This window comes from Chroicocephalus ridibundus, chromosome 1 (assembly GCF_963924245.1).
Source record: "Chroicocephalus ridibundus chromosome 1, bChrRid1.1, whole genome shotgun sequence".
Classification (NCBI taxonomy): domain Eukaryota; kingdom Metazoa; phylum Chordata; class Aves; order Charadriiformes; family Laridae; genus Chroicocephalus; species Chroicocephalus ridibundus.
The window spans coordinates 127,433,591-127,574,564 of NC_086284.1; the positions used below are offsets into that span (position 1 = coordinate 127,433,591).

General features: G+C 44.4%; 5 protein-coding genes across 11 annotated transcripts in view; 4 read left to right on the plus strand and 1 right to left on the minus strand.

Moving 5' to 3' along the window:
• The first annotated feature begins 8,104 nt into the window (after positions 1-8,104).
• LOC134509216 (phospholipase A2-like) lies at positions 8,105-21,168 on the plus strand. Its single transcript, XM_063321733.1, has 4 exons — positions 8,105-8,420; positions 12,041-12,206; positions 17,867-17,973; positions 20,915-21,168. The coding sequence occupies exons 1-4, from the start codon at positions 8,378-8,380 to the stop codon at positions 21,076-21,078; spliced, it is 480 nt and encodes a 159-aa protein (XP_063177803.1). The 5' UTR covers positions 8,105-8,377; the 3' UTR covers positions 21,079-21,168.
• Positions 21,169-33,961: 12,793 nt separating this feature from the next.
• Positions 33,962-91,786, plus strand: GRAMD1C (GRAM domain containing 1C). Of its 5 annotated transcripts, none has more exons than XR_010073179.1 (18): positions 33,963-34,337; positions 35,888-36,016; positions 53,494-53,578; positions 57,586-57,689; positions 59,460-59,555; positions 61,728-61,808; positions 68,312-68,430; positions 69,598-69,718; positions 73,560-73,722; positions 80,456-80,602; positions 81,397-81,515; positions 82,650-82,792; positions 84,845-84,948; positions 85,658-85,837; positions 87,379-87,395; positions 87,951-88,061; positions 88,882-88,987; positions 90,563-91,786. XR_010073179.1 is itself a non-coding variant. In XM_063351174.1 (18 exons), exons 1-18 carry the CDS (start codon positions 34,263-34,265, stop codon positions 90,638-90,640), a joined length of 2,019 nt encoding a protein of 672 aa, XP_063207244.1. In that variant the 5' UTR covers positions 33,964-34,262; the 3' UTR covers positions 90,641-91,261. The 5 variants fall into 5 exon arrangements, 4 of the variants coding, with proteins under 4 accessions (XP_063207264.1, XP_063207244.1, XP_063207252.1 ...); XM_063351174.1 differs by having other exon boundaries at positions 33,964-34,337; positions 87,379-87,436; positions 90,563-91,261; XM_063351182.1 differs by lacking the exon at positions 33,963-34,337 and adding an exon at positions 35,660-35,678 and having other exon boundaries at positions 87,379-87,436; positions 90,563-91,257.
• Positions 91,787-91,884: 98 nt separating this feature from the next.
• On the plus strand, positions 91,885-99,625 carry ZDHHC23 (zinc finger DHHC-type palmitoyltransferase 23). 2 transcript variants are annotated; one of them, XM_063351223.1, is made up of 5 exons: positions 91,957-92,198; positions 92,479-93,183; positions 93,925-94,092; positions 94,948-95,102; positions 95,192-99,625. In XM_063351223.1, the coding sequence occupies exons 1-5, from the start codon at positions 92,092-92,094 to the stop codon at positions 95,200-95,202; spliced, it is 1,146 nt and encodes a 381-aa protein (XP_063207293.1). In that variant the 5' UTR covers positions 91,957-92,091; the 3' UTR covers positions 95,203-99,625. The 2 variants fall into 2 exon arrangements, with proteins under 2 accessions (XP_063207283.1, XP_063207293.1); XM_063351213.1 differs by having other exon boundaries at positions 91,885-92,198; positions 94,948-99,625.
• A 3,304-nt stretch (positions 99,626-102,929) lies between these two features.
• On the minus strand, positions 102,930-126,571 carry CCDC191 (coiled-coil domain containing 191). Its single transcript, XM_063351231.1, has 16 exons — positions 126,428-126,571; positions 124,503-124,644; positions 122,048-122,179; positions 121,332-121,510; positions 120,601-120,824; positions 119,657-119,813; positions 117,634-117,824; positions 116,618-116,867; positions 114,812-115,281; positions 114,194-114,288; positions 112,472-112,554; positions 110,979-111,080; positions 109,744-109,887; positions 106,281-106,433; positions 105,736-105,890; positions 102,930-104,223 (listed from the first exon to the last, which is right to left on the minus strand). Exons 1-16 carry the CDS (start codon positions 126,569-126,571, stop codon positions 104,091-104,093), a joined length of 2,754 nt encoding a protein of 917 aa, XP_063207301.1. The 3' UTR covers positions 102,930-104,090.
• A 65-nt stretch (positions 126,572-126,636) lies between these two features.
• Positions 126,637-140,974, plus strand: part of QTRT2 (queuine tRNA-ribosyltransferase accessory subunit 2) — a 14,371-nt gene continuing 33 nt past the window's right edge. Inside the window, exons 1-8 of one of the 2 annotated variants that reach the window (XM_063351244.1) lie at positions 126,637-126,917; positions 127,642-127,697; positions 129,897-129,973; positions 132,856-133,065; positions 134,018-134,217; positions 136,822-136,973; positions 138,566-138,683; positions 139,683-140,974. The exon at positions 139,683-140,974 is cut by the window's right edge and continues 33 nt beyond it. In XM_063351244.1, coding sequence (XP_063207314.1) covers positions 126,637-126,917; positions 127,642-127,697; positions 129,897-129,973; positions 132,856-133,065; positions 134,018-134,217; positions 136,822-136,973; positions 138,566-138,683; positions 139,683-139,944 — 1,356 coding nt within the window. In that variant the 3' untranslated portion in view covers positions 139,945-140,974. The remainder of the gene's footprint in view (positions 126,918-127,641; positions 127,698-129,896; positions 129,974-132,855; positions 133,066-134,017; positions 134,218-136,821; positions 136,974-138,565; positions 138,684-139,682) is intronic. The other variant, XM_063351254.1, reaches the window with a different exon arrangement.

Consider the following 140,974-nt stretch of genomic DNA (forward strand, 5'->3'; position numbering starts at 1 on the left):
ATTCAGCCAAGATGCATGTTTGCCTAGGCCCAATTTAAACGAAACACCCTAAAGAGGTGACTGCTGGACACATGCAACGAAAGAAATATGATCTGATTTGGGGAAAAGCCACAGTATTCTTACAACTTGGTGACAAAAATGAATCTCAGCAATTTGGAGAGAGTGCTCCCTTACCGTGTTCAGAACACTAGTAACAGGACAGAGGGGTTGAGAATGTCCCTGGGGACCTGATTTAGGGAATCTATGAACCCTCACAGCACAGTAGCTGTTATATTAGAACGTCATCTAGTGTGAAAATTTGTATGACTCTGAGGACAACTGATTCTTGTGTCTCCTAGAAGGAGCCAACAAAGCAAAACTAAAATATTTGAGGAGTAAGTGCAACATCGTGCATGGCAGACATGGTCATCACCAGGGTCTATGACACAAGTCTGGAAAAGTCACCACAGAAAGCCCACATGTCTGTAGCTCTTGTCATATTGTAATATGCTGCCTACCCAACAGGACAATTTAAGAACCAAATACATCTATGTCCTCGGTGACATGTTACCGGTGAGATAATTTCCCAGCAGAAGCTACTGTGAGTAGGCAAAGAAGTGGCATGGGATTTGCTAGTGTTCACACTTGTTCTTCAGAGTGGGGAAAAGAGAGGCTTCGTCTTCTTATGCATCCCAAAATATCACTATGGATTGAGTGTCCACCATAGCATTGCTTATGAAGACACTAAAACCTTCAGTAAATCTGAAGTCAAGAGAGTTCAGGAGCTCGTTGCAACACGTATCGGAGCTGTTCGGAATGAGAAGAATGCCTCCAGGCAGAGACAGATACTGCTTACTGTGCAAATATGACTGTGATAGAGATCAGGGACATGATGTCCAGTGGGATATATGCATGGGGACAAGATGCAAAAAGAGACAATGAAAATGCACAACTTCCAAACGTACAACGGAGCAAAGTGGGGCGGATGAGTGGCTTAACTGGGGGGAAAATGCACTAAAGTCGAGCGGAGCCATTTTAACTAGGGCTGTATAGAGTTGACCTACTCTTTGCTGCCCAGCTGAGAAGACCAAAGACCCTACACGAATTTACCCACTTCTTTATCACTGCAAATCTTTTTCCTGTTAATACGAGCGTTCTTATTGTAGGCAGTTTCTCGGTGTGCTGGGAACTGGGTGAACTCCTGAACTCCCCAGCGGTGACTGATACCAGTGAAGCGATAAGGCACTTCAGCAGGCACAGCCTGCTCTCTCATTCCACCATGTCACAACCAACAACGTACTAATGATAAATTAGCACTTACAATTGTAATTACACTACCTGTGTCCTTCAGTGTGGCCTTAAGTTTACTGTAAGGCCCAGGACTGGTACAAGCAACAGTCAGATGAGCCAGGTAAAGTTTGAAATCTTCCTATACTAGTAAGTAAAAGACTACATGAAATCATAACCAAAATGCCTTGTCGGGATCATTTGCTCAGCATAAAAGAGGCAGTTTTACTGGGAATTGAGGAGATGCCTCTGGGGCTGGGAGCTTCCCGTGTTGGCAGTTCCTCACCATGGCTTGAGGGCTGTTGGTCACAAAACTATTCAGATTTGGGAGCACAGCAGTATTGAGTCCTCGCCTAACCTGTCCTTGGGCACAAAGGTGCAGGCTTTGATCAGATAAATCCTGGTCATGTAAGGGAGAAAAGGACTGGCACTGGGACCGCAGATGTGGTTGGTTACCCACCAAAAGCACAAAGCCTGGAGATGAGATGTAATGCACCCGGCATGCCTCGGCTGGGGGCTGGTCAGAAAGGAAAGAAACACAAACCAACTTGGTGACCAGCTCAGAGCGTTGCCTCCCCAGCAGAACAAACTGCAGAGCTGTCTCCTCTTTTCCTCATGAAAGGTAGAGCTTTTTTGACTATCCTGATGTTTTTTCCTTTTCTTTTTTTTTTCCAAACCTTTTTATATACCAAGTATGAAACCCAGAAGACAACGATTTCCACAGCAGTGAAGAGGTGATGAGTCATGAAAAAAAACCAAGGTGGTGGTGGCAAATATGAGTGTTGCGCAGTGTTGTATGCCTGTAGAGAGAGAGAGAGAGAGAGGGTTTGAAGTGCCTGTGAAACAATATTAACTGTATAAGCAGAGTACAGCATTTGAACTTGGGCTTGATAATTTGGATTGTGATTGGGGAAATAGTAAAGAAGAGTTTCCCAATAGAGCACTTCAATAAATATAAGCTTAATCGTATGTCTCTGTTGGAGTTAGCAGAAGCCTGGCCTGACTAACAGCAGAGGGATCCTGGGAACACTTGAAAACTTGCCATATGCAGTGCTGGTTGATGTCAAGAAGAGAGAGCAGCTGAACCCTTGTTCTCTAGTGCTCCTCCTAATAAATCTGCAGCAGTAACCTTGAGCTCATGGCCAGCCTTCAACCGGGCTACAGGAAAGCAGATCATGAATCATCGTAGTAGCACCCTCAGGGAATGCTTGATTTCACATTTCCTGTAGAGGTAGGAACACTATCTAAAATTTAGCCCGTTACTGGCTTTCTAACTTTATCTACTCAGGTATCAAACATAAAAGACACTAGTCTGTACACTGGATGCATCCTAAGAAAGCAATCTGGGTAACGGGGTGGAGGCAGCGTAACGTAGATCTCCTTTTCTTCAGGAAGTCTCCAATTGCCCATCCTCTTAAAAGTGGAAGATTCAGAGCTCCCAGGTGCTCCATAATCTAAGCAAGACTGACTGCTGTTATGAACAGAGGCCTTCAATAAAAAAAGCACTTTTCTGTCTCTGTTGCTACCCGAGGCTTGAGACAGTACCAGCGCGAGTTTTCAAGCTATTTATGATGTTGTAGGTGAAAGCGCTAAGTTGGGACAAAAGGGGAAAGGAGAGAAGTGTTGAGGTGGCAAGTGCAGAAGCAGGAAAACTTTTAATAACTGAAAAAAAGGAAAATGAAGCCTGAACAATAGGGCAGTAAGAAGCTAAAGCAGACAGCATTTGGAGGAGGTGACTCAGTGCACAGCAGGCTACATAGATAGGCAGCACTGGAATATACTGGCAGAACTGAGTGAGGGGGGTGGTCTAGAACAGTAAGCATTGAAATGTACTTGCAAAGGTGGAACAAGAATTTTATGTGCTCCTGATCTGTATTACGCCTTCCCCACCCTGGCCATCCCTTCCTCTGTCTCCCAGGAGGAGCTACAAATACACCTCTGTTTACGTTCTCTTTACAACCAGAAAAGAACAACGTAATTTTACTCTGTTGAGGACAGCCCATGAATTTAAACAACAGACTATGTCAAAGCAAGTATTTTAATGGGCTTCAGAGTCTGGAGGGGTATCATGAATCTTGGTGTCATTGGTATGAACTGGTACTATGGGTCTTCTGGCTTTGTCTCTGACAGGGCTTCCTGTTAAATGGATACAGACGTTCACATTAGCCATTCCTTTTCAGGGAACTCAGAGGGATTTCAGGAACTTGTCTTGGATTTCTAGAGTGTACATTCATCTCCATGTGTGTGTGTTCCTCAGGCCTCCTATCGGATGAAGTAGCGCAGCCTCTTGGTGGGTCTCAAACTAAGCAGCCTGACGTGGTGTCAGTGTTTAAATAAGATGCTTTTATTCAGCCTGTTCCTGTTTTAGGTGTACTTTAATTCCGGTAATATATCCTCTCTTTTAAGTGTCAAATGTCACTGGAGCTCTAAAATGAGAGCCAGCTGTCTAAGGGCGCTCGGTTGATCACATATACCTCTTTTCACCCATCCCTTTGCATTGCTACAGGCAGTGCTCGATGTGACTCCAAGGAGATGCTCTTCCCCATGGTTTGTACCAAGGGCAGTGCCCCCAGGTGGTGATGGCAGCATGGTCTGCATTGCCAGGGCATGCTGTGTGCCTGATGTCCTGGCCAAGGGACATGGCAGTCTTGGAAACCTTTTTGGAGTCATGGCCACATTGCCCTGGTGGCGCATTAGATTATGTGGTGTCATAGAATGTCCACTAAAGCCTGATGGTTTCTGGAGGACATGAGAGCCTCTGCATTCCCGAGCGAGCCTGTCCTGCAGGCAGCAGAATGACTGCTTGCTCTGCAGCAAAAAGGGAGTTACAGGCAGACCAGACTAAGAAATGGATGCTTCTGAAGAACATAATAAATAGTGTCACTAACGCTTGGGATAAGACGACTGTTAAAGTCAGAAAAGCTTTGACATTTCCAGTGACAAGAGGACAAGGCAGCCAGGCCAGTCCCCTCCCCGCCCCCAGTGACTGCACCGGAAGACAACGAGGGGGCACCTGCACCCCATCTCCCTTCCACGGCTTGTGTCTCCTCTCCCCATGCCTTGGGGAGGGATATGTGAAAGGATGCAGCTCTGGGTTTCCTGTGTTACAAACGGAGCTTGTGGGGTAACAGATCCTCACATGGGCTGGAGTCAACCATAAGGCGGGAAAGGAGCCTGCTGGGGTGGTGTAGCTCTTCCCTAGCTCATGGCCCGCAATATATTTGCCCCACATCCAGCAATGGTAATAAAGAAGCAGCTACTGCTCCATTAGCATCTCCCATCAGCCTCTGCTTCAACCATCTGTCTTTTCCTTTATCCCAAGCACAGGACTCATGTCAGTTCTCCCTGCCTCCCTTCCAGAAGTATTACACGTGTAGACCATGAGGTCCACTCCTTCATGGGAGGAGTGCAAGCAAGTGCGCAGAAGGGGCACAATTCATGTGGAAATGGCTTCTGAGGGGAAGGTCCCCCCGCAGTCAGCTCAGGAGATACCACCTTCTGGGACCGTGCTGGGAGAAAGCTGGCACAGCAAAAGCCTGAGAGAGGTGGCCTTACTTCTTCATCACCTGAGGTGTATATACATGTGTGTGACTGACTGTAGACAAAAGCAGGCGCTGACTTTGAGAAGGTGCTGCAGGCTGGAGCCATCCACCTTCACTATTCAGAAATGCCACCATCAAGATGAGACCCAGGGCACAGCAGCAGTGAAGCTCCAGGAGATACATACTGCACACCCTCAAACCAGGAGCCACTTGGGGCTGAGTTATACACTGGAAATAATAACAACGTTGTCTTTCCTCATCAAAGTTTGACTAGGCTGTATCACCACTAAGGCATGGGCAGACCTTCCATGCAAGACAATATTAAACAAGACTGTTGACTTAATTTGTTGTTATAGTAACTCTATTGCTTATGTAAATAGTTTTATCACCACAAATCATGTGGCAGTCTTAGATATGGGGTTTTTTTTTCCCTCTGAATAGGTAACGTGGAGTTTGTTTCCCTTTAGAACTGTTTTTCTCTTCTAACTCCCACTACCCAAACTGTCATTCTGTATCCTTGAGTCATCCTCCTATAAACCAGTCTTTGGGGGGGCAGTTCCTTTAGGGAATGTCTAACACCCATAGTGTTGCAGGAAAGGCTTCCTCTGCCTCTCATGGGAAAAGCCCTTGGCCTGGGCAACAAATCCATCATTGAATCTGCTGGTGCTGACCAGAGACCTCTTCTTGTGGTTGGTGGTGACACCCACAGAGATGGCTGGCTGTTTCATTTGAGGAGGAACAGCCTCTATGGGATGAAGGACAGCCCGGCTTCCACAAGAACACCTGACATCTTGAACCTCATGGGATAAACATCATTAAATACTGTGGAGTCCTTATAAATTCTTCTCTCCCCTTGTGTCTTTCAACAATAAGGAGCCCAGGAGCATGAGGTCGTATCATCCCTGAGGGCCACCTGCTCTGGTGCCGCAAAGGGAACTCTGTTTGCAGCAGAGCTCAGAGTTCATCTGAAGAAACAGCCCTCCAACAATAAGGCTTCATTGCCCCATGCAAGTGACCTGAGCCTCAAAGTAAGTTTATTCCCCGTGCGGTTTTGGGGAGCCAGTAGTCTCTACAGCTCAGTTTGCTGAGACGATGCCCAACTCCCTCCTGTGCTGTCTCTTGCTGCTAGTGAGAAGTGGAGCTCAGGCAGGTAACGCGCAAAACGTACATGAAGGAGTAGGATCGGGGAATTAATTTTGTTTCCCTAAAAATGGTAATAAAAATGCCTTTGTGATCCCAGTGCACTCGCCGTAGCACAGTAAAACCATGATTAGCGCTTAATGCTATTTAATAAATATGCTGATTAACTTAGGCAGCAGTAATCAATAATTGCACAGATAAACAGCAGACTTGACCAGCCAGCAGTGTGAAACCATCACAAGGAAACAATGCATTAATTCTGCTTCCTATTTCGAGTTTGAATTTGGGCATCCCTCCCTAACACCATGCAAAATCTTCTTCCAACATTGCAGATACACTTGACTGTCAAAGGATCCTGTGTTTCTTTTTTTTGTGTGTGTGTTTATAGTTGAACTGAGGACAGGAACCTCATCTATTATCTGGGGGCAGGGGCCTGTAGGAAAGGGAAGAATTGTGGTCTGAAAATTTCTAATGCCTTTTCTGGTCAGGTTTGTAATTCAGGAAGGCTTTGAAAGAACAAGATTAAATGTAGGTTTTCAAACCCAAATGATTCTGATAAATCCAAGTTGTAGAGTGGACAGTCAGGGTACTTGACAGTGCTTTCCTGGGCTTGGGGACCCCAGGAATCCTGTAAAGCATCTGCAGAGGTTCCTCACTATTCCCCCTTGGTCCCCGCTCAAGAACGCAGCCCACCAGGCATCTGTCAGGGATGGAGCTTGGTCTGACAGGGCATCTTGTTCATCCAGGCCCCACGTGGTGTTTCAAAGCCTGCCGCCTTCTTTGCACTTCTCATTTTGAGGACTTGCATCCACAGGGCCCTCAAATACAGCACACCCCACCCTCCAGCATCCTCCTTCCTCAAATTTGTATTCTTAAGGTTAAACATTTGCCAGCAACAGTTCACCGTACATAGGATTTGGCATTATTACTTGAGTAAATGTATGATTACTGAAGGGAGTTTCCGAGGGAGGAGATGTAAGCTGCGCAGCTCCTCCTGGGTCTCTCCGACGTTGCGGAGGAGCCGGGGCATGGAGCAACTCCCTTCGCCCTCCTCCTTCCCCTGCTGCCAGCACATGGACCATCGTGGGGGCGGGCAGGGGATTTTGGGCTCTCGGTAATCATGAGGTTTAGCCACTTCTGCCATCTCCTTTGCCCTGTATCAAAGGCACCCGATATATACTCAGTCGTGAAAACTTGCTCAGCAAAGAGTGCCAGCTGCTGCGGTGGGGCTGGTCTCAGCAGAAGGCAGCCCTGTAAATGACTCACTGCCGACCTTTGATTCGAGTTCCAATATTTAGCAAGAAAATATTTAAAACTGTGCCGCTATGAAGGAGGCGCAGCTTTACCACGGGAGACTTGGGCAAGGGGTGCTGCTGAGAAGGGCTAACGCAAGGGAAAGGGCATGCAGCCTTCCTCCCCTCCTCTCCCTCTCCCAGCAGAGCAGCCGGCCCTGCCCGTCCTGCCCACGCTGGGGAAGGAGGAGATGCTTAGACCCCGACAAGGTGGATGGATGGCTGCTGTACGAAGCAAGGCAGGAGTTTTAAAGCCCTGCAGGGCTGGGTGAAGCTCTCTCAACCCTAAAGGCAAAATAAACGTGGCCATCCCTCCCGCTCACGTTGCCTGCGTGTGACGGGGAGGCCGCTTTGCCCATCCAGCTGCCCGGTGTGACCAGAGCACGGCTGGCCCTGGGGGACCGTCCCCAACCTCTGGTCTGTTTGCTGTGGCTGGGACCCACATACTGATGAGTCTCCAGGAAATTAATTAGCCTGGGTCAGGTGCAGCAACAGGCCAAGAGGGTATTTTTTTCCCTCAGGAGTGGCGTAGAATTAGCTCTGCTGGTCAGTTTATAATTAGATAATTCCACCTAACAGTATTCTTTCTGTTGGATTTTTTTATAGTTTTGTCTCCTCTTTTTTAAATGTGAAAAATAATCGGTCTTAAAATAAAATACTTTAAAAAAAATTACCCTGGAAAGAGCCACCTATAAAAAGAGAAAATCCTTGCCAGGGGGACGCCACAGCAGCGAGCCCAAGCCGCAGAAAGCCCGGTTGCAGGCTTCCCTTTTCCGCAGCTACTCAGAGGTTAACCAGGGTCTGTGAGCAAACAGCTTAAAGAAGGAGCCCAGCTTAGTGCCTGGGTGTCTGGGGCTGCCCCGGGGACCAGCCTAATGCCCTTCCAGCAGCCCCTCCCTCCATCCCTTCCTCCCTCCCAAAGGCGATGGTCAGCAAACAGGGACACCACACCGCCGAAGAGGGTGTTTCGCTTCAGACAGGCGCGGAGCCATGTCTATATAAACCCCGCAGCAGCAGCGGCCCTGGAGGGTTGTTAAGCACACCCTCGCCTCCGCTCCCTCGGCAGCCTGGCGAGGTGCCACCGGCCGTCCCGGCGGCTTGAACCCCGGCGTGCAGGAGGACGGGAGCGATCTGCCCATGGGATCCCGCCTGCTGCTGATGCTGATGCTGCTTCAGGCAGGTGAGTACCACCTCTCCGGCCCTCTGCCTCCCCAAGCCTTTCCCCCCCACCCACCCCTGTCCCAGCACAGCCTCTCCCCTCGCCGTCAGCTTTGCCCGCTCCACAGCAGGCACTTCAGCGTGGTTTGTCCAAGTGAGAAAAAAATCTCTGCTCTACTCTTTTCAACTTTATAGCGAGGGGCTGCGTTAAGGGAGCTGCCTGCCCGCTTCGCTTCCCTGGCAGTTTACAGAGCTGGGGCAGTGTAAACGTGGGGGGGTCCTTTTCTTTTTGGGTAGTTTGTTTTCTGCTACAAAGTTGTTGGCTTCTGCGTTTATTCATGGCAGTACCCTCTTTTTACACCAGCGATCGTGGAGTAAGCCATTTTCAATTCACCTCGATTTAAAATAATTTTTAAAAAGCCTGTTAAAAAAAGCTTAATGCCTAAATGTTAAAATGTAATTGTTAAAAAGGCTGCCAACAGAAAGCCCTTACACACAGAGGCAACCCAACACTAAACCGGCAGGTCTGGGGTTATACCTGCAGTACAGTTTGAAAATAAAACCCAAAACGCTGCTTTAATCTACAGCAAAGGCTGCTCGTTTAAGCAGGAAATAGAAAGTGTAAATTGTCAGATCCAGCCCTGCTCACCTCCCCACAGGTATGTTCTCTGCTAAGGCGCCCCGTTAGTAGTATAGCTAATGACTGGTCATGCTTCTAACAGGAGATGAGGCTCAGTGCCGGCTGCTGTGGACTTTTTCAAGGCTGTCCCAGCTGCATTGGTTTGGCTGCCCAGTGTAGAAAAAGCAATTTCAGTTCTTGGTGGAGTTATTAGCCGCGCACCTGAATATTGAAACGTACTTGCTGGGGCTGACCTCTCAGCCGCAGCGACCCGCCGTCAGCTCCAAACCCAGCCAGCTTTCAAAGAACGAAACGGCAACATCGGGGTCCGCCTGGGTGCCCACGTTATTTCAGGCTCTCGCAGAGCGCGCAGCCCGAAGCACCATCTTTGGGACTCAGTTCCCCGTGGGGCTTTCTCTCCGCTTTCATGAGCAGCCCTGCACTGTAATTACAGTGCCTTGATCCTCAGAGATATCCCCCAAAAGAAGAATGGCCTTTGTTTTCTTCTGGGTGAGGTGCCTTACCTTACACCAGCCTCCACTGTTTTCAGCCGGCAGCCAACAGACTGAGCCTAGCAGTCCTGGCTTAAGAGGTCGGCAAAATACAGCTTAAAAAAAAATGCAAGCTGCTCGTCAGGAGGCCTGAATGCCTACAAAGAAGTTTCTGTCTCCATTGGAACATTTTCAGGGTCTGCAAACTGCAACAGGTTGAAAAAAAGCATGATTTTTAACTCAAAATCCAGAGCAGCTCACTGCGTGTGATCGATTTCCCCTGGGGTGCCCAAGAGCTGAGCCGGCTCCTGGCCCCGGAGCCCCGGCTGTTTAGACAAGGGAAATAGGTTGTCTCTTTAGCCTCGAATAACACCCGCCTAATGCGTTTTTAGCATGAAACCTGAACACTCAAGCAGTGTTTAGGTGAGCAGTGTGGTTACTTTTTCAGGATTGTGCATTTTATCCCCAAGGAATGCCCTGGGAAGCACAAGGAGGCTGTGTGAAACCCCCCACGCCGGGACTGCCCGAGGTGCCGATTGTGGGGGCAAAAATGGCAGAGGGAAGTGCTCGTTCCTGCTGGGGGACAGGGCTGCAGAGAGGGAGCAAAGCCCCTGCCTCCTCCTTCATGGGAAGAGACCCTCCATGTCATTGCAGGGGGTTTGGGTCAGGCCAGGAGGGCTGGCCAGCCCAGGAGATGCGGGGAGAGGCCCATGGAAGGGGATTAGAGGCAAGGTTTTAAAAGGAAAGCAACTGTTTTAATAATAGTATTGAGTCCTCGGGTGGTTTAGGGGATTAATTAGCCCGTGTTTGCGCAGCACTTTGAAGAGGTCAAGCGTGCTGCAGCAGCCGGGGGCAGGTGGCAAAGCAACTTCGGTGGTGGGTTTCCAGATCCCAGCCATCACCACTGTATCCATCCCAGCCTGCCGCAAACCTCCCCGTGCAGGCAGGCGTCTCTTTTCAGAGTGACTGTGCACAGGTGGGACGAACGGACGGGTTGGGCAGCGGGTTTGAGGGGTTCGATGTTACTGGTGAGTAGCTTTGCCAGGTACCACATGGCAAGTGCAAAGCCCACTTGGTCCTTCACAGTAAACCCAGGCAATAAATACTCCCATCTATTGCTATCGTTAACGTGATAAGCATCAACGTTTTCAGCTGAGCGTGACCGAGGTTTGAGTTTTAGGGTCAGGGTACTCTAGATTACTATAACAGTTACTGCCAGGTAGAGCCTGGGGTTTCTAAAGAAGTGGCAAATTAACACGTGAAATCACACAGAATCCACAGAATGGCAGGGGTTGGAAGGGACCTTCGGAGATCATCTAGTCCAAACCCCCCCTGCCAGAGCACAACAGTCTTTGAAAGACTTGTAACTCAAAAAACTCCAGACGGGTTTGGGTAGCCATCCGCACGCTTCAGCTGACACGGAGCTCCTTTTTTTTTATTTTTCCAAATTAATGCAGCCAACCTGATGTTACGAGTTAAATGGAACATAATAATGGAAGTGGGTGTAAATGTAGCCAGCGCTTCCAAACACTCAAAAGAAAGCAGATATACGTACATCTTGGCTAATGTAGGCACTCTATCCCTGACAAAGTATACCTTAAGGCTCGGGGACTTGTAGCTATCCCTGTATGCAAACTAATAGTACTGTCAGCTCTTTGCTGTCCAGAGAACAGGCTAAAATATGCTGACTTCTTGGGCAACACAGAAACCTCATTTTTTGCTGTAGAGCCTAGGTTAGGTCTGGTTGTGTGCTCGTCTTCTGCTGCTTCCTGTCTCACTTAGGACCACGGCATAGCTAGGAAGCTTTCCCAGGTTTGGGAGCTCTGGGATGCAGTGGAGTCCAGCAGGCTCTGCATGGTGCTGGTGGTGGCCCTGCAAAGCTTAACAGTCTGGGGGCTCCGTGGTCTGCCCAACCAGGCACGTTGCTCCCAGGTGCACTATAGAATCATAGAATTGCTGAGGTTGGAAGGGACCTTTCAGATCATCAAGTCCAACCACCAACCTAACACTGACAAAAAGCATCATTAAACCATATCTCTAAGCACTATGTCTACCTGTCTTTTAAATACCTCCAGGGATGGTGTCTCAACCACCTCCCCGGGCAGCCTTTTCTAGTGCTTGATAACCCTTTCAATGTAAAAATTTTTCCTAATATCTAACCTAAACCTCCCCTGGCGCAACTTGAGGCCATTTTCTCTTGTCCGATCGCCTGTTACCTGCGAGAAGAGACCGAGACTGATATAGCTGCAATCACACACTAGCACACCAGAGCTGGTTAGTCTTGCTTGAACCGAGCTCCCTCTGCAGAAATAGCCTGCTTGAGTATTTCTGTCCCTGCCTCCTGGACAGCCCAGCCCTCAGGTGAGGCCCTTGCAGGGTCCCCTTTGCGGGGTGAATGTCATGGCAAACCGGACTGCCAAGGCTGCGCCCAACCAACCAGTCATGACCAAAAAAATCCCCCTTTAAGGACTTTAAGAAAATCAGCGTCAGGTGCGTTTAATCCTTGTGTGAAGCCATATTCTGTCTTTGCAGTTTGGAAAGGTGCTTTGGGAAAATCCCACTCACTGCACACCCGAGGAATCATCGAGTTGGCAGGAGCTATATCGTGTGGCACGGGAAGGTCTCCCTTGGCATATATTGGCTATGGATGCTACTGTGGACTGGGAGGACAAGGCTGGCCTAAAGATAAAACGGACTGGTAAGAAGAACCTCAACTATGTGTCCAGAAGCAGTGCAGATCTCCCCAGCCTTCCCTGTTCATACTCCTGTGACTCCATGGACTTGTTACTGCCTTGTGGAGGGGGAACTTGGGACATAGGAACAGCACTGGGGAATTGTGAGTGAGGACCCGCGTATCACTTGGGGTTTGAATGAGGGTTTAACCACCTTCTGGATGAGAGCAGAGCTCTTGGGACCTTGTACTATGTGGGGTGGAGGGCAGAGGATGTTTATTCATAAAGAGCAAGCCCTGCCTGAAATAGGGGGACTGACCAAGGTATTTGGAGGGTTCTTTCACCCAGGTCCTGAAAATGGCAGCGATGGGAATATTGCTGTTTATCGTCTGGAAGAAATCCAGATCATCGCAAGGAGTAATCAAACCTGTTGCCTTCATTGCCTGTTAGTTCACACTGAAACAAGGAAGAACAACAACAGGGCAGAGCATGGTGTTATTTTCCCTCTTCTTTGTCAGCGGGGAAGATGCTGGGCTTGTTATTCCCGGGGCTAAAAGCAATGAGTCTAGGAGGTGCTGCAGTCAAAGGTTTCTTTCTTGTACTTGGCGATTAACATACATGTAAGTCTTGAGCATGGTGGACTCTTGTGTGCTTTGAGCCTGTTATTTGCAACCTTGTTTGGCTTTAAACCTCAAAGACGGAGCACACCAGTCTACCTGTTTATCTACAGCCAACAGCGCAGGTGTTACCGATAAGCAAGCGCTGCTTTTAGCAGGGGTGAAGGCAGCATGCAGCTCACTGGGAAGGAAACCAAGCTTTCCAGAATATCCAGCCACTGGAGACATTTCGCATTGCTACAAAACCAAACTTTTGATGAATGGGCAGGACAGAAAAAGGGGAAAAAGGGAAGAAAAGACGCCAGGGTTAAAGGCCAACTCCCCAGTGGGCATAAAAGAGCAAGTGTCCCTTAAAACTAGCGGAGATGTCTTCATTAGCGCAGCGAGAACTTTCTCTCCCAAAGCCCTCTCTTCACATCCCTGGTTTGTACCTATGAAACATTTCATCTGTGAAACAGTCATTATGGGACTTACAAATAACGAGTAACTGCCTCCAAAGTGTCATAGCTTGCAGGTGTAGAGACTACTTTTAATTTTCAGTCATATCGCTTGACCTGCTTATCACCACCTACAGCAGTGTCTATAAACGTGATTATTATTTTCGATAGCCCTTTACCAATTCTCATAATCAAGCTTTTAAAATAAAACACAACTTCACTAATTTGGACTACTTTTACCGAAGGGCTGAGTGGAGTCACCTAAAAGCTGTTTTCCATAGATGTTGGGTGACCCCCAATTTTAGGTGGCTCTGGGAGATGCGAGTCGTCAGCACTCCTGAAAAACAGAAAAAGAGAGTAAAATATGGCCTTGTGTTCATCAACCAGCGTTTCTGCTGCCGTGTGATTTCCATGGGGTGTGGATTTTATCCTAATGGCAGCAATGGAGGACTCTGCACCTGAAAATGCCTCAAAATACCAAATAGTTTGTAAAAAGGCAGCTTGATCCTTTTTTCATTATTATTCCTTAGCTGCATGCTTGACTGCAAAAAAAAAAACCAAAAAAAACCTCACACAAAAAGCCAACCAAACAAGCAAACAAACAAAAAAACCAACCTCGAAAAAAACAAACCAGAAAGGTATTCAGTGAGGTTCTTAGCAAGGAAGAATAGGCAATGCCCCATTAGATTTAGCCCTAAAAATTTCCATTTGATGTTTGCTAGAGGAATCTTCTGATATCTATTACTGAGAATTACAGCAAGGATCAGTGTGGTTGAGTACCTCATGCCTGTCAAACCGACCACATTATTTTCCGTATTTGCCATTCTAAAAAAGAAAGAAGCAGAGAGGCAAAACTACTGTCTGTGAGTGACAAGCACTGTTTGAAATTACTCACCCCCTTGACACTTTTAGGTTTGTTACTGAGACCCTTACAAAAGGAGTAATTTTCTTGTGAGTAATTTGGTCAATCTGTCTAGACAAGGCAAGAGTGCTTCTAAGCACCTCTCTTTTGCGGGAAAAGGGAAAAGGAAAAAAGCCATCGAACGGGTAATCCTTTTACAAGGTCTATTCCACACACTGACTTTGATGTGGTGTTGTCAGTAATTACCTTTTCCTTTTTGTTCCACTCTCACAGTCCCATCACTTCAAGACATAATGGCATCTCTTCTGCATAAAGTCAATAGATTTGTTTCTCCTTCCCTCTTCTGTTCCCCGATGCTGCAGCACACATTTTGTAAACCAGGACCTGAAGGTGCTCAGCATCTCGCTGAAAACCTCAAATGCCGGTGGCATGTATGGCTCATCTAAGTCCTGAGGAATTCATAGGGAAGACTAAGATTTCCCCTCGGTGTCTGAGTTAAAGCAAAACAAAAGGACACATACTGGTGGCCGTGCTGTTAACGTGACACACACACAACGTGACAAATTCTTACCTTAATGGCATTTACTCAACAGCAGGGGTCTGGCCAGCTGGTCCCTGCGGGCCACCCAGAGCTGTCTGTAGCCATTCGGGCTGTCTCGTAGCCCAGACATGATGAATAGGTTGCTTACTAACTAGATGACGTGGTTGTGTTTGTTTTCCATACCTGTTGACCAGTGCCCTGCCATCATGTTGGCTGACTGTTTGCTTTGGTCTGGCCGAGCATTTGCAGGTTATTAAAAGCTTAACGCCACCCCCTGACCCGGGTGTAGGAAAGGGCATTTCCAGACAGGAGGGGATCATGTGAAGGTGGCAAAGGACAACGATAGGTTTCCTCAGTCTTCATTCCCTGGCAGCTCTTTCAGCGCATCTGAAAGAGATGTTTGTAAAACATGAGACAAAGCCTTCTCGCTTTGTGTTGGTGTAAGCTACCTGTCACCCAGCTGCAGTTACGGGTATCATCAGGAACAACTGGTGTAAGCAGAACTGTGCCCCAAATCCTGCAGAATTTATACAACCTCCCTGATTTTGCCAAGCCGGCTAAGGAGCAGCGAGTTCTCACAGCTAGCTAGCACACCTCTCCGGTGCTTGTCCTTTCCTGATTCACAGACCACGCTTTGCCTCCTCTGAGCTCTGTTCTCACTTCTCCTACCTCTTTTTCTGTTCCTTCCCTCTGGCTCTCCCTGAAGAGCAATTTCATTCCCTTGGCACACAGGCTCCTGACTTCTCCCTTTGCCAGTCTGCCTTCACATTGTTCCTCCTCCATCGTTGACACCAACTTCACCAATTTGACAACTGATTGACTCCCCGGGCCTCACAAACCCTATGATTTCTACAGCTGGCACTCCACCTCAGCTCAGCCTGATTCGTGGCTCTCCACCGTGGCCTTTTGTGCTCTGTGTCTCCTATATGAGACACCAATGATGGGCCTGCTCTGCTATCTGTCATCCCCCTGAGGGTGGATGAGGCTGTGCTGCAGCTTCAGGTATATTAGCCTTGGGCTACAGCAGCTCCTCCAGATGACACATGCCCAAATTGTAGCTCAGTGCCGCGGTCCATCCCTGTCATATCATATGACATGTTGTGTAGGGACTCAAACATTGGAGAAAGCTGAGACTTTCCCACTCACCACAAGGCTGCAAATTCTTCTCTTCTGTGGCCTTTCACATCTAACCTCTTCAGGATAAGCCCAGGAGTGAGGTGTTACTGGACCAACAAATGTCTGACCCACAGCCTGTTACTGCCGTCATGTCCAACAGAACCGGTTCTATGGGATAAATAAAGTCTTCTCAATTACCGCAATTGCTGTAAATCCTCATGGGAAAGCTTCCAGATACATATATCCCATAGGGCTTAGACCCATTCTTTGAGGAGCTGGCATGGAAGGAGATAGTAGTCTGCTACTGCTAACATACATTTCTAGGTTTCACAATGCAGTGAGTAGTCTGGTCGTAATCATCACACAGGTTTCATCTTTGCAAGCTGAGAAAAAAAAAAGGCATTTAGTTTGCCTTTTTCTGTGGGATGAAATTGCTACTTTTAACTACTAAATTGGGAGCTCAGTCAGTAGGGAAAGCACACTGGACTAAATGCAGCCTGCGTGTAATTACAGGGATTACACGAGGATGAATTTGATCTGACTGGTCTGATTCTGTTGTCTCTTTCACATGATTCACCTGATCTACTGCCAGTGATTTTATTAGAATTTGTGTCCGTGGTGGATCATCTTCTTTGCACTTAAAAAATTGCTATTTTTTTTCCTGGGTTTTATCACCTCATGGAGCCCACCAGCCCTCATATCCGTAAACCAGTTTCTAAAAGGGCAAAATCCTCCTGCAGCAGAGGGTGATGAAGCTTGTGGTGTTGCTGGGCTCTCCAGTAAGGTACTGGTAGCTCCCGACAGGTGCCCAAAGAAGCCCCGCTTCCTGCACAAAGGACCTTTATCCTTCTTGCAGGGTTGTTCCACTTTTCCAGAGGGACATAATGATGGATCCCAGGCTTTTATTGGCTTTTCAGGTACATTGGCCTCAGGTCTTGAAGGTAACAATTGAGGTCTTCAACTGGATTTGGTAATCTATGGTCAACCAGCACAGCCATGCTCCCTTCTGGCCAGTTCATCAGCCTCTTGAACAGATTTGCACTGAGGACTCAAGAGCTTCTCTAAAAGCTGACTGCTCTTCATTTACGCCTAATATCAGCCTTCTTCAATGCTTCCCAGTTAGTAGAGTGGTTTCTCTGTAGAGTCCCAGTGATCTTGCAGGGACAGCTTCTGGAATGCAGGAGGTCACCCCTCTCTGGCTCCAGCCTCTGACCTCGCATTCTTGCTGAAACAGCCTTTGTTATTTGTCAGAGGACCTCTCTAAATGCTGAATCTTTTCTCGGTGTATTTTGAGTCCCTAAACTACCAGAATAAAATTCAAGTGGGGTCAAGTTTTCCATAAATTCTGAAATAATTGACAGTGGGAATTACCTCAGTGACTAGTCTGTAGGACAAGAGTCATCAGCTGAGCTGGTCACCCTCAGCCCTCTCTATGGTCAATGAAACACAATTGCACTTTCAAACGCAACGTTTTTCCCCTATGTTAGATCTCTGTAGTATGATAATATGAACTGTGCCCCGGACACGCATAAAGGGAGTATAGATCAACGTTTAGATGTAGATGTTTACGGATGTAGACGTTTATATTTAAGGATCTGAAGTTAACTGATATGAATTCCACCATTGAGGCTGATGAGTTTGTAGCCAGCCCTCAGAAACTGGATGGGCCAAAGAGCACGCGGCAGGTCCAGCTGAACTGAGGAGATGAAGCTGCTTGGTGATGCTGAGGAAGGCAAAAAACATCCCAACTCCAAAGTCTGGGACGAGCATAAGCCTAAGCTGGGGAGCCACGATCACGCACCTCATAGGAACGGTTCAGCCCCCTTTCGGTGACATTACCGTGTACTGACCACACCTGCCTTTCTGAGGGTAAAAGCTTGGAGGAAAAAAGCACAGTGGTCATGGGAGAAAATATGGCAATACTGAGTTCTTGAGTCGTGTGAACTTTCACAGAGATGCCAGGGCGCTTGGTTCATCAACAGACGATTTAGTGACCGGCTGGGGCAAACATTGCCGTCATGAATAGTGTGTGAGCGGAGTAGTGCAAAAACCCCTGAGCAAAACGTGCAGGATGCAGGAGGGTGCCCGAACTCTACCTTTTATTCTCTCCCAGGTGCTGCCACAGGCATGACTGCTGCTACGACAAGGCGGAGAAGGAAGGCTGCAGCCCCAAGGCGCAGCGCTACCAGTGGGTGTGTGAGCAGAACGCCGTGCGGTGCGGTAAGGAAATGCTCCCTCACGTCGGGTTCGTTTCGCTCCCTCCTCTGCAGGCACTAGGCTGACTGAAGAGCTTTGTGAGCCTCAGAGGTAGGTCTCTGTATGCTGAGCCGGTTTCAAAGCTGCTTTAGGCAGCGTCCATTCTCCTCCAAGCTCTCTGACCATCCCTTGCCTGGATCACCAGGCTTGCCAAGAATTTCTAGCTGGACCTGGAAGGAAGGCTGCTTCCAGGAAGGAAGGAAGGAAGTCCCGCTAAAGAGCGGGACTGGGGGCCATGGAGCCCACAAGCCATCTCAGTTTGTCAGGGATGCAGATGTGTCTCTGGAGGGTCTCCACTCGCTCACATTAAACATGCCTGCTCCTCACCGATGTCTTCCCACAGCTGTGCAGTGGTCTGCAGGGGTGGTCTTCCTGTGGCAATTTTGGCCCTCCCTCCAGCAGGACCATTCACTTTTATACGTACCATTATGTACTGCTAGAGAAGAGCCATGCTATTTTGCATGGCTACAAGACAGGTTAAGAAAAGTAGGGTGCCAGCCTGCACCTCTGATGTGTGTGGGGCTCCAGCCTAAAGCCCGAAGGCTCCAGCGGGGATTTTGAAGCTTGCAAAATCAAATGCTCTCAAGTGCCACAGGCACAGAGTGAGTGTAGGCTGTGCTCAGCTCTACAGCTGGTACTCAGTCAAGAAGGTCTTGAATTGCACAGTCACAGCCCGTCAGTGGCTCACACCAGTTTGTTTTGACATACACCAGATGACTTGAGTCTTAGAATTTGTCACTTCTATTTCTAAGTCTCCAAAAAGTCCCTGATGGTAAAATCCATTGTAGAACACTTCGGAAGTTTGAAAAGAAACTTGTGAGAGTAAAACTTGTCCCCATACCATCAAAGCCTGTATTGATAGTGGGGGTTGCCCCAAACCAGGTGCAGGACCCTGCACTTGGCCTTGTTGAACCTCATGAGGCTCACACAGGCTCACTTCTCAAGCCTCTCCAGGTCCCTCTGGAGGCCCGTCCCTCAGGTGAGTCAACCACACCACTCAGCTTGGTGTTATCTGCAAACTTGCTGAGGGTTCACTCGATCCCACTGTCTGTGTCATTGATGAAGATATTCAACCGCACTGGCCCCAGTATGGACCCCTGAGGGACACTGCTTGTCACCGATCTCCATCTGGACGTTGAGCCGTTGACCACTACCCACTGGATGTGACTATCCCTCATCCACCAAACAGTCGATCCATCAAATCCATCTCTCTCCAATTTCGAGAGAAGGATGCTGCAGGGGACCGTGTCAAAGGCTTTACAGAAGTCCAGACACATGACTGATGCCCGATTCCCTTCAAACAAAAGGGATGAAGAATTAAATTTCCAGGCATGCTTACTTGGCCTAGGGTAATGATGTCCAGAAACTTCAGAAGCAGAACTGCTTGCACTGTCCTTTCTATGCAAGAGGAAATAAATGCCTGTTGCCTGGCACTGTATCACAAACAGGGAAATTAATTAGAAACTCATTTTACTTGGGACTTCTCCTCCTTTTGCTACTGTTAGGCAGCTTTGTTTGTGGAATGAAAAATATCAGCAAAACCATATTTTTCAGTGCAGGGGTGCTATCACGTGTAGGCAAATTCCATTCAATAAATATCTGGAATATAGAAAAAGTTGTAAGTTGTGGGGGCTGGTCAAAAAATTCATTCTGCTCTAACAGAAACGACTGCCAAGCCAGACTCTTGTACTCTCATTAGATGGACAGTGCTTGGCACGGCATAGGAAGAACTCCAGGAGCAGGGAGCAAGGAGAAAATCAGGCAGGACTGGTAAAGAAAAAAATGGAATTAGTGCTGAGTCTTCATCAGTGGGAGCCTTGAAATGCTTTTTACTGATAAACATGTGATTCTTCAGGAAAGCTTAAGAAATATGGGCTCTTCCTATTTATCAGATACAGGGTTGACCCAGCAAACTCCAGTGAAATCTGGAAGGATTCCTCTACTCACTGCAGTTAGTTTTGGAGCAAAGCCCGTGTGCACTGGCATGAAGTTACACTTTAAATTTTGCCCAGTGCAGGGTTTGGTGAGTGTTAGATAATCCATAGCAGCAGCCTCAAATAAATAAGGCACTCCGCTTTTAAGTAATATTAGCCCAACGGCTGCATTATAGCCATCTATTGGTGGGATGGGGTTCATTAACCCCAAATCGGTCATTTGCACTGTAGCCGCCTAAGCTAGTTGCTTCAATGTACCTTATGGTCCTTACCTAGTCATGTAGTCATATAAGTGCATCATAAACAGTTCCATATGTATAATTTTGATCAGCTTCTTTAGCTGCTGACTCACAAAAATCAGGTGCCTGACCCTGCTGCAGAGTTCCTTGGCTCCTCTGCCGTGATCAGAGAGAAATGTAAGAGCACCTCATGGAGCACGAGTGAAGGACGCCCGGTGGGGGCTTTCATGCCCCCAGGTTTCCGAATGTCCCTCTGGGAGATTCTTCCTTTCAAAGCATCATTTTTCCTTTTGAAATCAGTTTGATTTGCACAGGGAGGAGCTGGAAGGGAAATTGACTGACTGAGGGAAAATTGAATATTTTTAGCTCAGGCTAAGCAAAAAGAATTTTCTTTTTTAGCTTCAGCCACTGAACTAAACCCCCGTTGTTCACACAGCTCTAGAAGCGGGGAGTGCTCTGTGCTGGGCAGGTTTTTATAAGCATTGCCAATTTACCTTTAGCTGCTACTTTCTGATGCTCTTGGTCACAAGTAAGGTCAGACCTGTTGCCAGAGACAGGACAGGGGAGGGTCAGATCCACACACAACACAACACGTTGGTCCTCCTCTCTTCCTGCTCCCACAGCCTCTGTTCCCTAAGAATTGCGTTGTTAGGGAATTGTTCCTCTTAAAACTGTTGCTCGCCTTCGTCCGATACAGAATCTCTCATTCTCTGTTCACATTTTCTTTTGCAGATAACCTGACAGACCGATGCGAAAAAATGGTGTGCCTGTGTGACCAAGAAGCAGCCAAGTGTTGGGGAGCAGCCCCCTACAACCCACACTTCATCCTCTGGCCAGACTTTTTATGTGGACAGACTCATCCCACCTGCCATTTCAGATATGGGGGGCCGGAATAGGTCTTTTTAGGACTTTTCTTCTAACCCTTTGAATCTGAAGGGACCGGAATAAAATTTTACCTCTTTTACCAGAGCTAACAATGGTGTGAGAGAATGTCTATCAGGCCAGGGTTCATGGGGAGGAGGCACAGGGGAAAATATAGGTTGCAGTAAGGAGAAGATCCTGCTCTGATCGCCGCCTTTGCAGAAAGAGAGGGTTCGGTCTGCAGTGCAGTGAGAACACATGACCCGTCACCAAATGGCTTTTTTGCCCTTTCACATTGCCTGACTTTCGGCTCCCACACATTTGCACATGATCTGGAAAATACGTAGAGACTTCTGCTGGACCGGTTTGTAAAAAAAAATAAAAACATCCGTCTCTGTGAAAAGACACACTGGCTTTCAGAGACCCGAGGCATGCCAGTCTGGAAGCAGAGTGACCGACGTAATTTTCCTGGACATGCAGGAGGAGAGGGGACATCAAAGAAGGAGGATGCCTCCTTATTCCTTATTTGTGCTTGGAGAAGTTCTGCTTCCTACCTAAAGGAAAAGCAGAGTCTGGCCCCTTTCTTGGCAGGGGTGTGTGTCTTAGCTTATATAGCCAGCTGTCTTACCCCTCGTATTGCTGTGTCACAGCACTGGGGATGCTTCTGAGGCACATTCAAAGGTACGCAGAGTCACAGTGGGCTATTGCTGTTGCAAGGCCAGGAAGGGTTTCTGACTTCTACTAGTTGGCACGCCCATACTTTGCAAAAGAACGTGTTGCTTACTCGCCACACGCACTTCAGAGCTGATTTGCTGCTCTCCTATGCAGGTGTTGGCATATCCCCCCAGCCATTGACCACCTGGGAATCAGTTATTGTCACATCAGGAAACTAGTCATGTAAGCACATCTTCCACCTCTCCCTTTTTTTAAGGGTATTAGAGGCTTATATTGAAACGCTTCTGGCAAGAGTAAGGCAAAATCCCATTCTTTCAGCCAGGGATAGCTATGTTGAAAGTGGCCCTTTGTTGCCTCTCCGTTACAAGCCTGTTGGCTGGAGCGAGCCAACAGGACAAGAGCTTCTACACCGAGAGGCGCAGGCAGACGGGAGCCACAGTTGCACCCGCAGAAGCAATGCATTCCACTTCCTTGGGTAGGTGTTAGCAGCTGGGGAGCTGGGGGGGGCCTGGGCAGGTCAGGCTCCTTCTGTTTCTTCTGAAGCACAGCTGACAAACGTCAAGTACCACCTTTAAAATGAGAAGTGATGGCAGGGAAAGACCCAAGGTACCTCATCAAAGTCTGGATTCAGAGATACGTGGCCAAACTAAGCTGGGCTTTGGCAGGTGATAATACAAATTCCTTTACAAAAAGCTGTTTTGCTCCTCGCTGCAGGAGAATGCTGAATATGCCACTGTGGCTGACAAAGCTGCAGGAAAAAGGAACAGACTAACAAAAATAAAAATGCCAAAGACAACATGTACCGAGGCAAAAGCTTTTATTTCATCTAGAGCTCCATTTTTGGCTTACAGGACGTCAGAAGTTGTTCCGCCTGTAGGCTTTCTGTCTTCCAGCAACTCCTGTAACGCTGCACCTCAAGCTACGCTGAGCAAGAAGGAAAGGAGAGAGAGCGGGTGAGCGGTACGGAGTTAGCACAACACAACAAACTCTTCCAAGGCTCCCTGGCAAGTAAAGGAGTTGTGAACTCTGTCCCTGCAGGGGGGTGATGCCGTGTGGGCTGTATCAGCCTAGAGGTGCGGGTGGGCTTCTCAGCAAGGGCTGGCAGACCCTCCCCGGAGAGCAGGGGCGGAGCTCCTGGTCGTGTCCCTGTCCCCGCCGGGCTGGCCATCAGGTGGCGGCAGCGCTCCAGTGAATGGCAAGAGCAGCTCTGCCTTCATCCCTTCGAGGGAGGGGATTTTTTTTTCACCGGGCCGAGCAAGGTTTTCGGGGAGGGGGAGAAAAAGTGCAAATCACACGGCTCCCCGCTGAAAACACAGAGTCAGCTGAGCCCGGCCTGAAACGCAAGACCCCACCTTGGGTTGCACAAAATGGGAACTGAGCTTTTTTTTAAAATCCAGCCTTCGGTGTCAGTCTAATTAGACAAGCTGACAGAGCTGGGGAAAAAACAGGTGAGCTTTCAGGTACATCAGCTTCTTCTCAGGTAATTTATTTGGCTCGTGTGTGATGAAAATGTCTAGTTTTCGCAACCTGATCAGCTGATCTAATAAAAGATATTACTGGGCTTGACAAACCACACCTCAAACATACACTTGGGCTTTCTATACACAAGCATTACAAGAATATGGATGTAAGCATGTAGTCGGTGGGAAGAAGAACTATCCTTCAGCATAAACCTAAAAGAACCAAAGGAGACCCAGGACTTTGTTAAAAGAAGGAGGAGCATCTCACTGAACAACTCTTTGTCGAAAGTGCCAATTAAAGAAGATCCTATTATTTCGTATATAGGTAACTCATTAGGCCCATGGGTGAGGCTCTACCCAACATAAACAAAGAACTACTTGAAAGAGATGGAATATATATACAGCCCTGTTAGAGTTTCATCCACACTGCTTATTTCGTGAACCAGATCCCATGTCTGACCAGAGGTAAGTAAATGGTTAATTCCTCCTTAAATTAAAAAAAAAAAAGGTACCTTTGAAAATAGGTGATCCGGTTCACCTTTCTAGCAAGGGATTCCAGATTTTGGGTTGTGTCCCTTACCTTGGTGAGAGCCTTGTCTCATGCAGAGGACGCACCTCCTCAGCTGTGGGGTTAAAACAATGATCAGAACCACTACGCCTCCGATACCAGCCGCCACAACGCCTATGATGGTTCCAATGGATTCCTCTATCCCAAACAAGCCTGGGGGAGAAGGGAAGGTAGAGAGAGTAACGTAAGACGTCGTCCACGCAAATATTTGCAATGCAGCCGGCACATTTTCTGCACTGGCTGCAGAGGAAGCTGCTTACTGTGATATTGATTATGCCGATGTCTTGTCTGACATGAAATCATGGGCTTCTACACGGGAGAGAGTTTATTGCGCTATGGAGTTATTGATTTTTTTCATTCCAAAGTAGGAAGCTGCTATGCTTTCTGGGGGTTTAGGGACAGGACAGCCCCATCTCCTTAGCAATCTCCCTTAACAGATGGATGCTATGGGATGGCAAAAGATGCGTCTACCTGAATTAATGGGACTCAAGGCTGTATACTTCATTTCAAAATGGAAAAAAATACTTTGACAGTTGTGAGAAAGTCATCAGTCTCCCTGCCTACCCTCAAAGGAGGCAGCACCAGAGGATGGGCAGAGCTCCTCTGAAGTCCTTTCTATGATTTGTTGCTCTTTGGGCCTGTTGTATGGCAGACATGGGATAATCCCATTTTCTTTGAGGTAAGAGCACGTCGGCATTCTGGCTTTTTAATTTGTCAGGATTGAAGGATGACTGAGGAAGAGCCTCTGGTTAGGTGCGCGCAGTAGGATGAACTGTAACAAGGGTTATGGGATGCAGCATGGAGAGGATCTGCCCTGTAGCGTAGAGTCTATCAGAGCAGGAGTGTCTCTTTAGAGAGAGAGAACCGGCTGGGCCATGGCGCAAGACTGATCTGATCAGATTTTAAGTGACTGCCTCATGCTCACCATAGTCGTTTTGCCATGTGACTCACCCAGGAAGGGTAATAAAAAAATGGCTAAAAAGCCTTCCAGTTTTATCTACAATTACAGTGTGATCAGACATTCATTACATATCTCTGTGTGGTTGTATTTAAGCTTCACCAGAAAATTTGCACAGTTTTGCTACCATATTCACAGACAGATTTCCAAGCGCTAGGCCACCCATTCACAGGAGCAGCTGCTCCTCTGTGCTGCCTGGCCGAATGGACGGACAGCCACAGCTCACCAGTAACCCAGCTGTAGCTCATCAAGAAAAAAAAAACCACACCCCTCCTTCCTCATACACGGAGGTATCCTGTAGCTTAAATCCATTTGCGGGGCTGTTCATTTCATCAGGAAAATGAGGGCCATGATGGTGCTGTAGAACCATTGCTTACTTCACTTCAAAATACATGTCATTTGCTTTCTGTAATGGACAAGTTAACAGAGTCAGCTACTTTCTCCTTTTAATTTTAGACAAGTTTTTGAACAGTCTGGATTTGCGGCACGTGACCTTTCTTTATGAATTACATTTCTCACATTCTCTTCTCCCTATAATTCAGGTATAGTGCAGAAATTATGTATCTCATCTTCTCAGGAGCACAGAAGGGCAATTACACTGGCCAGGGTGCAGACGTTGCAAGAGCAACCTGCGCTACTGAGACTATGAGATGAAGCCAACGGGAGACCTCACCAGAGACCTCACCAAGCCCTTGCGGGGGTCACAGTTTTCTTGCCTTGTTAGAGCTACGGTTTAAACTGAGTAGTTTTATACAAATTAGTAAGGGAAGAACCGTGCTCAAAAGGGCACAGGCGTAGTGAATCTCAGTGAGCTAGAAGCTTTGGTAATGAATAAGGGGGAAATGGCACTTGCATAATTTACTCTTGACACAGAAGGTGCTATTTTTTGTTAATTGGGTAATAAGATAATAAACCTTTTGATGTGTCAATTTGTTGGGACTGGAATGTGTTTAGCCTACACAAAAAGGAAAGCTGCTTTGACATTTCCAGATGATAAAGGCAAAGCAAGTTATCTCCTTACTTAATATGCCTAGTGTCTATTTGTGGGGCTAAGAAAACATAGCATGGCACTTTTAATGCTACTTTGATTTCAATGTTTATGAAGTTAAGCAGAAATGATATAATGTGATCTTCATGTTTATTGTGGGATTACTTATGTCATCCAGAGTTAAGGAATGAATGTGCAAGTTAGTGGGTTGGAGACAAATAATGTCAAAAAAACAGGACTTTGGAGCTGCTCCCTGAGGTGGTATCTTGACTGTCACTGTCGGGGGTTCTGCCAAACAGAGCTGTGAGTACAAGAGAACTTGTCTGACTCTTTCACTCTTGGCACTGACTTTGATTTTAGTGATAAAATTATTCCTTCTTTTTTTGGTTGCAAATGCCTCTCCTTACAATATTAGATGTGTGATTGTTTCTAGAGGCAACCCAATCAAAATTAGCTGGCCTTATGAAAAGAATGAAAAATGGTATGGAGCAATTACACTCCATGACACCAGGCCCTATCTGCTGGAGGCCAAACAGGCCAACTTCCTTCTTTCTGCAAGCGTGTACATGAGCTTCAGAGGAGAAAGAGGGAGAAAAGAAGTAAATAACATAAAATATTACCCAGAGCCCTCCTGATCCTGAGCTTTGTGCCATCTCCTGTCACCACTTTCCCATCCGGAAGTGTAACCTCACAGAAATAAATACCATGGTCACTGGTTGTCACATTGAGGATCACCAGGGAGGCATCCCCTTGGGACAAGTCTCCACTCATGAAAACCCTGGAGTTATTTGGCAAGACGGTCACATTGTTTTCCAACAGGTCCATCTGCCCCTTTTCATCTTCTTTGTACCACTTCACCATCAGGTCTGCCAGGGAGGGACGTCGTGGACTGTTAAGGTGGCAATTTAAGACCACAGTTTCACCCTCTTTGGCTTTTTCCTTGGCTGGTGTTTGAGTCACCAAAAGGTGCCACGGCTCAGGTGTTGTCAACAACAAAGGCTGTGCTGTTGTATGAGTTACAGCTGCTTTCTCCTTGCTTGCACTTCCACTACTAACACCAACATCTGTACCAGGAAAGAGAAAGAAGAGGAGGGTTGAGGGTGACAGGTTGATAAACTTTCTGGCTTTTCCTGACCTGTAACCAGCACAAAGAACGGCCCCTGGAATTAAGACTTGCGGGTAGTCACTATTATGATGATAGGGATGTTTTTCCTGATTCCTGCTTAGATTATGTTCACGTGTACAGATAGGTCTTTTCCTGGTACTCAGTTCCTTTCTACTGACATCCTAGGGGAAGATTAATGCCATTGTCCAATGGCTTTGAGTGAAATTTAGAGTCCATTCAGCCACATTTCCACCTGGAACACTAACCTCTTTCTTCCCACCCCAAAAAGTCTTAGGGCCTGATGTTCGTGAGTCAATTGCTTTTGAGGCAAAGTAAAAAATGCCTGTACACTTACACACAGGCAGCTCTGTTCTGACAAATAAAATGAATATGTGTGCATCCTAATGCAACTGCCCGTATCCCAAAACATAATGTGAGCTTCTTAGAAGTTTTGGCACGCCCTGCCAGATTCATGGTAGGAAATCATGAAACTGTGGGAAGAATCTCCGTTGCCAGACACCGAATCCCCAACAGATGCTACCAGCGACCTGGGGGATGACATGTAAGCATTCTGCAGATATTGATACTGAGAGCACTGGCGTGGGTGAGTTTCCCTAGCATGATAACACTCTGCTCATGAGAGACAACGAGAGATTTTATAACGCAGAAGTTCCTGTGCCAGGGGAAGCTAGTGGTGAGAGGCACTGGCTGAAGTTTATTATGCATCTGCTTTACAAATAGAGTGGGAAAATACAAAGATGGCACTTGATTTTCTGTTTGCCTAGTAGAAATTCAATGAAGTCATTCTGCCTGGGCAGCCAGTTTCTGTAACTGTTTTTTGACAACTTTGAGTTGCTGTGACTTTCGTTTGACGTGTAAGTTTTGATAACTTAAGAGTTGTTGTGAAAACATTTGGCATATGAAATAGCCAACTCCGTTTTGACAACCAACATCCTGAAAGACATAAATAAAAGATGCACCTGAAGACACAGTCAAACTATCATGCGTAAAATTAAGAGGCCTCTTGACAGTATGCTGAGTGACATCTATTCTCTGTGAAGGGACCACATTGTCCTGCTACTTTTTGTTAGAAAAATATGGACAACACGCCAGTAGTACAGATTTAAATCTGCCTTCTCTCATGCAGCTGCTAATCATAGTATCAAACAGCCTCGAGCTAAGAGTAGTGCGGGTGGATCTCATTTCTGGAAACAAGCCTAGGCTCAGAAGATGAGAGGAATTGTTGCTGTCTCAAATCCCCAGCTGGAACAAAAAGAGCGGAAAACAAACTCTTAAAAAGAAGCCAACAGCTGTCGCCAAGAAAGAGTTCAAATTAATTTTTTAAAAAGTGTCTTCTGTTGTTTTTATTTTCTTCAAGTGAAATAGTCTCCCTTCATATTAGTTGGTACCTTCTCAAGGACTGATGACAATCCCGCAGCAAAGGTCTTGATTTTCCATTGCCTTGAGTCTTTCATTGCCATGCAAAGGGTGTGAAACGCTATTGTCTGGGTCTGGTAAAGCTTCACAATGACAATAGCTTGAATGCTCAGGGACAAGTGTCTCAAGGCAATGGAAAAGCAAACCCCTTGATGATTGGCTTGAGAGTTGCTTGAATGGTTCCTCCAGGCATGCTTGTGCACAAAATCACAAGTTGTATTCATAGTTACTATTATTTATAACTCGTATGGGAGTAGCAGTAACAATTGCTGTCAGACAGCAGGGCCCTGATGTTCTAGGTGCCTTATAAAAGGATGGGCTACAGAGCTCACAGCTTAAATATCGGACAAGAAATAACTCATGGATGCAAAAATATATAAAATACAAGTTTGGTATGAAACTAGGCAACAACAAAGCATGTGAAAAACCCTTCAGAGCTGTTTGGTGCTCTGTGCTTTTACCTCAGAGTAAAAATTTTGGGCCTTGTAACTGGAACACCAATCCGTGGGAACTGGATGCCTGAGAATTAGGAATCCAAATATTATTGTAGTTCTGGTTCCAGTCCCCTAAAATTACTAGTCCTTATTAAAGATACCGGATGAAATATTATTCTCATGCTCCTACATCATCTTACCGATGACTCCACTGGAGTTACTCGGGGGAATGTGAGGTCCAGATTTTCCCTTTCCAATTAGATAACAGTGTATCAATGCAGCAGTCATAAAAGTTGAAGTATCTTGACAAGGTACTTTGACGAAGTACAAAGTATACTTGAAATACTTGACAAAGCTGATGGTACCTTGACATATTACCATCTTTGTGTATTAAATATTCTGATGTGATATGTTTGGTTGTTTTAAATCTCTGTTCATCAACCATGACCTCCACTGGATACTGCTGCTTTAGCTAGATCAGTACGTGTTACTGCAACCTTCTTTTCAAGGAAAGGTCGCAGAATTTCTTCTCCACTACAGCTATTCCAGTCTCCCCATGTACACCTCTTGCAACACAATTATAATTTTTATTCCTTTTAGTGATGTAAAAGGTATTGTTTTTACACAGTCACTAAGTGGCACAGTGAACATAACTGGGCAGGAACAATGTGCTTTGATGTTGCATCTGTTCATCATGAGTTTTATTTGCACCTCCTACTATGAAATAACCGGCCTTGTCATCTGTGTTATCCCACATCTTTGATTCAATACATATCATGTAACTTACAGCTAGTTAGGAAAATCAAAAATGCAAGAGGATTGTATTGTTTCATCCCAGCTCTGTCTGGGGGCTCCACTGAGAAGGTCACAGCATAGCCTCTATTTTTCTTTCTTCATTTCTTTCTTTTTCTTTTGTAAGGTTGCAAAACTGGAACATACTAGTTCACTGGTATTCAAATACACAATGCCCTTATCATATTGGCATCTGGGAGCATACCATGCCAAATGCCTTGTTGATTCTGCTTCAAAGCTCTTTTTACGTCAATCGCTTCATTAGCAGAGTGATGTGTAGGTCCCCTGTCATGCGGGTTGTAGGGCTTAGTTCCCGATGGAGAGGAATGAAAGGATTTTTGGTGAAAGCACTTGAGCTAGACAGAGCACAGAAAATACAGCACGGATGATCTTGTCTTGACCTGGAAAAATGATTAGATGATCTAATAGGTCATTGTCATATGAAGTCGGTAGTTCATGGCCAGTTTTCAACCATGAGGGGAGAAAGCTCTCTGGGACTTCTGTAATGTGACAATGTGCTCCACATTTGCCAGTATTAATAGGGCACCTACTAAGCCATCAGCCTCCCCTTTACGTCATCTGCAGGTTGATACTTTCCCATGTACAGCCATATCGTTGGCTGTGAATGAGAAATACACAAGGCAGGAGAGAGGAGGGGGGGTGACAAAAGGAAAGAATAAAATACACCTGTGCTCTCCTCCAGTCCTGGAGCATCTAACTTGCTCTTTGGTGCCAAGTAAACCCGAGCAGCCCTGCAAGCTGCTTCTGCCAGCTGCCAACAGTATGAGGGAACCAAAACGGTGGGTGGAAGTCAGTGCAAAATTTGATCTTTCCAGTTGAGCCTCCTCTCCTTTGTTCGCACTCAATAGATAGAGGAGACGTTGAGGGCAAATAGGGCTCAATTTCCAACCCACACATAAAAACCCTCTCATGCTGGAATGACTGTCTTTCGCATGGTTTTGTGGGCTTTAGAGCTCAACTTCACATTCAGATGGTGCCATGAGGGTGCTATACAAGCTGTATCCAGCTCCCAGTTGTCTATGATTAAGTGATCAATGACTGCACATTACTTATCTTAATTTATATGACTTTTGCCCTGTGCTGAGGTTGGCTTTCGCAAATGGACATGAATAACTACCTTGTGATGATAACCGGTTGCTAATACCTCAGAGAACCAAAATAGAAATGAAGCTTCTAGCAATGATGATACACAGCCTTTCTTCTTGAAAGACAAGCAAACATACTCTTTCTGAACATTTCTATTAGCTAAACATGAATGTATCTATAAGGAAAAGTATGCTTTAATGCAGTGCACAATACTAGAAACAGTTTTCCCGCATCCTGAGGAAGCCCTCAGTGGAAAGTTGTGTATTGAAAAAAAGGAAGAGAACCTCTCCAGCCAAGCTCTAGGAATAAGCTATATTTCTTCTAATTAAGGAAGGCGGTTTAGTACTCACCCGTCAGCAAATAGAGGAGGAATGAAGACACAGCAGATCTACAGAGCTTCCCAATGTGCTGGCTCATAGTTGCTGAAGTATATGGCCTCACCGTCTCTCCCTCCGGTAGTACGGGCAAAAAAATATGTGCGTTATTGCAACAGGACCTCACATTCTGCCCAGTGAATGTCACACTTACTAAAGTTACCACAGCTTCGAGCTCACAGTGCTCTGCCTGCTGCCTGGATGACAGCCACCTTTGAAGTGACAACAATGAGTTCCCGGGGGCTGTTCTGATCTCTCCCAGAGAAGATGCCGAAAATGCTCAGAGAGCAGAGGGAAGATAATCTGTTGTTTTTCGCTTTGGCCTTGTATAAACCAGAACTTTGGGCTGAGTACAGAATAGCCAGATACTCAAAAGGAGACCTCTCTTCTGCTGAACCCCCTCCCTAGTGGAGATGAGAAAGAGCATTGGCTTGATTTTCTGAGCAGCCGGACTCCTGTCATTCTAATTTACCATGAAAGAAGTTATAGGAATTAAATATCTTTGTGGCTATATACACATGGTGTTTATAGGTAAAATGCATTCCCCAAAGTATTTTTTTCCAGTGCAGAACCAATCCTTTTTCACCAAAAGTTGATTACTTAAACTCCATTGAAGTAAAGCACATCTACGCCACCAGGGTGGAGGGGAAAACCGCTAAAGCAGACGGCCTATCCGCAAAACCAGCAGGTGGGCTCTGGAACGGGAAGTCCGGGTTTACACACAGGTACCTACACAGGACTGCTTTGTGGGAAGAGCTCCAGCAGTCCCAAACCTGTAGCATCCAGCCTTGCCAAGCAGTGCCACCACCGTACCGAGCACATGCCGCCCTGGATAGCTGGCCAACTCCTTTTCCCTCAGGAATGGGATTAGGGACTATGGCACACGTTTCCACAAACCTGCTGGCTTTATCTAGTGATTTTGCTTATCTTTAGGACTCTTCAGATAATGGAATTGTACTTGAGCATCGAGTAAGGACTGAATTCCACATCTGTTAAAACACAAAGCACAATTCAGCTGAGAGGCACGAGTATTTCTGCTTTTATTCATATTTGAAAGCAAAAAGGACCCCCCAAAAGCCCCCATCACACTATGAGGAAATCTGTCATCATGCTACTGCCATATGGCTTTCTTGAATACACTTTTAATAAATTCTGTGATCTGCATCTTTGCATGTGGATGCTGTACAACAGTTTCAAGAAATTCCACATCTGATTTGCAAAAATCTGGTGACAGAGCAAAGTCAAGAAGAAAACCCTTTTCCTTGAGTGACCACTTGTTGCTCTAGCTTTGATGTGGTCACACCTGTATCAGCAAAAGCAGGATAGTCTAGAGGGAGTATGGCTAAAAGAATGTAAAAGGCAAATATTTCTTCTCTGTTTGAAATGGGTTGGGAGAAAGGGAAGACCTGGGATTACCAGGAAGGAATCACTCCAAAGTAAACTATATATTAAGAAGATAACTGGGACCAACTGCAGAGCAATATAGCACTTCAGTAGAAAGCTGGAAGGTAGATTGTGACGGTCTTCTGAAGGAAGTACCGCCATAGTGTTAGTCAGCAAAGAAAAAATAAAAATCTATGAAAGGAGAAAGTTAGAGGAGTCAAAAACAATCAAGGGTTCGAGGAGGGGATAACCAGTAGAGTCAAAGGCACCTGGCAGACAAAAGAGCAACTGGGACGAAGTTACTGGCTTAGAGTACTGGCCGTGACTGCGTGTCAGAGAAGTCAGTGTGGGAAGATGGAGCAGGACCAAAGGCATTCCAAACACTGTCTGATTTAAACCCAAGTATTTGGTGTTTTTCTAAAAAAAACTTCAAGTGTGTTGTCACAGACATACTACTGTTGCTCCTGCAAATGCTGTTTATGTTCATTTCACTTCATCCTGTAACAGCAGTTCCCTTGTCCATTAAATAGGACGTGCCTGAGTGAAACTGTCAGGTCAGCCAGCTTTTAACTGAGGGAATACAAAGGGTTTTTTTGCTGGCAGCCATCGGTTGAACAGGAAGCTTCTCCCACTTGGATATGTTTGATTGAGTATTATGATTGAGAGAGAATCTGAGTTTTTGGACAAAAAGCAAGGTAAACTGGTCCCCTGAGAGTTGCTGAGAAAAGCTTGAAAAAATTGTGTTTCAGAGGTCCAAATCAAGGAAGCAAGCAACAAAAATGAAATGAAACACACGCTGATTTTTACACTTTCTTGTAAATTTTGGACACTCAGAGTCGACGGTGTTAAAGCTGTCCTGCCTGGGCCAACAACTGGGAGGTGACGTCAGCCACCGGGACTTCTGGCACCTTTACTAATGTATTAGGCAGGCAGATATCACAGGGCCCAGAGATGTCCCTTCAGGGGGAGCCTCAACCCACTTTCTGGGGAAGCGGTGAGAGAAAACGAAGAGCAGGAAGAAACAGCCCTGCCACACCAGGCTGCTCTACTCCTCCGTCCCTTGGCCATCCATCCATCCTTTTCCATCATCTACCAGCCAGCCTCCCAGCAAAGTGGAGACTTCTTTCCACCTCACGGGGCTCTTCTTTTCCCTGCGAGGTGACCCGAGGGCACAAATGTGCAAGCCGTCACCGCTCTGCTTGTGTCCCCTGAATTGAGGGGCACGGCCTGGCGCTGCCTGACTCGGAGCCCGGCATTTCAAACCCCCGGGGTGCCCACAGCCTGGGCAGAAACCACCGGGTGCTGCTCAGCAGCAGTTTAACGCCAAGAGCCCGGGTTCCCTCAGAGGAGCCCCCCACCAGCGACTGCCTTTATCCCACCTCACTCCCTGCACGGCCTGGGGACGCGGGGTCCGGCCCCAGCCGGCCCCTCAAGGCTTGTCACAGCGGCCATGCTTGCGAGCGGCCGAACCCGGGGCACCTCAAGAGCACCCAGCAGAGGGTTCCCTTCCCCTTCCCCTCTCTCCCCCTAGGTGTCCCCCTGGAGCGGGCTCTCGGCGGTGTTTTTCACGGAACCCCAAACCTGCCCCCCCGCCCGCCCCCAGTTAGATTTAGGAACCGCTTTTGCTGCCCAGACGCTGTTTAATCAGCTGCCGGGGCTGGGCGCAAGGGGAGGGCGGCGGGGCTTTCCCTCAGGCGGGAGGCAGCGGAGGCCCCATCCCCCTTCCACCTCCCCGCAGCCAAGAGTTTTTTCCTTGCTAAAACTTTCCGAGGCTTCGTAAATTAACCCTTCTGGAAGCCGCCAAGGGGCCCTCCCCTCAGCGAGGAGAGGGAACGGAGGCGCCGCCGCCCTCACGCCTTTGCCCTCCTCAGGCGGCCACCGCTCGCCCTTGGCAACCGCCTCTCGGGTCGGCGGCCCGGCCGGCGCCTGCCCCTTTAAATGGCGGCCGCGGCCCCGCCGTGCGCCCCGCTGAGGCAGTTAGTGGCCGCCGCGCCGCCCTCGCCCCCCTCCATGGTAAGCGTCGCCGCCGCGGTCTGCGCGTTCCCCCGCTCGCCTGCCCCTCCGCTGGGCTCCATGCCCCCGGCCGCTGCCTCGCCGCCCCCGCCGGGGCGAGACGGCGGCGGGCTGCGCAGGTAGGTGTGGGGGGCGGGAGCCCCGCTCCTTCCCCCCGGGGGACGGGACGGGCGGGCCGAGGCCGCGGGGCTTGCCCCGGAGGCCCGGCGGCGGGGTGGCCCCCGCGGACAGCGCTGGGAAGCACCGCCCGGGGGTGCGGGGCCGCTCCGCCGCCGCCACCCCCCGCCCGGAAAGTTTTCTGGGAGCGAGACGGGCACGGCCCTGGGGGGCGGCGGCCCTCCGGGCCCGGCAAGCGCCGGCGCTGCGGGCCCCCGGTGAGGAGGGGCGGCCCGCGAAGGGAGGGGGGGGTCGGTCAGGGCTGTCGGGGTGGCGAGAAACATCCGGACGGGGTTGCCGTGGCAGCCGCGGAGCTCCGGCGATATGGTGGGGTCGGGAGCGGCGGTGCCGCGGCACGCAGGGGTCTGTCGGCTGTGTGAGGGGAAGCCGGGGCGGCGGAGCGGCAACTGGTGGAAGTTGCAGGGAGTCCGTGTGGTGGTTTTTGGTGGTTGTTTTTTTGTGGAAAACTCGGGGAGAGCAGAGCCCTTCTCCCCCGCCACGTAGCCTGCCTGAGGTGACTGGGTGCTGCCTCACCCCGTTGTCTTCTCTCCACCGTAGCCCCAGCCTGGGCCAGCGGGCTTGGCTGGAGCACTGGCCCCTGCCTAGCCATGGGCATGCATGTGTGCCAGCATCGGTTTGGGTTTGAGCTGTTTCTGGGCTGGAAACTCAACTTCACCTCTTTCTGATGGATCCAGTAGTGCAGGTGGTGTTAGGTATTGGTTGAGTCCCTCGGGCTGGTTTTGTACCACTTTGCTGGGTGGCTTGGGACAAGTGTCTTTCTGTGGCTTAGTTTCCCTTCATAAAGTAAAACTGACCTCCTGAGTGAAGAATATTGATATTGAGGGAGAGTGCTACAGAAGAGTGCTTATCTTTATAGTAAGTGATAGGAATAGAACTACTTATCTCTGAAGTGCTGTGCTTTTGTTTATATATGACAAAATATACAATTTAGAGTGTAACTAACAATAAGTATAAATATTTGATGTATTTGTATTGTAATAATATATGTCAGTCCTCTGGTAAATGCTACACACCTTCGTGGCCTTTCTCACATTTTGAAAGGTCCCACAGATTCTTGAGAGGTGCTGCATGTTATGCACTGATGTCTTGTGTTGATGTTAGTCCAGCTCTAAATGTCTGTGCAGTTGAGGGGCTGCCGTGGACATAAAATACTCTGATAAAAATGTAAGTAATAATTAAATATAGTATACTCTGGAAAAAAATGTAAAATCAGTGAAAAGGCTGTCAGTGGGAAGTGTTTCTATGCCACTTGCCTTGGTGAAACTAGCATGTCAAGTTTTATTTAATATATAGTTGTTAAATGGATTAACTATCTTCTTATTTCACCTTTCTCCTTCATTGTTGAATTGCATACCTTGCTTCTTTGTTCACAGGAAGTTCATGAAGTGGATCATGGTCTTATTAGCCAGCTACTTGCTGATTCAGAGGAGACTCTTAGTTCGTGCACAGAGAAAATGCAGGGTCCTGCTCAATACAGTTGGAGTGCTGACTGGAGCTTTTGGGTAATGTGTTTCATCTTTCTTTTAACTTGTGTTTTATTTATAAATAGAGTATATATTTTAATTTGTATATGTGTGTATATGTACTAGCTTTATATCTGCAGTTCTCAAGTTGCTTTGTAGTCATGAATTAGTAAGGTGTTCTCCACCTATGTAGTGAGGTAGGTAATTTTATCATTATCAGCTTACTAAAGTGTAAGCTGAGACTGAGGGGATGAAGTTGTTTACCTGATGTCATGTATCAAGTTAGCGACAGGACTTCTGGCTTCTGTGCCCAGTCCTGTCTCCCACTTCCTTGCATGGTTCATTAACCTATCCAATGTCTTTTTATGCCTTTAGAAAGATACTGTTGATGTTTTTTAACGGTAAGGGCTGAATTTTGATACTCAGTGTTGGGTAGTTCTACCGATGTGCTTTCCTAGTGTCTGTTTCTTGTCAAGTAAACACATTTGTTTTCCATGAGAGTAAATAAGCTTCCTGTGTTCTGTATAAGTAATGGGATTTGTGAATAAGAAGGGCAGAAAGAAGGGGTTTAATTTTGCTCCTATCCAGGGAGATGCCTCACTGAAAGTGGAGGATGTCATAATATATGCTGTCTTTAATATTCCTCTCATGCTTTTGATGGATTTTTTTTTTCAATGACATGAGAGAAGGTAAACTTATGGGTGTAGACTTAGAGCATATGTTTTGCTGTTAGTTTGGTAGGGTAACACCTGATCTCATGAGAGACTTAGATTCCCTTCCTCACAGCTCTGACAGTCTGACTCAGGTTCTGTGTCAGGTGGCCTCAGTAAATTGTCTGCTTCAGCTTGTGCATAGGAACATCATCTGTACTACTGTGTCTTTGTCCTGATGAGGTCATTGGAGTGTTCATTGTGCTCAACAGGTGAAAGATTAAGTAACTAGCAAAGGCTGTAGGGAATCTGTGGCAGAGCTGCAAACAGAACTGGGGGATTGGATTTCCCCACTCCCTTATTTATAAATCTAGCTTGTATGTCTTTTCATGCCTTCTGTTGAAACTAAGTGAATATCCTAATGGTCGGAACATTGGTTTTGCATCTCAGGCCCTAGCATAAACTTCCCCGAAAATGCGTGTGTACTTTTAAACTGAGCGACAGTAGCCTAGAGCCAATGGAAGTGGGACAGGCTGAATGAATCCCAGCAGGTCTTAGAATTGTGTTGCTAGAGAATGAGTACTTGGATTGTTCACTATTTTCTCCACTGTTCCTACAGTGTCAAAGAAGATACAGGAGTGTCCTGCCCGTGCACAGCTGTATCTGTACTTGAATCGATAGCAAATCATGCTGCGCAGATGTTGTAACTGCCAGTTGTGCTCTCATTAGATGGAAAATTAGACTGTGTAAACTAACTCTTGGATGGTTTCTGTACCATGGTTAATGCAGTTGGTAGCTTATGTGAGGAGGAAACCTGTTTAGGTCTTGGAGTCAGTCTGTTGGATTTGCAGTTAGCAAGTCAGTCTTTCCTTGGTAAGCTTGGCAATCTAAAATAAAGTCAGAAGAGTATAATATATGAAGAATGTAACTGTGGTATTGGCTTTGCTCTTTTAGGTTTGAAACACATGCTGAAGATTAAAAGTTTCTTTGAACAGAGCTTTAGGCATGTACAGTGCAGGGCATCGTGTGTCCTCTCAGTACCACTTTCTGCTTCCTGTAGTAATGTGTGCCTGTAACTTGAGGGGCATGGGATTCTTCAGTGCAGTGGCAGCTGCTAAGAGAGTGTGAGGTGTTATCTGCTATGATTAAGTGGTTACCTTCTGTCTATGATTTATACTTCAAGACCTCAGTATTTGTTTGAAGTTACTGTTTATCTGGTTCTGCAAATATGACCTTGCAGTTAAACAAAGGAATTGTGTAAATACTTGCCTCTTGTGAGATGGTGCTGTGGCTTGTAAAGTTCTAGCCGTACTGTTTGTCACTGATTAATTTTAAAAACCTCTACCCATCTGGCTATAGGAGGCTGTGGGTACTCATTTTCTTAGCCTTGAGGGGACTGAACTTAGAAGTAACATGAGGCAGAAGGTCACAAATTCAAGGCAAAAGCTAAGGTCTTCTAATTAAAATGTTATTGCATTGGCATCTTTCCCTGCTTTTCTAGACAGAAAATGTGTTTTAATAACTTGCATAGTTGATGATCAACTGCTGACTATATAAACAAATCATTAAAACTCCCTAAATACTGAGTCATAGTAAATGTGTATGTGATAACACGGAAGGCAGCTTCTTGCAGGGTGCAAAACATGTGTCACTAACGTTTGACAAAGGATGATCTTAGTATCCTGTGGCAGGTGTGGGTTTGTTATGCTCGTTCCTACTCTTAAGTCAGTAGCACTAAGGAATTTCTACGACAGCAAGGCTAGCCTGAGGTAGCATCCAGGGATCGGCTTTGGTTGCCTGGGTTATTTATTGGCTTTGAGAGGCTGCACGTTTCTGACAACTTTGGTTTGCTCCAAGGATTAATTTCTTCTGAGTATGTACTCTTGCTTTGCTGATGATGGAAACCAAATGCGAATGTTAGAGCCTGACTGGTTTGACTTCAATTTTTCATGGATTTGAGTGGGAGTAGGCAGTTGTGCCATGCCTCTGGAAGTCAGGCCAGGTATCATGAATGCTCAATAGGTGCTGTTAGCACATGTAATTAGCAGCAAGCTAGGGTTGGGAGCCTCTGGGTTATAATCTCTTTCCTGACTATGGTGAGTGGAGAGAAGGAAGGTTATCAGAAAAATTAACACGTAAGGAAGAAAAGAAGAGAATCCTACAATGCGTAATTTTTTCGCTTCTCTATCCAAAATATTCTTTTGTTTTTTAGCTTTATTGAATAATTTTGAGAAAGAAGTCTTTTTTCTGTACTACTGTAAGCAATTCTTAAACTGGTAGTGGTACTAACTGCTGTTTTTAAGGTGGGTGGTTTTTTGTTTTTGTGGGTTTTGGTGGTGTGTTGTGGGGTTTTTTGTTTCTTTTTTTTTTTTTGAAGACTATTCCCTGGAAGTGGACAAAGCTAGAATTTTTATAACCTTGCTGGAGGAAGAAAAAAAGCTTGCTTGTGAACTTAATATTAGGGGTTACCCTCTTTACTGGAATCTGTAAAGCGTGCATCTACTTTGGATTAAATGGTTCTAGTTTTGGCAACTGCAAATAGAAATGATGAAAGTCAAAGATGCTTTGGAAATTAAGTTCCATCTGGAAACTCTATCTCAAGATTCTGAATTCACATTTTATCCTTTTTACGCTCTTCGTACTGAAATATAACTAAATGTAATGTCCTTGGAAGAAGAAACACATGAAAAGTCCTAAGTATTCTCCTATTGTAATGAAGAAGGTAAAAGTGAATGAGGAAGCTAATGAAAAGGATCCTTGCATCAAAAGTGAAGTTGTTCTGTCTGGGGACTCTAGTTTCTATTAATAAACAGTCAAAGAAAGTTCATATTTGTCTACAATAAGAAGAATGCCTGTGGAAAGAAAGAATAAAAAAGTAAGTCCTTCCCTTTCAATGAAAAGGTAGGTGTGAAGAGTTGAAATCAAGTGGACATTTCAGAAAACTGTTTTTATCTGGGAGGCTTGTTTAAGAAATTGGATATGTGGGGTGCCAGGAAGGTGTTGGAAATAAAATAGGCTTCAAAAAAGCCAGTTTGATTCCAGTGTAATGTCAGTTTAAAGAGTTGGTCAGTGTGAAGGAGTACAACAACAGAAGCAAATAAATGATACACTGAAAAGTGAAGGTAAGCATTTTATTTTTCATAATACAAGAACAAGGGAGGTTGCACCAGATTTGAAAAAGGATTTTGAATTTTGACAAACATGGATTTGGTTTCTATGAGAGAGAGCTAGTCTGTTGGGAGTGTGTGAGAATATCGTATTCTTGGCACAAGTAAACATACATGACTCAAACCTGCACGGGAGGGATGCAGATATACATTACAATTTGGAAGATAATTTATTGCAGCACAGGTACGAGTTGACATACTTTGAGGCCCAAGACTAGTAAGGATTAGAGGAAATATTTCTTGCGTCTATAGTCATTTGAATGCTCCTCCCACCTTTCTCTGAAAGACTCATGTTCACTCTGGGAATGGTTTACTGGGCTTGTTAAATCAGTAACTATGTTTTGGCAGACTGGTATTTAAAGCACTCTGACAGTTGCTTCACCTCCTATGTTGTATACTTGGTGTGTTACTCCTGGAAAAAAAGCTTTTCTTCTCATCTGTGCCTCCAAATGCTTGGGTTGTGAAGGAGAGACATCATTACTTGTGGCATCAGAGGATGATTTTTAGCGTCCTTTTTATTTGCCGTTATGAATCTAAGGAGGATGAGAATTGGATAAATGCTGTAGGTCTCTGAAAAGAATAAAAATCTTAAACTCACTTATGCTGGGGTTTTTTTTTTCCTGAAATGTTGTAACTTTAATATAAATAGCTTTTGCTGTACTTGTAACACTGGTATGTTGTTTGCTTACCTATCTGGAATCTCTAGAACAGGTGCTTTTTTTATGTCCTGTGGCAGCCCTGATTATAAAGAAGCAGACTTCTAAAATAGTAAGAAACGGTAAACTGTAGTTCTGACTAGCCCTTGAACATGGCAGATGAGGCTGAAGTGTTTTTCTCACTTATTTTCACCCTGGGAATCTCTTTATTGCTGTTGATGCAGCTCCAGACTGAGCACTGGCTAGATCTGACTGCCATCAGGTTTCAGCCTGTTCTGATCAAACACTGGCAGGTAGTTGGTGCCCTGTCTAAATAAGCTTACCCAGCTGCAGCAGTGGTAAGTTCTATATAGTATGAATTATTATTACACACACCTAAAGAATTAGTCTAGAATCTGAAAGTTAAGTTTAATAGATGAGGAAGAAAATACTTCGGACTTGTGTGATTTACTTATTTTGTAAGTCACTGGGAACAAACCATCAGAAATGCAATATAGTTCAGAAAATCAGCATGGAGTTGCTAGAATTATGATATCCGTTTAATGAGAAGGGAGTTCATAGCTTATGGAATGAAAGCTTTAAAAGGCAAATCTAGGATATAGAAGTTAAGCTCTTTTTTGGTCTCTGGTTTGGTTACAGCTTTGTTGTTAAGTATTTCTACAAACAAGTAGAGGTGTAACATTGTCTTTTTCAAGTCTGCTGCAGGTGAGCTACTTGCATCCCTTTGTAGGGAAAGAAGACAGGTAAACAAAACTCTACAGGATGTGATTGTTTAGAGGTACATTTAATTAAGTCATTAGCAGCAGCTAGTGGTAGAAAATACTCCAGGAGGTGTTCAAGAAAAAAAATAATAATAAAAATCTGAAATCCTTTGTCGAAGTTTAGGTGATGTGGGACACATACTTACCAATCCAAAAACCTAAGGGCGTTCTAGACAAGAGTGTACGGCTTTTCTACACTAATGACTACTCTGGAAGTTATATTTTGTATCATCCTATGCAGCAGATGGTTATGCAGTAATTGATCTATGTCAAGATTCCTTGGTGATACCGGCAGCGTTTTAGAAATTACATGGAGTAAGTGAGTTTTTTTAGGTAGTGCTTTTTTTATTGAAGTTGCGTGAAGAGTCAGTAAAGCCTACACTTGGGATATTCATGCACAAGCTTTAACTTCAGTTATATGTTCAATGGATATTCATGCACAAGCTTTAACTTCAGTTATACGTTCAGGCTGTGTATTTGTTACTGCAACCCGCTAAAGCCCCTAGGGCAATGACGGATTTCAGGATTCGGGACTTCAGCCTGCTCATAGGACCTCTTAGCTTCTGTTTGCCACTGTTCCTACCCACCAGGAGTCAAGATAATCCCCCCTTGTTCAGAATGAGTGGAGGTATGTGATCAGAGATGTGATCAGATTCCTGTTTTTTTTTTTTTTAAAAAAAAAAAAAATCTTGCTATCACTCTTGCTTCCAAGGGGATTGTTTGTCTCCTTCATGACCTTTTTTTCTCACCAATATTTGTGGACTATTACTAAACTCAAATACAGATCAGAGATGCCAGAGTCCAGTTCTGGGAGAGTAAGGAGGGAAAAGTGCGACTGAGGTATGCCATTCTTTTGCTTTTGTATTTAGCTACTTTTGTATTAAGTAATCTTGGTGGGACTTTTTTTGCAGGTAAGGAATATGAGAGTTCAGAAGTAATGTCTGAACCATGGTGTGTCTGTAGCTGTGATCAGCTTGTGCTGATACACTTCTCCCAATAGCTGACCCTTTTTTGTATGCAGTTAAACAAAAATTATGTGTGGTCTGTCTTTGCTGAAAATGTTTCAATCAAATCTGGTAGCAGCTTTTAATATAGAAATGACTAAGAGTAAAATCTGCATTTGTTTTTTAAGGTAGAAGAGAAAGAGATCAAATTAGATATTTCACAAGAAAAATAGTTTGGGGGTGATCGCTTGGTGAGTGTTACCATCCATGTAATTTCAAATGCAGTAGGGCTACTCGCAGGCTTAAGGAGATGACTAGTATAATTTATACCAACACAGTTCCTGTAGCTGGCTACGGTCACTACTGCATTAACTATGTAACTACTGTTGCAGTTCGTCTAATATGCTCCTACTGGTTTTCACTGTAGTCCTGATTGAAAGATATTTATGTATCCTTCTATGAGTTGCTGAAAAGTAAATGGCACAGATCAGTTATTACATCTGAAGTGCTAAGTAAAAGTGGAATAAATCTTTTGAGAGTTCTTTTGAAAAAAAAAAAAAAACAAACAACAAAAAAACCCAAAACAAAACAAAAACCCCAAAAATCTTGCAGTCACTCTTGCTTCCAAGGGGATTGTCTCCCTCCTCAATGACCTTTTTTTCTGACCAATATTTGGGGGCTGTTAATAGTTAATCAAATACAGATACTGTTACTCAAATACAGATCAGAGATGCGAGAGTCCAGTTCTGGGAGAGTAAGGAGGGAAAAGTGCGACTGAGGTATGCCATTGTTTGCTTCTGTATTTAGCTACTTTTGTATTAAGTAATCTAGGTGGGACTCTTTTGTAGGTAAGGAACATGAAAGTTCAGAAGTAATGTCTTTTAGGTACTTTGTTATATGCAGTCATGCCCCCTGCGGATTTTTTTCTCCTGCTTATTAAATGGATTAAGTCTAAAGAAAAGCAGTTTGATTTTTTTTTTTCATTACTTAGGAGGCCTACAGTGAAAGATCAGGTGAAGGAACAGATGTTCTTACAAATAACATCAGCTAATTGTTTTGCACACAAGCTGTAGGAAGAAAAATGAGTCAGGTGAAACTGCTGTTTAGAAAGGAATGCATTTTTTTCATGCAAAAGGAAATCATCTTGACTGAGCTTTTAATTGCCATTGCATCATGTTAGTATGTTTACGGCTGTTGAAACCTGGACAATGCAGTTACAAGACTCAAACTGGGGAGCAGACAAATTATCTGAGCTAAAGTATAACTTGGTGTTGGGAGAGTGACAGACATTTCAATTAAACAATCTTAAAATAGTAACTGCAGAGTTTATACAAACACAGTTGGTTTATTTGTATTAATTTTGTTGTGTTGTTGTGTGTGTTTCGGGTTTGTGATGTTTTTTTAAATCCTTTTAGTAATTGTATTGCCAATCCTTGTGATAAAGTTGCTAAAAATAAATAAGAAGATTGTTTGAAGTCAGGAAGGTAGGTACAGGTCCACATTTTTTCCCTAAAAGGAAGAGGAGCTAGGCACTTAAGACTCTTGTGATCTTGGCTTGTATTAGTGTCTTGCGGAGGCACTATGAAATATGGTCTCTGGCAGAGGCATTAAAGGCATAATTTTACTGCCAGGTCCAAAGAAGTTATTGCCAGCTACAGACGGTGTTGATGAGGATGCTGAGTAAATCTGAGACTGGAGCATCTTGCCTCCTGGAAGAGCTAAAACTACCTTATTTTTCAGTTTGGAGTTGGGGAGGATGGTTTTTCTGTGGAAGTGTCCAAATCTATTGAACTTCTTGCTTAACCTTTTTAATTAAAATGTAAGTGCTTGAAACAAACTCAGAGGTACTTGGTAGCAGTTACATAAATAATTGTATTTGAACTAGAAATTATCAGCCTTATTGCTAATTACAGACTTCCAGACTCAGGTGTTTAATCAGCTGAAGGTGGCGTTATCTTATAAACAGGAAATGCACTTAAATCACTTTATGCTCGTACTGCTTCTGAGGCCTGAGTCACACTGGTACCCAGGCTTTGGCAGGGCCTTTCTGAGATCACTTTGAGATCTCTTACTGTTTTTCTGATGGAAAGAAATTGCCAATGAATATTTTTCTGTATAGATTTGCTTCCCAATATCTTGCTGCTCCTTCAGCACACAGATTCCCCGTGAAGTATCCTAGCTGTGATTTGGGAAGGCAGAAGAGTTGCCTCGTTTTTCTGGTGAAACCAGTTCCTGCTATTTACATACATAGCTGATCTTGATAACAGAACTGCAGACGATCTAAAGCGTCACCACCCAGCTAGGTGCACAAAGACAACCACTTAATCCTAGCGAGCAGCAGCGTCTTGCAAAATGACTGAAATATGGCCCCATTGTGTTCAATTATCTTCTCCTTTCAGGCATTCAGATTTAAATCTGATTATACAAGTTATTGAAATGCCTTGAAATTCATTTTTCTGTTTCTTCTTTCAGCTCCCTCAGTAAGGCTATGCTAGGAGAGGGATCTCTCCTCCCTGCTTTTGAGTGAGTCATTAGCTGTATCTTCAGCCAAGTGCCCAAGGGGATCCGACGTGTCTGAGGCTGGGCCTTCAGTGAGCTGAGTGGATGCAGCACAGGGACACCTGCTGCTTCTCCTCTTGCTCTGAAACTGTATGTGTGTTGTGATAGCTTCTAGGGACCCAGTCTTGCAGCTGGGGGTGGGTGGGTGGTGCCGTGCAGCAAAGAGGGGCTCCACAGCCCCTTGCTTGTGGTAAGTGGCTCACCCTCTGTGAGGGGTGAAGCTTGTATGCAGGCCACTGTTTCCTATGTAGTCCTCCTCTTTTCCAGAACAGCCCCCTACACAAACTGCAGTTGGAGCCTGACATCATTTAATTAGTCACAGAAATGCAGCAGGCAGGTCCTAGGTAAGACAGATGGAAGGGGACAGACAGCACAAAGAAAGCAGAGCAGATGTGTGCCTGATGTTCCCTTTTCACAGCAGGCAGAGAGGGCTGATGGGCATGCAAAGCCCTTTATCCCTTACCTCAAAGTGTCTGTTCCCTGCCTAGTGTCTACAAAGAATTGAGCTCTGCGTGAGTGGTAGCATATTCATTTTGGGAGCTTGGGTGTGCATGAAGTGTGCCCTGATCTTCTCCCCTCCCTGCTCTGGTGCTAACCCTGTGGAGATTTGTTAGCAAGGGTTTGACTTAAAGCGGGCAATGGCCAAGTCTTGTGTGAGAGTAGATTTAGATCCATGCCAAGTTACCAAGTGTAGATGTACTCTGTTTTTAAGACTGGTGCACAATGGGTGCATGGGCTGTAGCCTCCAGTGACGCAGAGAGGAGGAGCAATGGGCATTGAGTGCTCCTTTCCAAGCTGGTGTTTCCCTGGTGATGGTACTTTCCTCTGCTGTCCCCTTTGGAACTTTTGTGAACTTGAAATGACCTGTGCCACTGCAGTCTGCCTCCCAAAATCCATTTAGATGATAGCGATTTTAGATTGGAAGTGGGCTCTTAAGTTTTATTTGGCTACTTGCTGCAGCGTTTGTATGTGTGTTCTGCAAGGCTAGTGTGTTTCAGCCTGGTCTCCAAGCTTGCACGCAAGCAGAGGCTGGCAGAACGCTAGCTAGCTCTGTTGGATGGTGGCCAGCACCAGCTCTAAGCAAGCGGGTGAGAGAAGGGGGAGCTGCAGAGGCTGCCTGAGTGTTGGCCAGGGATTTGCACGGGTTGGAACAGGTTGCAGGCAGCTTGAGGAGGAGGTATGTGTAGGGGTGTGTGTGTCTTCTGACTTTATGTTAGCTTCATACCTTAGTCAGTTTTATTTCTGAAATGGAGCATATGCTTTTTTCCTCACTGTATGTGTCAAACTTGAGATTTTTATATTCAAATCAGAGTTGTTAGAAAAGTACACTGGCTTCACAGCTAAAAAATGCTTTAAACACTTATTTGCAGAAAATACTGAATACTACAAAGCAATTGCTTCAGAATAAGCAGGGTATAGTCTCAATCCAAACTTTTTTTTTTCAGGGAAAAGTCTATAATATTACTAATGACAAGAGGCTTTGTTATCATTGATAAGAAGGTTATCAGCTTGTTTCCCAAGGACCTTGTTGGACTAGCTTCAGCTGAACCCTATTTCAATGAAATGTAATGGCTTGTGAAATGGATGGGGCTTTGAGCAACCTGGTCGGGTGGAAGGTGTCCCTGCCTGTGGCAGAGGGGTTGGAATTAGGTGATCTTCAAGGTCCTTCCCAACCTAAACCATTATACGATTCTATGAAATTGAGCTAATTCTGGTGGGATCTTGAAGGAGAAACTTGGGGGAGACCCTCACACGTTTTAAGCGGAAGCACTTTGTTACAAAATTCTTGCACATCTTTTCTACTGTTTAAGAAATAACACTTTTGAAATGTTAAAAAACATTTAAAAAATAATCTTCAACTGGTTGTGCAACTTCATTCTCTGTAGAAATACCCTTACATCATCCAACTCTTTAAACATTAAGTCTTTCAAGTTTTCTTTCTGCTTGGGAAGGAGGCCAAATCTAAAAATTCTTCATGAAAAAATGATACTTTTGGTCTATTTCTAATTATATAACCTGATGCTAGCAGCATAGTTCCCAGTATTTCATATGATGCTAAATTTTCTTGTCTGTCAAAATCATAATTGTGACAATGTTGGTTGTAGAATTTGTAGGCTGTCTTCCAAGCTGTGCTCCAACATGATTTGATATTTGTACTTATATAGGCAAAGCTCAAGTAGGAGACCTTCTTTCCTGCTTTTGGAAGGACAAGGTGGAAGTGCAGGAGTTGACCAGGCCTTCCGTGAGCAGGATTTCCAGTTCAGCAGAGTTCATGTCACACCATGGGGTAAACAGCTGTGATACAGTAGTTGACCAGAACTGCTGCATGTCAGGCTTATGACCATGGTGGAGTAGTTTCTTCCTACATGGATTTTTGGAAGCTACTTGTGTTAGTGCTAAATAATAGTCTGTCTGACGTTTTCGGTGTGCCTGCCCATGTATCTGTGAGAACTAGTAAATAGTAACATTCATTCTGGAGGGACAAGGGACTCTGTCTTTAGCCTTGTTTATGGGATCTCATAGGATTTAAAAAAAAAAAATAAAAATCCCAACACAAAACCCCTGAACAAACAAACAAAACACTAGAAAATACAGTAGCTTGAGTATTTGCTCATGACCTATATTTTAATATCCCTTCCTTGAAATTTTATTGTTGTATTTCTAATAGAAGAAAGACATAGTTGCACCAAAATTCTTACTGGATGCCACTCAGCTTGTACACAGATGCCACTGAAGGAGAACTACCATTGGTTTGCTTTCTGCTCAGTTACTAAGAAATGTTAAAATCTGTTTCACATTCAGCCTCTGCAAATCAGAGGGGGGCTGGGCCACAGAAAGGGACGTAATGACCCTATGCACAGCCCAGTGCCTGCCAGTGGCCCTCTGGAAGACTGCCCTGTGCTTATGAGACTCCCCTCTCTGGGGAAGTTAAGGGTGAATGAGGAAGAGTGTATAATGAACGTAAGTAAAATAGTCCTGTCTCCTTAAACTCTTCCACCTCCCACTGTGGTTATGAGCTTGTTTCCATTTCCTTGAGAGCATGGGAACTTTTGGAAAGCAGGCGCCTAGGGAATACAATGGCTGAGCCAACCCTGGCAACAGTTGCTTGTTTTTCTTTTTTTTATTGGTTGACGTGCCTCGTATGACCTATGAATTAAATACAAATGTACTTAATAAATGTATCCACACCTGGATAATCAGATGTGATCAAATAGCGCCTTATTTAAAAAAAAAAAACAACACGAAAGTGGACACTTTGTACACATCCAGTCCAAAAGTGCACAGTGTACTACTGTACATAACACAGTAAGTCACCCTAAATAAGATGGTGTTGATCTTCAGGTCTTGTGAGAGCTTCTTTCCCTGTGCAAATTTAATGTTTTTGTACTTCAAGAGAAAGAAAAGGACAGTAAGTTACTGCTAGTAAAGCTTACGAGTACTCAATAATTGAAAGTTATTTCTAACCTCAAATTTTTCTGTGATTTTGTCAAGGAATGGTTAGTGAAAATAGATGACCGAAACAGTAGATCTGGACTGTTTGCTTGTGACAGAGTAAACAGAGAACAAGTCTTGACACTTTCAAAATACATCTTCATGCTTGTTTTCAGAAGAAATAGAAAACTGTGCCCTAGAACTGTGAAAAGATAAGGGAGGCTGGTAGTCACATGAATGTGAGCTTCCACTGTGATTCTGTGCCTAACAGCAAGTGTGAGTCGGATTTGTGTGTGTTTGCAGTGACTCCTGCAATGCTATGTCTATCTCTCAAGAAGCACATTGAAAATAAGAGGGGATTCAGAAGAGCCAAGAGAATAAGTCTGAAAAAAACCTCTTTGCTAATAGACTTCAGAAGCTTAATCCCCATCCCAAAAGAAGATATGGGGTAACTTGCGCACAATCCAGAAGTAATTCACAAAATAAGGATAAGATTAACCAACAGACCATTAGAAGAACTATCCGTAGGCTAGGATGGATTTTTCCATCAGGAGTGACTTTTAATTCAAGAAGGTAAAATATTTTTTTTTTCTTTCACAAAGGAAAATTTGGTCATTGTAGCTCTGGTTTTAAAGCAGAAGCTAAATTGTGGGATAGCTGTGGCTTGTGCATTATAGATTAGATTGGATGGTCATAATGAACTTTTGTGGACTGAAGAACCAGCTGCGGTGGGATCAACACGTTTCTGATGGCAGAAAGGCTTGTCAGACTTGGCACATTTTACAGGTAGCCTCGGCAGAGTGATGACATCTCAGTGTGCCAAGGGAGTTGTTCTTGTGTTTATAGACACGTCCGCCTGAATCTGTTTTGGACTATGTGAAATCTTAAGTTTGCCTTCCTTATACTGCTAAATGAGGCTTTTGTTTAGGGCTGTTAACTTAGTTCTTCCTAGCCTAGTGAGGCTTTAGACTCACTGAAAGTGTTTTGGTTGTTTTTGTGGCTTTTTTTTCCCCCTCCTAGTTAAATTTCAAGAATACATGTAGTCTTTTTGTATAAACTCAGACTCTTCTCTGGTGGTGTGCTATTCTTCTGGAGGCTGTTTTCTTTTTCTTTCTCCTAGTACTAAGCAGGATTTTAGATGGATTTGAAGCGGGGGGGAAACAATGTATTCTTTAGTACAAGTGTAAGTTTTTGCCAGGATATTTAATGTTTGTTTTGATGTGCTAGTGTAGGATTAAAAATTACTTTCATCCTAAATTTACTAATACCTCCAAATTTGTTTTCAACTGTGTCTAGAAACTTCATAGGAAAGTACAGGTCAAGCTCTTCTGTCTTTGGGGAATAGCGCATCAGGTGGTTTTTAAGTGGGGTGTAGAGATAGTGGCATGGATTTTCTTGCTGGTAGACAGAGGAGCAAAGCCATACATCTCATTGGCCACATTTTGATGGTTAAGCAAGGCTTCTGAGCATAAAGGGGGAGTAGGTTGGGTGGCGTATTGGCTTGTTTGACTCTGGGACCCAGAATCAACACTTGGTGGTAACTGATACCAAGACTGAAGCTCAGTGAGAGGCATGTGTGCATCTCTCCAAATGAGGTGACATCAGAGTTGCATTACTCTGGTGGTGAGGTCAGCTTACCTACATCCTTGGCTGTTTGTATTCATAGCTGCATGTCAAAACTATAGAATGCAAATTGTCAGGTAACATGTGGTTTTTGTGGTGTCTCAAAGCAAGGGGAAAGCACTAACAAAACAAATGTGTAATTATTACTGTCGTTAGCAAATGTTAAAAAATGTGCACACCGTTCTGCTGAGGTTGATTGACTACTTGCATGCTTAGTGATACGTGCAATCAAATAATTTCCTAACAATTAGCATTTTTGCTGTACTCCTGGGAGAAGGTGTAGCTTAATTTTCCTCCACAGTTTGCTAAGTGGCTCAAATTATTTGCAGTGTCCACACTTTGAAGATGTGCATGTGAAGGGGAACTGTTCTTTAACAGGCTTCTATCATGTAAATAACTCGGCTTAGTCCTACTTAAGTTAACATATATTTTTTTCTGGAAGATGACTTTATATAGTTGGACTCTGGTCTATTTCTAAACAAGGTATGAGAATCACTTCATTATGTGTCTTCAAGTAGTATCTGGTTTTTACACAACTGTCTTCTGTAAAACTTTCTGGATGACACTGTAAAGGTTTTCTGCTTATGCTATTTCACAGGTTTCTGGTATATTTTTGTGGCTTTAGACAACGAGTGCTAATATTTTGTTGGCTGGACTTAATAATTTTCTTAGTGATTAAATATAGCATACCCATAAATGCCTAAGATTATCCTCAGGCAAAGTGTTTGCCTGACAACTTATAACTAAACTTAGAAATGTGCATGTGTTAAAAATGAGTTGCTGTTTTCATCTGTTAAATGCCGTCCTACAGCCTAATTTATGCCTTTCTTCTTTTAATATTTGATGGTAAGTTTTGTAACCCAGAGGTGGCAACCTGCCTCAAATGCTGTCAAGTCTTGGATATTATAATAGTGATTATGAGAGATGCTGTGTTCATAGAAATGAAAATGTCGTATGTTCTTCACTTTAAGGAAATTGGTAGTGCCAATAGTGTTAAAATTGTCCTGTTGTTTCCTGAGTCCATTGAGTAACCTCTTAAGCACCAAGCCACTTACAGATCTAAGTGAGCTAGTTTTCGTACAAAGTAAGGAAAAGATAAGGTTAAAAAGTTTCAATGTGCTCACTTTTCTGTAGATTAGATAAGGATTCAGAGCAGGCTCTTCATAAATGTCCTAAAAGCTCAGTAGAAATCTACAACTAATAAGAGGATTTCTGTCTGTCACTTGTGACAAAGAACACTTCTAAATGCCGGCAAGGATTTCTCAGACAAGCTATAGCAGGTTTTATGCTCTAGGAAAAAAATTCATTTCTAAATAAAACTCAAAGATATCTTGAGTTTGTATTCTTGGAGCTGTTGAACTGGCTGATTCAGGCACTAATACAAACGTGTCTGTGATACTGTAATGTTCGTGTTCTCCTCTTCCTGATTCCTTTTGTCTTGTAACCACAAAAGTGCTTAAGTTCACTGTAGCTCTTATCTCTTGTATGCAGCATGTTTGAGAAACTGCTTCTCTCCTTAAAATCATGGCCTCTTAGATCATGGTTTCATAAATCAGGCTTGAAGATTGTGAAGTTTCTCTTGCTGTCATGGGAAGTTTCTCTTCCCCTTGTATGTTAGTGTTGTCATCACAAGCTCAGGCTTCAGTCAATTGAGGTATGACTGTGTAAACTGTAGGGTCTCTGGAACTACAGGTGGAAACTTCATAGATCTGAGTTAACTTTTCAGTTTTCCCTGTGTCTCTGTCTAGAGTAATTGCAAAGAACTCAATTTCTTCAAAGTGGTGCAGTCATTGGATGCCTGTTTCATATGATCAGTTAAAAGTGTGTGTTTCAGGGCATGATGTGTCAAGGCCAAGAAACCTTAGCCTGTCTGCTTTAGTAGGTGACATGCTCTCCATGCTCTTTCATAATCTCAGAAATAGCTGAAATATAACTGGAGGCGTACAGCTTAGAGGACGTCTGACATGTTGCCCTATTAGTTGTACCTAAAACTTTCATGCTTGCTTTTCTCAGAAGTGGGGGGGTGGACATACTTTCTTTCTCCCTCCCTCACTTTTGCCTTTTTGCATTGCAATGCTCAGAATACTACTGGACTGCAAATATGTACTCACCAGTGGTCAGACATAAAGACTTTCCTTTATTGATGGTAATAGAAGGTAACGTTAACTTTCTTTAAAAGCTGGAGTGACTCAAGGTGACATTGCCCTGTCTTGTGTGCACTTAAACACCTGACCTTGAAGTAGCGCTTATGTGTTCTTGTGGCCAAAGAACTCAATTGTCAAGTACGGGTAGATGACAGACCATCATAGGATGTGTCTGTAGTGGTGTTCAGGGAACTTTTGAACTGCAAGAAGCAGGAATATCTTCTATAGAAAATAGCAAAATGTGAGAACCTTGATGAGGTGGAGGCACTGTTGACACTCACTTATTAACACCCTTAAGCTGAAGATAGTCTATGTATGTTCTGGGATTGTTTTCACAACAAGCACGGACATAATGAAAGGGTAGTGACCAACTAACACACTGCAGGAGTGTGGTAAAACTATGGGCTTTTTAGTAAACATGCTGCAAGGTCATACAGTCAAAAGCAGTTCTTTGCCTCTTTTCTACTTTCTTCTCCCACCCCAAACATAAATAGCCACTGATCTTATAGTAAAGATGGGTTTAGTGATGAATATCAAGTTTTGGCGTAATACAGGTGTTCAAGGAGAGAACAGCAACCACATGCTTAAGATCTTTAGAAAGGTTAAAGGGGAAAAAAAAAGGTGTAAAAGAGGCCTTTGTAGTATACTTATACCTGGTTTTTGTAACACTTGAAAGTGACTTCTTCCTGTATTAACTATAGTCCAGATGAGTCATTGTCTTTTACAGCCTTAAGTTAGAATGGCCCCTAAAATAAGTAACTGACATCTGTTAAGGAAAAAAAAAAAGACCTTGTTATTACTGCAAACGAAAAATATGGCTTTTACAGCAGAATTGTTTCTGGAGAACATGCTGAAGCTCTTTATTTGAATGGGAGCAGCGGCATTTGCTTGTAAGAATAAGGAGTTAAAGTCCATCAAGATTAATCTTCTTTGCTGTGAGTTGAAGATTTGAATCTTAAATAAACCATAGACAGCGATCTTAAGTATGGGGTGAAATGTAGAACAGGTCAGGAAATCAAGGGGTGATGATGGTGTTGCTATTTGTGTTTACTGGAAGAAACTTTGGCCTTTATTCCTACAGGAATCCTAATTATAGTAACTGGCAAAAAATCCACTGCACTGTAGTATTCCCAAAATGGTACTCCAATTAGAAACTGGTGTTACAGGTCGTGCCCTTGTGTCCAGCTATTGGCCTGCAGGAGGACTTGATCTACTTTGTCACCTCCTATGTTGTGGCCTTGCTGCCTCTTGATTTAGTGTGCGCTAGAAGACTTAGCCCTGGAAGGGGCTCTCATGTCCTTATGGGTGGAGCAGGTTGCCATCATACAACTGTAATGCCTTGTAACTGGCATCTGGCCTCAGGCAGGGAACAGTTTGGCCAGTCCTATCCTAAATACTGGAAGCACACTGTTACGTAAGCAAGCATAAAGTTACAGCGATGATTATATTTAGATGCCACCTATTCTTCATTGCTCTTTTGATGTTCATTTGTTCAAGATAAAATTACACATCCAGTATGAAGACAGTCAATGGCTGAAAATAAATCTGTTTGCTTAACCTTTTGCCATTCTTTGTTGCAGCTCTCAAGTTCCACTTACAAATATAGGAGTGAGGAATTCAAGAGACAGTTTTCTCATCTGCCAGACTCGGAGAGACTCATAGTAGGTAAGATGTAATCACACCAAAAGTGCTTGTCTCCTAACTCCAGATTGCAGTAGTGCCAAGGTGTTTTTTTTAATGGCAAATTCTGACTACAGCTGATACCTTCCTATTCTCCTGTTATCTGAACTAGCATCAGATAACTTCAGGGAAAGTCAGGTCCATACTCCTCTCCTATACTGCCTGCTTTGTGAAAAAGACAGATTCCTTTTGGAGGTTGAGAAGTGAAGGAGAGGATATAGAATTCTCCAGTTCATCTAGATGTGGGATGGGAGCCTCAATGTCTTTTCCTGCTGCTACTTTTTAGTGGATTTTAGACAAAGCTGTTTCTGACAGCAGTGGAAATGTGACTGCCTGACAGCTGTTAGGGGATAAGCTGGAAAGAAAGGTCACTGTGCAGGGTCAGGGTGAGCACTGAGCATGTAGACTCAACATATGTGCACTGATGAGTTTGTGCAATGTGAGTGTGAAAAGAACAGAGGTAGAATTAGATCCTGAGAGCAGTGAATTTGTTTTATGTTCTTTCCAGTGTGGACAACCAACTTGGAAGTGTCATAACCATTAATTTTCTATCCTGTGAGTGTCTGAGTTCTCTCTTCTTTACTTTAAAGAGACAACTAGTTATGACTGAGTCAGTTGCCATAGATGTTGAGGGAGGAGGGAGTGATTCCATAGTTGTAACGGTTTGGTACTTGGATGCAAAGGTAAGGGATGTTGCTTCAGTGACTCTTAAGTAAGCAGATCATCCTTAGCAGAAGCTTTTCCTTTGCACCCTGGAACTAAGCCTAGACCCTTGCCCTAGGCATCTTGGTTAATGTGACTTCTGGGACTGAGTGACACGGTGGATACTTGTAATTTAAAAGAATCTTTTCAGAGACAAATGCCAGCTATGTGGTATGAGGACAAAAAATGCAGTAGTTAAGCGTGTCATTCCTATCATCCTTCATAGGAGATCATTGGAAAACACAAACCAATCTTCGTTTTGTCCTGACTTACATCCAAGTGTACAGCTTTCTATTTGTCAACATGGTATATTAAGGGCAGATAAAAACATTTTATGCCCCATGCTGGTCTGTGCAGTTATAGTTACTGCTCAGGCTAGTGCTGAGCATGAAGTGCACTATCTGGTACTGTGCAAATCTATTAGTTCTAGGTTGGCTTATGCCTCGAGCGGAGGTTTTTCACAGCCCAGCATACCACGTTAGCTTATCCATTTGCTCATGACATGGGTGCAAGTGTAGAAGTAACGCTCAACTGGAAGAGTAGAGGTGGTAAGTGCATGGGGTGGGAGGGGACAGAAGCAGGTGGCAGAGAATATCGAACTATGGTACATAAGGAAAGACATCATTGAGGGTGACAGAGCACTGGAACAGGCTGCCCAAAGAGATTGTGGAATCTCCTTCTCTGGAGATATCCAAAACCCACCTAGACGCGTTCCTGTCCAGCCTGCTCTAGGTGAACCTGCTCAGGCAGGGGGGTTGGACTAGATGATCTCCAAAGGTCCGTTGTCACCCCTACCATTCTGTGTGATTCTATGAGAATTTCTTGGCACTGAAATGTTCCTTTTGAGCTCTGACTCCCTGTTTTGGTCCACTGCAAAATCCAAAGGCGGCAAGCATATAACCCTATCTCCTTTGCGTGCAGTGGTGCACCTTATTCCCTCTTTTATCACTACTTGCCTTGCAGCTGCCCAAACACTATGTAACACATACACTGTCCAAGAAACATGTGGTGTTTCTATACAAAAGTGGCATTGTGACTATTTAAAGGTCATCTCTCATCTTATGTAACCTTTAAGGAAGTGAATATTGAGAGGCTGTTGGTATATCTTTGCAGCATGCCAAGTTTCTTCTGGGTTAATGGAAGACAAATCAGAGCTTTTGCTTGCACAGAAACAGTTAAATCCCTGTGTCCTTTTTCAGCCTCAGAAGAAGGCAGTTATCCTTTGAAATGCCTTCTGTGTTTTTAAAATACTTGAGTTCCGTACAGAAGTAAAACAGAAGAAAAGGATATTACTTCAAAGCATTGTTTTGGTGTTTCTCCTTACGCAGGATTGATACAGAAAGCTGTGGAGTGAGCTCTGAAGCACAGTTCCAATGAACAGACTGCCTAGGGCTTGGAGAAAGATTTAGTAATGGGTTAATCTCAACAGTATAGCAGCTGCTCCATCAGAAGCAAAGTCATTGCTTTATACACATTTTTTTGAAAATGTGTGTAAAAAGCAGTGCTCCTTTGGAAGGACTTTTTCCATCCTCCAGACAAAGAGCTCTTTTGCTTGATGCAGAGAAACTTACCACAGGCTTTACAGTGCTCAAAGAAGCAATTACTTGCTGCTGTTCACTAAAAGAACTGTAACTGCTCCTGTTCTTCACTTAGCTGTTAAAAAAGAAGCGAGTATTCCACTGTAATGATCCCTATATATAAAGATTATATGAAATATAATTCTTATAATGAAAGAGAGGTGACTTAGACTTTTGAAATGGGAGTTTAAAGGAGTGCCACTACTTCAATTTGTCTGAAAATATTGTTTACAAGCACCATCTTAAGTTACTGGCTCTGAAGACTTAGAAGGAGAAATGCTAATCTCTCCCTTTTATTTTGATATTCTCTCTTGTGTAGGTAGGTCATGGTGGTATCACTCATCACTTGCCCAGTGCTCCAATATTTATAGGTCTGAATCCCTTTTCCTCCCCCAAACATAGAAGTTGGATGCAAACTTCTTAGTAACGTTTTCCTCCAGTCCTTAACAGACTCCTGCTGCCTTCCCTCTCCCAGCATTTTGGTATCTGACTTGTCTTTAAACATGCACTTAAAACTTACTGATTTGGATTTCTTTAAGTTTATGTAATTCTGTTTGCAGTTATGTCTCCAAGGGTTGTATACGTGCCTCATGTTTGTTGCAAGAAACTTTATTTCCACTTGATTATTTGAGGGGAAAAAACCAAGAGAATTTGAAAAAAAAAAAAATCATAATAAAAGCTTCTGTAGATGCAGACTTACACTGAAGTTAGGATGGTGAGGGACTCATGAACCTCTTGGTACTTGAACAAGAACCATTTTCATATTCTTGCTATCCACAAAATCAAAATTCTGGCTCAGACAATACCAGATACAGTGCTTTTCAAAATAACAGAACTCGTTGATACCTCTAAAATTGTTAACATCCTGCATTAATAGCTACATTCTGGATATTTTCAATACATAAGGTAACGGTCTTTAGGTTGGAGCTTCCAAAAGGGATCTGTCTTAACTTTCTAGTAGTAGTACTTCTGAAAATTCCCTTTGTTTGAATCTTCGGGCTCATAATTATGAAAGTTGTCTCAGAGAGGCTTTTTAAAACTGCAACCAAATCGTCTGCTCTTGTTCTTAATTAGCAGGTATCTGATGGTGGGTAATTGCATTCTAGATGAAATCTGTTTCTCAATAGGGATGTTTCAGCCAGAGGCAGTATCATAATAAAAATGGCAGTCAGCTTTAGAAAATATCCCCTGCCTGAAGAACTGTATAGCTTCAAGCTGCCTTTTAGTGTCTCACTCTGCAGATAGTTTTAGCTTATGATAGGATCTGTTTAGTGGAAAATTATTATCTTACTACAACATATGAACTACTGTTATGTAGGAGTTGACAGTATAATCTGTTTTACTATAAATGTTTGTGTATTCTGTTGTTCAGGCGCTTTGAAGTTTGACTTATGAATGTGCACTTCATTGACTTCTTCAGTGTACTCCTGATCTTGCCTGATACATCTTCCCTGAAAATATAGGGTAATGCACAGGGGGCCAATACATGGAGTGCTGTTGTCACACTGATGCTTCCATCAACTCTGGCTTTGGGGTGTTCCCACACGTTGTCTGGATGCAACCCAGTACAAGTCTGCCTTCAAAGACTTTTGAAGAGTGAAAGAAATGGCTTTTTATTTATATTGCAGTACCCTTGTCTCATTTAAAGTTAACAGGTTTGGGTCAACTGAGCTGCAATAAGTGAGTAAACGGTCTCTTGTTCTTTACATGTAGATTATGCTTGTGCACTCCAGAAGGATATCCTGCTGCAAGGACGCTTGTATCTCTCTGAAAACTGGCTCTGTTTCCACAGCAACATTTTCCGATGGGAGACCACGGTAAGATCTCTTAGCTCATGTGAATCCCACCTCTTCTTTGTCCTGGACTATTGGGATATAAGAGTGTCTCAAACAAATCTTAACCCTGTCAATTTCATGCTAGTAACTTTGAGCTGAAGAGAAAGAGCCTGCATCCCTGTGTAGAAATGCAGATCCACTGCTTCATAAAATGAGAACAGCATTGGAGACATCTGAATGCTGAAGTAAGCCGGCTCAGTCAGTCATTCAGCATAGGAAGGAATTCAGGAGTTATGCTAAATCTGATCTCTTTCACTTCTGGATGACAGTTTGCCTCTCCTTACCAAGGAGAGTTGCTCTATAAAAGGATGTAACACATAATGTTCTCCTGTAACACCAGGAACATGATACAGTACATGGTGTTGCCCTATTCAAGAAGTCTCCAGCATTGAACCTTGCTTGGTTTAGTCTTCCATGTAAATATCAGCATCTAAGAACAGCTGAAGAGAAGCTATAAATGATCTCTGCAAGTTCTCATACTGTGGTATGTAGCTTTTGAACAGTATGAGCAAAAGTAGACATTTGTGACATGTTAGCTCTCTATTTCTGTCAAATTAGGTTAATGAATTAAAACTTTTCATTCAAGTAGTTGTTGCACCTGCTGTAGAAATAGTATGAGGCAGTGAATGAGAAAAGGAAGGTAACCTAGTTAATGGGTGTTGGAGATGCATCAAAATGTTCTGCAGCTGTGAGACTGCTCACACCTAAAGTTAATCTCTTATTCTGCTATGTGTGCCCTGAAATACACAGGACAGACAACAAATAGCTTGTGTACTTAAGACAAAGAGGGGGTGTAGAAATGCTTAATTTCATCAGATGTATTTGACGATTGAATGTTTCTTATTGTAGACTTGAGTTCTTTTAAAAATCCTGTTGAAGTTACACCCTTGAATATATAAACTATTCAAAGACTGATTTTTTTTTTTTTTTCAGCCAAAACAGCACACATCCTAGTAACTTGTTCCTGACTACCTAACAGAGTCGTATCTTAAGGCAATCTGAGCTCATCAGCTAGAGTGCTAGAGCCAAGCTTTGGGATCCTCCTTAGCAGGCTGTGTTGATGCAGAGAGAGAGAGTGGAGGACATTCTGCACACACAGGAAAAAGCAAAAATCTAACTGTATGTTCTTCCTTTCTCTGAGCTGAATGGCAGCACAGCCTTATCTTCTAGGGAAGGGGGTAGGCTAAATAGAAATGGCTTGTTGCAGCCAGTCAGACCGTGCTCTTCCAAACAGAAACATTTTGAGTACTGATATGCAAGGCAAACGTACCCAAGCAGGAAGACTTCCTTCCAATGTCTGGATGGCAAATAAAACTCTGAAAATGGACTAGATTGCAAACTTCTGAGAGATGACATAGACAAGATAGTCTATTATCTGATCTGCGTCCTGCCTTATGTATAGGGTACTGATGCGGATTGGTTTTCAGATCTGTGGTTTGTATGTGGTTGGGATTGTGCCCTCAATCCCCATTGCTGGAGGAGCGGAAGGAAAGAAGAAAGAATTACTTGCTTCCCTAGTCCTAGTATGAAAGAGGAGGAAACTTACTCTCAAGTCATGTTAACTTGCCTCTACTTTGGAATGCTTGCTGTTAAGGTTAGCAAGTGGGGATAGTAATTGCCTTTGTGATCTCAACTGATTTGCATCCCAGGGTTTGGGGTTAGTTTAAGTTCCTCTTGAGTGTTCTGTGACTTGTAAATTTTTAGTCTTAACAGTTATTTTTAATGTGTTTTATTAACTCTGTTTCTGCTTAGATTTCTATTGCCTTGAAGGACATCACTTTCATGACAAAGGAGAAAACTGCTCGGCTCATTCCAAATGCCATACAAATAGCAACAAAAGGAGAGAAGGTGAAAACCTGTATTTAAATATGATTGTGGGTTTTTTTAAATTATAATGTCCAGGGCAGAGCACTTGTAGTTTTAAATATGCATAAGTAACTTCTGTGTCAAATCTTCAAATGTGGTTAGGATTAGAAGACAGACTTGGTGTTTTGGTCCCTGCGAATGCTGGCTTCATAATTCAGCTTTAGTTTGGCTGTAGACTAGTGTTGATGTAATAACCAGAAAATAGGGAAGCTTTTGTCCAACCAGTTCTCAAAGGAAAACCATTTGAAAACTAGAAGTTCAGGGCATGAATACAGAATGTGTGTCCTTGAGTTTGGTATTTTTGCAATCTCAGTGGATTTAAAGTGCCCCTGAAGAAAACTGCTGAAAACAAAAGGGCTGTGATGTCATGGGTTACGAGTCATGAAGAAATCTACTCATAGAACATGCAATTTTGTATTCTGGGAAGTGTAGTTTTTAGAATAACTGACAAACATGATACAGAATGTTCTTATGTGCAGCACACTTCATGATACTTCTGTCAATGTCTTGAGAATAATAATTATTGTCTGGATACAGAGAATAGTTTTCCAGGGTGAATCTGGAGCCATTCTTTGTGAACAGACTCTGATTCCTCATATTTGGCTGTTCCCTCTCAATGTATTAATTTCATCATCAAGGAAGATGGACAGTAAATTGAATAGATAACTGGTTGAAAGACAGAGCTCGGAGTGTAGTGATTAGGGGCACAGAGTGTAGTTGGAGGTCAGTGACAAGTGGTGTTCCCCAGGGGTCAGTATTGGGTCCAGTCCTCTTCAATATATTCATCAATGACCTGGATGAGGGGATCGAGTGCACCCTCAGCAAGTTCGCTGATGACACAAAGCTGGGGGGGGTGGCTGACACACTGGAAGGCTGTGTCGCCATACAGAGAGACAGGCTAGAGAGTCGGGCAGAGAGGAACCTTATGAAATTCAATAAGGGCAAGTGTAGGGTGCTGCACCTGGGGAGGAATAGCCCCATGCACCAGTACAGGTTGGGGGCTGACCTGCTGGAGAGCACCTCGGTGGAAAGAGACCTGGGAGTCCTGGTGGACAACAGGGTGACCAGGAGCCAGCAATGTGCCCTCGTGGCCAAGAAGGCCAATGGCATCCTGGGGTGCATGAAGAAGAGTGTGGCCAGCAGGTCAAGGGAGGTCACCCTCCCCCTCAACTCTGCCTTGGTGAGGCCACACCTGGAGTACTGTGTCCAGTTCTGGGCTCCCGGTTCAAGAAGGACAGGGAGCTGCTGGAGAGGGTGCAGCAGAGAGCTACCAAGATGATGAGGGGACTCGGAACACCTCTCTGATGAAGAAAGACTGAGGAATTTGGGTCTCTTCAGTCTGGAAAAAAGATGACTGAAGGGGGATCTTATCAACACTTATAAATACTTAAAGGGTGGGTGTCAGGAGGATGTGCTCTTTTCAGTGGTGCCCAGCAACAGGACAAGAGGTAATGGGCACAAACTTGAGCATAGGAAGTTCCACCTAGACATGAGGAGGAACTTCTTTACTTTGAGGGTGGCAGAGCACTGGAACAGGCTGCCCAGGGAGGTGGTGGAGTCTCCAACTCTGGAGACATTCAAAACCCGCCTGGATGCGTTCCTGTGCAACCTACTCTAGGTGGCCCTGCTCTGGCAGGGGGGTTGGACTAGATGATCTCCAGAGGTCCCTTCCAACCCTATGATTCTATGATTCCCTCTTTGCTAAACAAACTTTTGAATAGGGAAGACTTTAATACTGCAAATGATGTGTATTATTTTAATCTCATATCTTCTCATGTGAAAACATTACTGAAAGGAATATGTGGTGGAAGGGCATATATGTCTCTGATTTGTTGCACTTCCAATCTGGAAGTGGGAGAAAGATTTAACTGTGTTGAGGGGAAGCTCTTCCTTTATGCCAAAGGTACAAATGATTGTGATTGGATGCCCAGAAAAGCAAGTGTCTCTATATTCTATGTGGATATTGGGGAACTAACTCTCAATTATTAGAAGTGATAAAAAGTGTGGAGTGTGAGAAATACGAGACTAGTTTTGTTGAGGTTGAGGGGAGCGTGCCATTGCTGAAAACCTTAAGATATTCAAGGTCCAAGGAAACATTCTGGGTTTCTTGAAAATACCTACAAGTCAGCTTTTTGCACCTTGTTTTTCTTGCAGTTTTTCTTCACGTCATTCAGTGCAAGAGACAGAAGCTACCTCAGTATATTCCGCTTATGGCAGAATGTGTTGCTGGATAAGGTAAGCTTCGAAGTGCTGGTACCTGTCGTTAAGTAACAAAATAATCTTTTTCTAATGTAAGCAGATGTGTCTTTGGAGAACAAGGAGACTTTTGGATCTTAATTTTAATTTTATTTTAATCCTTGAATTAAGGAGACTTTCCTTAATAAATTAGCTTTTTCTTTCTGATACAGAAATCTAATCTGATTTCTTCGTCTTGTTGTACTTTAGATCCCAGATAAACTTCTATCCTTTCCTTCTCACGCTGCCATCTACAACTTCGCTGTTGATGGAGCATTTTGTCTTTGAAGATAAATTGCATGCTTCTCTTTCACTACCAACTCAAGCAGATGTTACTAAATTGGCATGCATTTGCTTCACATTTTCTATGGCTAATTTGTCATCAAAATGCAAGAGGCTTTTTCGGTGAAAGCTTTTTTTCTTTTTAAGGTAAAAGCCAAAAGTCACCTTCTCAGATAGGTTAGCTGAACTTTTGCCAGCCAACTCATTACAACTCCCCTGACCTTCATTAAATGCAACAAAGTCAGGCTGTATGATATGGAAATGTGTTTTGGCAACTTCTGCTAGTTAGCTTGATTTATATTGCTATTTGTGAACACTTAAGCTAATCTTCTTTCTAAAAATGTACTGACACTTTTGCAGAACAACACTGTAAGTAATGCAATTTTTGTAAACCAATTCCTTCCTGTTTATGGCTCTTGTTGTTTAAATATTTCAACACAGTTGCAATTGAACACTGAAATATCCATACTTAACTCTGCAATACAGTGGTCCCCAAAGGCTTACAGCTGTTGTACTACTTATATATAGATTTTCTTGTTAGATGAATTTTAAGGCAGACCAGAGGCATTTTTTGTCAAGCAAAAGCTGAAAATAAAGGAAAGAGCCAATTAAATCTGTTATCACTCGTATCAAATACCAGTTAACAATAACATCATACCTATCTTGCCTTGAATCCAGCAGTAGCACTGCAAAATCCACAATGTACTATGTTATCTTTTGATTGGAATATGCAAATGGAATTAACTTTGTTTTCCTTTGTTAGGCAAAGTTAGTCAGGAGAGGTAATTAACTTATTCAGTTGGTTACGCTGTGGTAAGGTGGGAGAGGTCTACAAACTTACTCAGTTGGTTAGAGGGTGGATGTATGGGCATTCAGCTATGTGAACCTATCTATGGGGCTGGAACAGAGGCAGCAAGCTTTGTGCTGTTCAGTATTAGTTTTTCCTGTGCGTTTCTACTCTTTGGCACTGAAATGAGTGTCACGTCTGGAAAGTTTTTTTTTTCACTTCAGTGCAGTAACTAAAGAATAGATAACATGCAGTCCCTGGCTTCTACTTTCAGAAGATGAAGTGAATGAAGCCAGCAGGTTTTAGGGACCAGTGCTTCTGATAGCTTTCTTGTACCCTCGCTGAAGTATGTTGAAAGCTAAGTCTGTTATATGAATTTCTGCTTGGAGTTCTCGGTTGCAAAATGGAACATTACCATGAGGTGTATGTAGGGGTTTTTAATGTGGTATGTTTGTAGCTGCTGCTTGAAACAGGATTTCTGTTTGGTTGAGCACCTACTTCTGCAATGTAGTAGTGAAGTCTGATTCTCTGCTAGAATGTTTTTTGAGTCACTTGTCAGCCTGCTTTGTGATCCTTTACTGCTTAACCAAACTAGATCAAGCTATAGAAGGGCACTGAGGAGGTGAAATTAAAAACTGAAGTTGCTTGAGCTGGATCCACTCACTTAGCTACAATGACAGCTGTCTACTGACCTGTTGCTAAAAGAAAGCCTGTGGTGCATCCAAGCAGGTTTGCTGCTTTCTCCCCACCCCCGCACGGCAGTGGACAGCATACATTCGAAAGAGACCTCGTACATCTAAGGCTCTGGCATGGTATCTAGTGCCCTGAGTATATGAAGTGTTTCTGGGCTCTAGTGATCAAAGGGATCCCGTCAGAATTTGTTAGGCTTGTGACAAAAAACCCAAATCTCGCTCTGGAAGCAATTCCAAAAGGAGATAGTTTAATTTTTTTTTTCTCTGCAAATAGCTAAATGTTTTAAAGCCTATGGGTAATTTAGTTATCTGGAGTACATCTGCTAGACCTGGAGATGACATCCAAAATAAAGTCCTTCCGGTGTCGTCAGAAGTATGACACTGAATGCAGCTGTCATAGTGCTGGTTTACGCCACCTGATGGTGGATAATCCCCAGTTTGCAGGATTTGGATCCAGAGGAGTGGAATTGCAATTGCTTCAAATCACACTTATGCAGAGATCATTTTTCAGTCACTGGCTCTGCCCTTTTTAATGCTTCCTGGGCATAGATTTCTTGTTACGAGGTCTCACCTCCGAAGAGTGACGTGTCTGCTTTACCTGATATACCTTAAGCTTTCACCACTTGCAGAACTTCTCGGTAGGGTCAGCATGCCCTTTCCCAGATCTCCATCTTGTGGCCGTTCTGCCTTGCACTTAAGTATCACATGTCCTAGACAATTGAATGAATAAGTCGTCTTCTGTAAAGTCTGCCTTCCTATTAGAAATGACTTGCATTGTATAAGAAAAACAGTAAATGGTCACATGCGATTCCGTGTCTAGGCTTACTTTGGCTGTCAAGATGCTCTCCCCCAATTTTGCGTCCCTGTTCTGGTAGGACTGCTGGTCCCCGTAGCTGAGTTGTAATTCTCTGGCTCATAGCTTCTCCTTCAAATCTTGCTCAGAGTACAATACTGTGCATTTGGTGCCCTTCAACTTTGGTTCCTCTGGGAATCAGTGGGTTCCTTCCTCTTAAGATGGTCCTGTCTTAGGCTATTTTTTTAAAGTGTCCATGTAAACACTTTTTTCTTTCAAGGAAAATTCCACCTTTTTTTTTAATTTTTCGTTTCTATTGTAAAATGTGCTCAGAGTGAGCCTCTTAGGCTTTTACCTAGCCATTGTTTTTTAAATGCTCCTGGTCAAAGGGGGAAGCATCATGGAAAATAAGGAGTCATTAATGTAGGTCTGGAAGAGACATGACACCGGTCTTGATAAAACAGATAGCTGCTTCCACATCCACTGAGGCTTTCAATAATACATCAGTTTATAAAATCAGCCAAAATGCCTGTTTTGTAACAGGCTTTCCAGATTGGTAAAACAAGTTTAAGTAATGTGTGCTATTGACAGTAGGAGCAATGCCATTTATACTTTTGCTTTATTTTCCTGAGGCTTATGGGTGTCAAATATCCTAGTTCAAGGGAGAAGGAACAAATTAAAATCCAATTAGGCAGGTCATTCAAATCCCGAACAAACACAGTGCTCCTTATTTCTAACGGAACAAGATCTTAACTTAATCGGTCTCAATTCCCATGAGTCCTCTTCCTTAGAGTTGGATTTATTTTCCTATTGTTCTTCTTAAGCTTTGCTGGGTAGAGATTTGCACCTGTCTCCAGAATTATTGTAGCAGGTAAGTCTAGAGGTGTGAGAAGGGACCAGAATTTCTGATGAGCTGGGCTTCTTGTGGCAAACATCTGCCAGGACAACAAGTCTGCCTTCCCCAGCAGCTTCTCAGGGGAGGATGTAACAAAAAAAAAAAAAAAGATGTTTGTTTGCACCGTTGTGTGCTTAGAGATCAGAGAGGGCTTGGTTTGATTCTGACCTTCATCTTTGGGTGGTTAGAGGGGGAGTTTGCTGTTTTTTCTTGCGGACAAGTGATCAGACAGAATTCCACGTCAGAGTTGCCTGATGGGAGTGCGGAGTGTGGTGGGGGGCTGTCTCTGGAGTAAACCTGTATGGACTGTCTTGTTCTTATTTCTGCATCTGTTCAAAGGGGGCAAAAATCAGCGGCTTCACTTGAGTCAGTGGTATTCTGTAGTATTGCTTGTGCCATGCCACCGCTTTGTCTAGCATGAGACAAAGAATTGATGTTTTATGCTCCCAGTTAAAAAGACAAAGATGTCTCCCAGCTGCTTCTTGTAGCCTTTGTTTCTGTATACAAAGAGAACTGAGGGGGGAAAAAAACCTAGCACAGACCGTCACCTTGAGTGGGCAAAGTAATTCATGTTTGGATTCAGCCTTTCAAGCTTCAGAGCTTCTCAAACCATCCCCTCAGAAGCAGAAGTCTGACCCAGAAAATTTGTGCCCTTCTCTGCCTTCACAACTAATCCTTTCTGATACAATAAAGCAAAGTCTGGTTTGATCTTGGGCTGTGACCATTAACAACTTCTTATATCTCGCTGAGCTAAGAATAATTGAGCAGAGTGCAAGAGTCCTCTTTTAGAAGCAGGAGTTGGTAACAGTGACTTCACAAAACCACAGGAAACCACTTTATAGATTCCTAAAATGCATCGCTGAAAGTTTCTCTGCTTTCCGCAAGCCGCTGAGCCCTCTGTGCAGGGGCAGTCTGCTGTGCCCACAGACTGAGGCAGAACGTGCTAGTGAATTTAATTAGCGACATTAGCTGTTTCTCAGTTATTTTCTTATGACTGGAAATAAAGGCACTGGCCATACTGGGCAACAGAAATGAAAGTGGCTTTGTCCTTTAATTTCTGGCTGAAAGGTGTGCTACCTAAAGATACACCTCAGTCATATTTTGAAACCGTGTAATGCCGACTCCTGTTTTTAGCTGTTTAATGAACACAGCTGTAGGTAGTTGTTTGTGGTGATGAGTTTACTGCTCCACAGTACGGTGTGCCTGGGGAAAGTAAGGCAGCTGTATGTCGATGCCTGTGTTTTTAGCACTTTGTAGAACAAACACCTGTGGCAGAGGGAGGCTGGTGTTCAACTGTTATGACTCTTGCTTTATATGTGTGTGGGGTTTGTGGGTTTTTTGGTGTTTTAATGTTTACTTTGTCCTCCTTGGGATGAAATACCTTGAAACTGATCTCTACCAATAGGGTGCATGCGCCGGCCCTTTCTGAAAAGCCTGAAACCTTGTTGAGCTGGGAAATACCCGAGGGACAAACCCCTCTTGGGGACGGAGGGAGGACAGCCCTGTCCTGAACCGGCCTGCCTTCGCCCAGACCCTCTTTGTGTGCGTGGGAGCGATGCAGTGCGGGGGGGCGGGACACGACATGGGGACCGTGGCCATGCCCGCCGGTGCCCCGCCGCTCCGGGCGGAGCGCGGTGGCTGGCGGGGAAGGGCGGTGTGGGGGGGGCGGCCCCGTCCGGGCCCCGCCGCCCAGGCAGCAGCAGGAAGCGGGAGCGCGGCGTGTCCCGGGAGAAGCGCTGCCCGGCGGGAAGCGACAGGTCTGTGGCGGTGCGGGGCGGCGGGGGACACGGAGCGGGAGGGGGCGGCGGGGGGTGGGTGAGTGGGGGGGGGGGTTCCCGCAGCCCCGGGGTTGGGTGGTGGGGAGTGGGGAGCACCGAGGGTGTATATGGGCGGGCATTTACATTCCTGCTTGTGGGTCAGCTTTTTTACGTCGGTCTAAAATTGCGGGTAGTATAACGCTCTACAGGTGGAGCGGGGAGGTGGAGAGGATCATTTAAAAGCCTTTTAAATAATGCATGGGTATTTAATGTGGTCGTTTCATGCAAATAGTAAGCCGTACTTGTGTTACTGCCTCATTAGCACAGTTCTGTTCCCTTGATCAATATGGATTGTGGCTGAGGCACATTTTCCAGTGTGGAGTCTCTTTTTTTTTTTTTTTTCTCAAGATCACTAGTGTTGCTCCCTGAGCTTCGTTAAATCCCAGAGCCTTATTTCCTTTCTCTTTCTTTTCTCCTGTTTTTTTTTTTTTTTTTGAACCCTTTACAGCTGAAGTGGACTTTGAAACTAGTTGCTTACATTGCCGATACGAGTTTGTCATACTGCTTTCACTTCCTGACTTTCCTGATGATATGAGAGAGCATAAATATCTCCCAGTAGCTGTGAGAATTCACGGAGCAGGGCAGAGAAATTTTAGAGAAAGAGAAGAGTAGCAAGTGATGTTTCAAGGTAACACTCTTACTGAGCAAAAGCAACTATTTTACGTAAAGGGGGTTCTGGTGTCATTCCAAAGTGAGGACCTCCTGTCCCACCTTGGCAAAGCAGACAGCTGGCCGACCTAGACACCGCTCTCTGCAGTGACTGAAATGCTAGCCTCTCACCATTTGTAAAGCTCTCTAAGCATCCTGAGGAAACAGGCATGTATCTATTAAGCAGTTTGTCCAAGATCAAAGAGGGAGTCCCTGGCTGTCTATTAGTTACTGGTATTGTGCCGTATCGAGTGAAATTCAAGAGGGAGCTAGCTTGAAGGTATCCGTGAAAACACTGGTGACACGTGAAGAAGGAAGTAGTGGCCACACGTGTGTGTTCTCTCGAAATAACAATTTTTCTCATGTCTGGTGTTACTGGTTGAACAATGATGGGTTGGGAATATATAGTAGACAGGAGTACAGTTCCCCAAAATGCTGAAATCCAATCTTGAAATGTGATACCTAAATGCTTTCAGTCCTTGTCAGAATTGAGGTTAAAGGCTGTGGCGTAATTCAAACTTCTTACTGTTTTACCTCCCGTGCCTTACTGTCCCATACCATAGTTCTTGACTAGCTTGCTTTCTTTCAGAGGCTGACGAAGCAGGAATTCTGGCAGCTGGTGCACCAGAGCTATGGCTCTGAGCTGGGCCTGAACAGCGAGGAGATGGAGAGCTTCCACTCATCATCTGAGGACAACGGGCAGTCTCGGTAAGGACAAGCTATAAAGCTTATTGAAATACAAAGGGAGAAGCAGTGTCCTCTTTCTTAAAAATTCTTTTCCCAAAGTGCTGCTGTAGCCTCAGAAGAAGAGTTAAGTCTGTAGTGAAAGGATGCAAAGAACTGAACTGCATAAACTGAACATGCATAAAAACTTAATTGTGTTCATTGCCTAAAATAGTAGGAGCACAGCTGAGGCCCCTTAGAGGAAGGGAGATAAGAAGACCTTGTTCTCCCTGGATCTGCTTGAGGATCTTGACAGGATAGCTTAAATAGCAACCTTTTCTCGTGGTGGTATCTAGTCAGGATCTGTATGCCCTTCAACAGTATGGAAAGGCTGAATGAAATGGATCTATATGTGATGTTCAGACACTTTTTCTCTCCTCTGTGGAGACTGAAGCCCTTGCTTTGCTTTGTTCTCCTGATCTCTGAGGCCTTATCTTATTCTTGTATTGTGCCCAGCTTGAATTAGGAACCTGGAATGATCTAACTATATGTGGATTATCTTTTTTTTTTTTTTACACAGTTGCCTTGATTTCTTGGAACAAATATGAACTAACTTATGAACTGCCAGTGTCAGTCTAATAGTGGGACTTTAATTTTTGTATCTGTATGTAAATAAATATGTCTCTGCAAAATCGAACTAAGTGACTTATGTTTGTCTTCAATTCTGTGTTATCTGAGTATGCTTGTTAAAAAAAACAAACCATATGTTAAGTTCACTGCAAGCTTCAAAAGATGCCCTGTTAAATATTTCCTGGTTTTTTTTATGAAAAAAAAAAAAAAAATAGCAAGCACTACTCTGCAACTCTAGAGTAAAGAATGCTGGAAAAAAATCTTGTCCCAAGCTTTCTTAAAACATTTTCTTTCCAAATTTGTTATAACCTACCTCTTTTCCCGCACCACTTACTTTCTCTCTGATTCACCAGTGCTTGGTTTTACTAACCTTATGGTCAAAATCTGAAGCCCTCTGAAAGGTGGCCAGGGTGAGGAAAATGGCTTGAGGGATTAGTGAACTGAATGTGGGAAGAATGAGTTGGTTGTTTTTAATATTAGCTGAACAGCCATGGTTTGAATGCAAAAATCATACATGAGAAGCTTTCTGAGACTTTTCAGTACTTATATCTCCAAAGATACATTCCTTTTTGCTTTGGACAGATCCAGCATTTGTGATGATTCTGGAGAAAGGGATGAAAAACTACCTAAAATGATTGGTTTAGTTCGGGAACCCACGCTTCAAACGGAAGGAGAGTCTCTGAATAGACACGCGTTGCCAGGAGTAAGTGCTGACACAGCCTTTCTTGTTATTTGTAACTGATAAGCATATATGCTTATTGTGTATCTGTAAGCATAGGATGTGTGGGGATTGCAACTCCTATGGAAGCCTCTGAGAAATCATAATAATCTAGGAGGTTTTCACATCAGAAATTTAATATGAATGTCTTCAGGTTTCAAGAGTATTTCTTGAATTTGGAAATGAATAAACTTCTGCATAAGAGAATATCGTTGGTGTGAGTTTTGACAATGTCCACCCGTGCGCTGCATAACCTGGTTAGAACGCTAATTAAAACAAAATTAACTGTTAGCCACATTCCTAGTGACAATGTGCGTTTTTATGCAAGTGCTTTATGAAAGTAATGCCTTTGTTTACTTCCAGTGCTTTCTTGCTTGTGCTACTTTTTGTTTAAAAAATATTTCCTCTTCTGTCTCTCCTATACATGATACTTATTAGAGGGTAGTTATGCTGTGTTATCCTTGCCTTCAAAGGTCAGTTAGTCTGCTGTTGTGAATATATGAAATACTTTTTTTTAAGTTGTGGAAATGTTTCAGAAGGAAGGGTGGAAAAAACCCACCCTTGATGTAATCAGGATAAGTTTTCCCTTAATGCCTTGGGTTAATACAGCTGAACAAGCATGGGTGCTTCACTCATGATGTCGTATGAGTTTGTGAATGTATTTGGCTGGTTGGGAGGGCAAGCGCATTAGTAGCGGTATCTGAGGTGTGCACAGTTGCTGGGACTCTTGTGTGTAGTTGCAGTCCTAAAAGGTTACAGGCATTTTCTCTTAGTTAATAGATACCCCAAGGGAAAGATCCTAGAAAAGCAAATAAATCATTAAAGCACTTCTTATAAACTTAACTAGGATTGGATACCTAACTGCTGTTTCTGCATCGGAAAATTTGGGGAGAGAAAAAAGGAGATGCTTGTAGTAGTTTTTACATCTATATAAATCTTCTGGCTTTTATCACTCGCTAAAACTGATCAGGAGGTTAAGCAGGCTTTAGGTAGTTTTGGCGAAATCCAAGTTAATGGCTAGAGACTCGTACCCAGCAAACAATACTGGTATTTGTTTTTCAGATGTTAAAAGCTTAGTTAATCAGATGATGGGTATCCCTCATGGAAATCCTAGCAGTGTAAAATAAGATTTTTGGAGAGCTGTAAGGGAGGCCTGTGGATGCTGCTGGAATTTGAGCTCTTTAGGATAACTAAAATTCTACCCAGGTAGTCTTGGTTTGGACTCATAAGTCTTGCACAACAACAAGCTGTTTAAAAATAATTGCTCTGCCTGGAAAAGTGTGTTGTTTACCTGCTGGGTGCCACGCCCTGAGATGTCTCTTGCAGGTGCTAAATGGGCATGTTGGTAAGCAGTAATGCCTAGGGATTTAGTCTATATGCAAGGAAAAACACTAGGATTCTCCCTTGAATGAACTGCTCTTAAAAAGTCCTTCAACTGTAGTGTAAAAGTGCAGTCTTGATAAACATGTAGCTGAACTGCATAGCTTATTGTTGCGGTGTAACTAAAATACATAATGAATGTGTTCAGCCTGTATGTGTCACTTGGCACTTCTCAAGATGTCACCACACTCTCCGCAACCCCAGGATTACAGCATATGTTGTAGAAACACAGGGGCAGTAGGAGGAGACAGTAGTGCTTTGAGTGTATTTACCAAAAACCATGTCACTGATGACACAAAACACACTTAATCACCTTCTGAAGACTGGAGAGAAACAGGCTTAACCCCTTCTTTCCTCCTCTGGTAGGCAAAGTCCTAAAGCTCTCTTCAGAGGGAGATCTGAATTGGTGGAGTTGTCGGCCATAGTACTTGGCCTGTCTTGGAAAAAATATCATCAATAGTTGTCCATAGTTGATTAGAGAAAGTGTGCGTAACACCGGTCACGACATGTGTCCTATGCTTGAGAGACATAAGTGTGGTTCATCACAATGTGGGAACCGCCTTATTGCCTGAATGAATCAACCATATTCTTGCCTCCACCCCTCGTAGGGAGACCTTAGAGCCTTCCAGTCCTGGAGCCTGCTGTTCATAGACTAAAAAAACTGAAAAGCCTTGGCACAGAGCTTATCAGCCTTGGACTAGCTCAGGAGATAAATGTACACACAGAAGAAATTATACATCTTTAATTCCAGCTGACAGATCTTAAAATCACTACTCCTTTGGAAAAAAAAAAATAGAAACAAGAAAACTGTGTTTGAGTTAATCAGTTATTCCAAAAACTTTAGCATTAATCTCATCTTGCCTGACATCACAAAAGGCTTTTTTGTAGGAGCTGTTGCTCTAGTCTTTTACTTTAGCCGGGCTTTCCTGCTCTGCACATGGCATAGAGGGAGCTGCTCTTATGCTGCTGATGGGAGCCCCACCTGTTCACCAGATTCCTGATCCTCATCAAAATGCTATGAGTTCTTTGGCTTTGTGCGGGATCTGTGTCAATTTTTAGACTGTTTAACCACAACTAGCTCCTTTCTGACTTCCGTCTGTGTTGGTAGAGTGTTTTGAAATGGAAATGTTGGGTCTGTCCTAGTTCCTGTTGTGTGACTGAATGTAACTTCAGGCATGGTAGCTCCTTTCAACAGGAGCATTTGTTAACTGATCTGCTTTTCTGATGCAGTCTTCCTGTTTGGTGGTATGTTGGGTTTTTTTTTGACCTTGAGGGAGTATTTTTGCCTGCTTATACTGCAATCAGATTCATGCCTGTCTCTATTTTCCAGCCACCCACCTTCTGCTAATGGCCCTCAGTTGCACAAAAACGTAGATGGTCTCTATTTTCAAAAAAGCGAAGAAGTATAGGAAGTATGTGGTAACTGTTCCAGCAGCAGATGCTCTTGCTTTTTTGAGTGTGCTGAATAACCTTTAGGGATGAAGGTATTGAAGATGAATTGGAAATCCTCAGTTGAGGAGGCTTGATCATATGTATTTTGGTCAGTGCACTACTGCATATGGGGGGGCTGTGCTACTGTTGATCCCATCTGTTCCACTGGAGGCAATGGGAGCTTTGAGGAGATTTGAAGCTATGATTTGTAGCTCATAGCTAAGCTTTTCGGTGGCATTTTGAGGTGTATGAACCTTGCGCATATGGTTTCACTAGAAATTACTTTATGTGCAATGGCATGTAAGTTTAGCTGCCTGTTACTATAGTTAGGGGTTAAGAGCTGCATCATTTGATTCAGTGAGTGATGTTTTGGGGGATGTACTGCTTATATATTGGCGATGGCAAATGCTACTCCATTGCTTTGTTTCTGAGAAGTAATGTTTTACAGGTAGAATGGCTCTAGACAGTGTTTTAAAGTTTTGGTTTTTTTTTTTTTTGGTCGAAGGATAATGGAGCCCTATAAAATAAGAACACCTTTCAAATATATAATTGGGATGATCTAATCTTGCTGAAAAAGGGAGGCCCTGTCTATTTCATTGTGCTTCCCCTCAGGATTGTTGGACCCCTTGCTAAACTGGTAGGAAAAAACCAACTCAGATTAAAAAAAATAATCTGAGTCAGGTTAATGAATTTATAAACGCTAGCATTGATGCAGAGAAGGGGGCCAAACCGTTCAAGGGGCCTGGATGGGGAGTAAACTGTCCCTTTTAAGGCAGCTTTAGGTATGAGGATGCAGATGAGTAAATTTGTCCCATGTTACCATGGTGAAGTGAAATAAAGAGGAAGAGTGGTTGGCTGGGTAGGGGAACAAGGGAGAAATTAGTGCTTGACTCTGTGGTAATTGAGCGGATAGAACTTGTGGCTTCCTTTATATGTCTGTCTTCTCTTAAAGTAACTTTCTCTTTTTAAATAGCCTGTGATTCCTGATGCAGTTTTTTTCTCTGGGTTGTTTCAGGTGGAGGAGTCTCCAAATGAGAAGCAAATAAAGAAGAGCCCTCTTCCATCCTCAGAAAGAAAACCTGTTAAGCTAGTCAGGAGCAGGTCTTTAGAAAAGTCCTTGGACCTGAATGAGAATGAAAATCTTCCAGAGAAGAGCAGTGCGTCAGATAGTGAAGAAGGTAAATCTCTTAATTGGGACAATGAAGACAATCTGACTGTGGTGTTCCAGCTCACTTGTGGAGCAAGTTAGAGAACTTTCTGATCTTATGAAACTTACTTGCTTATTTGTTTCACAGAATTGTGGCAAAAACATCTTTGTATCTTAGTTTCTGGGGAAGAAAAAAAAGTTGTTGTTGGGGGTGTTTAGAACAAAAACAGATTGTGGTTTTGCTTTTTTCTTTTGGTGGGTAAATAGTTACTAACAGCTTAAACTTAAAAAAAAAAAGGTTTCTTGTCATTGCAGTGGTGTTTGTTCACTTTCCATGCTCTCACAGGTATTTCAAAGATTTTTCTTTGTCTTCACTTCTTGGGAACTGAGGGGAAATATTTCAGATTGTTCTCCAGTTTCTGAAAGATTCCCCCACCCTCTCCATCCCCCCCTTCTTTACAGTTCTAATTTCTTGAGGTATATGGGCTTCAATATTGTTGGAGTAAACTGAGGAACTCACTGAAAGTCCAGGCAAGACAACTTCCCAGCCTCCAGGACTGTATTGTGCATATTCTGAATCTGGTCTGAAGATGAAAAACCTTGACCATGTATCTTGGAACAGTTTATACTTGTGTGCCAACTGAGTTAGTATCTTAATGGATCCTAATGTACCATCCTTGTATCTCATTACCCAGTACAAGACGAGAAGAAACTTGGATACCACGGCAGTGTAGAGATTGTAACTTGGCTGTTATGTGCTGTTATGAGTTTCCTCTTCTCACCATAGGAGAGAAAAGCATAGCTGTATGTTGCGATGGTTTTGGTTATGAGGGTTTTTGCTACATTGTGGGGAGAGACTGAGGCCAGAATGTGCCTTCTACCTAGGCTGGATGACAGTGAGACTTTTGCTGAGGTCTGTGGGTGCTCGTTCAGTGGTCCCACAGTAGCCCTGACAAGTTCTTGGTGTCTGAGGTGAGCTTTTCACTTACCATGGGGAGCTTGTCTGTGCCAGAAGGCCATAGTTGTTCAGACAGTGCACTGAAGTTGTGGTGGTTGTTTTGTTAAATATCTCAGTCTTGTACTCTGTAACTGCTTTTAAAACAAGGTGTGCACAACCTGTATTGGTTGCAAAGTAGTATGATAATATGCAAATGAAGGACAGAGAAGCTCAACAGTAGGAGTGTGCTCGGTAGCAGTGGAATATCTCTTTCATATGCGGAGATTACTTACTTTCATCACCTGTTGGCAGAATAGAACAGCTCAGTTAATTGAGGCCAGTTCTTAATCTGTCTGAGAAACCTTGCATCTCATCCTTTCAGAGTTGGCAACTGAAGTTGCTTGCAGGTGTCATTATGTTGGGATCACTCAGGTGTCCAGGAAAGCTTTCAAAGTCATGGATTCAATTGGCTGCCTCCAGGTTATGACTGTTGCCTGACAATATACTTTATATTCAAGTAACTTTCCTTTTGCTCACCCACACTGCTGCTGTGTTTGCTTGAGTTCAGATTTAACTTGATGCATGTCAGGTTGTGTCATTTTTGTGAGTATACCTACTTGAACAGGCTGCTGTTTATGCCATACTCCTACACATTTAATGAGCTCCACAAATTAATTGGTTATCCATCACAGGTGTGTCTTTTACAGCAGCAGAAAGTTTTGGCCTTTGTATGTTTTAGATATCTTGCAGTTTTCCTATCCTCTTAGTGCCACATCTCTCTTATGTCTCTGGATTTTATTACTTAAGGCAAAGGTCTCCAGTGAAACTGATTTGAAAATAGTCCTGTTGTCTTTCATGCTGCTATTTGCCTAAGTGATAGCAGTAAATGCTCCCTGTCATCCCTGCATTGATGATGTTGAGTAAATACAGCATATTAAACTGGAGATGTCTCTTTAAAAAGAGAACTGACTTTATGCTGCTTTTGTTATTTCTCCGCCCTCTCCCAAGACTAGTCCTTTTTTTTTTTTTTTATTCAGAGCAGGATTTTCTAGTTCCACAACATCAATCTGTTCTCTAATTCCCTTCATGCTTAGAATTCTTTTTTCTTCTGTTTCTCTGTCTGTTTTCTATTGCAGTTGCCCCATACTCTTACAAGGTGAATTCCTTCATGCAAATGAAACTAGCTTTCCCACGTGGCAAAGGTTTACCCATGCGATTAATCTCTCTTGTGTCCTCTGGCTCATACTCAGGCAACCCATGGAGGTGTCCTGGCAAATAAGGTGAGGGGCAAGCTCAAGACTGTTGTTCTCCAACTCTGGGTCCACCTGATGCCCAAAGCTGGAATACCAGAGCCTTAGCAACACTAGTTCCCTTGCCCTAAGCAATTCTCGCATGGTTTACTGGGCGATGGAGGGGGTATGAGTCTCCCTGTGCACCACTGGCCTATTGACCTGCATCTTGGTGCTTTTGTTCTGCTTCATAAACTGGAGTATAAATGTAGAGCCGTGGCAAACTTTTGGCTAAGCTAGAAATTAACATCTGTGGTCTTAATTCTAAATTTCAGAAAACAAATTTTAGCTCGAGCCCAGAATATATAGTTCCAAAATAGAGCCAGGAGATTCTGAAATTCCTCAAGTGACTCTTGTGTGTAGGGTTTCTATATGCAGGGGGAAGCAGGAAACTGAAAAAGTCTTTTCTGTTAGAAAGCTTTACTGTATATGGAGACATCATAAATTCCTAATTTCCTTTCAGAACTTGACAGACTTACTGTATTGTTTCCATTTGTATTACTGGAACCTTAAATGTGTGATCTGCAGGAGAGCGTAACTGCTTGTACTGTGGTGCTGTGAGATGGGTACGATGGTGACTTGACTTTTCTTGCAGATAGGAATATATGGGGCAGAAAACAATTTAAATTACAGGGTGTCTGAAATTAGTTCAGCTGTGGTTTAGGTGTTTGGGGTTTTTTTCCCCCAAAGTAGGAAATTTTGGTTATACTTTGTATTTAAGGAGGAGTAGCCCTGTTACCTTGGTGGTATTTTAATCAAAATACCAAAAGCATGTATTTTGTTGACTATATAACTTCCAATTACTTGCTTTGGGGTTTGGAGGATACATGTTTGAGTTATCTAAAGGCAAAGGCATATTTTTTTTTCTAGTGTACTGGAAAAAGCTAGTGTTGTCACAATATTTACTTGGTACCTCCCTGAGTTTATTTTGTATTTAATCTTTTAAAGTGTAGGAGAGCTCTTTGATAATGGTTAATATTGCTGATATAGTCTTTAAATAGATGGTGTCTGGAACACATTCGCTTTAGGAATTGGTTTTATGGACTTGATTTCAGGTGTATCTGGCTAAAGGCTCATACCTGCATATTCTTCATGCAGTGTACACTTTTTCCCTATCCCCAGTGGCATACACATCCTTAACAGTGCTAAGATTTGCATAGATACTTTTTTTTTCTTCTCTCCTGATCCTCCTGCAACTCCATGGAATGGAAAAATCGGCTATCTTATTAATTTGTTTGATAGCCTCTGCTCTTACCTGTTCAGCTTTCTTCATTTGCTTATGGTGTGTGTGTTTAGCTTCCAGCTGTTGGCTGTTAACAGGAATTTTAAGAACACTTTTTTTTTCCTGTGTCCTTTCTGCCCCTCCAGTTTTCTGTCTCTCTTCTTGCACTGCAGATGTTTCCAAAACTCTGCAATCACTGGTGTATAATGGTATTATGTTCAAACAGTATATCACAGCTTGCCTTGCAGTGATGAAAATGACCTTACGGAAGCGCAAGGCAATAGCGGGGGAGGGACAGATTTGCTGTCTTCATGCTGAACCAGGGCACTCTGGGTAATACGTTTTTCTTGTGTTTTGGGGGGGTTTTTTTGAGGGTCCCTAGGGATCCTAACCTAAAGTCAGAATAATCTCATGTTCTTTTACCAGACAGTAACTCCAATTTGTCTATAAATGTGTTCAGGCAAAGAGAGTTAGTGGTTGATAACTGCATACTGCTGAGGAGTTAGAATGGCATTAAAAGTTAAGGAGTTAAATTGATATTAGATACTTGCACAAAACATTTCGTTCATGAACAATATTTCTAAGCCAGTCCTAGGTAAAATGCTTCATGTTGCTCTAGTATTGAGACAAAAAAAAGGCAGGTAGGTTTATCTGTGTGAGTTAAAACAAACAAACAAAAAAAACCAGTAGACAAACATGTATGTTCATTTGTAGCAGAGATGAGGGGTTAAAGCTTTCTATCCTGTTCAAATTGCAAGCGTGTATACTGTACGCTTATACTTTGCAGTGCCACTGTTCCTGCTTGCTGCTTCATCCAGGATTTCTACAGATAAACTCTTGAGAAGCCCAGATTGAAGTGACTTGAAGCTTGTCAAGTTCTCGGTCCATGCAGAGACTTGCTTTCACAGATGTGGAACTCACAGCAGCATTCATACTTGTACCTTCCAGACCTATCATCTGAAAGATTTCCAGGCTTTCTGGAAAACAGCTTTTTTGAATCCTAGCATCTAAAGTGGCTGATAGGCCTGATGTATCAACCTAGTTTCAGCTTGGATTTTCTGAAAATACTGCTTTATATGATAACACCATTTTTAAAATTGTGTGTGTTTGTTCCAAGACCTGAGAGGGATTGTAGGTAAAAGCATATTTCTCAATAGGTACACGACTAGATAAAAATAGCGTAGGCAAATCAAGTAACAGGAAATCTTGTACAGACCCATGGATACTCTTGTGTAAGACTTGGTACAAGGAGGACAGATTTCATGCTTGAAGAGTAAAATATTTCAGTAGCAAGGTCTGTACCTTAAGGTAATAATGCATGAGCTTTGTGCATATCATAAGTTGCTCTGGTTTACCAAATTACCTCACATCAGCAGAAACATAGTAGCTGTCCTCAGGCATTTCAGGTAAACATAAAATTATGTTGTTTAGCTAAGCCTCACTGGGGCAAAGGTAACTTGTATTATCTTGTATTTGCTAAGACACACACAGATAGCCTTTGTATTTTTTCGCCTTTTTTTTTTTTTTAAGTGGTAGCAGATTCCTTGGGCATATCAAGGTCCAGCTGAGTAAGACTCAGCCAGAGTAACTAGCTTTGAATTACCTGGTGTCTGACTCCACACACGTTAGCTGATGCGCAGTAGGCAAGGGGAATGTCAGCACCAATATCTGAAGCTTCCTGTCCCTTAGCAAAAGAGGAAGTGGGGACTGCACTCTGAAAGGAGAGGTCTGTGATGTTGAGGCCTTATTAGATGAGGTCAAACTTACTGTTCACTCGGGCTGCATTCGCTGGAATTAGGCTCAGCTCTGAGAGGAAACACAGTGAACATAAGCTGAAAACCCAGGATGAATTTCAGGCTTCCCGCAGAATGTTTCAGCACAGCAGAATGGGTATTCTAGTAAGTAATGACTGCATATTGGCTGGTTAAATAGGCCTCTTGAAATGCGTGCTTGCTTTCTTTCCCACCTCGCAATTGTATAGACTTACAATTGCATAAGGAGAACATGACATGGGAAGGAAGTCCATCTCTTGTGCAAGCACAAAAATATGGCACTCATGCTTACTCCTGGGGTCCTACATTGAAGCCCGATTAGGACGAAGGGAGCTTTTTTTTGGAGGGAGATGTGTAAGAGGGGCTTTTAGCAGGCTAGAAGCAGCACTGGAGCGGAAGTCTGCTCAGTCAGAACTGTATTTCGTTGGGGACTGTTGTGGTGTTTCGTTGCTGCATTTGCATTTATCAATACCGACTGGTACCAAGCAGTAATGTCTTAAGTGCTGTAACCTCAGCCTATAGGCAGCTTGTGAACTATAGCTTGATATTCAAGCTACCTTTGCATTGGTGGCTGGCGCTGACCTTTGCTAGCTCTGAGCATTCATTTGTATGGGTTGAAAGGTTAGATGTCCTGACTTCTGTTTTGCTTCTGCAAGATTTGCTTTCAGGCTTTTTGTTTTGTTTTAGCGATGTGTGGGTGGGGGGTTTTTTGGTAATTATAACTTAGAATGGACTTGTTTCTAAATCATAAGCAGATTGACCTGGGGTTGACATAGGAAACTGTTTGCCCTCCAGGATTATAATTCTATCCCTTGTCTCTTGCAAGAGTGGCTGAGACAACCACAAAGCTGAGTCATGCCAGCAACCAAGAAGAAGCAGAAATAGCAAGGATCAGTGCTGCAGCCACAGAACACCGCTGGGGCACTTGGTGGTGGTTTTGAAATAGGGGATGGCAATCAAGCATCTTGGTGCAGTTTTCAGGACTGCAAAACGCGGCAGGGTACCTCCTGCATTTCTTTTATAAATAGGTATGGAGGGAGGAACAGTTTGAGGAGCCACTTGGGAGTCTGTGCCTGGTCTCTTAAACTGTGGATGCTACCAGCATTACAGATGTTAAAAGCAGAGTTATGAAACTAGTCACAAGTAAGAAGAAAGCTAGTATGGTTTCACTGTCCTGCTTGCTATGCATGTGTCATTTGCATATATTAATGAAGAGTATGCTAACTTTTTGTCTTCCCTGGTGTTTCCTGTAGGATTAATAGAATACTGAAGGCAAAACTAAAGGAATGGGACCCTGTGATGTTGATTTGTAAACTTATGTTTGCATAGGGAAATTGGGGGGGAAGGGGGAACTGGAAAAATCAACTCTCGACTTTGCTTACCTACCAAATCATGTGTTGCTATCATTACTGGATTTCTGAGAGTGAGAAACAAATGCTGATGCAAGCTTGGGAAGGATTTGAGCTGTATTAAAACTTAGAATATTCTAAAGTTTCTTCATAATACTGCTCTTTTCTTAACCTAATCTCTCTGCCTTTCCTTAGCGGTGAAGGAGACTGTCTCTGAGAATGATCTCTATGGGAGACTTTTTATAAACAGAGTTTTCCACATCACTGCAGACAAGATGTTTGAAATCCTTTTCACCAATTCTCACTTCATGCAGAGGTTTCTCAATTCCAGGAGTATAGTAGGTAATATACTCTTCTCCCTTCTGTCTATGTTGCAAACTATCCTGAAAATTTCAACCTCTAAGAAATGTTAAATAGGGCTAAGTTGAATTTTAAGTTTCTTCTTGCTTTAAAAGAATTTTTAAGCTTTAAAGTTGCAATATGAGAGAGGATATTTAAAGCTAGCCTGTTGTCACTGTAGATCAGTCACATCTCAGAGGAAAAACCTAATTTTAGTGCACGACAAACCTGCACCTTGATGCCTGAATTTTGGGTAGGCTATTAAATTCATGCATTCTGTGGGGTATTTCTGATTACATTGTGTCCCAGAAATAGTGAAATGTGTATGGCTGGCACACAGGCAAAATCACTGCATCCTCCTAAATGATACTCACAGGCTTTAATTTTCTGGATGAGTAAATTTTATTCACTGAGATCATAAGGACAGAAAATTAAGTCAAAAAGAGTAATATTTATTCAGTATCAGCTTGGAAGGGAAAGTGGCAAAAGCTTTTGATAATGCTAAGTGAATCTATTCAGCTTTAAGCAGATGGGAAATGACGTATTTTCATTTAATTGCTTATTCTTCTCCCCACCCTCAAGTCTCTTTGAGTAGGCTCAGGTTCAGCTACTTAGTGTGTCACCTTTGTTCATCAGTGAACTACAATTTTCCCTTCTCCTGCAAAAAACACAACCATTTGGAATTAGTTTTCTGTCTGTCTCCACACCACTGTTCTTAAAATGTTAAGATATGAGAGGGTAGAGGTAATGCCTTTTAGGTAATCTGCATGTGAGATTTTGCATAATTTCTCATCTAGATGCTGTGTCAACCCCTTGGAATAGAGATGCCAGTGGCAATCAGTTGAGGACTTTGACATACACTGTAACAATTAACAATCCACTTTGTGGGAAGTTCACAACTGCAACCGAAAAGCAGGTACTGTGTGCGTGTGTGTGTTTGGTGCCCTTTAAAGCAGGGGAGAGGTCAACCCTATGGTCTGTGAGAGATCTGTCAATGGATTAGAGTTCAGTGAGCTGAATGTGGATCTGCAGTTTAAACATAGCATCTCTAAGGGTAGCTTGCTGTGCCCCTCTCACCGTTAATGGGCAAATGTCGATGAAATCAGAGAGGCTTTCTACCTTTACAGATGGCTGCAAACTTCTCCTGCAGTCTGTGGGGAAAAGTGTTATGAACTTATGAACTGGGAGGGGGTGAAAAGATGCAATGAAATGCTTTGTGTCCATTTCTGGGGTCCCTGGTAAGAGAGAGATGGAAAGAGTCTAACAAAGGGCCACTAAGATGATTAAGGGACTGGAGCATCTCATACGAGAAACAGCTGGGAGCTGGGACTGTTCAGCCTGGAGAAGGCTCGGGGGATAATCTTACAATGTATGCAACTGTCTGAAGGGAGGGTGCAAAGAAGACCAAGCCAGGCCTTCACTATCAAAAGCCACACCTTTCAGTGGTGCCCAGTGACAGGACCAGAGGGAATGGCACAAACTGAAACACAGGTGGTTCCCTCTGAACATCAGGAAACACATTTTTTACTGTGAGGGTGATGAAGCACTGGAACAGGTTGTCCATAGAGGTTGTGGTGTCTCCTTCCTTGGAGATATTGGAAAGCTGTCTGGGCAACCAGTTCTAGATGGCTGTCCTTGAGCAGGATTCTTGGACAAGATGACCACTAGATGTGCCTTCCAATCTCAACTATCCTGTAACTCCGCTTTGGGAAAGGTTGTATGTCAGTGTCAAAGAGCTGTGGTCACAGGTCAGTGGCCAGCCTTGCATCAGGTACTTGAAATGGCAGTGGGGAAGTACTGCTGCTGCCTGTGTTGGCTCTAGCAGGAGGCATCTTCTCTTTCCACACGCCATCTATACTTGCCATTCGTAACTGTTTTTTATTGTGGTTGTTCAGGCTTTCTCCCTGCTCTAGTTCTCTTGGAGTTGGTGGATCTAGCCTAAGGAATTCAGACCAAAAGGGGCGGGGGGGGGGGGGGGGGGGGAGGGTTGGGGGGAATGGAGATTGGGTACCATGAATATACCTTCTTATTTTTATTTTTTTTATGATAGATCCTGCATAAGCAGAGTCAGAAAGGTCAGTCTTATCAGGTGGATGCTGAGGTACTGACCCATGATGTCCCCTACCATGATTATTTCTACACTGTGAACAGATACTACATCAGCCGCACATCCAGTCACAAGTGTCGATTACGGTGAGCCTGAGTGGTGCACAGTGGGAGGGGAGAAGCCAAGGCACATATGTTAGAGGTTGATGAAGTGTGCTTATCAAAAGATCTGCCAACAGCATAGAGAAGGTCAGTTTCTCTTGAAGTTGGGGATCTCTTCTGAAAAATAAGTTTGGTTTATCTCGTTGCATGAATGCTGTATTTGAATCTCATTAATTCAGTGGGAAATGAACTCTTACGTTGACTCTACAAGGTACAGAACTCATCCCCAAGACTGAACTGTGTTCTGATTAGCCTTGCATTTTTGAGTGCAGGTGTGTGAGTGGGATAAACTGGAACTACCTGAGATGTGTTATTACAGAGTTTCCCAGCTATCCTTGCTCAGGGCCTGCAGAGGAGGATGGTTCACATGAAGATGCAGGGAAGATGGAACGTGCCTACTTCTGCTGGCAGGGTACTCCAGTAAACCAGGCTTCATTATTGACTCTACCTAGATAGGGAAGTCTTAAAAGGCACTTCTTTTCTATCCCATATCCTGTTTGTTGAAAACGCCTGAAGTGATCAAGTTCCATATTCAGTACATTTGTGTCACTTTCTGATGATGTAATCCTTGGTAGTTTTTCTTCTGTCTTCAGTAAAGCCTTTTATCTCAAACTTCACCAGTACCTAGGAAAGGTAAGCAAGCCTGGATTTTATTCTGGCTTATCTCAGGCTATCAAAGTGCTGAAGACTCCCTCTCTACTGGGAGGAGAAGGGAAGAAAGGTCGTTGAACAACTGTTCTGGATGATTTTTGAGTGAGTCATTCTTCCTCTTTGAGGGATGTATTTCTTTTATCCGAGATACATGGCAACCCTATGGTAAGAGCAAAAATCTAGGTTTCAGTATGGTGCACAGAGCATGCATGTATAGAACAGAAGGTGCATGGTGGTTTTACAGCTGCCTTTATTATACTGCATTTAAAGTGGCTCAAAAACTCTATGAAAAGGTGCTGTTTTGTTAGACTAAAAACACAATGGGCTTACATTGATTATTTGAAAATGCTGAAAAAAGTGTATTCTAGGGCGATCAGTGTACTTGACTTAAATCAAATTCACAGGCTATCCTTTTGTCCTTTATGAAGAGCTTTGGGATTTATTCAGTTATTAGAAGCAGCCCTCTGAAGGAGGATTCTGCTTCTCTGAAGAATGATTCTGCTCCAATTCAACGAGGGACTTCTTACAAGGGAATGTAGTGATAGGACAAGGGGTAATGGCTTCAAACAGGAAGAGTGTAGATTCAGATTAGATAACAGGAAGAAATTCTTTACTGTGAGGGTGGTGAGACACTGGCACACGTTGCCCAGGGAAGCTGAGGATGCCCCATCCCTGAAAGTGTTCAAGGCCAGGCTGGATGGGGCTTTGAGCAGCCTGGTCTAGTGGGAGGTGTCCCTGCCCATAGCAGGGGGGTTGGAACTAGATGAACTTTAAGGTGCCTTCTAATGTAAACTACCGTATGATTTTGTGATGTGATTTCTATTCTGGAGACATTATTGATTAGCTTGACTTGGAGAATCCAAGGCAGGAAAGTCACTTCCCCTCTGTCATGCTCACAGAAAGACAGATTTTAATTTCTGTCCGGTCAGGGTAGGGTCTGAGCACTTGGTGCATGGGTGGTGATAACGAATTTCACCTGCTGACATTGCAGTGCCCATGCAACACATCATGTGTACACGTACAGAGGAAAAAGAAGGACTTCATGATCTGAAAGCCTGAAGCCTATTTTAAATGTATGTTAAAATGACAACACTTCAGAGGGCAGAAATTCTATGATAGTTTGAATGTGAAGGAAAACACTTCAAAATGTTTGCCCTAATTTGGACGGTCAGATCTTCTGAGGCTTTAGCTAGAAATGTTGTCTTTGCTACTGTCTGTCTCTTGCCTTGCTTTGGTGTAAGCGCTGCCCAGGTGGAAAGCCAAGGCAGTTCCAGTTGGTATTTCAGATTATGGTCATAAACTAGAGGCCTGATTCTGATAAGAGACTTCTGCTATCACTGTGCTACTTAGAAGAGTGCTCTTTCAGTATTGCATTCTCTTTATTAGGGTTTCTGCGGAAGTGAAGTACAAAAAACAGCCTTGGGGCCTTGTCAAGTCTGTAATCGAGAAGAATACCTGGGGAGGAATACAGGAAAACTTCAAACAACTTGGTGAGGCATTTTCTTCTTTGTGCTGGAGTAAGGAGGCTACCTTTCCTATGTATGTTTTCGTGTCTGTCAAACTTGATTCCTTAAAGAATGGTGTGAAAAGAAGGCAGCACCAAAGGAACCTCCAAGTCAGAAATTCATGTCATCAATATATCTGGCAATTCCAGGGTGTAAAAGAAGCCTGGTAGCTTAATGCTAACAAGGAGCTCTTGTATACCTTGTGAGTAATTGCTTTCTGAAGGAAACATGAGGAGCAGCAGGAAAGTGGTTACTCTCAACTGCATGTGCCTGTCTTTAAGTATTTCCTTGACTGTGGGTGTGAGAAAAGAAGCAGTGGCACCTGGCAGGCTCCCGGGCTGTGTCTGTCAATGGTCTGGCCAGCCAAGAGCTGCGGACTCAGACTAACACAATTCCTAGTCTCAGTCTAACAGTGTCTTCAAGCGCTCCTCCAACTGTTAACGTATCGTTAGACAATCCTGCATAGGCTGAATGTCATCGTATCTGAAAAGTGTACTAAATGCCACCTAGCAAACAGCACAAGTAGTATAGGTTAAGGTGTAGTTTATGTCAATTATCTGTTCTAAGTTCTTTTACTAGAAGGTACAGTTATTCCTTTCACTGCCACCCTCCATATCTTACAACTTAAGTCTTTAGTGCTAGGCTTTTCAGCTTTCCTTTTGAAAGTTCAGTAACCTTATTTTTTCCACTGCAGAATCAGACCTCCTAATGGAGGAATATGCAATTAATCAGTCCATAGAAGACTCTGGAAAATTAGTTGCCCTGAGACGAAGACGACGCACTTTACACCGGAGTCTAGCAGAATCGCTTCCCAAACGCTCTTCCCAGCACTCTGCTAGTGATATGGGAGTAGAGTCCCAGGGCAGCATAGTAGGTAGGAACTTTTATATCAATTGTTTTCCAAAAGGTGTGTTCAAGAAAGCTTAACTTTTAAAATAGTGCAAGAGTAATATATGTGTGTGTATTACTCTCATTGCCTTTAAGTGGTGTGGTAGCAAATGCTTTCGTGTGTTCAGGCTTGCATAAAATATATTTGGAGCATGCATAGTCACTTTTATGAGTATCTATCTCATGAAATCAAACCTAATCTCACCCTCTGTTTTTAAACTGAACAAACAAAAAACCAGCCAAAACCTAAAATGCTGTACTGTACCTGCATAGGATTGAAAATGAGATAGGATTAGAAAGAAGTTTAACCTGGCTTTTGTGAAGTTGCTGAAAAATTGCATTATTTCTTCAAATGACTGCACATGCAACTCACGAGTTGATTAACTGCCACTTGCCTCTTGGCCCTACGATCTCTTATTTAATTTTTTTTTAATGTTGAAGAGGCCATTTCCTGTCTGCTTCTGTAATTTCTGTGTCACTGAAGCATTTTTGCAGTTCCACTGCCACTAGGCATGGCAGCCTTGGACGCTAGCATATACGATATTAGCTACACCCACAGAAATGAGGAATGTCTGTGCACTAATGTGTACCAGAGAATGATGGATTTCATGGCACAAGTTGAATTGTATGCACTGAAGTAGGGGCAAGTGCTCTTTCATAAAGGAGGAGATAACATTGAGTATAGCACTGAGAGAGCATTTGGATCAACAGCATGTGTAATGGACTCTTTACCCAGCTGAGATTACTTCCTGATTACTTAATTTTGCCACTGCTGCTCCACCTTTTCAGGTGAGTGTATTCTGTCTCAGTATACACTACAGCTTTCATGTATGCCCTTTGTCCAGGGCAGGAAATGTGAATGTAAGGAAGTGTTTTAGGAGACCAGGTAATTGTATTTAAAGATCAGCCTGCCCACAGTGGTAGGTGATTGCTACTCAGGACATGCACACTTCCTCTCCCTCACTAATGTCTGATCGATCCCTGTTGCCTGACAGCTAGCAGCTGCCCTTTCATAAGGCTATCTGCAGGGCAATACATAAACCAAGCCAGTAAGGATGGGACAAGTAACAGGAGAACTTGATTTGACACTGGTTGTCAGAAAGACTAACGTGGGCAGGAGAACAAGCAGAAGAGAGCCACTTTGCAGCCTGTCTGATCGTGTGTGACTAGCAGCGTATGTGCGGAATGAGTGTTAGTTAGTAGTGGATGGACTGTAGCCTTCTCAGGCTATCTAGATTTAATGTGAACATACCCCAGCGCTGTGTTCTCCACAGCATACTGGGGTAGAGGGAATCCTGTTCCTTATGGAAGAGCCTGAGTGTCCAGCTGGCTTGTCTGAGTTGACTGCAAAAATGCCTTGGTGAATGTTGGAGATGATCTTGTGCACCCACATGATCTGTTATTTTTTTCCATCAGAAGCTGTTGAGCTATTCTGTGTGAAATGCTGGGCACTGGCATGTATCTGCAGGCATCCTTTAGGAATGTTCTTCAGTACTTTTTAACCTCCTTCTCTTCCATGCCCTATAGGAAGGAAAAGAGATGCTGTAAGTAGGACCACCACCATCATTGTAGTAATGAGTGTCTTGTAAGTACTCACTTGCATTAAAACGTGGTTTGACTCAAGCTCATCTTGCTCTTTATCTGTATCTGTCTGTACCTCACTTGCATGTTAACATTGCATGTAGCACAGTAGATGCTAACCTAATTTTAATGGAGCACTCAGATATAGGAGGGAAATGGGTTGACTTAAGAAGTGACACACGAATGAAAATGCTGACTTGACAAACTAGTCTACCTTGCAGGTCTACTTAGGTCTGAGCCTATTAAAAAACATCTAGGACTTACTCATCCCTAGTTTTAAAAGCTCGAAGAGGAGACACTTGTTGTCATTCCTGTTGGTTACTGTTACACAGCTTAACACTAACTGCTAAGAATTGGATAGATCTTTATTTTCAGTATAGTGCTGTCCCACACCTTTTTTTTTTTTCCCCTCACAGAAGGATTCTCTTTTCTTAGCTGTTTTTAGCCCAGATCTTGTTTTTGTAGCATTGCAAACAAAACTGTTACAAGACTTGATTTTTGTTCTCTTCTCTCTACAGTTTGCTGCTTTTGGTCTTGCTGAATATAACACTGTTTCTCAAACTGTCAAAGATAGAGCATGCAGCTCAGTCCCTCTATCATGTCCAGCTTCAGGAAGAAAGCTCTTTGAAGTAAGTTGAATTCACAATCTTTGCTTTCTTTCTTCCTCAGCTTATGTGAGAATCTGATGTAAAGAAATAAATTTTGAACAATGAAACTCGGTGGTAAGTTTTCAAAAGCTGCTGGGGCTTGCTGCTTTTCTGTGGTCTATGCTGATATCCAGTGACATGTCTTGACTGCGTCTTGCAGTAATAAATTTCTTCTTTGACAAGCTGTGTTTTGGGGGAGTGTTAACCTTAGCTTGCATTTATCACCTTCCTGTGACTCATCTTCTGTGAATATCATAGTGCTGATCACAGAATCGAAGTGTTCACTTCATCCTGTGTGAAGCAGCATGATCTCAAATGTAATGCTTAAGATTAATTTAGCTTTTTAGTCTCTTTCTGTGAGTCTCCTGCCAAATCTCCTCTCCCCCTCAAACTTCCATGTTGGGTGCCTTTTGTATTCAGACAACATGGAAGAGGCTCAGATGTTGCTTCCACTTGAATATGGACCAAACAAGTTAACCATAACCTGATCTTGAGTGGTGTGGTGACCTCCTCTGGTGATCATCTTAGAACTGATTAGAGTAACTTTCTTCATAAGAAGGATCTTGCCCTCTGAAGACACAATGTGAGCTCATTTGCCTGTGGCAGCCATTGTCTACAAAGGTCCGAGGCGGTATTTTCAAGGCAACAGGGATTGAAATTCAACTGCAGGCAGTTTTTTATGTGGCTTTTGGGAAAGTGTGCTTTTGCCAATGGCAGAGCAATGGTGGCAGAGAGCAGCTGCTTTTAGAAAAGCACGGAGACGCTTGTTTCATGTTTCTGATGTGATCTCAATCTCTTTCAGCATATCGCCAGAAATGGTATCAAAAGAGGAGATCCCTCAGTATGATAAGGAACAGGTTAAACACGTGAAGGGAGTTTTGAGAGACTCAATTGAAATGCTTGAGCAGGTAGGTCTGCTAGTCTTTCCTGGTGATAGCCTTGTTTCTCAACAACTCAAGTTTTTCTGCTGTGTGCTGTCAGAGCTTTTCTTTGACATGAATATTTAATCTTAGTCAAATAAAAAAATATCAGAAACATGAGCACTGCCTACGTACCAAATTCAAGCCTAGGACAAAACAGGTCAAGGAGTCATGAAAATTTTGAGTAAGCGCTAGATGTCAATCTTAAACCTGTCAAGCACCTTTATTGATGAGATGTGTTGATGCAATTCTGCATCATGACAAAGCAAAGACTGGAGTAATTAAAAACTTCTTTTCTAAGAAAACTCAAAACGTAATGTTAAGTATTTGCCCACCTCATTATGGGGTTTCTTCACTCAGGTTTATCCTGGCTTTTGCTCCCCACTACTATTCTAGATATGGGTGGGAGCTTCACTTACCCTTGGTTTCATGGGCCACCTAATCTCCACTGAAAAATAAATAAATTCTGCAGACCATATGTTTCTGAGAGGCTCCATAGCTATGGAGTTAATCTTCTTTCTTCACAGTAATTTACACTTCTAGGCTCTTACATACTACAAACACTATGTAAAAAAATGAGGTGGTTGAATGTTGTTGTGTTTCTCTGATCCTGAAGTCCAGGACTGGTAAACCCCTAGGCTGAAATTTCAACTCAGTAAGTAAAGGACAGTAAATTCATACTTTGGGTGTTTTTACTTATAACCTAGGAATGTTCTGATTTTAAGTTCTTTTATTAAACCTTAAAATGTGACAGAAGAAATTATTAGATTAGGAAAGCTGTGGGGGAGTTCACATGTACCTCTATCCATCACCAGTTTGCTCTGTGTTCTCCCACGCACTAAAAGAGGGTAGAAAAAGAAGCCATTTTTGATACTTCTTGTTCAGAGGTGTCTCTGCACACAAAATTGCTATTAATCTATTAACCATTTTGATCATGTCTTGAAAAATCTTGAGTGCTGGAAATTTCACTGTAGAAATGAATTTTCAGGTTTCCATGCCCTTTTCAGTTTCTTTGCTTACTACCCAAAAATTTCCTAATTCTGAAGTGTTAAACTGCCTTTTGAGCAAAGACTGTAAACAAAAAAAAAAGTGAGAATTCAGCCACCTTTTTCATCCCAAATAACACTTTTGTGTGGAAGTCATGACACATTTTAGTGCCTGTTACCTTGTGTTTTCTGAGGGTTGTCAATAATCTAAACACATTTTGTGTACCAAAATGCACTGGGAGGGCCAGGCATTGAAAGAAAATTCATGCTTTGCTGTCATTTTCCTTAGAGTATTTGCTATGAATGTTAACTGTGAGTAAAAATGACAGGGTGGCTTATCTTTCGCACTATTGTCTGGCGAGGTGTTAAGACTTTATCATACTGGACTGTTAGTAATTATAAACTGTACAGAGTGTAGCTGTTAGGAGAGCACAGTAAGGCAACCGTTTATAGAAACAGGGAGGAGGAAATAGCATGAAATCTTTAAGAGAAAAGGAGGGAGACGTTCTTTTCCTGGTATCACTCACCCATGCAGGAGACTAACTTAAGTAATGTTATGATGGTTATATCTTCACAGCTAAAGATTTCCCTTTCCATGCTCCAAAGCAGCTTTGACCACTTGAACAGGACACAGAGCGGCAAGAACGAGAGTTAATACCCACATCAGTTTTTTCTGTTCAAGACGTCGGAAGAAGAGATGTGCGTGTGTGTGTGTGAGGACTTGCGGGGTGGGGATTGTAACTGTCACCTTCGGACTCTTTACTATTTGGCTCAAAAACTGCACGGAATAAAGGTTTCTGGACAGAAGTAAGTTGGGTTCTGCATTCCTGTAGCCTGGTGATGTGTCGCCCCAGGACACAGGGATGGCAGCGGAGTCTCGCTTGGGGAGAGTGCGGAGCTCTCAAATCCCGCGGTGAGTGAGCCAGGGCACTTGTGCTGCCGGTTAACGGATCTGCGCATTTTGGAGAGAGCTGGGCTTGTCTCGAATGAAATCGTAGCTTTTTATGTCAACTTGAAAAATGACCATCAACGGAAGAGTGTTTTGGAGAAAAAGAGCAGGTTAGTGGTTTCACAGCCACAGGATATTTACGTGCTTTTTTTAGCCGTGGGGACTTTGTAAAACAAGTCACCATCGTTAAGGATGAGTATTTTTAAGATTAATTAACTAAACAGGAAAATGCTTGCCACCTCCTTGCTACATCTCTCCTGCATGCTGCCAGCTTTGGCAGGCTGCCTCCTGCCATATGTTTCCAGCTCTCCCAGAGAAATTTCAGCCCTTGGTATTTTCCCCTCCCTCAGGGGCTGCTCTTCAGTTCTCGGTGGCTGATGATGAAACACCTTTTTCTTCTGGCCCTGGGCTCATTCTGAGTGGGTCTGGAGAAGGAAGATGAAAATAATAAAAACTAAAAGCAGGGGCAAGGGCCCTGCCCCTGCCGGCTTGGGTAGTGCTGGCCCCTGCGGGGCTGCTCGGTGGTGCCAGCGGCGGCGTTGGGTTCCTCCGGCTGCTGCCCGCGGTGCGTGGTGAGGGTGTGTGAGTTCCCGTGCGGCTGCCTCAGCCCCCGAAATGCAGGGCGGGTCCTGGGACGGAGCAGGTTCAAACACCCGCCGCGGGGGACACCCCTTACGCTCTGTAGGAAACTTTCCCGACCCCGGGGAGCAGGAAGGCTGATGGCGGCCTGGTCGCGTGTGTGTCCCCGACGGCGGAGGGGGCGGCGGGGCCGCCCGCCGCGCCCCGGCCGCCACCTGTTGCGCTGTCCCCTTTAAGCCAGGTGCCGCCGCGTCACGGCCAGCCCCGCCCCTCCCGCGCAGGCATTGGGCCGTTCCCCCGTCAGGTGGATGGGTGGGGGGGGGGTGTCCCTCACCCCCTCCCGCCCCCATCCCCGCACACCTCCGCGCCCGGGGGACGCTCGGCCAATGGCGGCCGGGCTCCGCCGGAGGGGGCGGGACCTCTGTGGTGGAGGAGGTGGCGGCGGCGGCGGGCTCGAGGCACCTGCGGCTGGGAGGGAGGGGGGCGGGGCGGCTGCCGCGCGCGCCGCGTCCCGGGCCCGGCCGGCGGTTGAGGCTGAGGGGAGAAGGGCGGCGGCGGTTGAGGGAAGGGTGGCGGCGATGGAGGAGCCCCTCTGCTGCTGCGAGTACGTGGACCGGAGGGGGGAGAGGAACCACCTGGCGGCGTGCTGCTGCGACTGCGAGGACCTGGACGAGGGATGCGAGAGGTAACGGCTTCGCCGGGCCCCCTGCGGGACAACCCCCCGCGGCGGGAGTCGCTCAAGGTGTCCCCTCGCCTGCCGCCCTGAGGGGAAGGGAGCTGCGCGCCGCTTCTCGGGAAACTCGACGGGAGAGAAGGGGAAAGAGGGCGGCGGGCGGGCCGTGCCCACCTCGGGGCAGGCTGCGGGAGCGGGAGGAGGCAGGGGAAGGGCCTCGGGGAGCTCAGTTGTCCGTCCGCTAGTCGGTGTCTGTGCTTTCCCCCCCCCCGCCCCGCCGCCCCCCGAACAGGTGGCTGACGTGCAAATCCCTGCCCCCGGGAGCTCTGGAAAGAATCGCCGACACCGTGGCCGACCGGGTGCGGGTCCCCTGGTTCTCGGGGGCCGTGAAGGTCAACCTCAGCCTCGTGCCTCCCCTCGTCCTGCTGCCCGTCCTCCTCCACGTTGCCGCTCTGCACTTCCTGCTGGGGCTCGTCGTCTTGACGTCTCTGCCCGTGGTGGTGCTCTGGTATTACTACCTCACCCACAGAAGGAAGGAACGGACTCTCTTCTTCTTGAGCCTGGGGCTCTTCTCCTTGGGCTACATGTACTATGTGTTTCTCCAGGAGGTGGTTCCCCGAGGCCACGTGGGGTATTCCCAAGTGGTCGCTCTCACGTGCGGGTTAATTCTTATGCTTGCAGCCCTGTCTCGAGCCAAGAAAGACCCTGGATACCTTCCCATCCCAGCAAGCGACAAGAAGTCATCGCTTGGGCAGGGTTTGCCCAACAAGAGTGTTAGAGGGAGCTCCAACGGGCTCCATGGCATCACCACATCAGGAGCTGCCAGTGGCCGTGCTGTGAATGGGGAGGCCAAAGGCTATTCCAGGATGTTAGCTGAGGAGCCAGAAGGTGTGAAAAAGGACTGGTGCACTAAATGCCAGCTGGTCAGACCAGCCCGAGCAGGGCACTGCCGGCTCTGTGGTAGGTGTGTAAGGAGACTGGACCATCACTGTGTCTGGTAGGTTTTACACTGCTGAGGCTACATGCCTTCTCTCTCTCTCTCTTCCTCCTCTTTTTAAGTTAGCTTCTCTTTTTACAGTCCCTGTCAAATGGGTTTGGTTTTGTTATGTGCAAGACCTGATGACATTCTTTAAAACCGTAAATTTTTATGTACCATTTTAAAGAACAACTTAACTTTATTGTAAGTGGGTTGACCTGATAGCTGATAACTTCTACAGCGTACTTCAGAATTGACTTTGATTCTCTACTGGGTTTTGTGTGGTGTTGTTTGTTTGCTTGTTGGTTGGTTGGTTTTGTTTGTTTTGGTTTGGGGTTTTTTGTTGTTTTTGTTTGGTTGGTTTTTTGTTGTGTGGTGTTTGTTTTGGTTTTTTTAAGACTGGCACTGTGTTGCACTAGCAATCCTGCAGTTAATTTGCATTCGTGTTCTCCTGGGGCAAGGGAACCTAAAGCTGCACCAAGGAGCAGTAGGGTATAGATGTGCCTTGGTAAAGGATGCTACATTTGCTAGAAGTTTGAGGTAAATTGTCTACCGCCGTTACCCTACTGGTCTATTGACTTGTGCCAATAACCTTTCTATAAAAAACTATAAAGCTTCTTTGAACGTGTTGCAAAGTTCTTAGCCTGTGTTGTATAGAAGCACCTTGGAAATTGGGTTTTCTGACAGCTCGGGGAGGGAGGAGGAAAGAGAAGCCAGTTTCTTTTCTTTTTAAGCAAAGTAATCTCTTCTTTCCTTTTGGAGGATTAACAGCTGTGTAGGGGAGCAGAACCACCAAGCATTCATCCTTGCACTCTCCTTCTTCATGCTCACCTCTGTGTATGGGATTACGTTGACCCTGCATACCATCTGTAGGGACCGAACTCCATTTGTGGCATTGTTCTACTGCCCGGGGGCCTATTCTGACTACAGGTGAGACATCTGTCTGGGAGAAAGCTGGGGTGGGAACTCGGTCCTAACCAGTCAGCTTAGCTCCTGTTCCTCATTCTGTGCTCTAGGCCAGTGCTGTTGACTGTTAAACCTGACCAAAAAGTGCTACCTGAAAAGCTCTGGAAAGCAGGGATGCATCACTGCTTTTGTCAAGCTGTGGGGCCTGAGACTCAGAGAGAGCTCACCATTTATTTAGAAAAAGTTGTTGGAGGAGCTGGGATTTGAAGTCTTTATTTGTTGTGTCCTGTATAGAAGATAGACTCTTAAATGTGTTTGCCCCCAGGTGCAGGTAACAGTCTGACAGTCTGTAATCCATGTGCTGTCTCTCTCTCTCTCTCATCCCTCACTGTTTATCTAGTGACTGTCCCTCCAAGTTATCTGCTTAGAACAGACAGTGTTAATATGACTTGTCTGGCAGGGAGGGTGGTGAGAAGCGTTTGACACGTGTTCAGAGTCTGATGCTGCCGTTGATGGGCAGAGTACCCTAGCACAAGTGACTACCTTCTGTACTCCATTTCATGATCTATTGAGCGTGAGCATCATTGTGTCCTTAAGTAAGGAACAAGTACCTTTACAACAGTAAGACTAAAGTGCTAGGTAGTGCAATAGCAATGTGCAAGAGTAGCTCTGGTAGTGCTAAAAGCTCTCATTAAGTAAGCACTGAAGCTTTAATTTTGAGAAAGTATTTAAGGATTATCTGATGAAAGCAGCGAAGTGAGATCACTGTGGCAGATGTAGACAGGGATTTGAAAGGATAGTGATTACCAGGGAAAGTCACTCTAAAGCAGCTGCTCCAAAACTAAATGGCTTCCTTCCCATCTTTTTCCCTGCTGCCAGCTCTGCTCTGTCGTTCACCTGTGTGTGGTACTGTGCCATTGTAACAGCTGGCATGGGATACATCCTCCTTATCCAGCTGTTGAACATCAGCTACAACGTGACTGAGAGGGAAGCTCGGCTGGCTCTGCGGGACAACACTGGGCGCAGGCTCCTGGGTGGGTTAGTGATAGACACTGGCCAGTATAACAGGGGTTTCCTATGCAACTGGGGCCATTTCTTGAGCCTGGGGTCTTCTCCTCCACAGCACTCTGCTGAAGACATCGTGTGACACCCCTCTTTCTGCAGATGACGTTGACTGACTTTCTTTAGCAGGGGAATGGCCCCTTCCACTAGGACTTCCTCCTCCCACACCCTTCCTTCACGGTTGGTGTATGGACTGCCTATCCCATCACTGACAACATCGGAGGCTTTCCCAGGCAGAACGGTTCTACGCATGCTGTCAGCCAGCAATAGGATGCAGAAAGCAGTAAGCCATATGCACAAACCTGGAGAGAAGGAGCCTGCTGCCTTTTTCCACTGTGGGAAACTTTGTGCAGCTCAGCTCAGCAAGAAGAAGAGCACAAGGTTTTGAGAACTTGAGTTTTTGTTAGGTGTGAATGCTGGCATCAAGAGGAACCCACTGCTGGACTTCAGAGCATGCACTGGTTCCTGTAAAGGGTAAGGAATCCTGGCTCACACCTATGTGCGACACTTCAGAGATGTCAGGAGGGTGAACTTTTGACACAGATAACAGATGGACTGCTGCAGAAGCCAGGCTCTTCGGCTAAAAGAGACTGTGTATAGGCAGTCACTGAGCAGCTCCCTCCCCTCTGGTGCATTTTTTTTTTATTGTTTTCGATTCCATCCAGCTGTATACATGCTTGTATTAAGTGCCTTTGTGAGCAACATTCCTGTAGGGCTTTAAGATCCCTTCACCTCTTGACCCTTAAAATTGTTATTTCGTCTCCATTTGTCTGACTGTGTGAGAAGACACTGTCATCTTTGATCTCATTGTTCTTCTTGCAAGCTGGGTGTGTGTTTGTTTGAAGGTTTGGCTTATCTCCCTCAAAGCGTTTCTGCTCCGATTATGGATTGTGACATGAGACAGCATGTAAATATGCAAAGTAAGAAGGAGATGTTTTGAAGCTATGTGTAATGATGGGCTCTGAGGGGAAAGCAGAGTGCTGTCCGATGTTACTGTTGCGTTATGGAAACTACCTTTCAGACAATTCTGCTAACAGCTTTTTTGGTAGGTGGTATCTTGGTTGCTTGTGTTGCTAATAACATAGTGATCCACTCTCCTCTCAACTCAGTCACTGTGGAGCTGCCTGACTAGATCTGCTTTCTCAAGCCAGGAAGCCGAGGAACAGCTCTGTCTGCGTTTGTAAGGAGGTGGAGGGGATGTCTTGGAGCTGACTGCTGCTGGGGTAGATTACCTGCACTGGCAGGTGAATAAATGTGTTAAATGTGTTCTGGAAGAATGCCACGTGTTCCTTGCTCAAGACTGGGCAATACCACAGATGCAGTCTGCCTTCAGCTGAAATCACAAGGTTTTGGTGGTGATGGTTTCTGGGTTTTGTGGATGGGTTGGTTTTTTGTTGTTGCTTTTTGTTTTAAGCCCTTTATGTATGTTGTTGGCCCTGCAATAATAATATGAATCGTCTGTCTAGAAAAGCCTGGGGCCATGGCACCAGAGTTACAAGTTGGGCCTAAGAGACAGAAGCAGAGGGAAGAGTCTTCTCCTAGCTACTGATGTTTTTAGACACGTGTGCAGCATGCACACACAGGTCATCGTCCCTGACTCCAGTTGTGTGTCAGGCAGCTGGGGGATGTTGGCTGAGCGATGCAAATTCACTGTACGTTATCTCTGAAGATAGGATGGATGGATGGTAGCAGGGTTGGGGGTATCCCTAGAGATCCCTGACGTATTTGGTGTTGTGCGCTCCTGATTATGTGTCACAGTTTAAGGTGATGACCATGTCCCTCTTTGTGCTGTTTGATTCCCTCAAGTGGCACTCTGTAGCCAGCAGAAAATTGAGGAGCAGCTACATTTGGATGTGGCTGTGCAGAAAGAGGTACTGACTTACTGAGTGTTCCTTATTTCCTCTTACCCCTTCTCATCCAGTGAGCAATCCTTTATAAGGAGGTGAAGGGGACACCTCTATTGCCTCCTGCCTCTAACCAAACACACTAAGAGGTTTCTGACCAGTTCCCAAGCCTATTGTGAAGAAAAAGGCACTCAGCTGGACTGTGCTAACTGTTTTACTGACCTTCTGACTAGAGATGGAGCCTGATCCTAGGAGTTTAAATTCACACACAGACCTCTCCTCCACATGAGTAGTCTGTAAACATTTCCATTGCACACATGTATTTTGTGGTGCCTGCTGAGCTGAACTGGAGCTTGGCAAGCCCGGAGACGCAGGGATGCTGTGGGCTAGCAGGTTTGTGATCTTCTCAGACCTCATCCTGCTGGCATTAGGGAAGATTAAGGCAGAATGACCTCCCAGGCTAAACGAACCCCTGCAGTGGAGGTAGTCAAACTCTCTGTCCCTGTGAGTTACATGTGCAGAATTCAGTCATGAGCCGAAAGTGCTCTGGGAGCATTTACAGGTTTGAGATAAGTGGTTTTGCAGAGTCCTGCTACTCCTGACTGGGAGAAAGCAGAGCAGGTCACAGATCATTTCCCTGGCAGCGCCTGACCCTGTTGTGCTCACTTCTCCCACAAGCAGAGGTTGGTTACTACTTTGCAGCCGGTCTGTGTAGCCTTTCCCTTGTCTCTTTGTGCTCTGGCGTGGGAGACTTCATTTGAACTGCTTACACTAAGGCACTCTCAGTGGTGTTCTCCCAGGCAGAGCGGACTTTGGAGTGCAGGTTAGGAACAAAGGACCTTGGACTAATGTAACCATTCCATACCTTGGTCAAGCCCACTCCAATATAGTTGGGGTAAAGTGCTAAAGTAAAACTTGCTTTTTACACTCCCTCCAGAGGGAACTGGAACCATTCAGGACCCTAAAATGGTTCGTTGCAAGGCTGGCTTTTTTTTTTAAAAGGAGTATGCAGTGCTGATTCCCCAGTGAATAGGAAATTCACGTGGTTGTGATCTGCATAGCAATGGTGACTTTTTCTTTAAGGACATGGCTTTTGTTTACCCTCCAGGCTTCTTCCTGAGAGGATTTACCTTGTGATGGGAGATGAGAAGCGTAAAGTAACAGGATATGTAAAAGGGTGGAAGAGTTGCGTTGCCTTGCGAGCTTCAGATGCATACTTGGAGTTCTCCTTTTAATAGCCCTGAGAATTAGCTAGAAGTCCTTGAAGGGTAATGTTCGCTTTTGCACTTATAGCAAGGGCAGACTGTTGTGATCTCTTGTGCACTTAAAGGACAATTTCTTTTCTGAGTATTTTTTTGCTGAGATTGTTATTGGCCACATTGGTAGAAAAATGTTAAAACCTAGACATAGAGTCAGTCCTTGGTCTTGCTGTGTTAGTAGCTGCCGAGATCCATGCTGCCTGGGTTTTGGAGCAGTGGGAGCAGGCTGAATTTGACAGGTGACTGTGTGTGGCCTTGAGGCCAGGACCAGTGTCTCGCCTGTAAAACTGTATGCATGTACCTGGGAGTGCAGAAAACAGTACCCTGCCGGCCCTTGAAAGGCTTTCCCTCTGTAAGATGAGAGGACCCAGAGCTGGTCAGAAGCAGGGAAGAATTTTGGTAATATCTAGCTTCGATGTTCCTCTGCACAGACTTGGGCAGAGTTTATCCTGCTTTAACCATGACCTTCTAAGAGGCATTTGTTGTTTCACAAATAGCATGGACTTCTGCAGACCAGGGCAAGTCTAAAGGGACCAGGGTTCTGATGTTGCTGCTGTTGTAGTGTTAAACCCCCCGTGTCCAAATGCCAGCACCCTACCGTTTGGTGACTGTACAAAGAACCATGCACCATTAGATACACCCTGTAAAAGGTGGCTTGGCACTCTTTAACTGTGTCTTCTTAAATCATACTTTTTTTTGTAGGCAAGTCACAGGTCCCCACATCGACTCTTTCTCCATTTAACTTGTCCTTAAATGACAAAAGTCACTGGTGAGCCTGAGTTGGCGCTGCTTGTGACTCCTAATCACATTTCAGCCTTCATGCTATGATGGTGCTTTTTTTCTTTTTAAGTAGGTTGCTTTCAAGTGTCTTAATGAAACCATTTGCTGTAAAATTTCTTCTGAAGATAAAATGGTTACTGCCTCACTGCCTAATGTCTTAATAATGTGCTTGGTTTTTCCTTCTATATGAATGTATATTGCCTCATTAGGGCAGGAAGTGTGTGTGATTATGGATGTGTTTTCCTGTATTGCTTTCAGTGAAGAACTCTACAGTTTCCTATGATTTTCTTCCCCTATCAGGATGTTTGTACAGGGAAAATCTTTCTGTGGACAGGTGAGGCTCTTTCTGAAATGCGGAAATTCAGCCTCCCAAGATCTTGTCTTTATCGAACTCCTTTACTGATAATGTGAAGAAACAAGAGGCTCTGGAAGAACTGTGAGATGTTTTGGGGGTTTTTTGTATTTTTTTTTTTTTTTTTTACCCTAAGCTTTAGGAAGAAACTTTGTGAAACACATTTGTGAGCTCTGTTGAAAGGACTGGTGTGTGTGTGTGTTTGTGTCCATTTTGCATCATATGCAGTGTTTCCAAATGGATGCAATTGTGAATCAAAATAAATTATTAGAAATCATCTGTGGAGTGGCCTGTTGATTTATGCCAACGTACTCAGCCAGTCACATGACCAAAAGTGGCCATCATCTCGTGGCTATTTAGCTGTGAACTGGACCTGGGAATAAGGGAGCAACAGGCTGAGGAGAAGCCAGGAAACAAGTGTTCTTCCAATTCTGCAAAAATTGACATTTGGGTTTCTTGGGGTTGGGGTAAAACAGAGACTTGCTGTCAGTTTTCACCACCCTGGAAACCAGGGATATTCCCCTGCAGTGGGGCTCTGAACTGGGATCTCACATCCTGACAGCAATCCGTTAGCAGATACCGAGTGTTTGTATCTGATCAGGTTCCTAGCCTTTTTGTCCAGTGTCTTGTTTTCCCTCCTACACCTGCCCACACAATACATCCAGAACCCAAAAAAGGGGGTTCAAACAATCTATTTCTTTAAACCCTCTTCTAACCCATGTTTGGAAATCACATGGATATTCTGTGTGCAGGTAGTGGGAAGAGATGTAGCCTTTGATCTTGTCAGTGTCTTGGGACATCTGCTGAAAGGAAAGATGACTTTTAATGAGTAAATCGCAGATAGCTTTGATTGTTCCCAGAGCTCTGCTTTGATTTGCCTGGGTGGCACATCTGTCTGCTGTTCAGCTATTTATCCTTGAAGATTACTTTGCACTCACTGACAACAAGGACCTTGCAGTAGCAGTGAACCAGGTGAGCAGTTAGGTGAGAGTGGGGTGTGCAGAAGGCTGTCAGACTTCTCATGTCCCAGCAGCCACCAACTTAATTAACTCCAGTGCCAATGATGGGGACACCTGAGACTACTTTCTCTCCCCAGCTTATGTTTTTTTCCTGTGGCTTGCCATGGTGTCCCCACACAGCAGGAGCGCATCTGGGATGGCAGCTCATGTGTTGGGAAAGGCCAAGGTGCATTACTGCTGCTGGCAGCTGTAACACCTAACGGGGTCTGCAAATGTGAGCTGTGGACCAGACTGCAGTGGTTCATGGACCCTTCCCAGGCTAACTACTGTCTCCAGCTACAGTCTTGTTTGCTTGAGGGGAGCAGAGGAGATTGTTTAGTACTTCAGGCACTGCTTCAAATCCAGTTTGAGCTGGGCCTGGGAGACTGAAGAGACTGGTGTACAGATTTTACTGAGAAGATATTTATGCGGTCGAGTTTTTTGAGAAAGCCTGTAAGAACTCTGGAGGGCAGGTGTCAGCTGGGAGTAGGGTTGGGAAGAAGGGGAGTTTGTCATCATTTCGAGGTTCTGCATTTGCTGTTGTACCAAAATGAAAGTCCTCCCACCCCTCCCTGTGCAGGAGAAGAAAAGTCTGTCTGTGCAGCCACCTCCCTCTCTTGCTAAGAACAGAAAGGAGCTGACAGGCAGGAGTGTGCCTGAGCTGTGGGAGTGTGGGCTGATGACCAGCATGAAGGCATTGACATCTGCATTTAACCAAGTGCTGGAGCAGGAGGGATACTCTGGCACAGCTGCAGGCTGAAGCTGTTTCCTCGGTCTGACAAGCTCTCTTGTGTGTCACCCTCCTGCTGGGAACTGTTTTCTGGAGGTTTAATTTGCAAAACACCAACATCATGCCAGGGATTTTAGGGGTGTCCTGTGCAGTCTCTCAACAGCATCATCAGGCACAGCCTTGCTTCTGCCAGAGGTGTGAGTTGTTTCAGCCAGGTGGGGACTGAAGGGGGAAGTCGAGGGACTTCTCCATCACCCTTCGATTTTGATCGGGTTCATAATGAATGTGCTTGATCCCTGAACATCATCCCTTTCCCTCAGCTGTGTCCAGCTGAGGCTTCAGCTCCATGCTAGCATGGAATTAGCAGTAGGCAAGGGCAAAAGGGCATCAAAAGCGATCCTCCTGGATCACTTTTTTGGCTTCTTGCTGCTTGAACTGTCCAGCAGAAGAACATCTTAATAGGAGAATTTTTGTCAAAGCTGCTAAGAATAGAAGAAAACTCTAGAAAGTAAGAGTATTGTAGACAAGGGCTAGTTTTACAGAAGTTGACTACTTCAGGTTCTGGGTGGGGGAAGTTGTGCTCCACATAAGCAGCATTATTTTCATGGACGGTGAGTGGGAGCAGTGGACCTCGAGAACAAAATGTGCAAGTGTGGCATTGCTGGGGGAAGAATCTGCAGTTCAGTAAACTGGAAGCACCCCTGAGTTGCCAGTGGTTTGGGGCACCCTTTTAGTGTGTGTGAGATGCAGATTCGACCCCTGCTCAGTCTGTTGTTAGAGTCAAGACCAGGCTGCATGTGGGTTCATCGACTCTACTGCTCCATCCTGCTGCTACTCCCTTTACAGCTCTGGTGTGTCCTATCTCCAGCTGCCTGTAATGCTGCCTTCTCTCTAGCTGAGAAAGCCCTTGCATCCTCGCCTTTCCTCCTCCGGCTTACTACCTTTCTTATGCCGTGAATCCAGATGGAGGGTGAGCTGGAGACTTTCCCTGCTGCATTCATTGCCAAGCCCTGGTAAGCTGGAAGTCAGCCTAGGAAAAGGCCACCAGTAACATGAGAGCATAAGGGCTGGTTCGTAGGTGTTCCAGGAGCTCGTTGGGCACAAGGGAGAGACTTCCAAAGAGAGGGAGTGTACTAAGAGAAAGTGGATTGCTGCTGCTGTGCTGCCACACCTTGCTGCTATTCACACCAAGCGTGGTTGCTGGTTGCACTGGGGCATTAGCTTGGTAGCTCAGTCCCCAGCTCTGCTTCTCCCTGCCTCTTTGGCTCAGTCCTCTGCGAAAGATGCTACCCCTCTGCAGTGCCCGTTCTTTCCTGCAAGATGAGTTACTCAGTCCTCTCTCAGCTTGTCGCTTCCTCTTGCAATCTGCCTTTAATGCAGCCAGATGGTCTGTACTCGCCCACACTCCACGCAGGCACCTTCAGCTCCCTGTGCTTGGATAATGCGCTCATCTGACCTGCTGGTGGTCAGGTCTGTAATTAGCCTTTGGGAGATGGTAAATGTTCACGTGCTGTAGAGGATGGCTGTGGGAGGTAACCTGGGAGTGACGGTTGTCTTCAGACCTGCCCCAAGAGCTGCTCGACAGCCTGGCTTGTGTGGGCAGGGAGGCTCTCTGACCACATCCTTGTGAACTCTCTGCATGGACAAACTCCTGGTGCTAAAGCTCTGGACCCTGCTGCTGGGGCTGGGCACCTGACCTGTCCTATACCACTTCATTGGCGGTGCTTACACTGGTCTAGGTCCCTGACCCCGGACTTTTGTCTAGTGCCATTCAGTCAGCTTCTGATACAATTTGCACTGACAACTCAGTTGTGTTCATTTCAGATTTGGGTTTATTGAAAACTTTCAGGGCATATACAGGTTTTAAAAATTATCTGATGCAATGGATAACAGTAAACTGTCTTCTTCCTGGCGTTACCCAAGTGCTCCCTGTACTGCCAAATGCTTTTGGAGAGAACTTTGCCTATCTTGCTGTGAGGGGGAAGCAATTCCAGATTCCTGCCTTATGCTGTTGCTAAGACAAGGCATGCTGTACCTTAACGGCATTACCCTATCTGCACTGTGCTGCAGGTTACAGTTAAACAGTGACAAGAAACTTTCATTTTAATCATGTCAGCTTTAGCTTATGTAAAAATACAGTCTGTCTTTTTCTTGGATTCTTGGTTTTTTTGAAGTGTTGGATCAAGTGAAAAGGCCCAGACAGACTTGCTTAATACATCCTTACAGTTAACCAGCTTCAAAAATCTTTAAATGACAAAAAGATAGAGGCTCATAAATTTGGAATCACTGCTTGCTACCACAATCAAAGCACTGTGCTTGTGAGCTGGTCAGTGCTGTGAACTATGCGGTCCCTTGAAAAAGAATCCAGGTTTTAGATTGTCCATATGTGATGCTGTGATCTGGACCGTTAGCAAATACAATCTGCATAAATAGCTCTTTCCCTTCCTCCTCCCATCCAAAGTTTCCTGGCACAGTTGGCTAGAAACTGTTCTCTGGATGGCCAAGTTTGCAGTAGTGGGTAGGGGACAGCTGACAGTCAGGTCTGTTCACACTCTGATCAAGCTGTGTCACCCTATAGAGTACAGGCAACATTAAGGAAAAATAGGTGCAGCTCAGTTCTGTACTTCCCGTGATGGAGAAGGATTCGTGTCAATGCTGCAGCTCTGCTTGTAGAAATGGTCTTGGCCTGAAACACGCTCTGTGCTAGGTGTTGGTTATCTAGGCCTCACTACCACCAGCCAAGACATCCCTACGGAGACTTCACATGAGGAGGACCTTGTGGGGAATAACCCCCTGACATGCAAAGTGAAACCATTGTCTAAGTTTTCATATATGCTTGGTTTACCACAGCAGTGGCCTCAGGGAGCTTCCTTTGGCTGTAAGACCCTTGGCACTGGGCAGGACTTTCCCTTGGATTTGTTTCAGACAGTAGGAAGATAGCACTGAACAGACTCAGTCTTTTTATCCCCTTTCCCAATTTCCTTTGACTCTCTTCTGTCATGTTTGGAAGTCGGGGAGAATTTCAGCTACTTTCCTGCGTAGCTGGTTTCTCCTTTCTTCTCTCTCTCTTTCCTTTTTCATCAGTAACGGGTACTGCCTCCATGCCTTGAATGCATTCAGCATGACTCTCCTTAAAGAAATTGGGGACACAAAGAACAAAGTGATGACATCCAGATGTGTGCATAACATTAACAGGTAATCAAAAGATGACTTCTATTTGAGGGGGGAAACTCTCCTAAAATACCTGTGGGATTTGTCCTTTCTGCTGCTAGTCAGGACTGTGACATGTTAAATAGCTGCATGCAGACCATTCCATTAGTATGTCAGTCATCCCAGAGAAAAGTAAAACATTGCCCTTCTCTATTCTTCTCCCCCAAGAATTTTGCTCCTCCCTCTGACAGGATTTACTAGCTGGTGCTTGCTAAGCACTCTGAAGATGAAAGATGTTTCTTGAAGAATAAACAGGGTCTCTGAAAGCAGTTTCTTCAGGAAAAATTCAGGCTCACTTGGTCCAGACCAACCACTTAGAAGCACAGGTAGCTGGGCTCCAATTCTTACCTGATTTTAACCACCCCACCAAAGGTGCCTTGCCCTGGGTTCCCATACAGGCAATAGGGAGCAACAGTCCTGTCTAAAGAATAATTTGCGACATCAAGGTCTGAAGTGCCTTTTGCCAGTCAGTGGGGCAAGAGGCAATGTAGAATGACAGGTGACTGTGCACTTAATATGAGATCATATGTAGAATCAATGCAGTCTCTTCCTGGGTCTGAATTTTCCCTGGTTCTTCCAGTTTGCTGGCTTGTTAGGTTAAATCATGCACTGTTCTGATCTTACTGGCATGACAAGCTAGAACAGGTTTGCTCTACCACATAAGAGGTGAACCTAATTTAATTCCTCCTCCAAGGTACTGCGGATCCTGTTTGAGCTATGCACAGGCGCAGCCTATGCATGGCTGCATGCAGCTGACGTGCTTTCATGGTGAGGAAGGTGAATATGCTTCTGTTTTCTGCTTAACTTTGACAATAGTTTTTTTTCCTCCTGTTAAAATGCACAGCTAATGCAGTTATGGGACAATGAGTGAACTGGGTACATCCAGCTCCAGTCATGATCAGTAGAACTGTCTGCTGTAGTTCTCACTGCCAAGTCAGGCTGACGATGGCATAAACTGAAAGATTCCTTAAGTAGGGTTTCTAGTTCATCAACTTTGGATTTGTAAACTAAATCATCTGCTGTGGACAAAACAATACAGTGTAATTCCTGCACAATCACTTGGCTTGCTATAATTGTACTTAAAGATTTTCCTAAGGCAGCTTTTAGCAGAAGCTGCATGGCCAGATCTGCTAATCAGCTTAGAAAGTTTCAGCTACTTATTCGCTTTCACTGTATTCTCTTTCAGCAGATTTAAAAGTCTTGTGAAGGGTACTGCTAAATTTTCTTTTCCAGGCTGCATGTAAAATTCTTACCATAAACCTCTGCTGATGTTGTCTGCGTATATCACAGAAGCAAAATACCAGCAGTAAAGAACCTGTTTCACATGTTCTTGGGGAGCAGATAATTGACCTGTCAAAAGTAGTCTCTAAAATAATCTATACGGTATATTAAACCTAAGTAAAAAGAACTGCTGGCAAGGGAGTGCACTTACTTGTTACTATGTTCAGTAGCGATCTTCAGCTTCTCCCATAAGGTACTTTTTTCCTCCATGACCAGATCAAACCATGCCCAGAAGTACTTCCTCATGAGGCAGGCTGCATGAAGGGTACTCGCTCTCTCCTCCAGAGTGGAGAGATAATCCTTGTACTAGGGAAGGAGGACAGAGAGAGAGGTGAGAATAGTTTCTTTCTCCCAACCCCCAGAGCAATAAGCAGAAACAGAGCAGTGCTGAGACTGTGGCATTGAAGGGTAATGGGGACACGATCGGAGGAAAATCAGCAGGGAGCTTTTTCTTTGCAGGAAAGAGTGCTAAGGTGGAGGAGCGGTATGTAGGAGACTGTCCTCGGTGGAGGAGGAGGATGGAGAGTGGAGAGCTGAAAGACGGTCTCTGAAGAAGGGAATGATGTTGCTGGCATGGGGACAGTGTAACTCAACAAAGGTTGGGCTGCAGGTGTGTGAGGTGGCACTGTGGTGAGGGGAAAGCGCAGCAGCAGCTAGCTCGCTTGGTATCATTTTTCCACTGTGGTGCAGGCAAACCTTTAGCCAGTTCCTGAAGCCCTGTCTCAGCAACATGTGGCAATAGAAGTCCTCAGCCCGAGACACCTTCTCCATGATGCTTCCTTGGGTGTGCTGTAGCCAAGTCATCAGGCATTTCCTCTGCAGACTCAAGCAGTGCTGCCTTTGTGCCACCTGAGTAAAGACAGCAGGAACAGCAGCTAGTTACTTGGACTACTGACTACATAAACATAAAGCTATAGAAAACAGGGTACACTACAAAATCACCTCAGCTTTTTGGGGCCCCCAAAATGCAGATGGCTGACAGATGGAATAACTTACAGGATAGGTTCCCATAAAGAGGGGTCATCCTAAGGAACAAGACCAGTCTCTCTATCAGACTACTGCTGCATTACCTCTAGAAAATACCCTTTTGAATTAGATGCTCAGTTTAACTTATTGCGAATGGAGCAGAGGCATAGAATCATAGAATCATTTAGGTTGGAAAAGACCCTTGGGATCATCAAGTCCGACCATCAACCCCACTCTACAAATTTCTCCCCTACACCATATCCCCTAACACCACATCTAAACAACTCTTAAACACATTCAGGGATGGTGACTCCACCACCTCCCTGGGAAGCCTATTCCAGTGTCTGACCACCCTTTCTGTGAAATTTTTTTCCTAACGTCCAGTCTAAACCTACCCTGTTGCAGCTTAAAGCCATTCCCTCTTGTTCCATCACTAATTACCTGTGAGAAGAGACCAGCACCAACCTCTCTACAATGTCCTTTCAAGTAGTTGTAGAGAGTGATGAGGTCTCCCCTCAAACTAAACAGTCGCAGCTCCTTCAATCGCTCCTCATAAGATTTATTCTCCAGGCCCTTCACCAGCTTTGTTGCCCTCCTCTGCACTCGCTCCAGCACCTCGATATCTCTCTCATATTGAGGTGCCCAAAACTGGAAACAATACTCAAGGTGTGGCCTCACCACTGCTGAGTACAGGGGGACAATCACCTCCCTCCTTCTGCTGGTCACACTATTTCTAATACAAGCCAGGATGCCATTAGCTTTCTTGGCCACCTGGGCAGACTGCTGGCTCATATTCAGCTGCTTGTCAATTAGAACCCCCAGGTCCTTTTCTGCCAGGCAGCTCTCCAGCCACACTTCCCCAAGCCTGTAACGATGCATGGGGTTGTTGTGGCCCAAGTGCAGGACCTGGCACCTGGCCTTGTTGAAGCTCATTCCATTAGCGTTGGCCCATCGATCCAATCTATCCAAGTCTCTCTGTAGAGCCTCCCTATCCTCATGCAGATCAACACTCCTGCTTAACTTGGTGTCGTCTGCAAACTTGCTGATGATACATACACTCTATGTCCTTATCAAGGTCATCAATAAAGACGTTAAACAGAAATGGTCCCAACACTGAGCCCTGAGGAACACCACTTGTGACTGGCCACCAGCTGGATTTAACTTCATTGACCACCACTCTTTGGGACCATCCATCCAGCCAGTGCTTGATCCAGATCGTATGCTCGTACAGGCCATGAGCAGCCAGTTTTTCCATGAGGATTCTATGGGGAACAGTGTCAAATGCTTTTTGAATGTCTAGGTAGACAATATCCGCAGCCTTTCCCTCGTCCGATAATCGGGTCATCTTGTCATAGAAGGAGATCAGGTTCATCAGGCAGGACCTGCCTTTCATAAACCCATGCTGACTAGGCCTGATCCCCTGGTTGTCCATTATATGACTTGTAATGGCACTCAAGATGATCTGCTCCATGACCTTCCCTGGTACCGAGGTCAGACTGACAGGTCTATAGTTTCCCGGATCCCTCCTTTCTGCCTTTCTTGTAGATGGGCGCTACATTTGCTACCCTCCAGTCCATTGGGACCTCCCCAGTTAGCCATGACTTCGGGTAAATAACAGAAAGCGGCTTGGCGAGCACGTCTGCCAACTCTTTCAGCACTCTTGGATGTAACCCATCCAGTCCCATAGACTTGTGTGCATCCAAGCGGTGTAGCAGGTCACTGACCGCTTCCTCTTTAATTGTGACGACCTTGTTCAGCTTCCCCTCCCTGTCTCCTAGCTCATGAGGCTGGGTGCCCAGGGAACAGCTAGTTCCACTCCTAAAGACTGAGGCAAAGTAGGCATTGAGCGCCTCAGCCTTTTCCTCATCGTTTGTGACTATGTTTCCCTCTGCATCCAATATGGGAGGGAGATTTTCCCTAATCCTCCTTTTGTTGTTAATGAATTTATAGAAACATTTTTTTGTTACCCTTAATGGCTGTAGCTAGGTTGAGCTCTAGCTGCGCTTTGGCTCTCCTAATTTTCTCCCTGCATAGCTTCACTAAATCTTTATAGTCTTCATGAGAGACCTGCCCCCTCTTCCAAAGGTCATAGACTCTCCTTTTGTTCTTGAGGTCCAGCCAAAGGTCCCTATTTAGCCAGGCCAGTCTCCTTCCCCACCTACTTGTTTTTTCAGCACACGGGGACAGCCTGCTCCTGTGCCTTTAAGACCTCTCTCTTGAAGTATGTCCAGCCTTCCTGGGCTCCTATATCCTTCAGGGCAGCCTATGTGGCCTATAACAGTTTAGTCCAACCCTGTCCATAACACTGACCAGCAGGGTGGACTTAGGTAGCAGCTGCTATTTCTCTGCTTCTTCCCAGCTGGAGGCCTATGTGCATTTGGTCAAGTACTGTAAGTAGGTGCAGTTCCAGTGACTTAAATAGAAGCTTGCCAACTTAGCCCTGGGCTCTGGCTAAATCTTCAGGATATGGCTGCGTGTTATTAGTCCACCCCGATAAGGCATGCCAATTCAGTCATGTACGGAAATGTTTCATTAGCAATATTTATATGTTAATGTCTCAGAAGCTACCACTTGCTGTTCTGCACTGAAGGTATGGCCAGGCTATAACAGATTGCTGGATTATCACCTGTGGTGTCCTACCTCTAGGAGTGGCCAGCACTGTATCAGCAGCGACTCCAGAGAGAGGGAAAGCCCTAGTGATGGGCTGGGGTTAACTGTACTATAACTATAGTGGCTTGGTAATATCTTACTGATTTGCTTTGCTGCGGAGCAAGAGAACTGACTGGCTCATGTCATAAACTTCAATTTATTTTTTGTCTGTATCATACTAAACTAACTCCTACTGTGTTATTGACATCAAATCATGTGGCAGTTAGTACTGCAGACAATCGGAGGTTAACAAAAGATGATTTCTCATTAGATTGAAATTCATTCCTTTCTCTGTCCTTTTGGTTCCTGTTTAATCAGCTATAAATGAGGATGCCACCCTTGTGGGTTTTTGATGACCTTTCAGGATTACTGTCAGATGGGCTGATTTAAAGAACTAATACAGAGCAGGATGTACAGGGAGAATTTTTGCTTTTTCTCTCTCTACCTGATGTAAGAGCCTATTAAGGTTCTTGTTAAGTGCTGCATCCACTCTTTTTCCCATCCTCCCACTGCACCAGTCCTTTCCTTTATCCTCAGCACTTACCCCCAGGTTTTCCTTGGCTTGCTCCCTCAGCCTTTTCCATGGCACAATTCCCAGCTTTCTCAGCAGGACCTTCTCATAGTGATCTCTGGCCTTTCTCTGGAGCTGCTGCTCTTTCTCCAGCCTCCTCTGCTTCTCCAACTCCTTCTATGATATAAAAAGCAATAGTTTTAATTCAGTCTGGATGAAGAGGATGTTAAGCAATGACAATAGGTTGTCATATTGGAGCTGGAGGTCCTGAGCTGACAGGAAATAGGGATCTGCATCATCTTTAGCAGTGCAGACCAGACATGACCCCATGTACTAGAGCCTGTGGTAGAAAGTAGAGCAAACTGTCTTGAAAATCCTCATGGAAGATGATGTAATTTCTGGACATTTTCTTGGGCCGTGTATGAGCACATGGCCTTCCCTCAGCACTGCAGCCACATAATCTGTGGCTGCCAGCAGTGCTGACGTAGCAGGAACCTTCTTTTGATGGGCCTTCATCAATGCGGGGAGGGGTGCTTTGGTGGCCTCGAGGAAGGCAGCTTTGTATGTTTATAAAACTAGATGTCCAAAAATGATTCTGAGTTTACATATGGACGCTACCACTTAATCTAGCTTAAATAGCAGGGGAGGGATGTGGGTATTATATAACTGTACAGCATTATATTTGACTGAGACTCAGGGATGAAGGTCAAACATCCTGAAAAACTCAATCCAAGTAGAGCAGTAGCTGCAGGTTGAATTCCCGTAGGATTTCAAATGTGCTATTTGGGTTATTAGGATAGCTCATTTCCAAGTAACAATAAAGAAGTGGGGCTATTCCTACGGTAGTTCCAAGGAGAGAATGCTTCTGTTCTACAGGTGGAAAGTTGCCCTTGATATATCTGTCAGGCTTGTTTACTTTTGAATTGTGTGTTTGTGACTGGTATCATTGTGTATGCTGGAGGGGGATACAAGTGGAAGGAGCAGCTGTACCTCAGCAGTAAAAATCCACCAGCTGGCACCTCTAGTCCTGCTGATGAGACAGAGACAGTATATACTTTATAGCATGTTCGGTCCACAGCCCCTCCCCTGTTCCCAAAAAGGGGAAGGTGGTGAGTCTATATAGTGGGTGCTGTGCTGTGGAACTGTGCTCTACTAATGAAGACCTTCAGTTCACATTACTCTGGCTGCTGACTGAGTGCTAGTGTGTAATGGCTCTTCCTCCCTAATCCCTGCTAAAGGAGGGGGAAACAGGTGAGGTGTTTGGTCACCAGCTTCTGCTGCCTTCTTTCCTCCCGTCGTTTTTTCTGCTGAGCTTCCTTTTCCTCCACCTCCTTCCTCTGTCGGGCTTCCTCTTCAGCCTTCAGCTGGGCCTTGAAATGGAGAAAATGGAGGAAGGTAAAATTTAATTTGGCACATGTGACCTTTTCAGAGACCACAGACCTCTAAGCTTTCCCAGTATTCCTCTAGTATTGACCAGCACCTGAAACTTCAGAAGGAAGCAGACTTTGTCACATACTAGACATGATCTGTGCTGGACAATGGACTGTGGAAGGGAGAGGAAGGAGGGACTGTTCTTTCTACTACCTATATATCTTTCTTTGCCCTAAGTTATAGTATTTGTCTACTCTTCTTCTAAAAAATGTAAACCATACACCAAGTTATTTATTGATAACCTGATTGCTGAAGTCAGTTCTGAATCTGTGGGCTCTGCTCTGAAATTTTACTTCTACATGCAAAGCAGCATTACAGGTACCCAAACATTTCTTTCCCCAAACACTGAAGATCAGACAAGGTGTTTTACTGCAGTACTGGTCATTCTTGGCACAATATCCTTCTCTGCATGTTTATCTACTCCCCTTGCAAACCTGAGTCTGCTTTCATTGCACAAAGCTTTTGCTCTTGATGTATGCATCAAAGGCCTAAAACCCACACCAACCATAATGCATGATTACTACGACTGCTATGACTGTGCTTCCCGATCTCTATGATTGTGGCAACTGCAGCTGAGGAAACCTAACCTGATGCTTGTCTGTCCACTCTGTGGTTAAACTGTTCTCTAAGACTTGTTTCATCCTTCTGTGTATGTGAGTGCATCTCTCTTGCTTGGAGAAGGAAGAAATGTTGGTTGTTTTAGGAGCCCAGTTCTGAGCTTCCTAATCCTAATGCAACTTACTATTAACATTTTCAGTAACAGCTTAGTGCCCTGAAGCTAAGACAGCTCCTCTGTTGGATGTGTATCACAGAATTTGTGTATTAACTATGCAAACATTGCCACTATCTTCTCTCTTCAGCAGAGATTTGCTAGAAAGATGCAGGATTTTTACTAGGTGAGACTGCATGTCCTCAAGCTGCCCGTGACCAGACAGGAAAGGCAGGGGAGGGGAAATCCACCATTGCCAGGTCCAATCAAGTGGATCTCTGCATGCACTTCCACCCTTCCCATCCTCAGCAAGGACAAGTTACGGTCATGGAGTAGGTGTGAAATAAGTATTGGGGGGGTGGTAAGGGAGGCTGCTTCTAGAATTGCAACTGCATCAGCATGAAGTGTCTGCCTGTGATATGGCAGGGCTAGTGCTGTCATCCTATGCAAATGCAGCAATAACTACTTCTTTTGATGTGTGCTGGACATCTGCTTTGTTATGAGCTATAGAACTGTTTTGGATAAAGGGCCTTTTCTTGGTCCCTCACTCCAGGGTTCAAACAGGATTTCTTGTAACTGGGATGGTGTGAAAGACACCATTTCACTTTCCACTTTCCTTACCAATTTTTCCTCTTCTCTTCGTTGTTTGGCTTCTTCTAATTTCCTCCTCCGTTCTGCCCGCTGAGTTGCTCTTTCCTCCATAGCTATAGAAACAGAGGACATAAGGCTTAGTGGAAATGAGGTATAGGATAATGACAGAAGTTTGTTGAACAAGGATGACCACTTCACTCTACTGCCAGGCCCCCGATGACCTAGCAATGCCAGCACAAAGGGAGACTTGCTTTCTGCTGCCTCTTATGGCTGGCAGTGTCATGAACAAGGAATCCATAAACATTTATGAGATGACTCAGGACTACCCCAGTTAGATTCACCCCACACTCTTTGGTTGACAATCACAGCCATGAGGCTCAGTTATGAAAGGAGCTGTATTTAGAGGTTTCATCCCTTTCTTCTCTGATTAAGTGCTGAGGCTCAGGGCGCTTGATTTATCAGCAATTGCTATAAGGTCTCCAAAGCTCCAATTGCCTATTTAAAGAGTGACTTCATAATTGAAAGCATCCCTGCCACAGTGACACATAAGTACACGGTCCCAGTAGTGAGAAACTACTGCTTCATGCTTCTTTTGGGAGATAAATTGCATGCGGTGTTCATGCTGGGTATCAGTGAAAGTGTTACGGTGCTGATGTGACCACACAGAACATGCAGTGGAGTTGAGAACCCATGCTCGCTTCTTCTGAAGCCACAAATGAAGCACAAGCTGGAGCAATCAATAACTGGGGGCATTTAAGTATTTTGACCACAATAGGTTTCCTCAGATCCTTTTCTTCTCTCAGCTGTCCCAGAATTCTCTGCCAAGGGAATATCATCCAGTGATAACTTATTCACTGAATTTTTTTGGGATCTTCAAACAAAAGCACTTGAGTGCTCTGAAAATACGCTTACTATCTCTAAGGTGTACAGAGTTCAGGCAAATCAGAGTGAGTGATGGCTTGGACTAGGTTGCATTGAAGATGAACAGTCAGTTAATGAAAGGCAACTAATAATGCCCAACCATCATGGCCAACAAGCTCTGGTGATCCCAAAACTGTTAAAATATCACAATGATCATATTCCAGACACCTGTTCATGCAGACTGTGACCACCACCCAATTGATATGGAGGAACATGATCTAGGGATATAACAGAACCTGATCTTAATTTACTGCATGAAAAGGCTGCCCTGCATGTTTAACATGTATATGCTGTTCCAGTGTGATCAGAAGAAGGGGAGATATCTCACAGAAGACAGAGATCCGGAGCTCCTTCCCCAGCCTAGCTACTGTTGTCTCACAAAACCTTGGGTAAGCACTTAATTCCCTTTGAAATCTCAGTACCTCTGTCAAAGTTAGATGAAAATGACTGGTAAATTTAAGTATTAGTTGGATGCACAATGAAAGGAATAAGACTGATAGCAGAAAAACCCTGTAGAGCTTTTCTCTCTGGGTGTTGTCACACCAGAAATAACGACAAGTGTTAGGAGTAACCGCTACCACAGCGTACTAAGCATGGACTTGGGGGGCTTGCAGTGGCCCAGGTTTTACAGATGCCTGACTTGGGCATGAAAACAGCTCACCCTCTCACAGCGCTGGTCAGGCTGGGAAAGAGAGTGCTGAGTTTTACTTGCATACTGTCATCAACCAGCAAGGCTGAGGTGAAGAAAGGTGAAGAAAGAGAAACAGCTTGTTTCTCAACAAGCTGTTGAGAAAAGTGGTCTGGAATGGTCTTTGCTATCTAGAACAGTACCTTTCAATATGGGGTGTGCTGAGGTCAGCTGGCTGGAGGGCCTCCTGCCTTGCATTGCTGCCCTTGTGTTTTCTGTGCCATGAGAAACAGGTGGACTATGAAAGGAAAGAGTAAAGAAATTCATCAACGAATGTGGTCAAATGATGTCTCGCACCTCCTACCTATGGTTGAGAAACAGGCCTTGTAGTTTCTGTTCTCCATTGTACTGCATTTTCATTTTGAGTCCCTGGTACACCTTTCTTCTGCTTGAAGTGGGATTAATGATGGATCCTTGCAAAGGAGTTGAGTACCCAGCGCTGCTGCGTGCTTTGAAATACTGAGGATGACACTCTCTTTTTTCCCTAACTAAATATATCCCTGCTGCTACTATGTGTGACACTCCAGTGTTGCTGTTTCTAAGCGGATCCTGTATAGATCACATGGTGTTGAGCCACTGCAAAAAGGGAGAAGGGTGGGGAACTGTGGCCAGCCTGATACTACCCTTGATGCTTAGTCACAGGTGTGAGGGAAGAGCAGATAGCCCTGGCATCACTGAAGTGTGCCTGGCAAATTCTGGCTCAACTTGAGTAGGAATGATGCACGCTGATTAATTGAGCCTGCTTTATGGAGGGCATATACCTCAAATGGGTTGTATTCTTGCATCTGGATTTTTTTTCTGTCTTTTGTTTTTCCTCCTTGGTTTGTGAAGCAGAGTTGTTAAGTGGCTGGGTTACAGCCATCGCTTGTGCTGCCTCTTCTTTCGCTCTGCTCAGCCTCTGATTTTCCTGCAGTTCAAGGATCAGCTCTTGCTGTTTCTGAAGCTGCTGCCTCTGCTCCTCAATCAGACGTTGCTGGAAGGCATGACGGTGCTCAAAACGGCTACCATAAGCAGGAGCTGTCTTTGGACCAGTTGTATGAAACTGCTGGCGGAGAGTGGCTGTTTGATTCCTGTACACAGCCTGGTCCTGGGCACTTGGGGCTGCATGTTTTAGGGTAACATCCCAGGCAAATTTGGGTTTTCTGTAGGAATGAGATGTGCGACCAGCATTCCAACAAGAGTGGTCTCTGGTCTGGTCAGGTTCTTTCTGTATGAGGCAAGTTTCAGTTGGCTACAGGGGAAAAAAAAAAAGAAAAAAAAAATTAGGAAAGTTTGGCATTGATTAAAACCAAGTACTGTTCTGCCCTTCCTACATAGTAAGTGTTTCTTTAATGCAAATCTGCAAATCTAGTGAGATGCCTGAGAAGTAGGGTCATCTCAGCTATGCAATCGTTATCCAGTTCCTAGCCAGGGCAGAGGGGCCCTGGTTTGCAAAAAATGGGAGGCTGTGGGAAAGAACTGTTAAGGGACTGTGTGCCATTTCACTGGGAGGAAGAAATCCTGATCAGGTAAGAGCTCTAGCAGGAATATGTCCTGACTACTTTGTTAGGGAGCATAGCCCTGGACAGTTCATTTCTTAGGGATTAGCACCCTCCCTTTTGGACTGTGGTGTCCCCACTTAGCGCTCAGATGGAGAATAAAGGAAAAAAACAGTTGTTGAAGTGATCCACACAGCTGAATCTACTAGAGAGTCGCTTTTCATATGCAAGAGAAGTCTACAAGGTGCCTCTTCTCCAGCTTTGATAAATATTACCATAAAGCTGGCACACAGTGGGGAATGAGGCTGCGCTTTTTCTGCCACGTGGTCTTTCTCTGAAGAGGCATCAGATGTAAGGTGTGTTTTCTGATTCCTAGGTCAAACTCTAAATTCAGTCCCATCCTTCCAGCCCTAATTTTGCCAGTGCATCAGAAGAAAAGTACAGGTCTACTAGGATGCTATAAGCACTGTGGGAAATCAACTTTTGCTGACACTTAAGCAAACAAAAAACTTGACCTCTAATATGTGTGTGTGAGCTCTCATGCTGGGGTGGGGACACTGCTGTGGTACAGGTCCTACAGACAGAAAGGAAGGGCAGGCTCTGACCTGACAAATGACAACTTAAGGAAACAACCTCTGATTCTTCTCACTCCTGCCTCCTTGTGATCTGCATTATCCTGAAACAGCCAGTGAAAATGTTTTTCCTCCCATGCTTAAAAGGTAGATAGCTGCACTGGCATGACAAAATCTCTTGTCATGCAGTCAAGCATTATTCTTTTTCAGTCTAAGCAGGCATCAAAGATATAACTAATCTCTCAGCTAAAGTGATCTGGGGGTGGGATGCTCATTGCGACTCAGTAGATGAAGGGTTGTTCTCTGGCAGCATTAGAGATTATTTTAAAAACTCATCCATTGTCCTTCACGATTTTCAGACTTCTCTCCTGTACAGTTGCAGACAAGTATTTGGGGGTCACCCTGGAAAAGAAGTCTTCATCTGGGACAATGTACTTTTTATTTCAAATTGCACAAAAAAAGTACTTTGTAAGAGTACTGAGATGGCAATAGACAAAACTACATGGGAAGGATTTACCTTGTCTTGCTGCAAATCTTGATGATGTTTTACTTCTGCTCTTCCAGGCTTCTTAACCTCCAGTGGCCTGTCCAGACCACCCTTCCCCCGTGACACTGCCTCCAGCAATTGTGCCATCTTTCTTTTCGTCTCCTCCCTCTTGATCTGCAGCTCTCGCTTTTCTGTCTCTGCGTGGCTCCAGCACTGCCAGGCCAGAAAGCAGCAGCGCAAAAGTCGTCGCTGGTTGTGCTCCACAGACAATTGTGTTTTCCTGAATGAGAAAGCACTTGTGTTATGACAGGATTGAGGCTTCTGCCCAGGCCTGCCTGAAACAATTGCATCCAGTACAGCAGTCCAGGCCATGGCACAAGGCCCCATAACTTCCCGAGTCTTTTTGTCATTTAAATCTGAAGGCCCTCCAAAGCTGTAGAGTTTCTCCAAGGAGGAGTGGGAGGGCAGAAATGATGCCCATTATTTTGAAGTAAGTTTCCCTAGTTTGTATTTTCGATGTCCTGTGTCATCCTTGGTTGTAGGGCATGTGCAACAAGAAGTATCCTGTTCCCTTGCCAGCTGCGTAGCGGGAAGTGGCAGTGCCTCACCACAATAGCCTGCCAGACACCTGCAAAAGCAACGTTTTCGCCAGCTGACAGGGAATTCATCTAACAGCCTCCTTAATGAAAGGCACTGGCCAAAATGAGCTCTGCTATACTACTACTGAAATGGGAAATAACATATTAATATGGCACCTCATAGTCTCTGGGGTCCAGAGCAACCCAGGGTGAGATTTCAGGGAAGATACCTACAGAAAGAGTGAGATGCAGGCTTGTTGGAAAATGCTAAAGCTCTTGTTTATCTCTGTCCTCCTTTTCATGTGTGCCACAATGCCTCCGGCAGACTGCAGGCAATGTAGCAATTTTCTCAAAAAGCTACTACTTTCCTCCTGCTGGGTAACTGGCAAGCCCCTTTTACAGTCCCCGATCACTGCACTGCCAAAGTACTGCTGCAGTAGGACAAATTCCACAGTGTAAGGTCACTACCTGTTTTGATCTTGGAGATGAACTTCCAATTGCTGTGTCTCCTGCTTTACTCTCTGGGCCCAGGCATAGTTTCTCCAGGCTCGTAGGGCCTTCAGTTGGCATTTCCAGTCAGCAAGGGCTCTGGCTTTTCCCATTTTAATTCTGTGCTCCAGAATGACTTTCAGCCAAGCAGAAAAATGTTGTTGCATGCACTGCATGGGAGAGTTCCGGAAAACCAATGAGCAAGATACAGCCTGTCACACAAATGCTGATCCTCTCCACCTTTCCCCTTATCTGACTTTCCTTTTTGAGATTCTTCAGAATCCCCACTTTCAGTAACTACCCTGAAGGTAAAAAAAAATAATGCAGAGCACGCCAAGTCTTCTACAAAAAGCAGAAAGATAACATCACGGGGGTCTATGCTTTTGAGCGAAACATGCTTAGTTCACCAAGTGTAAAGGAATAAAATGCATGAGGAACATAGAATTTCTAGAGACAGGAAAGACGTTTCAAAATTTAGAAAATGTCTAAGATGCTACAGGTAAGAACACTTCTATGGAGAACAGTTCACAAATATCTCCATGGACCACTTTTATTTTTTTAAACTTAGACAAAAGTCAAGACACTTTCTAGTGCGAATTTATGACACAACCTAAGCTCACCCTTGTTCTAGCAGGAAGCCAAACCTTTCCCCTATTGTGTAATTAGACTCGCTGCCTCTGGGAGTGATTTACATTGTACAGAACAGCAATTTGCTATCTAATCTACCCCATAATTCTAGCCCTGTCACTGCAGACAGTGTTCATTCTGATCCTCCAAGTGGGTCAACTCACAGGACTCAGCCATTCCCCTTTTGTCATAATGCCTTGTTTTAATTGCATTCCTCTCACTCACTGAAGTCTCCAAACGGAGACTTAGAAAAGGACAAAATGTCAATGCATTAGCTATTTCTTTCTGCTTTAGGAAAATAATCAAAGTGTCACTACTGCTTAGCTCAGCTAAGTCATGGCTTCTCACATTATGCCAGCCCTAAATTGTACTGTGGTTTCATTCAGGCTTATCTTCGGCGCTTAGATTGTGCTGGAGAGAGGCTGTGCACTGCTCAAATCCAGCAGATGGGCAGATAAGTGAGCCATCAGGAGAATCACCATAAATGCTGGGGATTCTTCTATTAAAAAAAAATAATTCTAGATGTAGATAAGTAGACATTAACAATGATGACTGCTCTATTAATTAAAAACATTATGTGATGGATGGCATTCATACCTGCACTCAAGGAAATTTATTCCCTTTGCTAAGACTGCCCATATAAAATTACTTAGTACAAAACGATTGCTCTTTAATTGCAAGTATTTGATACAACTAGGTGTTTAACCCAGAGCTGGCCATAATGATGGTAAAAGAAACAAGTTCCTACTAGGAGTTATTAAAGTTTGCACGTTTGCCTCAAAAGAGCTGTTGCAGTATCACAGACTATCCTACTGCACCCAGTGGGAGTGGATCCTTGAGGAATCCATTATTGTGGATGTGCTGGCATACTTCCTTGGAGACACAGCTCAAAATTCATTCCAGGCCTCAGCGTTTCTATCCTCTCTCCTCTCCCTGCTCCTGCACCAGAGTGTGCAAGGCAATCTTTTAAATGTCTTCCCATACACACAATAAAAGCTTCTCAGGTCCTTTTGTGCCACTTCCCCGTTTTTAATTCCTTCCACAAGGGAAGGTGGTGCCTCCTCTGTACATCTGCCTACTTGTCAATTGCAGAAGCCTTTATGTTTGCAACTGTCCTGAACCACGTTTTCCACAATTCTAAGTGAAATCTCCCACTGAGTACACCTGAGGCACAGACACTCTGAGGATGGAGGCTCAAGATTTTTTGCTCCTAGTCTTACAAGATACTATTTGCCCTGCTCTTCTACTGTCCTGGTATCAGGAGGAGGGCTTGGAAGTGAAAAATTCTGATAACCAGGACTTTTTACTTCAGTTTTGCAAACAGTAGCTGAAGGCAGTGTGCTCAGAGTCTCAGATAAAGAAGAGCGATACTTACTCTCTGCTTATTGGTGTGAATTCTGTGCATCAGCTCCTGAGCCTTTCTCTGTTTCTCCTCCTCTTCCTCTTCTTTCTTCAAGACCAAGGGTGGTGACGCAGTAATAGATACCTCCTGCACTGACAGCTTTTGATTTTTTTCTTGTCTGTTTCCCTCCCTGGAAAGTGAGCAAACATACAGATCTAATGCAATGAGGAAAGCACTGTAGCACAGATTTCACTCTCTTTTTGGACAATCCTAAGAGAATCACATCTACAGCTTAGAAAGTTGCTGATTATTTGACTCAGCCTTCTTCGAAAACAGCCTCTGTCATGGTTTGGGGTCCGAGTTTAAACAGCATTTCCAAAATATAGCAGTCATAAGAAAATAGTAAGACCTCAGTAAAGCACTTGCATGAGAAGACTTAGGATCTCAGCGCTGCCTAGGTAAATAAATGGCATCCCTACAAGTCACATCTCTGTGACAATCCAAGCTCAGCAGAAGCAAAAATTATGTCTCTGCAGAATTCTCAGCCAAGAAGGCCGTTCTCTTTCTCATAGCAGAGGAAGTATTGTAAGTGATAGACTTTCAACACAGACTATTTTTTTTTTTTTGGTGTGTGCGTACTGGCTTTCATGCTTCATTAGATGCTAACAAGGCTGGATATGTCCACAGAGCTGATAGAGAGAATCCACAGTGGTGCAAACACACTCCTACTTTGTGATTCAGTGTACACACTGGTAATGGCTGAGGGGAGGCTAACAGTATCTTTAGCCCATCTTCCCACTAATGATAAAGTCAGCCATTGACGTTGGTAGCAAGGTAAAAGGGTTAGGGAGAGTTCGGAGACAGAGGAATAGCAGATGTTTCCTTTGGGACCACCGCTCCTCTTACATTTATCAAAAGGAGCTGATGAGAGAAGTGTTCTTCAGATGGTTCTTGCCATGCCCCCCTCTCCCTCTTACGTTCTCCATGCTTCTGCCATGGTGTGCCTCTTCTCAGCCATTTCCTTTCGCAGCTTCACCATTTCCCTCTGGATCTCCTCCTCCTCCTTCTTGGCCTTCAGGGCCTTCCTTCTTTCCTCCTCCTGTGCTTGGAGCTTGGCCTCAGACAGAACTGATTTCTTCAGGGACTTTTCTTGTCTCTGAAGCTCTAATGCCTTCTGACGCCTCATTCGGTTTTCTTTCACCTGGGAAGGAGGAAATCAGCAAAAGCCAAAGCAGACGCCAAAGGCTGAAGAATTTGAGGTTCACTGTACAGTAACAAGGTGGATCATAATCCACCTTTCACATGAAGTAAGCAACCCTATCCGTAGCTGGCACTGGCTGGGCTGGTTCTGCTCTCAGACCAGCAAAAAACTCCATTCAAGAGAACAAGGTTAAATCAGTACTACTTGATGGGAGCAAACTCAAAACTGACTGCGGTGGCAGCTTTTCCTGTGACTGTTCAGGAAGGGGAAAAAGCTGAACAGATGTAGTGAAAGCTGACTGTTCAAGCTACTGTGAATGGCTAACGTGTACGTGGAAACACAGTAACGTTTCAGCTAAACTGTGGAAGAGTAACCTTGGGTATTTGCCTCCAAATCAGAGATTATTGCAGGTTGTGAGAGAACACTAGGGAAGTATCACTGAGCATTTACTGTAATCCTATAATCCTCCATCTCATTCCTTTTAACTGTATTGCCTTGCCTGCTTACCTGCTTGTGTCTGAGCTCCATGATTATTCGTGGATCTGCAAGTTTTTGTTTTTCCTTGATGTCTTCAAGTCTAAGGTCTTCCGCTATCCCACAGTTCACAGCTTTACTCTGCAAAAGATGCTGCAGGTATTCTTGGACAGAAGAACTTTCCAATTCGTGTTCCAGATAGCTGCACAAATCTGAAATGAGGAATTCAGATTACCTTAGGCTAGTCTGAAATGAATAAACCCCTCTGTCTCAGATCACAAAGCCTAATGTAATTAAAGGGATCACTTTCCCAGACTGTGAATGCATTTCTGATGAAAGCTGACACACTGACTGCACTCCATTTATCCCCGAAGAGTCTTAATCAGTCTCCCATTGAACGTGCTAGAGCAGTAACATTTCATCCATTTTTTACTGCCTTGCCTCTGAGCATCTCAAATGGCTGTATAAATTTGACAGGCCTCACAAATACCCATACAGAAAAGAAATAAAATTTCTCTTTTACAAAGGGAAACACTAAATGTTTATGAGGTGCATTTGTGCAGCACTACAGCAAGCTGCTGTAAGAGCTGGGGGAGAAAAATCATCACCTCTAATCTTGTTTCTACTGAGCCCACTATCCTGGCCTCAAAAGAGCTTTCACCTCTCGGTTTGACAACCTATGAGGCCTGGCTCCCTTCCCCAGCACATCCTCAGAAAGGAAGCCAGGAACTGCTTTTTTGTGCTCTCACCATCAAACCGCTCATACTTCAGAGGGGCTGCAGAAGGCTTTTCCAGGAGGACAGAGTCAGCTTTCTCTTCTCCATTGCTCATCAGCTCCACTTGCAGTTTGGACTTCATCCAGTTACTGAGCAGCTCTTGGGCTATCATGAGGAAACAGACTGATGACTTCACTTGCTTAAAAAAATATATGGGTAAGTGTAAACTAGCAAGACTCCGTCTCTGGGATAGTTTTATCACATGCTGGGAAAGCTGTCTAAAATGACTGAAAGCTGAGCTGCAACAGAAAATGGAATAAGGCTAATAGCCCTATTCTCATCTTCTTGATCTATAAAAGAACAGGAAGAGAAGGCGGCAAGCTTCTTCCCTGTCACATACGTCACAAATGAATTCTTCTCCACCTTATTTTTCCCACAAGACTCTGTGGACATTTAGATCACTCATATGATTATTATAGCATTTACCAAGGAGATGGAATTCACATGAGGTAATTCATAACTCAGATAGCTTTCATATGTTTTATGTCTGCACTTGCAGACACTTCGATATTTTCCACAGGTACAACCAAGGCTGTCATATGTTAAATACAAGAACCACTGTTTGGACAAATGTTTGCTTCACGTGTACGGGTTAACCTTTGCAAGTACCACAGCTCCAAGAACAACTGGTGAGTCTAGACTACAAATTTGTCAGGTAGCAAACTTCACCAAGGACTACTTGTACTTGGAATTAAGACTGCAACTACAGGAATGGACCATGATGGATTTGGTACTCCTCAGTGAGCTCAAATGCTTAATGAACCACTGGATATAAAGTCCTTCTGTGGACTTCATTTGCATCTCCACTCTTCTGTGGAAAAACACAAAAATTCCTTTTTCAGAGTTTCTACTCAAAAGCAAGGACAGCTAACGTGGCTGCTGCCTCCGTAAACCACCTGGCCTCGCTGCACGGTTGGCCAAGCTGTTCCTGAAGCAGAACACAGGGCTGTAAACTGCAAGACATCAGAAGCAGCCCCACGAGAAGCTGAGCCATCCATGTGGTGAGGATGGGCAAAGAGCGGGGATCTCTGCAGCCACTGCAGTGCAAGTTACTCCCTGCACAGGCACACAGCCGCTAGACAGGAGGAAGCAGCTGCTCCAGATCTCTAGTTCTAACACAAAATGAAGATGCTCCCATTGAGTCCTGGTATTTCTGAGGCAATAAAGCCTTTTAAAAACCTTAAAAGGAAGGGGGGGTGGGTTTGAAGAAGACATAAGTCGAGTATTTATTGTCCTTCAAATCACTTTTGTTCTCCTTTATAATCTCTCAGGCCAGCTCAGGAACAAGGTGATACATCTGATAACAGAAAGAGAGAAAAACAGCTTATGACTTGGGGAATGGTTACTTTTTTGTGTGGGAAATGTGAGCTCCTCATAACTGGAGTAAAAGTGTTCTAGTACTTCTCTTATTGATACCTTTCTTTGCGAAGCGGACTAAGTGTATTTAATACCATTGAATATTCTAATAATGGATTCCAGATAAAAGGCTTTCAGTTGAGCTAGGAACAATCCTGAGGGGTTGGTAGCTATAAAAAGGAAAATCCTAGCAGAGAAGGACAAACAAAAAAAAAAGCATGAGGAAAGCAAGCGACTTTTCCACCAATTGCAGAGACAGCCCCTTTTGAGCCACTATGGTGTATAATGCATTCAGATAGTGCACTGTAAGCAGATAGGTGTATTCTGTGCTATTAGTTGAACCCTTGACGATTACACGTGAAAAAGCTGACTTCCTGTATTGAAGTGGACGTTCCTGAGAACGTCTTCATTCCATTCTGTAAGACTCACTTTTGAGTCTTAAAAGACTGGTTAACTCAGTTTTTAAAATCCTGTCTCCTATCAGCTTTTTACGCTGCAGATGTACTTCTAGCACTGATGGGAGATACCTTCCATCTCTTTTGTTTTTTTAAATGCACTGCGGTTTTATTTTCAAATTTCAGAAAGCACTTGTGGCTGCAGGCATTACAAAGGGAATATTTAGTTAGCTAATTAGTGAAGAAAATTTTTCATGGGAACCAAAGCAAAACCACACAATTATTCGTAGATGTGAAAGTTACACAGAGTAACTCCATTTTCACATCTGGCCTGCTATCCAAAACGTGGCAGGGAATTTCATCTGGTTTCCTGTAGCCTGCCAACTTGTATTTGACCATACAATGTGTGTTCAATGGCAGAATTCATCCTCATCTTGACCTGAAATCTCCAGGAGACAGAGAGTTTATCCTTCTCTTAGGTATGGCTAATTAAGATTTACCTCGAACTCCAGCAATTTATTCTTCTTATGCCTTTCTTCGTTAGGTTAAAGGCATTTTACAATAAACTGTTTCTTTTGGTCTCAAGCTTTGTAAGAACCTGTTCAGACCAGAAACACAATATTGCATCGAGAAGAATTAATTTTAGGCAGCTTGTAGCAAGCAGTATTTCAGCTCACCTTCCTCATATGCCTCATCATGATCTTGCAGTTGTTCCGCGGTTTCCAAACATGTCACAGAACCATAAGGCCCCTGTGGATATCTTGACTTTTGAAGAGAAAAAGCTTCAGAGACAGCATACCCAGGGGCTTGCTCCACTCTCTTTAAATTAAAGACAGGAAAACATTTCTAAGGATTGCTGGATATTCATTTTTAAACTTCCTATATCTGTGTTTCTCCTCCAGAGAGAGCAAACATCAGTGGGAATGTAACACGAGACAGTATGGCTGCTATAAGAAATAGATTTCCTTTGAAACACATTTCTGCAACTGCTCTTGATTGACTAGAGAAATTGGACTCAGAAATGATTAAGTAACAAGCACTCATTTAGCAATTAGTGCCAATCACCGTGACTGGAGAACATGTTGGGAGAATGCAAACACGCAGCCTCTGGGGGCTGAACTTGCCAAGTTAGTCCCCAGCAACCACCAACGTGATACCAACCAAAGTTGGTTTCATCATTTTTTCATAACCAGGTTGGCCATCATGTAAAGAGTCTGAGTGATTTTGTCCCATATTCATCTCTCTGAGGTGTAAACAGTCATGATGTGTCACTGTATTTTCACATATACCGCCTGTACCCCAGACAGTCCACATTTCTGCAGGACTTCTTCCCTTTGCAGAGAGGTCTAGGAAGCTGCATGAGGCAGCAGATGCACACTCCTACCTGCCCTAAGCAGCAGGCTGGAAGTGGGAGCAAGGGGATACCCAAGGAAGTAATACAAAAGGAAATTTACCCTAGAACTCATTTCCCTTGATCTTAGGTGGTTGTAGATGCAGAAAGTACTTTGAGGTAAATCTCTTCTATTGCCCATACGTACAACCTGCAGTACTGCTCAGCAGCATGTTTTGTCTGTGACCCCTAAGTTTTACCCATAAAACTAGGGTACTTCACTCCTGCGAGAGTTACTGTGCAAATTACTTCACCCTGATCCAGCGTTCCAAGTTATTGGAGTCAAACCTTGGTGGGGAATAAGTTTAAAAAAAATAAAAAAATTTTGAACCACCTGTCTCTTTTTTTTTTCCTAAACTGGAGTTAAACGCTGTCAAGTTCCACGCCATTCCCTCAGAGTACAGTGCAGGCTTCCCATCCACTGGCAAATCATAGAATGGTTTGGGTTGGAAGGGACCTTAAAGATCATGTAGTTCCAACCCCCCTGTCATGGGCAGGGGCACCTCCCACTAGACCAGGCTGCTCAAAGCCCCGTCCAGCCTGGCCTTGGATACCTCAGGAATGGGGCATCCACAGCTTCTCTGGGCAAGCTGCTCCACTGTCTCACCACCCTCACAGTAAAGAATTTCTTCCTAACATCTAATTTAGATGTACCTTCTTTCAGTTTAAAACTGTTACCCCTCATCCTATCACTACACTCCCTGATAAAGAGTCCCTCCCCCTGTTTCCTGTAGGCCCCCTTCAGGTACTGGAAGGCCGCTATAAGGTCTCCCCGGAGCCTCCTCTTCTCCAGGCTGAACAACCCCAGCTCTCTCAGCCTGTCCTCATGGGAGAGGTGCTCCAGCCCTCTCATCAGCTTCGTGGCCTCCTCTGGACCCGCTCCAACAGCTCAAGCAGCCGTCGCTGCAGCCCTCCCACAAGCCTGGGAAACCTCTTGTCCGAACCTGACCCCTGCTCTTCAAAGCGGCCGGGACCCCACGGGGCCGCCTCGCGTGTGGGCAGCCCACGCACCACCCTCCGCCGGACCCGGCCCACCCTCCCCACCGCCGCTGGAGCCGCTGGAGCCGTTAGAGCCGTTAGAGCCGCTGGAGCCGTTGGAGGCGCGGCGCCGGCGCGCGGCCCCTCACCCGCAGAGGGCGCGCGCTGATTGGACAGCCGCCCTGCAGGGGGCCCCCTAGCGCTCTCCGCGCCGCCCCCGCGGTCCCCAGTTACCTTCGGCCCGGCCCCGGCGGTGAGGCGCCGCCAGCGGTACAGCCGGGGCCTGTGCCGGGGGAAGGCCGCCGGCACGCCGGGCGGGCGCCCGTCCCTCTCCACGGGGCCCGCGGCGCACCGCGCCGGGAGCGGCGGCTTCGCCATGGCAACGCCGCCTCCCCTCAGGCGGGGGACGGAAAGGGAAATGTCTCCGCCGCCGGCGCAGGCTGATGACGCCGCGGGAGGTGATTGGAGCGGGTACGGGAAGCGGCGGGGCTCTCACCCCTGCCGTTAACCGTGCTCCGAGGCCGACGATGAAGTTGAAGCTGTGTGGAGCGGGCGGCGGGCGGCTGGGCACGCTGGCGGGCCTGGGCAGGAGCGGGGCCGCCGCCCTGGCGCTGCCGGGCTGCCTCCTCTACACGCGGACCGGCTCGGCCCCCCACCTCACCCGCGACACCCTGCAGGAGGTCAGCGGCGTCCCCGCCGTGGCCCAGCTCACCCTGCCCACCATGTGAGTACCGCGGCCGGGGGGTGTCTGCGAGGGGGGCGCAGCGAGGCTTCCTGGGTGCTGGCGTCGTGGGGGGCTGCTCGCTTCCCTGGGTGCGAGGCAAAATATTGAAGTTCCATTGCCCCTGTGTTGCTTCCCCGTCGAAGGGAGGTGTAGTGACTTGGTAGGAAGCAGGTGGAGGTAAAGGACCTAGAGGGCTGCCCAGTTTTTGAGCGTGTTTTGGTCAAACCCCTCTTAGCTGCTTCACAGGCATCTTCCCAGCAGAATAACCAGCTTTAGACACAGCCAGATCTCAAAACTAGTTAGGTAAGTGGCAACTGAAAGGAAAGGCTAACGTCATAAAGCTTGTTAGAAGCTCTCCCCTCCTTAGCTTTTCTAGTTGTTGGGTGATACACGTTAGTAACGTTACCCAGAAAGTTACAGTGTCACTTCATGCTCTCCAGCAAGTCAGTGGTCACTGGTCAGGGCAGGAAAAAGCTCTGCCTTTTTACCACAGAATTAAGAGTGCCCCAGTTTGTAAGCTGTGATTCTTGAGCTGTTTGTCTCTGGTGCTTAGTTCCGTCTGTCCCTGCTTTGCACCCTGATAGCTAGATGGCAACTGTCAGTGTGTAAACCAATCCAAGTTCACACAACACATAAGTATGGAAACAGAAGCCTTAGTTATGAAACCACTGATCTTTCTTGACAGTTGTTTGCTTAGTTAATGTGTTTCTGTATCTGGATGCAGGGCAGAACTTCATGAGGTCCTAGAAGAATATAAAGAAGGAGCTGCAAAATTTATAGGTAAAGTGTGTGTGTTTGTGTGTCTGGAGAGAAAATGCAGGTAGATCCCACTGGTATGTTTTTAGGCAGTACAGCGGGCAGAAAGATGTAGGCATAGGCTTTCCACATTTAGACGTTTTCTCACTCAAATGGCATTGAGAAAGACTTGAAATACTATGTTGTTAATAGTAGGGCCAAAAATCCTTCAAACACTGTGAAAATATGTAGTTTTGCTTTGTTTCTTTTTTTCTACACCCAGCCTTCAGCATTGACTGGGATGAGCTTAGCACAAAAGTTGAGATTAGAACTGAGCCCCCAATCACTGCTGCAAATGAATCTTGCCAAATGTAATTTCTGACTTTTTTTGATGAGGAGAAGTAAAAAATGTCATGAAAATGGCCTTCCCTATACAGCTGTCCAAATACATTTCCTGAGAGTATCTTTCTGCTCAAGCTGGCTTTTTTTGATTCTCATAAAGCAGTTGGTTTCATCTGAAGATTTCCAACAGGAAATCTTCATACGGTATGAAGAGTAAGCAAGCAAAGCACCCCACATCAAATCAGTCTCAGCTGGTGGACACTTGTCAGTCAGCTTCCGAGCTATTGTTCTGAGAGGATGTTAGGGAAAGAACCCATATTTGATTTTCGGGAGCTTTGAGAAACTAAAGACACGGGCGAAGAAGCTCGTTTTTCTCCCGTTCTTTGTTCCTGTCAGTTTAGCAGTTGGACTGTACTTGCTCCCTGTATTCTTCAATTTTTCCATGTTAAAGAGTCAGTTTTAGGAATATACTGTTTTACTTATGGATAGTCAAATGCAAAGCAGTCAATGTTGCCATAGCCCTCAGCTACTGCATCAAGCCTTTGTGATCTTCATCAGTCCCTGTGCTCTATTTATGGAGCAGTTCATAAATGAAATGTTTATCTTAACACCTCGATGATAAGAATGAGTAAAGCAGCAGTTCCTGTGTTCGTAACTCCTGGGTTTTTCCTCTGGTTGTTGTAACAGATCGGTAAAAGCCTGACCACATGCATTATGCGGGCAAGATCTGTGGTGAAGGAAACTGAGTATGTAGTGAATGTGGAGTTAGCATCTTATATGTATATCTGTATCATAACCTGTATTTGCATCTGGGGAGGTAGGTCAGAGAACTGGAGGACAATGAGCCAACTCAACAAGCTTCTCTGGGATGCTTTGTTTGTGTATCTCAGGCTATACTGAGTATAGGGTAAATCCTGTTGAAGTGGTGGCATGTCTTTAACATCTATAATTTACAGACAGTTTTTTGTATATGTAATCTAATGGGCTTTGCAAGAAAAAAAAATTGTGAGTTCCTAATGCTTGTATCAAAGCTGAGATATTTTCATGAATATTTTGTATGTGCCAGTTAAACATACGTTATGAATGTAAATTATTATAATTTTTTAAAAAATTAACATTTTTTCCTATAAATGGAGGCCAAGCTTTTTGGGGGGGGGAGGGGGGGGCACATTAAAATTTTGGACATGCATTTCATTACATAAGCAAAGTTATGGCTTGGATTTCCAAAGGAAGTTTGCACCCAACTTTCAATAAACTTCAGCTGCCTTGGGACAACTTAGTCCTTCAAGAAAAATTGAAAATCTCTTATCTCTTTTATCTGAAACTTCTTGGAGGCTTCACCAATTTCAGTGACTATCTGTGAAGATAAAAACTGTATGTAATTGTGACATACTGTCTAGTTTATTGTATGAAATATGAAACCTCCAATCTGGCAGGGATGATAAATTTCTCATTTCTGCAGTTGATCTGATCTCTCACTATATGTTGGCCTTCCTTAACATTTCTAGGCTTGAGGCTGTTGCTCGGTTTAGGTTGTATTGGATGTCTCCAGTGTATCAGTTGAGTGGTCAAGTGAGTCAGCTGTTGTGTCTGGCAAATTTTAGCAGTAGAAGTATTACCAAGAAGAAACATAAATAAATCTCAAAGGAGCTGTGTAGATTGCTGAACCAAAGGGTATTATTTGATGATTTGTCCTGCTGCTGCACTCTTCTCCCTGCAGCTAGTAAAGCTGGGGAAAAAGTGCTGCCTTTGGTGCTGAGACATCAAGTGAACAATATTTTCTTTGTCAGAATGGGTTTACTTGTGTGTGGGAGAATACCCTTTTGCAGATTTACAAACCACATCTTTGCATTAGCTTTGTTTTGGTTCATGAAATTCTGCTCGGTGTCTGTCACTTTCCAGGTATGCCAGATGCAGTGCTGTACTGCTCCCTTCATGACCCAGTCACTCCCTGTCCATCTGGCTACAACACAAACAAGGTACAGTAACTGTAAAGGCTTGAAAGAATCCAATTAAAGTTCCAGTAAGAAAGCTGCCAGTCCTCCCCCCATCTGTGTGGGTATGCTTAGACAGCCACAAGATGTTTTTTATGCTTTGTAGAAAAATAAATCTTTGCACAAAGAGAAATGTCATTTACATGCTTATAACTCCAACTAAATAAAGCTGGACACTTTCTTACTTGGCAGTGTGTTCCCTGAACAGTTAAGTGGCAATTCAGATAGGAAGGAGAGCTCTGATGTTGTGGTTAATGGTAGTAAAAGAAAATACATGTGTTTTAGCTTATGTGCTGTACAAGCTTACGGTGATCCAGCTGGTAAGCAAACCTGAACTTCTGTGTGTGTATTTACAGTCTGCTACAGGCCCATAAAGGGGAGGAACTTAGTATTTCTGCAGGAAGGTGGCTCAGTGATCCAGGAGCATGTGGTTTTGTGGATGTTTGGCCATTCCATCCCATGGGTACACACGTTCCCTGGGCGATCCACATGTTGCCTGCTGCAGCTTTGGCCTGGAGGGGCCACTCCTGGCAGCTGCTCAGATATGGTCAGTCCCAAGGCCTGTTTGGGTACAGTCACATTTGGTGAAAGGTCAGTGAATGACAGAGGGTTACTACTGCCATAATGGTTTTTTTTTTTTGGAGTGTATATTCTTTGCTGCTGGGAACCAGGTTGAGTCCTGTCTCTCTGCAGGGAAGGAATTACCTGAAGCTTGTCTCACCATTGTGCAGCTATGAGGTGACAGCAGCGATCTAAGCATGGGTGTGGGAGGTTTCATTTAGTTATTTTTTCTTTTTTTGAAACTGGTAAAGATTTTTGTCACCTTGTTGCAAGGCTGCCTGCAGCTGGATCTCTCCTGAAAAATACTTATTAAAGCTTTTTGAAAGCAATGGGACAGAAAGCCTGGCACAGGCTGGATTTAAATAATCATGGGGTAACGCTTAGTTCTCTAAGCCACGTGGCTATTTTATTTCTTAAAGCAGCTTTTTTCCTCTGCACAGCAGAACAAACGTAACTAGACTTGATTACACTCTGTACCCTTTGGCTCAAACAGTTCTGACTTTCCTCCGCCTGCCTTCACCAGTTGTTCCTTGATGCTCTCATGTAAGAGGCAGCAGGTACTAACTTGCCAACATGCTGCTGCAGAACAACGTATAGTTATAGAATCATATAACCATAGAATGGTTTGGGTTGGAAGGGACCTTAAAGATCACCTAGTTCCAACCTCCTGCCATGGGCAGGGACACCTCCCACTAGACCAGGTTGCTCAAAGCCCCATCCAGCCTGGCCTTGAACACTTCCAGGGATGGGGCATCCACAACTTCTCCAGGCAAGTTGCTGTGTTCCAGTTATTCTGCAGGTACTAATTTGGGATCTTCCTCCTTTGGAATTGCTTTTGGTTTTTTAATTGGAAATTTACAAAAACGTTACTGCTTTGGAGACTTCTGTCTGTTTCTTTGTTGCTCAAATTTAGTGAAATGGGCTGATGAGGCCAAAAGTAATCAGGAGAGATAGACGGACAACAGACATGGTGTATTTGCACAATCCTTTTGTTTTTTGTCGAGACCAGACAAAAAAAATAATTGTTCTGCTCGGTTCTTTTGCATCAGATGATCAAATTCAATTTGTGGATTAGTATGCATGAGAACTGCACTGCTTAATCTGTCTGGCATAGCCTAGGAGAATGCGTTTAAATCCTCAAGCCCCCAAAAGTCCTCATAACGCTTCAAGCTATAAGCTATTTTTGATAGCTGAAAACCATTCCTCATTTTAAAAAGCACTAATGGAGTTGGAGATGAAAAGAACTAACTTCTAAAGGACTTGATCTCAATACTTAATCTACTTGAATACCCCTTTAAAATTTTGGAGCAGCAGTGTCACAAGTCTAACAATAATACAAGGAAACCAACTGCCAAGCTGCACTCACGGGTTAATTACAGATTTCACAGAATAGGATGAAACATGGTAGCATGCATAGCTGCAGTGGCTGCAGTAACATTTTGTGAGTGTGAGCATTTAGGAATCGAATAGTAACACCTGATAGCCCAGAAGTGCTCAGGTAACATAACCTCTCAGCGCAAGTGCTTTTATCTTTCTTTAGAGTCTTTTATGAGGGTAACATGGAGTAATGATGGAAGGTGGGTGCCCATCAGCGCACACAGAATGGAAAGCATGTAAACAGGCTGAGGAGACTCTGTGTACAATCTTCATGAGTACCTGCCATTCCTTATGTTGCTCAGTTTGAAAGCTGTGAATTTCTTTTGCGCTTGGCATTTCAATCCCTTCTGAAGTGGCTGGATTTCGGACCTAAAATAACATTGGATTGACTAACAACCTTTTGTTGTCTTTCTATTGTGTCTGTGTGATTTATATATATATACATATATTCACATGGATGGTATGAATTCACTGCTCGGAAGAGGAATTAGTTTCTTAGTTTTGTATTGCGTACAGAAAATTAGCGAGCTGTATTTCCCATTGCGGCCTTTGCTGCTTTTCATGTGATGACAACATAACTTTGACAGGAATTAAGTCTTTTCCTCTTGTTAATTTTTTTCCCAATTTTGCCACTAATTTGTGTGATGATAGGTCAACTGCTCTATTTCAGACTTCCAAACATGTTGAGAAGTCACTGTGTTGAGTGTGTGTGATGGTTTCACCAAAGACTATCCCAGAAATCCCAATTTGGTCATTTATCTCCTTTCACTCATTGTGCCAAAGGCAGCTGGTTATCTGAGCCATGCTCCTGGAGAGCTTTTCTATGAAGCATCATTCCAGTATCTGGAATGACCCATCCCTTCTCTCCTTTCACCCTTAAGTTCTGTTAACCTTTGCAACTAACCTTCATCCCTATTATTCCTTGACAGACGGTGTCCCTGTGGGGGACCTCAGGGCGCATGGAAATGACAGCTTCCAAGTTCATGGACATACAGCGGGCCATCCAGCCAGACTGGTTCCAGTGCATCTCTGATGGAGACACTATTTCTGGGGAAGTTGGTAGAAAAAGGGCCAAGAAGTCCGTGGATAGGTCACTTTCCTTCCTGGATGCATGCCTTCAGCTGCTAGAGAAATCACCGGTAAGGTCCCCAAAATATCAGGGCAATAGCACTGCCGCTGCTTTTTGTTCTATGCTGCATCCTGGGCCAGTCCCAGGATGTGATTTAGTAGGAAGTTTTGCCATGCATATGTAGAAGAGAATGCCCAGGTGACAGTCCTGGATGAAGTATAACCAGTAGCACAGTGGGGTTTCCTTCTGCCACTCTCTTTTAATAACTGCCTCCTGCTCCAGGATACCCATCTCTACTAGTTGAGGAGAACTACTTGGTTTTATTGGGTAGGTTTTTTCTGCTTTTGAACTGTAGTGCATTTCTTTCACTTACCTTCATGCTTGTCTACATGGGCAAAGTAGGATCTTCTCATTCAGATTGAGACAACCCATCTTTTTGCTCTGAAGTCCCCTCAGTTCCAAGTGAGGGAGGACTTGCTAGAATTTGCCAGGACTATTCTTTGTTTCTCCCAGCAGTTTTGAAACTTCCTTCCCTTTTGGTGAAAAGGGACATATTATCTGAATCTGTACTACAAAGGAAAATGGGTTACAGGAGCTGATATTGGTATCCCCTGAAAGGCAATTCATTGTGAGGTCTGGTGTCTGACAGCCAGGATAATGGCACCTGCTTTGTATTCTGCACTGACACATGTAGTGCTGAGGGGACATCTGTAATAAGCCATTTACAAAGATGATCTGTGGCTATTGCCTTCTATAGAGAGGTGGGAAGAATGGCACCAAAATTCTCAGTGGGTTAGTGTCAAGATAAGGAGCAGAATCTTGTCCGTCCTAATCCCATTTCTGCCTTAAACTTAGACTTCACAGTGTTGCGTGGGGAGTAGCCTTGCATGGGATGAGACACTCTGGCAAGTTCCTGGGAATGTAGGGCTTACGTAGCAGGCATCTGGAGTCTGGGCTGTGAAGATCTCTTGCGTGTCTTTGGCAGAGCATGCTCTAACACTTGTAGCTTTCTCCTGGGCCAGGAACTACAAGGAAGTGTAATGTTTGGGGCAATTGAAGGTGGAGATATCTTGGAAGAGAGGCTCAGATCAGCCAGGGAGACTGCCAAGCGACCTGTGGGTGGCTTTCTGCTAGATGGCTTCCAGGGATGTGCCATGGCCAAGGAGACCAAGTTGAAACTGATAGCTTCTGTCACAGCAGAGTTGCCAGAGGATAAACCAAGGTAAGTTGTGTGGGCAATATCCCAAGAAGTCCATCTGTCCTGTTAGGATGAGCGTCTACAGGCTGCTGTGCAATGTCACTGTAGGAAATAATCACTGTATTGCACAGCTCCGTGTGTGTGCCAGGCTGCATAAATTCTGCCATTATCAGGCTGCAGTCTTCAACCCTTGTTTCAATTTTTAGCTGCAACTCGCACCAAGCTGTGCTTACACGGTGGGTATGAGGATTCTCCATGTTTGGAGAATAATCAAGCTTTTCGTTCAAGTCGTCTTTACTTTTTTGGGGAAGAATTACAGGTGGGATATGTCTGGGTAGTTTGCATTTGGCCTCTGAGGCCATGATGTACTTGCGGTTCAGCTCAAACAAGAATGTTATCATCAACCTATTTTACAGGTATTTCTTCTCAGAAAAACTGCCATGTTACCAGTTCTCTCTGGTGTGAACTGGAGGAGAGCAGAGAGGGGTGCTGACAGAACCAGCCAGTGCTTACACAATCTTATGGCAGACAGCTCTGGCCTAGTACCTGAGGCACTGAGCCTGTGAACTACCAGAGGTGGTACAGCCTGGCCCAAAACAATTGTATTCTCTGCTTGGACTGGCATCGTGTGGGAACTGTTGTGTATTCGGAGTTGTTGGTTATGCCCATCTGATCCATGGACAAGAGTGGCAGCATTCTTGGCCTCTTATAAATGACTAACAGTAACTAAAGACTACCAGACAGTACATGCTAACGTTTGCTAGAGGGTTTCTTAATTGGGTTGAGCTTGCTGGCTTTTGCATGGGCTGCTCTTGCAAGAGCAGCTGCAACAGAAGTAGTATGGGTGCTTTTTTCATCGTTTCCTGATTAGAGTGACTCAGGCCCCATTGTCTTTCAGTAGTTGTGCAGCCCTCTGCTAGCTGAGGCTGCTCTGACCTAATGGTGTTCAAAAGGAAATTAAATGTGAAAGCATGTGTCTGGTGCTGCAGCTTGTCCATGCTTAGCGGTGCCTGGGGTTTGAATTTTCCTGACAATTGGAAGGCTTGCTGGGTTATAGCCATCCTGTCTGGTTGAGCTACTTAAAAAGATCCCCTGGGAGCATTAGAGTCCAATCTGCTCAGCTAACCTTAGTGGCTATCACTGTATCTGCCTCACCTATCAAATAGTTCGCTTGTCTGGTTAAGACAGGTGTTTCTGACCTCTTTATAAGAAGAAAGCTGGCTAGCCCTAGGGCGTCTTATAAGCACCTCAAGTGAATTTCAGACAATCCTGCTTTCCTGAATCACCCTTGCTATTCTGTCTGGAGTTGTTTTGCAGCTGTTTTCTACCCCAATATGAAATTCTCTAGAAGACAAACACTTCCTGTGTTTCACCCAAGAAGCGACTGCTTCTTGTGTGACAGTGAAACGATCTTATGAGTGTACTCTTTAGAGCCCTTTCATGTACCTAAAGATGCTGAAGTCTCTTGGTAAAATTTATTTTCCTTTTCAATAGTATCAGAACCCTTGCAAGGAAAAATGTTTGTCCTTACCTGTGCAAAGATAAGTTTTAGCAAGGATTTTGATCATATACGCAGAGCTACTGTTTTAACAATTGAGTATCATTTTCTCCCTGCCATTAAAGCCTGAAACATAAGACACTCATGCTGTAAACTTCTCCCATCCTCATTCTGTGCTCATCAATTTAATTGGAGTACTTAGAAAAGTGACTAAAAATGGCATCTTGCGACTTCATTTATCAGCCCTTGTGTATTTTCCTAATTATCTGGTTAGATCATTGCCCTACATTAGCTGTCAGCCCAGCCATGCACCTGCAGGAGAGCAGGCACTTCTCTCTTCTCTTCTGCTTCACCCACCCTCAGGGAAGCTGCCAGATAAATTTGGCTAACAGCAGGATCTCTATTACCATTGATGGCAATCCAGCTGGGCTCTTCCTGGCTCTTAATGCCACGTCCCAGGAGATGTTACAGCCCAGGTTTTTGGGTAATTCATTTGAGCAGGTAGAGTGTAGAGAGGAGGGAAGAATAGACCAAGGATCTTTTCTCTTCCCAGTGACACTTCTCATTAGTGTATTCTCTTCCAGGCAGTTCTCCAAGTGTTATATGCTGTGTCTGTCACCCAAGGACTTGTATCTTTGACTAGCCATCTACTGCTGTCTCTGCTGCTCTTGATCAAGTCTTTTTAGACTGTCTTCTAAACAGTTACAAAGCAGAGGGGCCCATGTGTCTGGAAACTGGTAGTTCCCTGGGGCACAAACATGACTAAGGAAAATGACTGTTCTAAGGCACAGATGTTAGGTGAATTTTGAATTTAAGTATATTTTTGTGTGTGTGAAAGAAACAAAATCACTTCAAACATAATGGGCAGAATGAGATTTTTCCTCAGTAAATGAGGGATTATTGCTGTCTTTCAAATGGCGGATAAAGAAAAGCGTGCCACGTACTGGATGGGTTGGAGGTGGAGAAATGGAAGCACATGGGATTCTGAGTGATGACGTGCCTTCCCACTTGCCTTCCAGTTAGCAGTTGCAGGGATAAGCTACGTGTGCTGTGTATGTGCCTTCTGCTTCAGGTACCTGCTTACCTGTGCTCAGAATGTTCTAGATTTGTCGTTTTGTGGTGTCTTACAGAATCATCCATGGTGTAGGCAAACCAGATGAGGTGCTTGAGTGCATTGAAAGGGGAGTGGACATTTTTGAGAGCTTCTTTCCCTTCCAAGTGACAGAGCGAGGCTGTGCCTTGGTTTTCAGTTATGACTGCCATCCAGATCCTGAAGCAGCAGGTAAGCTTCTTGGTGATCATTATAATTTTTACTATATCAATTAGTATTGTGGCAAGCATAATTCGTGCTTTGGAGGAATCTATATTTGAGGGTTTTGTTCCTGAAGTAAGTGCTGTAACCACTGGAAAAAACTGGAATTCCACTGTCAAGTAGTGCCCTGGAAGGTGGGGTATTTGGTGTGAAACCTGTTGAAGGCAACTTGAGGCCTCAGCCTGGAGTCTGAATGTCTGATTAGCCAAAAGATGCTCAAATGTTTCTTAAACATTTGCAGAATAGAAGTGGATGGGTGTTTGGTTGGTTGGTTGGTTTTTTGTTTCTTTGTTTGAGACCACTGGCAAATTTTCTGTTACCATTAGCAGTGAAGGCTGGACTTATTTAAGTGGAGATCTAAGATACTTGATCTCTCAAATTAATTGAATATGTATTTGTTTTAATAAGATATTTTTGAAGTCCCTTCTCCTTTCTAGCCAACAAAACTTAGGGATCCCATTTCTTTGGGCAGCTTTCCTCTCTGTCCTTGCATTCATTAGTTCATATCAGAACAAAATGGACATGTTCATAACTCACTGCTTCATTACGCGGTGAGATGGGAGCAAGTGTCTTGCCCATTAAAGCATCTATCAAATGTGTTTCAAGCAGCCGTCTTGTTTTGGCCTATTAAATGTTTTTAATACAGGAAAACATTTTACATTTTTCCTCCTGGGTAGAACCTAGCAGCTTTTCTTGCCTGGATAATTTAAAACCAGCTGAATAGAACAGAACATCTTGTTTCTTTGTGCTTGCTGCTTTTTTTTTTATTATTATTTTTAACCCTTCTCTTTGTTGTTCTTTACCTTGTATCACCTTATTCTTAAATCATAAGATTCTGGGCAAGGACAGTCTCTTTGTTCTGTCTCTGTTTAGCACTCAGTAGACATGGACTGTGCAAACACTAATATTGATGTTTCTAGACACACATCCTACTTAAGAACAAGCCTAAAAATTCAAGCCTACAAAATTAGAGGATCATTTTTTATTTTTAAGATAGACTGCTGAGAAGGCAGATGTGGAATCTATATCTTCTGCATCAGTGCTACCAGCCTCTTTTTATTCCAATTGTTTAAAAAAAAAAAATAAAAACAAAAGGTGTCTAAATCTCTGAGCCTGATGACAGCATGGAAAGTAGAATGATTGAATGCAGATGAGTTGCCTGTCTACTCTAACAAAATCTCAATAAAATCAATTTGTTCAGGTGACTGCATTCTATTCAGCATGCAGTTCAGACTGTAAATATTTTTGACATTTTATTAAGAATTCAGCTCAGTAGAGCAGCAAAAAGTTATACTGATGTTTCAGCTCTAGCTCTTCATTAGGTTTAGTAGATTAGTTTTCACTTGTCTCTTGCTGTTTTAATCATCTAAAATTGTATTTATGTTAACTAACCTATGACAATTAAAGAAAAATAGTTGCTTACTCTAGGAAAGAGGTGGAAACTTGTGGCAGGAGTTTTCATCTGGCAAGAGGGTAGCAGAAATACATCCTGTAAGGTTGCTACCCTTCCTCTGCCCTTGCTGTCTGTTCATAAAAGGCTGTTGTCTTTTTATTTAAAACAGTTTTCAAACAAAATGGAGCCCAGCACCTGGAGAAGAATGGTACTGAAGAAGACCAGGATGAAATCTCCAAAGCTGACCCAGAAATGACACCGTTTGAGATATTTCTGAAGGACAAAAGGTACATGAGTTTGTGAGGAGGGTACCTGGAGCTGCGTCAGGGCATATGGTGCTTTTGTCCTCTGTATCTGATTGCATGTTGTCAGTAGCTGGATGGGACGCCTCATAGAAGTTAAAGTTGTTGAAGAAAGTTCTTCTGGACACTGAATGGAGAGTGTTGGACAAGTGTTCTAGCTTGTTATCAGGCAACAGTGCATGGCTGAAAGCATCTTTTGCCTGACCTAAAGCCAGGGATTTTCTGATCATTTATCCAGCAGACCTACTGTGGTCATAACTATGTTCCAGCTGAAAGACAGCAGCTTGACAAAGGTTGTCTGGGGATCATTTTGGTCTTCCACATCTAACTTGGGTCGTCTTTAGATGCTGGATTTTATTTAAACTATGGAGATCCTCCACTTTCTGACTCAGTTTGGGCAGCTGCAAAGCAATGCTGCAGTTTCTGGATACGTCACAAAAATTTTGGCCAGAGTACCACCTGTCCATCCTTCCTCTTTGCCACAGCTACTGCTAGGCTGTCTGACTGGACAACTGTGTTGCTCTGCTCCATCTTCTCTCCACTTTGTGAGAATGGTGCATCTTGCACTAGAGGGGGGAATACTGTTTTGTGAATAGTGGAATCATTAAATCCTTGTTTCTGATAGCTTCCTCCTTTATAGACTGTGTGATAGCTAGCGAGGCATGTCTTGTGCTGCAGCTTTTCTGTCAGGAAAAGCATGGATAAGGCCTCTCTCTGCTCCTAGCTGTGGATGTAGTCAGAGTTCTCCTCTGACTTAGATGTGTGGCCTTTTGGCTCTGTAGTGAGTTCTTGTGTGATATTTGAAGTCCTTCATGCCAGTGGTGCTGGTCGCAGATGTCAACACATCTTACAGCAGCTGGTTTTAGGCCCTCAGGACTTCAGGGCTCAGGTCCCTGCAAAAGGCCACGTCATAACTGGGCACTCCTTATTGCTTGATGGGGTCTTCTGTACCACTGATGTTATCCAACGTTGCTTCCTCCTTAGATACCAAGAGGATTTTGGTCCTTTGCTGGAAGGATGTACCTGTTACTGTTGTCAGAGGCATACTCGCGCCTACGTCCATCACCTCCTCGTGACCAATGAGCTGTTGGCCAGTGTCCTGCTCATGATGCACAACTTCCAGCACTACTTCGGTTTCTTCAGTGCCATACGGGATGCCTTAAGAGACAATAAACTGGATCAGCTGAAAAATCTTGTCTTCAGGCAGGCGCTTCAAGGCCCAGCAGATGCGAAGCCAGGCCAGTGAGTTCAGAGGAGGTTACATCCTTATCCAGTGGGACTGGGTAAGGTGGACTGCCAACAGTGTCACCTGGACCGGTCAGCAGTAGAATGCCTTCCTTCCTGGAGGGAACTGAAGAGGACATTTGAAGATCTCACTTTCTTGGTATGGAAGGAAGACCTTATTCAAATGTCCCTTTCAGTTAATTGGCTTGGTGCATTCTCAGGGTATGGAGGAGCCTGAACAGCTCACAAGACCAGTATAGGTAGCTTTGTATTCAGTTACTCACTCGATTTTCCATGTGTAAGGACAGAATTATTGACCTTGTGATTGCAGAAGATGCAGGGCATATATTTTAAATTAATCCAGCTTCTGACAGGAGGCTCAGCAGCTGTTGGGGACTCTCGTTCCATCCTCAACGCATATTGCAGGTAATTATTTTTCTAGAAAATCCCAGTGATGTAGTTGTCCCATCATGCAGCTCCTTGATGAGAGATCCTGCCTCAGTCTAACACACTGTTTCTTATGGCCACTGCCAGCATCTGTGTCCCTGAAAAGAACTGACTGGAAGTGCTGCCGTGTTCAGTGTCACAAAGGGCTGTACACGTAGAATGTAGGCTGCAGTGTAGAATGTTCTCTGGGCCAGGAGGAGGGCATCCAGCTCGGCCTGGCCATGAAAACCTTCTGCTTCAGGAGTCCTACTCTGTGACATTAGAGCCAGAAAGAAGGGAAAGCGTTTAATCCGTGTCCTGCTATAGAAGGTTTTTTTGACTCTGTACTCTTTCACCTGTATGGACAAAGATTTCACTCCTGCACTAGCACGTGGTTGGTCGTGAATGTACCGTTCTTTCCAACTGCCCTAGCACTGGTCAAATAGCAGGCTGCACAAATGTCAGCATGAGATGGAGCTGTGGAAGAGATGAATTGCAGGAAAAAGGGTTTAGAAAAGATTCTTATGGCTCCTTGTTTTAAAATATGACTTAATTATGTCACATTCCTCTTATTCAGTTTTTTTTAATGCCTCTTACTTCGAATCCTGGATTTATTCATTTTGTGT

Bases quoted from the DNA above. Each gene is read 5' to 3' on its own strand.
- LOC134509216 (XM_063321733.1), top strand. From the start codon at position 8,378: ATGGGATCCCGCCTGCTGCTGATGCTGATGCTGCTTCAGGCAG. The intron at 12,207-17,866 runs GTAAGAAGAACC...ATTCTCTCCCAG, and splicing joins CCTAAAGATAAAACGGACTG to GTGCTGCCACAGGCATGACT. The intron at 17,974-20,914 runs GTAAGGAAATGC...TTTCTTTTGCAG, and splicing joins GCAGAACGCCGTGCGGTGCG to ATAACCTGACAGACCGATGC.
- GRAMD1C (XM_063351174.1), top strand. From the start codon at position 34,263: ATGGCGGCCGCGGCCCCGCCGTGCGCCCCGCTGAGGCAGTTAGTGGCC. The intron at 80,603-81,396 runs GTAATATACTCT...TTTCTCATCTAG, and splicing joins CAATTCCAGGAGTATAGTAG to ATGCTGTGTCAACCCCTTGG. The intron at 81,516-82,649 runs GTACTGTGTGCG...TTTTTATGATAG, and splicing joins CAACTGCAACCGAAAAGCAG to ATCCTGCATAAGCAGAGTCA.
- ZDHHC23 (XM_063351213.1), top strand. From the start codon at position 91,900: ATGGCGGCCGGGCTCCGCCGGAGGGGGCGGGACCTCTGTGGTGGAGGA. The intron at 93,184-93,924 runs GTAGGTTTTACA...TTCCTTTTGGAG, and splicing joins CTGGACCATCACTGTGTCTG to GATTAACAGCTGTGTAGGGG. The intron at 94,093-94,947 runs GTGAGACATCTG...CCCTGCTGCCAG, and splicing joins GGGGCCTATTCTGACTACAG to CTCTGCTCTGTCGTTCACCT.
- CCDC191 (XM_063351231.1), bottom strand. From the start codon at position 126,571: ATGGCGAAGCCGCCGCTCCCGGCGCGGTGCGCCGCGGGCCCCGTGGAG. The intron at 115,282-116,617 runs GTAAATCCTTCC...TTTCCCCTGTAG, and splicing joins AAGATTTGCAGCAAGACAAG to CCAACTGAAACTTGCCTCAT. The intron at 114,289-114,811 runs GTATATGCCCTC...TTCCTTTCATAG, and splicing joins AAGAATACAACCCATTTGAG to TCCACCTGTTTCTCATGGCA.